This window comes from Nelumbo nucifera, chromosome 5, assembly GCF_055504915.1.
Source record: "Nelumbo nucifera cultivar China Antique chromosome 5, China Antique-T2T, whole genome shotgun sequence".
Classification (NCBI taxonomy): Eukaryota; Viridiplantae; Streptophyta; class Magnoliopsida; order Proteales; family Nelumbonaceae; genus Nelumbo; species Nelumbo nucifera.
In genome coordinates, this window is record NC_142653.1 from 76277661 (window position 1) to 76399556 (window position 121896).

The 121896-nt window shown below is 38.9% G+C and overlaps 2 protein-coding genes across 2 annotated transcripts; one reads left to right on the plus strand and one right to left on the minus strand.

Annotated features, from left to right (window-relative positions):
* Positions 1 to 64313: 64313 nt before the first annotated feature.
* LOC104593935 (uncharacterized) lies at positions 64314 to 73360 on the minus strand. The gene is made up of 8 exons (XM_010254037.2): positions 73151 to 73360; positions 67995 to 68139; positions 67750 to 67918; positions 67343 to 67613; positions 65917 to 66182; positions 65615 to 65830; positions 65395 to 65503; positions 64314 to 64697 (listed from the first exon to the last, which is right to left on the minus strand). The coding sequence occupies exons 1-8, from the start codon at positions 73299 to 73301 to the stop codon at positions 64636 to 64638; spliced, it is 1389 nt and encodes a 462-aa protein (XP_010252339.1). The 5' UTR covers positions 73302 to 73360; the 3' UTR covers positions 64314 to 64635.
* An 8132-nt stretch (positions 73361 to 81492) lies between these two features.
* MSI1 (Transducin/WD40 repeat-like superfamily protein) lies at positions 81493 to 100173 on the plus strand. The gene is made up of 6 exons (XM_010254036.3): positions 81493 to 81984; positions 86256 to 86582; positions 87529 to 87681; positions 88638 to 88762; positions 88933 to 89028; positions 99735 to 100173. The coding sequence occupies exons 1-6, from the start codon at positions 81640 to 81642 to the stop codon at positions 99961 to 99963; spliced, it is 1275 nt and encodes a 424-aa protein (XP_010252338.1). The 5' UTR covers positions 81493 to 81639; the 3' UTR covers positions 99964 to 100173.
* Positions 100174 to 121896: the final 21723 nt, after the last annotated feature.

Below are 121896 nucleotides of genomic sequence, written 5' to 3' on the forward strand. Positions count from 1 at the left end.
CCCTTTTTTGTGCACTGACTTATTTCCTTAATGTTCAGGTTATTGCATCAAGCTGTTGTCATTGCCAGATACAAAATGGTTATATTTCCTGAAGAGTGTATGCGTAACTGGATCTTTTTTTTCTAATCATGCATTATAACTTGAAATGCTATAAATGTATTAGGAAAAGAGGTACAACAAACGTTTATGCCTGGTCGGTTTGCAGGTCTGATTTGAGTGCAAAGTATGAGAGTGCAAATTCTGTTTTGTTTTTGTTTGAGCTTTCAATCTTTTGCCATGTTTTATTTGTTTGCAGTACAGATGAAGTAAAATCTGAAGCAAAAGTGAACCAGAATTTATTCGTAAAAAAAAGGGTGAACCAGAATTTGCATTTTTCTCATTTGCACTCTCATGTATTTATGTTGGTGAAAATGAAACTGCACTACAAACAAACCGATAGAAGTGACAACTCCTTGCACTATCTATTTCATCAATTTCCCTGGGTGGCTGGGTCAAAAGGCATGCCCACTTTTTAACGTTATCCTCTCTTTACAGACTATCTTTATCTCATACACATGGTAGGGATCATGTCATCAGTTTGCTTGGGGTAATCTTGTGGAAATGTGGAGTGAGGATTGATCTCTCATTATAACGTGATTCACACTTTTGATGCACTAACGTGATTCACACTTTTAATGCACAAGACCTTTGGGTATTGTCTAATTTTCTTTATAACTAGTTCTAATACACCAAAGATGATGCTGGAAAAGAAAATATTGCTGAAAAATTGTCCCAAGAATGCCATACTCATTTTGTTTTTCTCACCGGTGAGACCAAGTATTGCAGTAGCATACACAGTACAGTAACATACCGACTCCCCAGCATCTCACTATCTCACAGTCTCTCTCTCAGAAATACAAAACCCCTCGCCTCCTCGGATCCCTACTCCCACTCCCACTCCCACTCCCCTTGTTCCCCCTCTCTGTTTCCGTTCCATTCTGCTCTATAACCAATCAGATCTGCTTCCTTTCTTTCACTCTACAGTCTTCATTCCCCCCCACCCCACTCGTGCTGAGCAAGGGTAGAGCCAGGGGAGCCATGGCCCCCCTATGGTCCAGAAATCCCCTACTAGTAGTACGGTTTGTCATGTAAATTTCTCTCCTCTCCGCTCCCTCCCCAATGGTTGTTCCCCCTACGGGTTCATTTATATTCCCCCTCTTTAATCCATTTAGGTTTTGGCCCCCTCACGAAAATTTCCTAACTCCACCCTTGCTTGATTATCTCCGATCAAGCATTGACATGTATTAGTGACAATGTTGTAGCTGGGAACAATATCAACACAGACTGAGGTACCATTGGCCAGCTTCAATGAGAGCTGCCGTTTAGAGGCTGATATCTGATACCAGTTCGAACTGGGGCCACCGCAATCGTTTCCGAGCATAACTCCATTGCCCACCCCATCAGCTTGTAGGCAGTATCGCTTTCCATTATTCAACATCAAAGTCTTCTGTGGTGTGTAGATCTAAGCTTTGGCCGCAGTGCAGGAACCTAACTTCATTGGTTCCATCGGTGAAACTTTTTGCACGCAAAGGCCCGTCAATGGATGGTACAGTATGGCTCAGTTTGGAAGGAGTACAGATGCAAATATGTAAAGTGCAAAACCTTATGTTTTGTACTATTTTCTTTGTATTTGCATCGTAGTATTTGTACTTTTTCTATACTGAGCTATGTTTTACGGCCTAACATCAGAAAAACCAGGCCCTCGGAAAGGAGACTAGATACTGATGGAGGGTGATTTGGCCCGACCTCGTAGCATGGGGACACGTGGGTACAACCTGGCACAAGTGACAGGTCAGCATGGCAGCCTGGCCATAACTTGGTGTACTGAACTCGCCAGATCCCAGCAATGCAGCTCAGCGGATGTAGCAGTTCTCCAAGAAGAAAGATCTAGCATACTCAGAATTCTCCCTAAGGGAGGAGGACTTCCGAGCTCCTCCCGAGACCCAAACTCCCCCCGGTGGGCCCCGAACTCTTCCTTCCTGAAAAGGGAACACCCCAGTCTACGGGAAGTACCCTGAAGTGGGGACACTTCGGGATAGCCCCATTAACGCTCCTGCCCATATTTGCTTAAGGCTTGACTCGAGCACTCGCACCTTAGCTACCCCGGCACCCCGGTGTAGGGTAGCTCGGACCAAGGCAGCTCGGTGCAAAGTAGCTCGACAACCTACATAAAAGATTTTCCTGACAATAGTACTTGCCAAATCCGGAGGCTGTGCCCACGTTTCTTGTCAGGCAGCGTCGTGCCTGCCACTTCTGCCAGATGTGGCACGCCTGACAAGTCCGTACCCTGCAACGGCTGCCCACATCCGCCACCTCGGCTCTGGCAGTAATGGCTGTGGCAGAGTCGATTACACCTGATTTGAGAGATCTCCAATATAAAAGACCCCGGACCCTCGAGGAGAAAGGTATTGAAGCTAGCGCAATCAACACTCTTAGTTTTCTCTCTGCATTTCCTCAAGTTTTCTCAGAATTTTAACTTAAGCATCGGAGTGTTCCCGCAGAGAGAGCTACCCGGGAATTCTTCGCGTTCGTCTTCGTCTCAAGTGCCGTCAATCACAGCTAGAATCCAGGTTCCAGCCAGCTAGGAGTGCCCGGATCGCACAACATCATTTGGCGCTGTTTGTGGGAAGCACTTCAAAAGGCCTTCCTCTAACTTCTGTGTAACTTTCTCCAAAGAACTCATCAACACCATCAGCACTCATGGCTTCCTCCAGCAACGCCGGACGCCGAAACGCCTCTGAGGAACAACCCCAGCTTCCCACTGTTTGCATCAGACAGTTCACCGTCCCCCTCTATGCGGACAGAGTTCCCAGTCTGAATGTGCCTCAGATAGTGGCACCCGTGACTGTTCCACTTCCCCCTACGGTCGGAACAACCTTCGCTGAACCCACCATCCCCCCTCCAGTGGCCAGCCAAGGTCAGCTTGAGGATCTGATGCAGTGCATGCGAGCCATGTAGGCTCAGAGGCAACAGTTCCAGCAACTTCATCTTTATCAGCAGCAAGTGCTGCACCAAGTTTCCCAATACCAGTATCAGCAACAATTTCCTTCACTCCCCCCTCGGCATCCAGCCACACAGCAAACTAGGCCCCGCCGCCGGAACGAACTTCCTTCCCGCCGGAGAGATACCTCGATATCGTCTCACGGGAGAAAGGAGTGACCACCTACCCCCGCCTCACAACCTGCAATCAGGTCGGGGGCTTCCCAGCCAGTTAGGCCCGCGTCGCCTCAACGTTTGCAGTTCGAGCTCCCACTTGTCGAAAACTGGTTCGAGGTGCTGGCCGTCGACCTTGGACAAGGTCCCTTAGTTCGCAGCTACCAACAGTAGTCCAAGCCTTTCCCTGGGCCCATCAAGCTCGGTAATACCGAAGCCAGCAGCACCAACGCTGAGCTGGCTAAGAGGCAGCGGAGACATCGTCGAGCTCGCCGAGCTACCACCCACGATCTGCCCGAACTCAAAGGCAAGGAAGAGGTAAGCTCGGGCGAGGCAAAAGCTACTCCGCTTCTTTCAGTTCCTTCCCCTCTGTCACCAGAACTCCTTGCTGTCCCCATGCCAAGGGACTTCAAGCTCCCCCCACTAGACAAGTATGATGGATCCTTCGATCCGAACGATCACATGGACGCCTTTCAGTCCCAGATGCACCTGGCAAGAGCCAGTGAATATTGCATGTGCGTGGCCTTCTCCATCACCTTCAAGGGGTAGCCCGCACCTGGTACCAAAACCTCGCGCCCGGTTCGATAAGAAGCTGGGCGCAGTTCGTTCAAGTCTTTACCTCCCACTTTGTCACCAGCAAGAGGTGGCCAAGAACTTAAGAGAGCCTCCTTAGCATAGTTCAGAAGGAAGGGGAGTCCATCCGAAGTTACATCAAGCGGTTCAATGACGCTTGCTTACAAATACCCGACTTGGACCCCGCAGTTCGGCTCACTGCGGCCAAGCGAGGCATCACCCACAAAGAGTTCAAGTGGCACGTGGTTGTCAATCAGCCGAAGACCGTGACCGAGTTCCTCAAGCTCGTAGATCAGTTCATAGGGACGGAAGAAGAGATCCACCAGAAGGGTGAGCAGGCCCTTGAGAAAAGAAAGAGGGAACCAGAGCCCCCAGCTTAGGGCGACAGCAAGAAGAAGAAGGACCAAGCTCGGGGGGGGCAAAACCAAATCAGCCTTTCCGAGCTCCAGCAGCAGAAAGGGACTACACACCCATCAACGCAAAGTGGGCCGAGATCCTCATGGCGATCAAGGACGCCCCGTATGTGAAGTGGCCACCTCGGTTGAAGGTCGACCCTAATGTTAGAAATAAAAATTTGTATTGCAGTTTTCATAAAGATTACGGTCACAGTACCGAGAATTGTAAAAACCTCCACGACGAGACAGAGGAACTCATCCATCGCGGATATTTGAGAAATTTTGTACAAAACAATAATAGTAATAAAGCAGGTCGGCAGGGGGAGCAAAATAGAGATGCTCCCGAGTCCAGCAGGCATGCAGAACAGCCGCAGAGGCAGCCCCTCGAAGATAGACCAGTTCGGGGGACCATCTATGTAATTGTCGAAGGATCAATTGTCACGGATTGCACTTCGGCTGTAGCTCGGTCTTCAGCTCACAAGGCCGCTGGGGAAGAACAAAATCCCCCGAAGCGGCCAAGGGTGGAGGAACCGATCTTCTTCACAGAAGACGACGTGTGAGGGGTCCACTATCCCCATGATGATGCGCTCGTCTTAAAGATAAAAATCAACGACTTTGAAGTCAGGCGTGTCCTCGTCGACTCGGGCAGCTCGACGGATATTCTCTTCAAAGTAGCCTTCGACCAACTTCAGCTCCAAGAAAGCGACCTGAAGCCCGCAAGCACTTCACTGGTGGGATTCAGCGGAGAGGAGGTCAGACCTTTGGGAAGAGTTATTGTACCTGTGGAGGTTGGCACCTTGCCTAGCGTGATGAGGCTCAACCATGATTTCCTGGTGGTCGCGACTCCCTCCCCGTACAATGCAATAGTAGGTCGGTCCATCACCCACGCCTTACGAGCAGTAGTCTCTACCTACTATATGGCAATGAAGTTCCCTACAGACTTCGGGGTCGGAGTGACGCGAGGCGATCGGCTTGAGTCCCGCGAGTGCTATGTAGCCGCCCTCGAAGGAAAAGCCAAGGTAGCAGACGACCTCGAGCTAGAGCGACCCACGGAGCAGTGCGCGGAGTGTGCCGCACCCACCGAAGAGACTGTCTCCATCCCGGCTTCGACAGAGGACCTAGCTCGGGCACTTCAGATCGGTGCTTCTATTGAAGAGCCTTTGCGATCCCAACTGGTAAGTTTCTTACTCGAGAATTTGGATATTTTTGCCTGGTCCGCGACAGAAATGCCCGGCATAGACCCTAGCATTATAACTCATAAGCTTAATACTGATCCTGTAGTTAGGCCCGTTAGACAGAAGAAATGCAACCTAGCCCCAGAGCGATGGAAGGCAGTCGACGAGGGGGTTGGGAAGCTCCTTGCAGCCGATTTTATCAAGGAAGTCCATTACCAAAGCTGGGTGGCCAACCCCGTTCTGGTGAAAAAGGCTAACAATAAATGGCGCATGTGCGTCGACTACACCGACCTGAACCGAGCTTGCCCAAAGGACTGCTGCCCGCTTCCCAGGATCGACCGTCTGGTGGATGCGACATCGGGGCATGAGTTGCTGAGCTGTCTGGACGCCTATTCGGGCTACAACCAGATCAGGATGGACCCAGCTGAGGAAGAGAAGATTGCCTTCATAACCGAGCTCGGCCTGTACTGTTACAAGGTCATGCCCTTTGGGTTGAAGAATGTTGGGGCAACTTTCCAAAGACTTGTAAATAAACTGTTTGAGCCATTAATTGGTAGGAAAATAGAGTGTTATGTAGACAACATGGTTGTCAAAACCCAATTTTCACATGATTTAATACAAGATTTGCATTCGGTTTTTGAAAATTTGCATAAGTTTAATATGAAATTGAACCGAATAAGTGTGTTTTTGGTGTCACCTCGGGTAAATTCCTAGGGTACATCGTCAACCGGCGCAGCACTAAGGCTAACCCAAACAAAATTAAGGCTATCCTAGAAATGAGACCGCCCTAGAAATTGAAAGAGGTTCAGAAGTTGAACGGCCATTTAGCCGCTCTGAGCCGTTTCATGTCCAAGTCGGCAGACTGTTGCCTGCCTTTCTTTAAGGCAATAAAAAGCAAAGGTTTCGAATGGACTGAAGAATGTCAGCTCGCGTTCGACGAGCTCAAAAAGTACCTCGCCACCGTTGCTGTCTTAACCCGACCCGAAGAGGGTGATGTTTTAGAGCTGTACCTCTCGGCAAGTGACGAGGTGGTCAGCTCAGTACTAATAAGAGAAGTAGATCGGGTCCAACGGCCCGTCTACTATGTTAGTAAAGTATTGCAGGGAGCAGAGACGAGGTACCCAAAGATAGAAAAGCTAGCCTATGCACTAGTCATTGTAGCTCGGAAGCTCCATCCGTACTTCCAAGCTCACACCATCGTCGTCCTTACCAACGAACCTCTAAGGCAAGTCCTGCTCATTCCCGAGGTCTCCGGAAGGTTAACAAAGTGGGCCATTGAGCTCAACGAGTATGAGCTTTAGTACAAACCGCGAACTACTATTAAGTCCCAAGCCTTGACAGATTTTGTCGCAGAATGCACCTTCAGCTCCGAAGTCCCTAGGTCGGTCGAACACGAGGCCCCTAGCTCGGGCGAGTCTGAGGTTCCCAGTTCGGTTGAGCTCGAGTACTGTGAAGTAGCAACCAACATGGCATCTCTCCTAGTCAGACCAAGTGCAAACTGGGATGAGGAGCCCTGGATCCTTCACGCAGATGGCTCGTCGAACTAGCAGGGCAGCGGAGCTGGGGTCGTTCTATACGGGCCGAGCGGTGTAAACTGGAGTACGCACTGTGCTTCGAGTTCGCGACATCCAACAATGAAGCAGAGTACGAGGCGTTACTAGCCTGGCTGAATCTAGAAAACGAGGTGAAAGCGAAGCACATCGTCGTCTGTAGTGACTCTAAGGTTGTGGTCAACCAGGTTACGGGTTGACATACTCAGACCATTCCCACCAGCAACAAGGCAAAGGAGGTTCCTAGTGGTGGCAGTTGACTATTTCACCAAGTGGGTCGAGGCTGAACTTCTCACAACAATCACAGCCCGGAATTTGCAAAACTTTTTTTGGAAGAGCATACTGTGTCGTTTCGGATTACCTCGGGTACTGATCTCCGACAACGGTAAGCAGTTCGAGGACATCAAATTCCAGAATTGGTGCCAAGACATGGGAATTCAGCAGAACTTCACCTCAGTGGCACACCTTCAAGCAAACAGACAGGCGGAAGTCACGAACAGAGCTATCCTCCGCGGGCTAAAGGCACGCCTGGACCGAGCTAAGAGACTATGGGCAGACGAGCTGCCCAGCGTATTATGGGCTTATCGTACCACGGTAAAGACCGCTATAGGAGATACCCCCTTCAACCTCACATACAGCACCGAAGCAGCCATTCCAGCCGAGATCGAAATTCCCTCGCTGAGACCAGAAGCATATGATGACAAGGCAAATGAAGACGAGCTACGTACCAACCTCGACTTACTTGACGAGGTACGGGACCTCGCATACATCAGGACCGCGACCTACCAGCAAAGAGTAGCTCGATACTATAACGCCAGGGTCAAGAAGCGGACTCTCCGCATCGGTAACCTGGTTCTCCGTAAGGTTATGGTGCCTGAGTCCGGTGTTGGTAAGCTCGGTTCGAATTGGGAAGGACCTTACCGAGTAAAGCGAGTGTTCGGGGAAGGGACATACGAGCTCGAAACCCTAGAAGGGAAACAAGTACCTCGGGCATGGAATATTGTCAACTTAAGGCAATATTACCTATAAACTACTGAGTGGACCATGAGTCACTCTTAGAGCCTAAGGGCCAAAATGCCGAGCTAACGTAGACCTTGGCGCGATAAGACCCAATCGCCTCTATGGCATGGGCGAACTACTGAGTAGACCACGAGTCACTCCCAGAGCCTAAGGGCCAAAACGCTGAGCTAACGACGACCTCGGCACTATAAGACCCAGTCGCCTCTTCGGCATGGGCGGACTCTAGAGGAGGTGTGACTAAGTCACTCCCCCAGCCAAAGGGATAAAACGCCGAGCTGACTAAGGGCCTCGACATACATATGACCTAACCGCCCCATCAGCTTAGGCTCATGCCAAGGATGCAAGCATCTCAGGTGTGGACCCTAAGGTACATAGCCCACCTTGGCATACAACAGGTTGGACCCGCTAGAGACAACCATCAATCCAAGTAACCTAGGAGTAGACAGGTCGGGCATATGTCTTACTATGTCGCTCACCTCGGTGTACGTTATAAAGACCACCCCTACAAAGTACTGGGAGATAGTTTGGGGTGGCGACGGATGAAAAATCCTATTTCGAACACTTAACAATTCGGATAAAGCAGTCATTGGCAAAAGTATGAAGTGTGGAATACTTGGCAAAAAAGCGAAATTCATTGATTGAGAGTTTCGTACAACGAGCTCGGTAAAAAGAAAAAAAAAAGAGAAGAAGAAAGGAATTGAGCTCGCAGGCTCAAGATACAAGGGCTACACTATTTGGGGGACTCATCTTTACTCGGGACCTCCTCAGGAGCTTCTGCCAGGTCGGTGGCATCTGCCTCTTTGTCGCCACTCTCCTCCTTAGAATCCGGGTCCTCTGTGGCCTGGCGGGCTATCTCGTTCGCGATCCGTGAGGTGGTGATGGTGCTCGTATCGAGATCGGGGTATGTGTGCCTTATCAACCACCTACTCAGTTTGAAGCCCTTACGATAGGCCTCCGTCAGCACGACATCAAACTTGTCCGATCTGACATAGTCTAGAACGGTCTTAACCTTGGTCTCCTCTATGGCCTGGTTGAAGATCTCGGTTTTCTCCTCGATATCGGCCTTGAAGAACTCCACCTCGTGCTTCAGGACCCCTTGATCCTCCTTAAGGCCTTTCACCTCGAGCTCTAGAGCCCCCTTGCCTGCCCAGAGGGCGTTCACATCGCTCTTCAGCTCATCCCTTTCGCGTGCTAGCTTCTCCTTCTCTGCCATCAGCGCCTCGATGACATTCTTCCGATCTGAAGCATCGCTCTCCAGCCGATAAATTTGGTCGCAAGCTACCCTCAGATTGGCGTGGGCTGCGCAAGCCGAGTCCTCGGCAGCTGGAGCCTGCTTCAGATACCTCTTGGACTGAAGAGACAAGGCGTGCACAGTGGAGTTCACCTGACCAGAGAGGATTGGTTAGCACCGAAGAGATGTACAAAAAGGGGGGATAAAAGAGAAGAGAGAAAAGGGTGTTTATAACTTACCACCATTGTGTGAGTGGCAGCCCGAGCTCCGAGCTGAGCAGGAGTGAGGTCGGCCCAAAGGGAGACCTCTTCGGTGTAGACAACCCCCTTGCTCTTTCGAAGGCTGCACTGAGGAATCAGGACGCTCCGGTCCCTCTCCTAACTCCCCAAGCTGAAAATGGCCGTCTCGGCTGTGCGGATGGGCTCGACGAAAGCTTCAGCCGCTGCATTAGCGGCCTCGGTGGCGACCTCAGGCTCCACAGCTACCTGTGGGGTAGGTTCTGCCGATGTCTCAGGCTCCCGAGGTGGTAGGATCTCCTCCAAGTCGATGATTGGAGGTACGTAAGGGAGCTCGGGCTCAGAGGTAGGAGCCTGCGGAAGCTCGGGTTCGGAAGTGGGGGCTTGCGGAGGCTCGATGCGAGCTCTCTTGGCAGCTCGCTTCTTCTTCCCTTTCATCTGGCGGAAAAGTCTCTCCCCCTTAAGCTTCTCTTCTTCCATGGGCCCTGCAACATAGCTCGGCATTAGTAAACTCGAAAGTACCTATCATTTAAACAAGGTACCAAGTAAGACAACCTACCCGGGCTCAAGCTGGCCTGTGTGAGCTTGCTCTCGACGATATAATCCTTGTAATTAAACCCGAGCTCAGCCCATGATTGGAGCGTCTCCCTTGTCTTCTTGTCTACGAAGTAGTCCTACTTCCAGGCCGGGACTTTGCTAGGAAGCTTGTGCAGCAACTTGAAACCCGGGTGAGGTTACAAGTAGTAAGCCCGCCTTTGCTCGGGGAGAACGCTTGAAGCGCTCTTCTTTATTGAGAGGATTGAGCAGAAAATATCAAGGTTCAAAGGAAGGACATATTCGAAGCACAGGGATATGGTCCCGACCATGTTACGAACGGAGTTCGGGTGAAGTTGGTCTATTGTGACGTTGAAGTGGTTCAGGACCTCTACGATAAGAGGGTGGAAAGGAGGACGGAGCCCGGCTATAAGCTACTCCCGGAAGATCACGATCTCGTCAGGACCGTGCTCCCATGGGAAGTTACCTGCAAGAAGACTGTAGGTATACTCACTAGGCAAATTGTATTGCCGGATGAGGTATCGGAGCCTCTCCAGGGTCATAATGGAGGGACCAAACCTATCCGGCATCCGATCTCGGTGAGAGGTGGGCGCCAGATTACCCGAGGCCTTCTGCGCCTTGTGAGACTGGACTTCGGTGGGGTCACCCTGAGCCGAGGTACCTACCTCGGGTTCATCCTGTTGTCTATCGAAAGTAGACATAATGAAGGAAAGAAATGAGCTGGAAGGAAAGGAAACTGAAAGAAAAGCAAAGGAGACTCACCAAGGAAAGCAACCGAACTAGAAATAATTGACCCAAGCTAAAGACCTTCGACGCGAGCTCAAGACAAGTGTTGAGGACTTATGGCGAGGGAAAATGACCAGGACCCCCGCTATTTATGACCACTGTACTCGGGCATCAACGGTCAAGATCAAGACGATCTGATGGCTCTCCAGAAAACTGGCTACGCGATCCTCGAGGTGAAATCGGTTTAATGCATTTTTTGATGTCCGCGGAGTTCATAGATCGCGTGACGTCTGTGCGTAGACTGTACGTGACTCGGATTGCCCTTGATCGAGCCAAGCAGTGAACTGGTTTGACCCATAAGCCGCCTGACCAGGAGGCTAGAGCTCCGAGCCAAATCCACCCGGCACACCGCGGACTCCCTGCACTGGGTCAGAACCCCCAGCACGGGGAGTGGGGGGCAATTGATGGAGGGTGATTTGGCCCGACCTCGTAGCATGGGGACATGTGGGTACAACCTGGCATAAGTGACAGGTCAGCATGGCAGCCTGGCCATAACTTGGTGTACTGAACTCGCCAGAGCCCAGAAATGCAGCTCGGCGGATGTAGCAGCTCGCCGAGAAGAAAGATCTAGCATACTCAGAAATCTCCCTAAGTGAGGAGGACTTCCAATCTCCTCCCGAGACCCAAATTCCCCCCGGTGGGCCCCAAACTCTTCCTTCCTGAAAAGGGAACACCCCAGTCTACGGGAAGTACCCCGAAGTGGGGACACTTCGGGATAGCCCCATTAATGCTCCTGCCCATATTTGCCTAAGGCACGACTCGAGCACTCGCACCTCGGCTACCCTGACACCCTGGTGTAGGGTAGCTCGGATCAAGGCAGCTCGGTGCAAAATAACTTGGAAACCTACAGAAAAGATCTGCCTGACAATAGTACCTGCTAAATCTGGAGGCTGTGCCCACGTCTCTTGTCAGGCAGCGTCGTGCCTGCCACTTCTTCCAGATGTGGCATGCCTGACAGGTCCGTACCCTGCAACGGCTGCCCACATCCGCCACCTCGGCTCTGGCAGTAACGGCTGCGGCAGAGTCTGTTACACCTGATTTGAGAGATCTTCAATATAAAAAGACCTCGGACCCTCGAGGAGAAAGGTATTGAAGCTAGCGCAATCAACACTCTTAGTTTTCTCTCTGCATTTCCTCAAGTTTTCTCAGAAGTCTAACTTAAGCATCGGAGTGTTCCCGCCGGGAGAGTTACTCGGGAATTATTCGCATTCGTCTTCGTCTCAGGTACCGTCAATCACAGCTAGGAGCCAGGTTCCAGCTAGCTAGGAGTGCCCGGATCACGCAGCATCAAATACCGACAAGCTTGTTTTATGTTTTATTTATTTATTTTTTAAAACCATTTCAGAGAGGTCGGTTTAAGTCCCGACTACCCTCTGAATTATGGTCTGACCCGATACAACCCCTGTAAGAGCATATCGGGAAGCTCCTGGCACAATATATATCGATCAATACGTTTTGTATCAATACTTTGAACCTTGGCCAAAAGTTTGGCTGGGTAGTTGAGAAATTCTGGCTTAAAATCCTACCTAATCCATTGATCCATCGGGTTGAACATGTCCAAGTGAGACTTACTAACTGCTCTTGGTAATGTGAGGGAACTCTCGTTCCTCAGTATGGCATAGGGTGATATGCAAGAGCCAACAAACATATTATCACTTGGACTTATACCAAGTTGGGTCATCTACGGTTCTATAGTCTTGCATTAGGATAGTCAATTGCCAAAAAAGCTTAAAGGTACTTTAAGTAATTTTTCAAAAAGGTAAATAGGTATAGTTTAAGTATTTTTGCCCTATAATGAATGAGGAGACGGGGCCGGCTCTTGCTGCAAACCTTACTAGGTAGGAATGATTCACTACAATCACCACTTTTAAGTATAGTAAAAATGGAAAAGTACACTGCACCATATTGCAGAATTCTAAATTCTATTGCAACCTTATACATGGCATCAATTCCGAGCTGGCACCTACCCTAACTATACTATACTATGGGGCTAAGAATTTTTAGAGTGTGCTGAAGAGTCATTCTCCCTAGAAAAAATGGGAATTGATACAAACATAATAACTAATATTAATAGTATAATCCAAATCATTAAAACCCATAGTCCCTAGAGTATTTTCCAAAAAGCATCACTCCATTTTATAAGCTTTAACCATGTCCACAGAAAACTCCCTATGACAACGTCCCTTCTTATAAAAGGATTACCTCTTGAGTCAATACCAATTATCATAAAAATGTTCTCCTGGCACAAAGGCTATTCGCCAAGGGGAGATAATTTTTTATATGTTTGGCATCAATGTTGCTTATATAGCACCGTTTTCTGAGAAAATGGTTTCTTTCTTTCTTTCTTTTTTTTTGAAAACATTGCTGGCAGGTAGGACATTTCCTGAGGTAACAACAACACCTTATGTTTGTTACTAGTGCCTCCATATCTGTTTTCAGTACTGGTACCCATTATAGGAAGTTCACGTCACTTCTATATCATGTTCGTTTTAGCAGCAACAAGCACCAAATTGAGAAAACGTCGAATTCGACGTTTCCCCAGACCATGCCTTTTCGATTTCCATTGGAACACCGCATTTTATTGAAAAATGGTTCTAAACATGTTACTGTTTTCTGGAGCACTGATTTTTCCAATGTAGTGCTGATATATCACCGTCTTCTGAAGCAACGACATCAATGCCAAACACTGCTTTTATGAAACAATGGCCACAATCTGTTACAAGTAGTTTGGAAAATATTTTGTAAACTACATAGAAAAGGTTGATGGGTCTAAAATGTGTCACAAATTGGGAGTGGGTCACCTTCGTACCATAAGAGAACCAGACCACCTGTTTGCATCTTATATCATGAAGCCACATGGGCTCAAACTTGAAGAAAGACTGACGTGCAAGTATATCTAACAAAATGAGACAAAATGGTCTGCCGATAGATGATGGACCACAGCTTGAAGAAACAATTCCCACCAACCTGCACTATCCTGGCGTTCACAAACATTTTCCCTTTCATCCACATTAGTCTTCAACTTCAGCTAGTAGGTAACAGATTGAACCAACCCCCTTTCTACCACGTAGGGGTGTCAATGGATCGGATTGGACCTGGTCCATCCATAATAAATTCATATTGGATGGGGTTGGATTGAGCCGATATCTGCTTCATTAATAGAAGATAGGAATATAGGTGTTAATGGACCAGGTTTAGATTAGAATTAATTTAAATTAAAACAATTTTGAACAGATTAATGGTCTAGACATTAAATTGGACCAATCCAAAATGAATTCACATTGGATTGGATTGGATTGGACCAAATCCAGTCCATGCACACAACCACACAACCAAGCACTCGATGCACTCGAGTAATGTTCTACCACCCCATCCAGCAGTTCTCAAAGTACTCCCAAAAGACTCTGTTTAGAATCATAATAGATGCATGTAAATTCTTTTTTCGCAGGAGAATTGTGAACCATCCCAGATTCCCAGTTATCATGTAGTAATCACAATATAGTGTTTCATTGTCAACATCTCCTCTTCAATCCAACCACAATTAGGAATGTTCATGGTTCAGTTTGATTCAGTTTAGAGAAAATCTCAGATCAAATCAATAAATTACGGTTTGAGAAATTCTCAGATTTTAGTATAGAAACCAAACCATACTATTACGATTTGGGCTCTATTGAGCTTAACTCAATTAGAAAGCCCAATAGCATGCATCTAACTCAATTAGATGCCCAAATTGCAATTGCAGAAAACATTTTTGTTGTTGTTGTTTTCATTATGTGCTATAGCATTGGTTGTCATATGGTGGAGTGTTATACGTAGACCTACTAAATGGGTTGCAAGTTGCAACTTGGACGGGTTTGTTTGGGTTGGACTTTTGTCAATTTGAATGGGCCTGGCCGGGCCCAAAGGCCGGAGCCTTAAGCACTATAAATTGTTAACTCAGTTTAGCCCAACTATGGGCCCATTGACATTCACTGAATGGAGAGCTTGTGCTCCCCCAAACTTTCTCTTAGCGAAAGGGTAGAATGACAAGAGCAATTAATTAAGGTGATGTTTGGCATTGATGATGATTTCTCCTTATTGATTTTGTAGAAACTGGCGATTTTTGGAAGCGGTGAATTTTGAAAAATTATGCTATGTAAACTGATTTTTGAGAAATTAAGTTTGAGTCTGTTTGGTACTGATTTTCAAGGTCTGATGTTTTTGTATTAGAGTTATTATTCAATGACATATTAGATACCATGTCATCCACAAAAAATCAGAATTAGCTAAAAATCAGGAAATCACCAAAAAAGGTGATCTTGAAAAGGGATGATTTTAATAATCGATTTTTGGCTGATTTCCCAGAAATCAGCATAATTGGCCAACCAAGCATAAAAAAAAAAAAAACTGATTCTTCAAATTCTGATGTAGATCCTATGTGGTGCCGATTTCTAGGAAATCATCATCAATGTCAAACATCACCTAAAGAACCTGACATCCGTGGTTGTCAAATAAACATTTTAAATTGATTTATTCATGGACTGGGCTCTACCTTAGTGGGTGTTTGACACCGTAACATTTTACAAGTGTTTCGTTTCACAAGTGTTCCCCGGTTTACAAGTGTTTCATTTCACTTGTTTTTTTTTTTTGAAAAAAAAAGATCGCATTTGGTAGAGAATCAAACTGATTGGACGTTTAATGACGCAGTGTGGAAGCAATGAGAACCGGAGCTGGCTATGCAAGCACCGGGCGTTCACTAGCACCTAGCGAATAACACCGATTTCTCTAGGAGAGAGAAAATGTGGCGAAAACTCAAAGAAAAGAACTCAAGAAAATCTGAAAATCTGAAGTATGAATTGATGATTAACTTTGGGAAAATAGCAGTATTTATAATACATTTGGAAATTGTAAAAGAACTAGGAAATAATAACTAGGATAGATCTAAACACCTAATTTGATAGGATCGAACTCTCCTTGGTTTGATCTCCTCCGTTCGATCTCCCTAGGTGCATGGATCTTGGATTATGTTGTTAATCTTGATGCTTTTTGGAGTCTTTCTTGATAATCTTGGAATAGTCTTGCTAATCCTGGATTCTTGTATCCCTTGCTTATCTTGAATTCTTGGATCTTAGTTAACTTATCTTTATCCTAGGAGCTGCCGCCCCTAGGGATGAGATGGGCCTTGTGATGGGCCTCCATCATTCTCCCCCACTTGGAGAGAACTCGACCCCGAGTCGTGACTAGGGTAGGCGAGTGTTATTTCCGGCAGGTACCGATGAAGGTCAGCAACGTTGAAGGTCCTGGACATACCCATATGATCTGGTAAATCTACTACATAGGCATTGTCATTAATCTTCTTCACGATCTTATATGGACCATACTTCCAAGGCTTCAACTTGTTGTAAGTACCTACGGGAATCCTTTCCTTTCTTAAGAAGACCATAACCTCATCACCTACATCAAACACTTGAGGTCGGCGGTGCTTGTCTGCGGCCATCTTGTACTTGGCGTTGGATTGCTCTGGCTTCTGCTTCACGGCTTCTTGGACGGACTGGATTTGTTCTGCCATCTGTTCTGCTGAGATAGTTGCGCTGAGTACTCTGGGTAGCTTTACTAAGTCCAGTGCATGGTTAGGGACCTTCATGTATACGATGGAGAATGGGGATCTGCCTGTAGAACTGTGCACTGCATTGTTATAGGCGAACTCAGCCTGGGCAATGGCGAAGTCCCACTATTTTGGCCTTTCCCGGCATATGCTGCAGATTAAATTCCCTAAGGTCCGGTTTACCACTTCTGTTTGTCCATCTATCTGCGGATGGTTTGTACTGCTGAAATTAAGTGATGAATCAAACATCCTCCACAGGGTCATCCAAAAGTGACTGAGGAACCGTGTGTCACGATCTAAAGTGATGGTCTTGGGTACCCCATGTAAGCGAACAATCTCCCTGAAAAATAATTTGGTTGTTGCGGATGCATCTGCTGTTTTACTTGTTCCTACTGGTTGGGCCTTGCGACCTGGCTGTTCTGAGCTGAGGTTCGGCGTGCTTTGCGATGCCTTCGCTGCTGTTTCTTCGTCAGCTCTGCATTGGTGCTGCTAACCTCTGTGTGGTATGGTACTATTCTACTGCGAGGTGGCTCTTGGTTCCCTGGATGTTGAGGCTGGCTTCCTTGGATGGAAGGGCCTTGCCTTGAGTTCACGGCCAGAACCCCGAACTGGTTACTTGCGAACGAACCTACTTGATGCGATCGCCGAGGAAGAATGGCCCTGGCGGGCTGAGTGTCTCCGGACCTGTTTCCGATGTTGCCCTGTGAAGCGGGCGGAGTGATCTGTCAGTCTCTCCTGCCGCGAGGTGAGACTTGGCTCCCAAGAGGAAGTGGGACCTGGGAAGTCTCCTCGCCTCGGTGGGGAGATCGAGTGTTCTACACACGAGGTCGGTTCTGCTGAATTGCTGGGTGCCGGGGTGGAGCCGACTGCTGGCTTTGCGGCAGTGGAGGGAACTGCTGCTAGTAGAACTAGTAGAATACTTGTTGCTGGAATTGCTGGAATTGTTGGACCTATTGCATTTGGACCTGAATGGCCCACACGCAGTGTACCAGGTCGTCGAACTAGGATTGCCCGACTCCAGGGGGAACCACAGATGGTTCAGTGAAGGTTGCGCCAACTAAAGGAGGGAGTGATGCGTTTACCTGTGCAGAAGCTTGCGGCATTGTCAGTGTTGGAACCCCAGCCGCAGTGTGTGGTACAGTGAACTAACCGATGCAGACTGATGGAAGTTGAGGTTGCACCCTAGAGATGTTCATTTCAGTGCTCTGTCCGGCGTGATGGAGGATGCCATTGATTTCAGATGAACTGTTGAGTGTGGAGAAGGCTTTTTGTAGTGTTTCCCACAGACAGTGCCAATTGATGTAGCGTGATTTGACTGCTCCCTACTGAAGGATGATCTGGCTTCCAGTCGGACGACGAGCTAGGTAAATCTGCAAAATGAGACGAGAACCTGGGGTGGCTAGCCCAGTGAGGCCGCTCCGATGCTTAAGTTAGTAAGTTGTTTGCGAGCTGAAATAGCTTTGAGAATGTAGAGAGCTAGAGAGTAGAGAAATCACACGTACCTTGTGCCCTCGGGGTTGGAGCCTTTATATAGTTGAGTCCTCACGGGTTTTGCGGATCGGTTCCGTGATCTTCGTCACGATGGGATCCATTTCTGCTTTAATTGGAGGATAATGATAAGGCTTATCAATTCCTCTCGAACTGGGCGGGGAGGAGATATGGCTTGCCATTACGCAGTGTGATCCCGTGAGGTTCGGAATCCGTTGGAGGGTTTTCCTGGATCATCACGTAGTGGTCTGAGTCGGTATCCCCGAACTGATGCTTTTTAGTTCCGAACTGGATTGAATGCCGAAGTGCCTTGGGGTCGAGGTGATCCTGTTGTGATCTCGTACCGAGGTGATCTCGTCCCGAGGTGGCCTTGTCCCGAGGTGACCTTGTCCGAGGTGACCTTGTCCCGGGGTGGTTGAATATCTGAACTCGACCTGTTGCGGAATAGGCATGTCAGGCTGAGTTGTCATCTTAGTGAGGTCATGTCCATGTGTCCCCTTTTTACTAGGTCGGGCCAAATCGTCCTTCATCAACATACTACATATTTGCATTTATACTCCTTCCAAACTAAGCCTAAGAGACAAAGTGAGATTAAACCCAAATTACAGAGTAATAATCTGCAATTTTCCCTTAAACTTATAAACCAAAATCGACCCAACCCATTCAAATTGTACCTTTTAATCACTCGAAACTGACTGATAGTCTGATAGTATTAGGATGCCGATCATATTGGGTGGAACCGGGGCCGTATATTCAACTGTTACAATTTACAAATTAACTTTATATATATACTCTATCGCTACAAATTGTTACAAAACTGAATTCAAATCAGCCTCCCACTACATCTCACACTACATTCCCGCCCAGGAGATGTTTCTAATACACGGCGGGAAACTTATCTTGTGAGGGGCTGATTTCAACTCTAATTATTACATACAGACGTGCAATTGATAGATGCAACGCCATTCTCAACCGTTTCTTTTGGAGTATTGGACTGAACATGACTTCAACGTGTCATGCATATTCCTTCCTCCTTGTTAACTCACTCATGGTACGTAGATTCCATTTTGGAGGTCTGAAATTATGTTTCTAATTAAGTGGCATGTGATGTGCAAGAGGAGAAATTAATTAGGAAGACAGATGAGTATGCAAAATAAATATTCAGAGAAGAAGAGATACGCAAAAACTTCTTTCTCTCTCTCTCTCTCCTATTTTCTCTCTTTCAAATTTCAATCCCTCACCCTCTTTCATGTATATTCCCCCTCCCTCCTTTCCTTGACTAATTTCCTCCCTATCCTCTTTAAAAACCTCTTAGTATCGATACGTATCGACCGATATATATTGTGTTGATGACTTTCCGATATGTTCTTTTAGTGGTTGTATCGGGTCAGACTATGATTTAGAGAATAATCGAGACTTAAACCGATTCCTCTGAACCAATTTTAAAAAATAAATAAATAAAACATAAAAAAAGCATTGATACAGACCCATACGCCCTACCGATGACTCACATCTGTGTTATTGGTCCTTGGTCATGATCCTTTGAATATGCATTATTGGTAAGTTATGTGAGTCACAAACTGCAATTACATGTGTTAAAGCCCCGGTGTAGGAGTAATAAAGAATCACATCTGTGTTAGAGTTTGTCACTGCTGGTGAGAAAGTAAGCTCAAATTTGACATTAATTTTCCTCATTTCTAAAGTTATAACTAGAGTTTTAGCTGATTGCCTTGTGTTTTGGATTAGTGTGGATTTAGATTTGATGGCAGAATTAGAATATTTCAATTTCACAAATATCCCGTATGCCATCCAATTCCAATTTTTGGCGTTGTTGAATTCAATGAAAATGCTGAATTTGAGATGATCCTAGGCATGCAAATAGTCATTTCATTTCTATAGAATGGATGCAGGAATGGAATTCGAATTCAGTTCTGCTCCCACAGTCTAAAGCTTTTTTCAATTAACCATGAGGCATGAACAGGGTCTGATCTGGAATGGCGATCTGGTTAGAATCAATTCCATATCCAAATATGAGCAGCCCTTGTTACTGGTATCGAGATGTGATTTTGATTCAGTAATTGTGAAAAAGATGAAACTCATATTGTGTTCTTTGATCCAACCATTTTCATTAATTTGTGCACAACATATGATATGATAAGATAAAAAGAAGTGAAAATTAAAAAACAAAAAAAAAAGAGAGAAATTCCGATCTGACTTTCATTTTCCTTACAAAGTGTAATTTATGAAAAAAAAAGAAAGAATTAATTTCCTAATTGTTTCCTTACAATAGATCATTGTTCCATGTATTCTACTGCTTAATTTACTGGAGTCTGGCTTAATTAATTTGTTGACTGTTTCCTTGTAAAGCAATACCCTAGACCATCGTCTCTTGATTCGGGTATTCCAGCGATCTCCAGTAATCTCATTGTGCCATGTAACCCACTGCTGTATTCAGACTGAAAATGTATCCTGCTGTATTCAGACAAAACATTTAATTTTGTTGTTTCTTGACTGAAAATGTATCAGATTTTGGTGTAGATTTATATTCTAATCAGTTGGATATGGATCCTGATGAGGGCGGATTTGGCCCTCTAATGATATTCTGACATATGGTACCTCGAAACAAATAGGTGACACCCGGAATCACTTTGGCAACAATTTGTCTTAGCCAAATTGATGGTGTCCCATTTGGCGGTCTGGTACAGGCGCGAACTGGTAGCCTGGTACAGGCGCGAACTGGTAGCTTGGCACAGGCGCGACCTGGCGGCCTGGCCCTGGCGCGAACTGGCAGCCTGGCCCTGGCGCGAACTGGCGGCCTAGCACCGGCATCGACCTTGCGCCCTGCAAGATGTGTTTGTCAACAAATTCAGCGTGCATATCCAAACACTCCCACGATCCTTAGAAGTTGGCCCACGTGCCGAACGATCCGGAGGGTGGTCAACATGCATGGCGGTTACCTCAGGGAATCTCGAACCACTTAGACGACTTCTCAGAAATCTCGGATATGGTGCGTGAATCCCACGCCAAACAATGCCTATATAAAGGCACCAATCCCAATGACATGGGGGGGCAAGTAAGCATATTCTAGCTCTCATACTTTGTGATTTTTAGCTCGTAGTCTACTATGAGAGTACTGACTTAAGCATCAGAGCGACCTCGTTGGGTTAGCCACCACGGGTCCTCTAACATTGATTCCTTGCAGGTCTCTAAAGAACTACGAATCTCAACAATCAATCCAGCTCACCACCAGGCAGCTCGGTTCTCTGATCAGCTCGACAACTGATAGGCAGCTAGGCCCTCTGGTTAGCTCGACAACTAATAGGCAGCTCGGCACTCTGGTTAGCTCGACAATTAATAGGCAGCTCGGCCCTCTGGTCAGCTTGTCACCTAATAGGTAGTTTGGCCCTCTGGTCAGCTTGTCACCTAATAGGCAACTCGACACTCTGGTCAATTCGGCACCTAACCTGCCTAGCTCGACATCCAGGTCCTCATCCAGCAGAAGTTCACTTCGGCCTTTGAGTCATCGGCCACTTGGAAGCAGACCAAATGACGAGGTACTTAGCACAAAAAATTGTTTCATCAGATTCCAAATGGAATATCCACCATAACCCAACCAAGTTAATTCCATTCCAAGATATTAGTCTAAATGAAAATGTAACTATCGTACATGAATTAAGAAAAGAAAAATATAGGAAAGAGTAAGGTTTAAAGTATTGGTACATATTGGCCCGTATCGGTTGATACGTATCATGTTGATGGCTTCTCGATATGCCCCTCTAGAAATTGTATTAGGTTAGACCATGGTTTAGAGGGTAACCAAGTCTTAAACCAATCCCTCTGAAACGGTTTTGAAAAAATAAATAAAACATAAAAAAAGTACCGATACACCCTATCGACGTATCAGCCTGTGTCGATACTTTAAATTTTGGGAAAGAGAGAGATTACCATGTTCCCATGACACTTTAAACCCCAAACAGGGGCATTCAAGAAATGCTATAAATAGTGACCATATTGATTTTGCCATCTGGAAACATTGGTAATGCTATAAAAGAGGGGAATTCTAAAGCAAAAAATAAGACAAAAGTAATACAAGAGAGAGTTGCTACATCATACTATTACCAACTCTTAGCTAATTAAATGGGTTGGACTAGTGTAGTTTATAGAGGCCATAAAAGGTTTATTACCTTTTAAGTCCACCTTTTCTTGTAAGGTAATATTATTAATTTCAGGTCATATTATCAATTTCTTGTAAGATAATGTTATTAATTTCAGGTCATCCAATTGGATACCATAATTTATTGTTAAATTAGTAAAATATTTTGAAATTTGGCTTACCATAAAATTGAATTGTCCCACCATGTGTTGTTTGGGGCCTTTGGGCAACGTCCCTATCTCATACTGAACTGTTAGGTATATATTTTTAGGCACCTGGCAAAAAGTTGATTCAACCCATGAACCTGACCCAACCCAATCCAAAAAACAGGGTTAGAGTCTCATATTTAGCAACTTGAATTTGAGAATGACCTGACCTGACCCAAACTGGAGAAAACTGGATTAGATTGAATTGGGTTACGGGTCAATCCGCTGACCTGATTGTTAGGTCTAATCGGGATTATTTAGGTATTGTTAGAAGTTTCCACTCTTTAGTTTTTACTATTTAGTCTTTACTCTTTGAATTGTTAAATGTTCAAGTTATTTTATTTTTGGAATTTTAAGATTAATTCCTTTAATTTTGGCATTTTCCTATATTTTTTCTTTATTTTTTAAAGTTTCAATTATTTTTTTTGGGATGACCCGAATTGATCCATGGGTCAACCCTAACCCAAACATTTAGGGTTAGGGTCTAGCATTTGACAACCCAACCCAAAGTTCAACCCAACTCGAAATGTTTAGACCTGGTAAAAAGATGACGCAATCCATGAACCCAACCCAACTAAAAAAAAACAGGGTTAGGGTCTCATATTTAGCTACCTGAATTTAAGAATGACCTGACCTGACCCAACCTGGAGAAAACTGGGTTGGGTTGAGTTGGATCACGAGTCAACCCGCTGACCCGATTGTTAGGTCTAATTGGGATTATTTATGCATTGTTAGAAGTTTCCACTCTTTAGTTTTTACTATTTAGTATTTAATCTTTATTATTTACTCTTTGAATTGTTAACTGTTCAAGTTATTTTATTTTATTTTTGAAATTTTAAGGCTATTTCCTTTAATTTTGGCATTTTCATGTATTTTTTCTTTATTTTTTAAAGTTTCAATTATTTTTTGGGATGACCCTGATTGACCCATGGGTCAACCCTAACCCGAACATTTAGGGTTAGAGTCTAGCATTTGACAACCCAACCCGAAATTCAACCCGACCCTAAACCAATCCAAAGTGTCTTGACCCAACCCAAACCCGGCCCACCCAACCCAATTGCCAAGTCTAGGTATGGATCATTGAAAGTTCATATAAAATAATAAATAACTTATACACAATTAAGGAAAATATGCTTCCTATCTATCTATCTATCTATCTATCTATCTATCTATCTATCTATCTATCTATCTATCTATATATATATATATATATATATACTAAAACAAAGCGGTCAAGAATTTTTCTCCTTTTTTTGAAATTTGTTTTTTATTCCATGTCATTTTTGAAACAACCAATGCGATGCACTTTCCCAATAACCTAAATAATCTCTTCTCCTAAAATTCTCCTAAACTATATCCCCCACTTTCTCCAAAATTATCTTTAATTCATATTTATCTCCAAAATTAATTATTTCTAATTTAGTAAAGAGTTTCTTTTCTAAATTATCTCTAATTCCTATTTTTCCTCTCCCCCACTTTTTACCTATTTCTTTCTAAAGAAAGTTGGGATTAAAAAATTTAAGAATTATTTAAATAATCTAACATTATATAAAGACTTTAACAAATTTATTAAAAATACAAAAATTAATTTTATATTTTTACAAAATACATCATGAAATTATGTACCTATAATTTAAATTCTGTTTTCTGGATTATCAATTTAAATTTTATTCAAATAATAAAAATTTAACATTAAAAATAAAATGTTATTTAAATATTTCAATAAATAAATATCTTAAATAACAAAATAATTTAAATATATAAATAATTATATAACAACAAATTTAGTAATATGTAATAGCTTTAAATAAATAAAATTCAAGTAACCAAAAGTTGTAAATATTTTACATATTATTTAAATATTTAAATAACTAAATTTTAAATAGTTAGAATAACGAAATTATGTAATAAATTTAAAAAAATTCTTAAAAGTAGAAAAATAATTATAACGTAATATTGAAATTAATAATCATTTAGTATCTTACAAAATTAAATATAAAATTATGTAAGAATAATATAAATTATAATTTTATGGATTATTAAATTCAACAAATAATTAATATTTTAAAATTTAAATATTTTACATCTTATTTAAGTATTTAAATAAATAAATATTTTAAAAACAAAATATTTGACATAACTATATTTTAAATTAGTTAAAATACAGAATTAATGTAATAAATTAAAAAATGAAAAGTAGAAAAATAATTATAACATAATATTGAAATTAATAATAATTTAATATTGTACAAAATTAGTAATGAAATAACTTTAATAATAATTTAATGTTTTTACATAATATTGTAAATAACTAATTTCACTTATATCAATTAATAATTTGAGAAAATAACTTCCATGAAATTTAATATTTCTTAATAATAATTTTAAACTCTTAATATATATTTATTATATAATTATGTATACCAATATTAATATTTATTGTATTTCTGTAATTATTTATTGTTTTTTGTGATAAATGCATTTTCAATAACTATGTATAAATTTATTTATTTTTTGTTATTTAACAGAAAACTTTCAATAATTATTGGGTTTAAACTACTATAATTGAAATTTTTAAATTTTGTTTGCTGTACTTATTGTATTTATTGTATTTTTGTTATAACTTATTGATTAATATTTATTAGAAATTAGACTATTATTTGAGAGTATACTATTTATTGATTAATTTAATATACTTTCAGTACTTATTGTATTTTTGTTATTATTGTATTTTTTTCATATCAATACATTTTCAATAATTGTGTATTTTTTCTATAAAAATTAATGTTTATTAATAATAATTTTAAACTCTTAACATATATTTATTATATAATTATATATACTAATATTAATATTTATTGCATTTCAGTAATTATTTATTGTTTTTTATAAATGTTTTTTCAATAATTATGTATAAATTTATTTTTGTTTTGTTATTTAACAGAAAACTTTCAATAATTATTGGGTTTAAACTACTATTATTGAAATTTTTAAAATTTTCTTATTGTATTTATTGTATTTTGGTTATAAATTATTGATTAATATTTATTAGAGATTAAACAATTATTTGAGAGTATAATACTTATTGATTAATTTAATATATTTTTAGTACTTATTTATTTTTGTAGTTATTGTTTTTTTTTTTCATTATCGATACATCTTCAACAATTGTGTATTTTTGCTATAAATTTTCAATAATTATTGACGATTAAACTATTGTTATTTATCAAAGATGAGACTATTAATTTAGTTGAAATTATGAGTGTTCATGAGTTGGTTCGGTATCAAAGATGAGACTATTAATTCATGAAAATAACTTTCAAAAAATAGTATTTATTTATAATAATTTTAAACTCTTAATCTGTTTTTATTATATAGTTATATATACTAAAATTAATATTATTGTATTTTAGTAATTATTTATTGTTTTTTGTGATAAATGTATTTTCAATGGTTATGTATAAGTTTATTTTGTTTTGCTATTTAACAGAAAACTTTTAATAATTATTGGAGATTAAACAACTATTATTGAAATTTTTAAATTTAATTTATTGTACTTATTGTATTTTTGTTATAACTTATTGATTAATTTTTATTAGAGATTAAACTATTATTTGAGATTATACTATTTATTGACTAAGTTAATATATTTTTAGTACTTATTGTATTTTTGTAATTACTGTAATTATTGTATTTTTTTCATTATCAATATATTTTCAATAATTGTGTATTTTTAGTATAAATTTTCAATAATTATTAGAGAATAAACTATTCTTATTTAACAAAGATGAGACTATTAATTTAGTTGAAATTATGAGTGTTTTTAAGTTGGTTCGGTTCGTTCATAGGTTATTTGGCCAACCAAATTGACTTGGTTTGGTTGGGGAGTTGGTCAGCTGAAACCGATTGATCTTTTGTGAAATCCAACCCACTCAAGTTGTATTTGTTTGGGTCGATTTTTTTGTTTGGTCAATTGGTTCAAAAGATTTAAACTTAAAAATTAAATTAAATTTTAAAAATTACAGTGCAATTATTAAAAAATAAATTTAAAAATTAGATTTATGAAATAAAACATTTTAGACTAAGAAATATGGGAAATTTCTCACTTTTCCATCTTAAATATATATATATATATATATATATATATATCCATGATTAGGTCGTTCGATTTTGGTCGGTTTACAAATGGCCAAAGTGAAAGTAATCCAACTTGGTCGAATTTGGAAAATTTTGAACCAAAGTTGACCTAAAATACTGGAAATTATTGAACCAACCATATATTTTATAACTTATTTACTTAATCAACCTTTCATTAAGGAGTGTTTGTTTTGCCATTAGGCCCATGATTTTTTTATTCCAAAAATACTTTTAACACTTTTTTTTTTGTAGAAAACAAAATTAACCAAATATAGCCAATAGAGTGGTTGTTTGTGTCTTATAAAGGGAAAAATGATATTTTTATTTTTATTTTCTTTTGATTAAATTTATTTAAATGAATATTAGGGTCAACACTTCATTTTCCATTGTCATCTAATGAAAGATTTATTAAATCCGTTGCAAATCATTAGTGGTGTTGTAGTAAAATTTTAACTATAGCATATATTTTAGTAAATCCATAAAACTACAAGGGGTATTTTAGTAAATGACCATTTCTATTATTTATCTTTCGCTTAATAAATCTCGTGCAACGCACGGGTCCCCGCTAGTTTAATGTTAATTGATATATACCCATTTGGATGCATAATGGTTTATCATGTCATATTCTGTGAGGAAGAAAATCAGGTTTTGTGACAATTTAACTTGCAACAATTTTGTCACCTACATCAAGTTATGCAATTCTGGAAAATCAAGAAGTGAATCCAAATTATTTCAGTACGTATAAATATTTGGTTTTAATTATATATTAAAAGGATATAATAAGGGAAAATGTATTGGTGGAAAATGAAATACATTTTATTTAACAACTACAACTTTCTTATTTGACTTTTTTTGGTAGTTCACAAAATCAATGTAATAATAATTGTTTAAGTGAATTTTGAAATAAGACATTAATTAGTTTTTCAGATGGAGATGTAAAAATTGATGTTATAAGGAGAAAACGTAATTAATGGTGTATATAAAGGAAAAACAAATGAAGTTTTGCATATCATAAAATTTGAGTTGAGTTTATGGAAAGAAATTTTTTTTGGTAAGATGGAAAGAATTTCCATTCATGCAAAGTTTTGGGCAATTTAAGCCAATAAGGTTTTTGAGCTTCCAAAATATGATAAAATTTTGGGAAATTGTCCAAAACCCACTATCACTTTTTATCAATTTCTTAAACTCACCACAACTTTTCAAAATGTCCGAAATTCACCATGTTACTAACTTGACGTTAAACAGACTAACGGGAGTTAACACATTATCATTTTACCCTTCATAGAAAAGTATAAATAATATATCTATATATTTTAATATTTTAACTACAAAAACATAAAAAAGGGAAAATGTTCAAAAAAAAATAAGAAATTGAAGAACACCTAAAATGTTCAAAAAAAATAATATTTTAACACGAAGTTACAAAAAATATAAAAAAACTATAGAAATTGAAAACAAAATCAGAAAATAAAAATTGTAGAAAAACACCTAAAATTATAGAAAAACACAGAAATTGCAAATAAATAACAAAAAATACAGAAAAATTTATAAATTGTAGAAAATAGAAAAATGTAAAAAACCATTGAAAATTATAATAAAACACTAAAATGCAAAAAAAGAAAAAAAAAACAAGAAAATTGAAAACTGAAAAAGACAAAAGAAACTCGTCAATACCAAATCGACGTCGTTTTCAAACCTTGCAAATCATGGCCCGGCTTAAGCTCTCTTCAATCCAACAGCGGAAGCCATTGATGCGTAAGCAGCACCAGCAAAGAGATTGACAACAACTGAGTTCACGCCAATCTGGAATGGGATTTGGCCTGCGTTCATGCCAATCTCAATAATTCACTCAAAATCCAACCGCCGAAGCCTGCTGACAGAAGAATGGAGGTCATCCATTCAGATCTGAGATGTGGAGGTCAACCAGGAATGGGACGATGAATAGTCCCCTTTCACCAGCTATGGGATTCAGAGAGGGCAAACTGAAAAGGGCTTGAGAGACAGCGGTGGTCGTCGTCATTGCTGCTGCCCGCGATTTTTTCAGCCTGCATGTCACCTCCTTGTATTCTTTCTGATCTGAACCAGATCTGAGATTGGTTCATTTTTCTTGTGCAATGAAGAATAAGGCATGCGGTCATTTCTTCATCAGCTGCTGCAAGTTCTCTCTTTCGGTCTCCTCTGTCACTGTCGAACCAGCAGTGACTTGAAATGCTCGGAAACCAACCAGCGGTGACCTGCGACAATTCTAGTAGTACGAGCAGAAGTCTCTGAGACGCCATTCATCTTAAGATGTCTCCTTCGTCTCTATTTTTTTCCCAGACATTCCTCAAAACTCCCCCACCAAAAGAGAACAAAACTTGGTTTTTATAAATTTCTCAGTTTTCAACGAGGTTGAAGCTCGAGAATGTTATAAAACAGAAAGAGAGAATTGACATAGAACTCTTTTAAGCAAAAATCATGAGATTCAAAGCAATCAGAAAAATCACGAGCATTAGTTGAATAGAAGATGAACTAACCAATTTTGAAGCCGCTTGAGACAAAAGGGAAAAACCTTATCAAATCTGGAAATTCAGACGAATATTTAAAGATTTTAAATAAAAAGGAATAAAAGAACCTTTTTGACCTAATTTCGTCAGACAACAAATGTAAACCCTTTCAAGTTCAAGAGAAATTTACATGAAGAAAACAATTCGATTGGAGAGAGAAGGTGGTGCGACGGCTAGATCTGAGCGAGAGAGGCAGAGCAGAGATAGAGAGAGAAAATTTCGGTCTAACCCTAACTGACGTTCAAAATATCGATACGTCGATAGGGACGTATCGGGCGAACCGATGCCCCCTAAACTGGTTAGACCTCCGATACACCCATTGTATAGGCATATCGGAGGGGTCCCGGAACGATACGTATTGGCTAATACAAACCAATACGTGTCGATACTTTGAACTTTGACCTAACCTAAATGACCCTTTTCCCCTAATTCGCCATTCAAGGGTAATTTGGTCATGAAAAGTTTTATTTATGTTGACATGGCCATTTATGTTAAGAAACATTAACAATGCATTAACGGAAAGTGAGTTTTGGAAAATAAAACTCATCTGATATCGGGTTCCCTGTACATTTTGAAAACATGGGGTTTCCTATACATTTTAAAAAGTTGTGGTAAATTTAAGAGAATTCATAAAAAGTGATGATGGGTTTTGGACCTAAAAATTTTATGTTTTTTGCCTTAATGACACCAACTATACTAATGATTTCATTTGTGTCTGTTTTGTTAATTCATAATTTTCTCCGCCTACAAGGTGGATCCAAATGATTTCAGTTGTATCTATTTTGTCATTCATGCAGACTTTTGGGAAATTTAAACCAGTAAGATTTTGAGTTCTAAAACATAGGATAAATGATTTTATGTTTTTGTCTTAATGACACAAACTATACTAATGATTTCAGTTGTGCATGTTTTGTTATTCATAATTTTCTCTACTATTTTGTCGTTCATGCAAAAGTTTTGGGAAATTTAAGCCAATAAGATTTTGAGTTATCAAATATAGGATAAAAGATTCTATGTTTTTTTGTCTTAATGACACCATCTATAATAATGATTTCAGTTCTGCTTGTTTTGTTATTCACAATTTTCTCTGTCGATAAAGAGGGTGTTTTGTAGTGTGATTGAGAAATTGGGTAATCTGTTAGTGTAGTTTAGAACACACCACGCCATAGCAGAATAAACATTCTATACTATGGTAAAAAATTGATATTCTGAACCACACCATACCCACATAGGCCTTCTACAAGGTGTGGTGTCGTTCCGGCCACATCCTGTATTACACAATGTGAGGTGACCTACACCATCGGTCAAGAGTGCATTTTTTTGGCATTTTTTAGCAAAATGCAAATTAATAATATGAATTAATTTAACATGTGATCAATTATTAACTATGACTAATATGAATTAATAAAATTGAAAAAATAATATTGATCAAAAAATTAAAAATAATATAAGAATATAAAATAATAAAATAAAAATAATTAACTACGATTTAAAATATTAAAAATAATTACATTCAAATAAAATTAATTAATAATAAAATAAAATTAATGAACTCTGATTTACAGTGGTAAAGAGTCGGTTTGCACCAGAATTTTTCTAGAATAGTTGAGCATGCGAAGCACCATATCGCATGTTGGGACTATAGTATCCCGTGGCATGGTGAAGACCGCACCATGTTATTGGTGGGTTTTGGTACATGCTAAACCACAACCAAATAGCTGATTGGAGTGTGGTATGGTTTGAAACCCACTATAACCACATAATCGAATGCTAACAAAGTGGATCCAAAAGATTTCGGTTTTGTCTGTTTTGTGCTTACAAATGATTAGATACAAAGAGTTCATTTTGATTTGAGAAAAGTTGATTTTAATCTAAATGCGTTAAAGGGCGTTCTTTTTTTGGATTTTGAGAGAGGGAAAAGTTGGTTACTAAGATTTTGGTTCCCATTGATCAAAAAAACTATGTTCTTTTTTCGGGGGGGGGGGGGATTTGCCACCTAGGGCAGGGGGGGAGGATTTGTCAACACTTGAATGGGACAAAAATGCCCCTTTTAATAATAGATTTTTTATGACTAAAATGGTCATTGCCTTAATTAAGTGGGAAATAAATGAACATGGATAAATGCATTTACCCATAAAAACACTTACCTGGGTAACTAACTTACCAAAAAGCAAACGGGCCTAAATACAAGTTTTAGGTTTAACTTGCAATAAGATCATGTCAGTAACATTTTCTTTAACATTAATTTAAAAGCATACATCCTTCAGTGAACATATATTTATTACATGCATATTAACAAAGTTATATAGTAAGCATCTATGATTTTAAGAGTGAAGTTATTTTTGTTCCTTTTGACTTTAAGAATTGGATCTATATTAGGTAATAAAATTTTGCATATTAAATGCTCATTTGGGACAACATTAAAGCGATTTCATTGTACCTGAGTTCCAGGTGGACATTTTATTATTTAGTAAGTGAACATATAGAAGGAAAGACAATGGAACTTTAAGGTTATGTTTGGTTTGAAGGAAAAAGTAGGGAAAGGAAGGAAAAGCTAGGAAAACCTATACAAACCTTGTATTGGTTTACCTACTTTTTCCTTCAAACCAAATACCACCTAAATTTCTCCAAGTAGAATCTTGCTTTTCAAGGTACTATAAATATGCACCTTAATCATCAACTATAACACAAATCAAATATTCTATTTTAGTTTTTGTGCAAAGTACATCCTATAAGTTTGAAAATAAAGATAATGTTCATTAATTAAGTCCCCTAATTGAATCAAATTTCTGTGAAGAGGATCCTTAGTCATTGATGATGCACAATCCGGCCGATCTTAGCTGTCAACGATTTTGCCTCTGAACTGAGTGGCAGGGACCTGAAACGGAAGGAGAAGAGAAGCTCCGGGGAGAACCCGGCGTAAGGGCTTCGAAGCTCAAGTTAGAGTCTTTCAAAGGCAAGATAGACCAGATAGCACAAAAGTTAGCATACCTCGTTCCCGGGGGGTAGGAGCCTTTTATAACCACCTCGCGCACTCACTTCCAGGCTTCCATTAGATCGGGCATGATTACTTCTGAACCCCTGCCAGTTTGGATGTCATTTCCTCTGGCCGGACAGAACCGCCACTGCTCCTTTTGTCGGAGCCGTCTCTACGGCTAGTGACGACGGTTGCAGGTGGCGGTAGCAGGAAGCCGTTTGAAGTGCGGCTGTCAGGCGTCAGATCCCAAATCAGTCAGGTGCGTCGCCCTTGGATACGGACGTCCTTGGTGTCGGGTACGTTTGGTCAGCCTAGTGTTTCGGAAGCGAAGTGTTGGAGTGGCGAGCGAGGTGTCTTGAGTTCGGTTTGGAGTGTTCCGAGCTGCCATGGGCCAGCTCGGGTCAGCTTTGTGAGGCTTGGGGCCCAGTATAGTTCGTGCTCCTTGCAGGGAGCTCGGGTTCTCAGTAGGGAGCTCGCTCTTAATAGGGAGCTCGGACTCCTAGTAGGGAGCTTGATCTTAACAGGGAGCTCGGGCTCCTAGTAGGGAGCTCGGACTCTTGGTAGGGAGCTCGGACTCAGTAGAGCGGTCTGGAGTTCGGGCTCGGTAGTGAGCTTGGACTTGCTCCCGATGTTCGCTTCGGGCGCTCTATTGTCTCGAGTTGCTTGCCTTTGCCATGTGTCGGGCGATTGCGAGGTTGGGCCAAATTTCCCTTCATCAATTGCCCCCCACTCCCTACGACAAGGGTCCTGTCTTGGCGCGGGGAGTTCGTAAGGTAGCAGGAGGGTTTTGGTCCGTGCTGAGGGCGCTCGATTTATTTTGACTTTCAAAAAAGGGCGCGCATTTGGGAGACGTGACGACAGTCGTTCGAGAGTTGGGCTGCAGACGCTTTTATTGCGAGGAGACGTGCGCCGACACCCCGTCAGTTTCGAGAAGGTGCGTGCTGACACCCGTCCTCTGACAGGACGTGCGCGACGCTCCATCAATTTCGGAAAGACGTGCACTGATTGGTCTCGGAAGACGTGCGGTTTAGCGCGGCTGTGGGCCGTTGGATTGGCTTCGATCTAGGCCGTCGCTTTCCGGCCGCTGTGGATATAAATAGCGCGCGGGGGGGGGGGGGGGGGGGGGGCGTCCTTGCTACTGTTGTACATCTTGAGCTCGCGCCTAAGTTTCAGTTCGCGTCCAGGCTTTTCAGCTCGCGTCCCAGGTTCCTTGCTTGTTCGAGCTTTCGTGGTCTGCTTCAGTCTTCTTCCCGGGTGAGTGCTTTTGGAATCCCGTTCCGTTTCCCGATGTCTAGTTCAGAGGGTTCAGACTGTTCAAGCGGGTCTGATATAGGTTCTACGAACCAGTTTGCGTCCCCCGGTAGTTCAAGTGAGCCCGATGTAGGTCCTGAAGAAGGGGTTGGGCCTATAGCCCGAGGTGCTTCGGGTAGGTCGGCGTCCACCTCCCGTCGTGGCCGGGTTGTAGATCAGTTCGGCCCTTCGACTATGACGCCTGAGGGACTTCAATCCCTCATAGACTACTACGACTTGCCCGGGGAGCACGGTTACTTCATCCCTACGGGCAGCTTCCCTTGGGAACACGGTCCTAATGAGATCGTGATTTTCCGGGAACAGCTTGCTGCGGGGCTGCGGCTGCCCTTTCATCCTCTTCTCGTCGAGGTTCTAAACCACTTCGGTGTGACGGTCGGCCAACTTCACCCGAACTCTATTAGAAATTTAGTGGGGATGATCTCCTTATTTTGTGACAAGAACTTTCCTTTGGATCTGGAGATTTTCTCCTCTATTTTAATGCTGAAAAAACAAGCGGGTCCCCTTCCTGGGCGTAGGCGGGCATACTACCTGTCTCCTCGCCCGGGCTTCAAGCTCTTACACGGACTCCCTAATAAGGTCCCGGCGTGGAAGCGGGACTATTTCGGGGTGCAAAGTGCGCTGGGGTGGCCGTTTCAGACCGGCTGGGGGATGGCCGCTCCCGATTCTGGCGTCACACTTGATAAGGAGACGGCGAAGGGCCTCCGGAAATGGGCGTGGCTTGGGCTGGATTGTCAACGGTATCTGACGGAGGCCAAGCTTATTGCTACGGGCCTGAGTTCGGGTAGGTTCTTTCCCTACTGATCCTGTCTTGCTCTTCTTTTACGTCTTACTGATGCTGAACTCCTTTTCGCAGGTACGATGGACTCTCGAGGGACCCGAGGTGGGCACTTGTTCCAGGGCATGAAGAGGAGAAAACGGGTGGCTAAGTGAGCTCGCGCCGAGCCATCCCAGGGTGCGGAGCCCGAGGTGCCGGATTATCCGGCAGAGGAGCCCGAGATGGTTCCTCCTATGCAGGAGCCGGCGGGGGCTCCTTATGCCGAAACCACACACACGGGGGCTCCCGCTTACTCCGAGTCTGCCCATACGCGAGCTGGGCCGTCGGGCTCGGAGGCCCCGGGGGACTTCAGGAGCGTGCTGTCGCCTGTTCATGCTCTTCAACGGAGTAAGGAGGCGATGTTTCCCGAGGAAGTTGCGGTGTGGACCGAGCTCCCTCTGCACCAAGTGGCCTGTCGTGCTGTTACTCATGCCATGGTGGTAAGTGCTCCCTTCTTTAGAGTTCAGCTTTTATTCTTCTATTCGTTCCTTTGATCCCGTTTTCCTTTGATAGGTGAACTCTTCCATTCACGCCTTGGCGAACCAGGTGGAGAGATGCTCGAGGCAAGCGCGAGCTGCCGAGGAGGCTGCTCGAACTGCCGAGGAGAATGCTCGTGCTGCTGAGGCTGCTGCTCGCCTCGCGCAGTCTAGGCAGGTGAGGTCTCAGAGAGATGCCGAGGCCATGGGAGTGGTGGTGAAGCATATGGCGGAATTAAAGCTGGACCTGGAGCACCAGGTCGAGTATCTTCAGGAGTATATCAGGGAGAGGACTCAGATCTTCTCTCAAGGCATCGAAGACGCAAAGAAGAAAGCTGTCAGTGATTATATTGCTTCGCCGGATTTCGATGATCTGATGGTGGACTCCTACAGGAGGGGTTTCAAGCTAAGCCGGTGGATGATCCGGAATACGTACCCTGACCTCGATACCAGCGCCATATCCACTTCGTGCATTACTCAAGAAATGGCTAATGCTGTGGATGCCGAACCGGACTCCGAGGGGGAGGCAGGTCCTTTGGGTGTTGTCGAAGTGGCTTCTGATAATGATGAAGTAGCCCCTGGCTTGTAATGGTTTTTTTTTTTTTTGAATGTACACATCTGAAATGAAATGGCTTTTTGTTCAAGTGCTGGTTATGTCTTCGAGCTGCGTTTTATGCCGAACTGACCATTTCGGTCCTTCAGTTCATTTTCTGACACCTTTATCTAAAATGAAATGGTTGTTTTTCTGGTCGTCTTCGAGCTGCGTTTTTTGCCGAACTGACCATTTCGGTCCTTCATTTCGTTTTCTACCTAGGCTTCGGGGTGCTTGCCTTGGTGGTTTATAGGTAGTATCTTCTTAAGTTGACGACGTTCCATGCTCGGGGTACTTGTTTTCCTTCTAGGGTTCTGAGCTCGTATGCTCCCCCACCGAGTGCTTTCATTACTCTATAGGGTCCTTCCCAGTTTGGTCCAAGTTTCCCTACGCCGGGTTCGGGCACCATGACCTTACGGAGAACCAGGTCGCCGACGCGGAAGTTCCTCTTCTTTACTCGCGCATTGTAATACCGAGCTACCTTTTGTTGGTAGGCTGCAGTTCGGATGTGCGCGAGGTCTCTCACTTCGTCCAGTAGGTCGAGGTTGGTGCGTAACTCGCCCTCGTTTGTCTGTTCGTCGTACGCTTCTAGTCGCAACGTAGGCACTTCGATTTCCGCCGGGATCACCGCCTCGGTGCCGTAGGTGAGGTTAAAGGGGGTCTCTCCTGTGGCGGTTTTTTCCGTGGTTCAGTAAGCCCATAGAACACTTGGTAGTTCGTCTGCCCACAAACCTTTGGCTCGGTCTAATCGTGCTTTCAGTCCGCGGAGGATGGCTCTGTTCATTACTTCTGTTTGGCCATTTGCTTGCGGGTGTGCGACCGACGTGAAGTTCTGACTAATTCCCATACTTTGGCACCATTCTTGGAACTTGATATCTTCGAACTGTTTGCCGTTGTCAGAGATCAGTACCCGAGGTAGCCCGAAGCGACATACAATGTTCTTCCAAAAGAAGTTCTGTATGTTTCGGGCTGTAACTATTGCCAGGGGTTCAGCTTCTATCCACTTTGTGAAGTAATCTACTGCCACCACTAGGAATTTTCTCCCGCCTGTCGCTGGTGGGAATCACCCCAGGAGGTCGATGCCCCCATTGGGCGAAGGGCCATGGGCTGGTGAGGTATTTGAGGTCGGTAGCGGGCTGATGGTGGATGCTGGCATGCTTCTGACACTTGTCGCATTTTCTGACGAGCTCGATTGCCTCTGTCTTCATTGTCGGCCAGTAGTACCCTTGTCGAAGTGCCTTTTGGGCGAGGGCTCTGCCCCCCAGGTGTCCGCCACACAAGCCTTCATGGATATCGCGGAGTACCAGCTCGGCTTCGGCTGGGCGCAAGCATTGCAGATAGGGGAGTGTGTAGGATCGTCGGTACAATCGTTCGTCTATCATGACATATTTGGCTGCCTGGCGCTGCACCCTCTTGACTGCATTGCGGTCCGCGGGGAGGGTTCCATCTAACAGGAAGCTCGCGAGTGGGTCGATCCAGCTCGGCTCTGCTTCGGTGACGGGAGCAACCTCTTCTGCCCCACCGAGAATGCTGGGCCGAGGTAAGTCCTCTACGTACACGGCTCTCCTGGCGTTGTGGCTCGTGCTAGCCAGTCGGGACAGGGCGTCGGCCTCAGCGTTCAGAGGGAGCTCCTGAATTTTCTACGTACACGGCTCTACGTACACGGCTCTCCTGAATTTTCTAATACAGATGCAAGTAAATCTTCTGTGTTAGAATCCTTTGACAAGAGGCATGAAAAATGTCTAAAATACCCATGTAGTTACTATTGAGGTTGGTTTTTATAGAAAAAACAATACAAACTTTATGAACAACAACAAAAAAAACAGTTTAAGGTTGTAACTTTAACTTTGAGTGATCGATACAAAGGAAAATTTTGGAAAAGAGAATGGATGGTTTGAGGTAGCTAATTGACATGAAGAGAAAAACTGGAAAATAAATATGTTGGTCAAAAGTAAGTAATTGCATGGGTATTTTGGTCATTTTATGACTCTTGTTGGAGGATTCTAACTTCTAAGAGGGGGTTATTTACTTGCAACTAGGGGTGGATTCGAGCTGAGCTATTCGAGCTCGACTTGAGCTTGAGCTCGAACTCAGTTTGAGTCAAAAGCTTGTATGTTTGAACTCGGCTCGGCTCAAGCTCAACTTGAGAAAAATGTTTTGTAAAAATAAATAAATATTTGATATTTAAAAAATTAAGAATTATAATAATTAGTTATTATTATATATAAAAATAAAATATTATATATATAATATTTTTATTATATATATTATTTTCTATAATTTTATTATTATCATTACTATTACTATTATATGTATATAGCAATTCAAGCTTGACTAAAACCGAGCTGAGCCGAGCTCGAATAGCTCGACTCGTGGCTACTCCTACTTGCAACTATGTCAGAAGGTTCAGGAAAGGTGATTGTAATTAACAAACTTTAGAGGATGATGTCATTCCCACTTTATACAGAGAACTGACATAAAAGGAAGGTATTCAAGGTAATGCAAATTTTGCATTAATTAATTTTTGCCTTCCAACAAATATAAATGAGACAAAAAAATGCAAATTTTATATAAGGTAAGAGCGTAAATCATAATTACAAACAAAACAAACGGTTGCAAAAATTAAACCGGATGCAAAATTTATCATTGTTCTTGCTATTCATAATTGAGTAATTAAGCCCATACCTACATTAACTGGAACCCAATTATGTTTGGTCGGTCCAGTAGTTACTCATCACAAGTTTCATGCTATTTTAATTGTTTGGTGTCCAGAAAAGGACATATTACATTTTGGACGATTCATTTCATTAAAAGTTTGTTATAGATTTCTTGGAGGGCTAGTTTGTCACAAAACCAAGGTTTTTAAAATTGAATTAGACAACAATTGGTCAGGGGTTCAGTTTCCAGGTTGAATAAGTCAACTGTTTAAACTGAATGAATGATTCATTCCGACAAAAAAATAAAAAAACGGTCAAACTGTTAGATGGTTTGAATGGTTCGAATGATTCAACCACCCAGATCAATAGTTTACTGACCAAATCAATATTTTTTAGTAAAATAACAGTTCTGAGATAAAACGGAATCAATCACCCAGTTTTTCCGGTCCAACTGTTCGGTCTGATCCGGTTTTGAAAACCATGCACAAAACAGTCATTACTGGTGAACAACGCCCGGTGCAACTCTTGGTAGTTCGTACGCATTATTCGCGTTACAGACAATTATCTTTTAAGCATACAAACAAATTTTTATGGACCCATGAATAAATATGAGTAGAAAAGCAAAAATGTGCGTTTGGTTACCTTAATTATATAACTGATCTGACAAGCTGCTTTTGGATTAATAATTTTTCAGAAATCTACGCATGTCTTCAAGCCCTAGTTTAGGGGAGTAATAAAGAATCACATTTGTCATAGAGTTTTTTCACTGTATAAGAGATAAAAAATAGGGAAATTACCAAAAATCTAGCACAAACCCTAGTTTGTATCACCTTAATGTTTTGTGTTATTATAAATAAAAAAAAAAGTTCATCTTTTTTGTAGCCTCTCTTTATTGTTATGAATCCCACTTAGCCTTTTCTAAGCTCAAATTTTGGCTAGGATATTCAAGCAAAACTGTATTTGGACTACTGTAGATTTGGATTTGGATTTGGATTTGGTGGCAGATTCTTAAATTGGTGATATGCATGCTCATATACAACTTGGATTGTTGAGTCAGCACTTTGGGTTACGTATAGAAATGATGCAAATAAGTGTGAATGCAAATATGTAGAGTGTAAAACGGTTCATATAAATTACAAAATTGGGTTAGTTTTGCACTGACAAATTTACCTTCTTACCAGACTTTTAGTTGTAATGGATTCAAACATGAATTTCAATAAAGCATATGCTTTTTTTTTATCAAAAAACCACTTGAATGCAAATTTACTTCTTTTTTATTGATGTGCTTTTACATCTGATTATCAATGTAAATATGCATTAGTCTATCATTTATCAATACATAAATGTAATGTTACCAAACACGGGCAAAAGTGAACCAGAGTGCAAATTTACCCCAAACCGGAATTTACACTCTATTTGCATAATTTCCAAACGCAACCTTGAGAAAAAAAGAGTCAAGGGGAAAGTTATTAATCGAATACCAAAACATAAGAAAAAGAAAATACTTAATTTGAGATGATGCTAGGTATACCCTTTACCTTCAAACCAAACACAGCATAAGATTATTAAATATTTGTGAGAAAGATGAAACCCACTCCATACTGTGTTGTTAGATCCAACCATCTTTATTTTTTTTACTTTTGAAGCCACCATTGGCATTCAAATTCCACACCCATAATGCAAACATGATAAATTAAATCCACTCATTCAGTTTAATAAGAAGGGATAGTAGACAACATTTGAAAACATATAAAATCCCTTAAGAGAAACCAAACAACTACAAGTGATAAACAAGAAAAGAAAATTAAAGAAAATAGAATAGAATAGATAATGCATGGTCATGTCATGGAATCCAACTGCTGAATCCGAATTCACTGGAGTTCTGGGTTTGTTGACTGCTGGCTTGTAAAGGAATACCCACCCGGCCCATTGTCTCTTGATTCGGGTATTCCACTGTCATCTCCAGTTTGTGCCCTGGACACCGGCAGCCTGTCGTCTCTTGATTCGGGTATTCCAGTAATACCCAGTAGTTCCCTTGGAGACTGGCAGCCCGTCGTCTCTTGATTCGGGTATTCCAGTAAATACCCAGTGATTGCAACCTGGAGACCTCAGCAGTTGCAATAGGGGAATATCCCCTGAGCCATGTGAACAGCATTCCAGTTGCCTTCTCCATTTTTTCTGAGATCATCAAATATTGTTTCAGTGAAAGAAAATTAAAAAAAAATAAAAAACTTATTTAGGCCTCGTTTGGTTCATAGGAATAGGGGTCTGGAATCGGAATTAGAATGGGCTATTCTGATTCCATCTGTTTGGTTGGATGGAATTAGAATCCCATTTTCATTCCTGCTAAAATAGTAATCTCTCATTTAAGGGAAAGGCCATTCCTTGTCCCTCCCTTTGGAATGAAATTCTATTTCTGTTGATTTTAATTCCCATTCCCATTCCTATCTGAACCAAACAGACAATGAAAGTGAGCGAAAATGGACCATTCCGATTCACTGTGAACCAAATACATCCTTAATTTGTTAGCAAGGATATATTGATCAATATCAAATCTTAAAAATAAAACAGAAAAAAAAAATCAGATCTTGATCTACTACAATCACATTCCAACTGAGTTAATATTCTTTCCAAGAACCATCACTCCAAAAAGCAAACACAAAGAAGAGAGAGAGAGATTTACCATGTTCACATGGCTATTAATGCCCAAATAGGGGCATTCAAGAAATGCTATAAACAGTGACCATATGAACTTTGCCATTTTCTATTTCATCAACTTCCATTTGGACATGTACATCCAACAAGTCTTGAAACAACAGACAAGTAGAAGAGGAGAAAAGCAGATCAAAAAGGGCAAATAAAAGAGGAGAATAATATCAACATAAGAAGCTAAAACGAGGCAAAGCTACTACAACTACAACAGAAACGCTGTATTGTTATTACATCAAATACTATTACCAACATACTCTATATATGCTAAAATGGGTTGGACGAGTGTGGTTTATATAGGCCCTAAAAGGTGCATTAGCTTTTAAATCCACCTTTTCTTGTCAAGTAACATTATTAATTTCAGGATCATCCAATTGGCCATTATACTTTATTTGTTTAAATTAGCCAAACATTTTGAAATTTGACATGCCATATATAAAAAGTGAGCTGCCCAAGCCCTACCAACCAGTTGTCGTTTAGAAAACTGGTATGGATCATGGCAAATTCATGGGTTAATCCGACCCGATTGTCAAGTTTAATTGGGACTATTTATACATTGTTAGAAGTTTTTACTCTTTAATTTTTTTCTATTTAGTCTTTAGTCTTTATTATTTACTCTTTAAATTATTAAATGTTCAATTTTTTTATATTTCGAATTTTAAGGTTAATTCCTTTAATTTTGGCATTTTCATGTAGTTTTTCTTTATTTTTTTAAATTTCAGTTATTTTTTGGGATGTCCCGAATTGACCCATGGGTCAACCCTAACCCGAACATTTAGGGTCAGGGTCTAGCATTTGATAACCCAAGCCGAAATCCAAACCGACCCAAAATAAACTCAAGTGCCTTGACCCAACCCGAACCCAGCCCACCCAACCCAATTGCCAGGTCTATACTCATATAATCTGAGATAGAAAATCTAGTTTGTGGCAATTAAACTTACAATTTGGCTACACTACACCTTATTAGATTACAATTTAATGGAAGGAACTTTAACAAGTTGCGTTAAGGGTCTGTTTGGTTTGCAGTCGGAATCAGAATCGAAATCTTCTAGAATCGGGAATGGTCAATTATATTCCCATAGTATTTTGATTCAGACAGGAATGAAAATGGAAATTAGAATCAACAAGAATAGGATTTCATTTCCAAAGGAGGGGCAGAGAATGGCCATTCTCTCAAATGGGCGGAAATGTCACCAGCAAGAATGAGAATGGGATTCCGGTTCCACCCAATTAAACAGTTGGAATCGAAATTGCCCATTCCAATTCCAATTCCAATTCCAGACCCCTATTTCCACAAATCAAATGGGGCCTAAGATCGTGGACATGATTAGAAGTTAGACTACAAAAATTTATAAAAAACAACCAAAACTATTGAATGGATCGACAGATTAACCAATTTAACAGTTTTTTTTTTCAGAGACTAGATTAAGATAAAATAGAACCAATTGCCTAGACGATTCCCAAACCGGCCGAATAATAGAACCATCCGAATCAACGGCAGTTCGAAAACCATGATTTTGTGATTTATAATTTTTTGTACCGACAAAATGGATCGAAATGATTCACTTTTTTGTGCTTCATAGATTATTCTGCTGACAAAGTGCGTCAAAATGATTTCAGTTATATATGCCTATTTTATGCTACATAAATTTTTCTGGCGACGACAAAGTGGATCCAAATTCCAAATAATTTCAGACTTGTGCATGCTACATAAATTTCTCTACCGACAAAGTGGATCCAAAATATCATTGTTTTTATCTGAGAAAAAGGTAATATAAGTTTTTTATTCAGTTTGAAATAAGTTCACGTTAATTACGCTTTCCTTAACATTCAAAAGCATGCATTCATCAGCCAACAAATATTTATTTCTAGGGTATTAATTAATAAAATCAAATAATAATCATCTAGGATTTTAAAGGAGTGAAGTTATTTTTGTGTGAATGTGCCAATTTCAAATAATAATAATAGTAATAATAATAATAACAATAATAATAATAATAATAATAGTAATAATAATAATAATAATAATAATTATTATTATTATTATTACTATTATTATTATTGTTATTATTATGAAAACCCATATAATAAAGATAAATTATCAATGCATGGTTTAAAAGTGGATTTATTGCTTTTCAACCAGAAGACCAATCTTTCAATCTTACTATTTGTGGTTTCAATTTGGGTAATTGAATTGGACAATTAAATTAACTGGCCTATCAACAGAGAAAATTCTGAGCATGTTTCAACTCAAACCACTTGTTGCAAATAGGAAATGGGTAAGACTTTTTTTTTTTTTGTATTTTAGACATTTCCATCATCGATAACAATAATTCTCATTTTACATATATTTTGACTTGTTTTATTAGGAGGTAAATGTGGTTACAATCTATTTTTAGAACATTGGTTTAAATTTTTGGTGTTTTTTATCTTATGGTCAAATCAATTAGTCAAAGTGGTTGACCTATCACCCTACCAAATTTTTGGGTCCATTTATAATTAGAAAGAATAACTGGGTTGACAATATGGTGACACAACTAATTGAACTATTGAATCATTTGAACTGGTTAGTGGGGACATTATCTCTCTATTTTAATTTTTGTATTCTATTTTCGTCATTAATAAAAATATTTTTTTATATTTATTTTTTAATAAGTTAAATATATAATATTATAGATGTGACCACATTTTCTTTATATATATTTTTACATTATTGTATTTCTATCTATTTTTTTTTTCAACTTTTACTATGTAATTATGAATTTATGACATCATGGTGATCCATTTGACCTAAACAATTGGACCGTTGACCCACCACTTGGATGGAAAAACAACTTTATATTTGAGCACGATTTTATATTCTGTATTCCACTTCTATCATAGGTAAAAATAGATCTTATTTTTCACAATTATTTTAGGTTTTGTTTAATATGATTAAAACTGGAGATATTCTCAAATGTTTTCTACAAAGTTTATTTACTTTTTTGTATTTTTTATATTTCTATCTTCTCTTTAAATTTTTACCATTTGATTATGACATCCTAGGTTAACCCATTTGATTCTAGAAATTACATTGGACCACTAACCCATCACTCAAATAGGAAAATTGTTTTGTTTTCAAATGGGTTTTAAATTTTGTATTTCATTTATTTTATTAATAAAAAAATATTTATTACACTTATTTTTGTTCAGTTCAATATGGCTAATATATAATATTAATTTTTCAATTTTGTAATTCTTTGTATTTTTTATTTTAAAAATATTATTACATTTTTGTTATGGCATCATGGATTGGCCCATTTAGCCCAAAGGGTTGAACCATTGACTCACCACTCGTACAAGAAAATGGCTTGTTTCAATGTTAGTTTTAGATTTTGTTATTAATAAAAATACTTATTATTTACCATGCTTAACACTTTTTTATGCGTCCAAAATCCTCTTTATTATTTTTTTTCTATTTTTATCTGTTTTAAAATTTTAATATGTAATTATGGCATCCTAGGTTGCCTATTTAACTCATATAGTTCGACTACTTGCCTACCACCTAAAAATTTGGTTTAATTTTCAAGTCAATTTTAAATATATAGTTTTTATATTATTAAAACTACTATTCATAGATTAGTTAGCCAAATTTAATGATGTTAAACAAAGATACCTTAATTATGGGATTCAATGAGAGAGAATGCGAGATTATAATATATACCTTACTTAAATGTGGAGCTTAATGAGTGGGAATACAATCAACTAAATAGTCATATTCAAATTACAAGTTTGCCCTCACAAAAGAGATGGACAAAATTCAAAAAGAAGGTATTTTAGTCATAGGGAGCAATTCCCGCTTTTTCTAGTAGTATAGGTGTTAACAATTGAATTTATATTAGGTGACAAAATTGCATATTTAATGTTAATTTGGGGTAACATTAAAGTGATTTCATTTTACATGAATTCTAGGTGGACATTTCATTATATGATGAATAGAGAGTAAAGAAAGACAACTAACCTTTCAAATTTCTCCATAACTTACTGTGTTTCGTTGCAATGTAAATTCATTTGTACTGATGCAAAGTCATGGTAGTGCAAATGATTTTAATGCAAATTATGATTTATTTTTATTTCAAAATTTACCTTATTTTGTTTGATTATAGTACAATTGAAGTAAAATAAGACCTCAAACAGAATAAAATAAAACCCAAAACAAAACTAAACTAGAATTTGCATTATTTTCATTTGCACTCCCAAAAATTTGTACTAATACGAATAAATTGCACTGCAACCAAACTCATCAAGCACCAATGACCTTATAAACTCAGGAACAGAATGGCAAACTGGGCTAGCCTGTGGGCTAAACCATTACAAGAACAAAATGTGTAAAGAAACTCAACAACTGTAAATCGAGTGAGGAGCTGCTTACAATCTTGGATAAATATGCAAATTAATGTTCCAAGGTGGTTCCAGATCTGAAATTAGGAGGCCAATAACCTTCTTAGCATCACTTTCAATTTAATAAAAATTAAATTTTGGCAAGGGTAATATTGGATTTTAATAAAAATTTAAATGTCACTTGGTGTCAGATGTTACAAATTTTGGCAGACTATTAACGGACACTAACGACAAGGGTAGAGCTAGTCAATTATCAAAAATAGTAGGGATGGTTTAAGACAATAGTTAAATAGTAAGGGTACAATTTGTCAATTAGCTAAATAGTAAGGGTGGTTTAAGAAATTTGCCCTGTATAATATTATAGATGTTCTACCTGTCTAGATTTTTTTGTATTTTTATTTTTTAAAAGAATTTATTAGTTAACTATAACATCATTATTTAACCCATTTCACCTAAGTGGTTGGACCACTTTCTTTTACTCATATAGGAAAATGGTTTCATTTCTAGATCAATTTTAAATTTGAATTTCATTTCCATCATCTATATATGAGAGAAGCTATTTATCTATTTTCTCCATTTTTGCATTTTTCTTAATTATATATATATATATATATATATATATATATATATATATATATATATATGAGACAAGCTATTTATCTATTTTCTCCATTTTTGCATTTTTTCTTTTTTTTGTTTTAAAAATATAAAAGTAATCATTGTCTATTTTGATTAGATCAATAAAGCTATACACTATTATAGAGAGAGAGAGAGAGCCTTTGGGTTTTCCAAGAACTCTTATTTTAATACATGTTATTATTACATTTAAGTGAGAGAGAGGGGTATAATAATACAACATAATAAAGTAAAACGTTAATAAGTCAAATAATATAAATGAGTTGAGGTTAAACAATCAAACATAAAGCAACAAAAATAAAAATATTATTTTAAAATTATTAATTTAAAAATCCACTTAAACTAATAAATATTAACAAAACTGTAAAAATTAAAAGCATTTTAGTTCCACTTAAAAGTCAAACTTAATAAACACTAATAAAAATAAGAAATTTAAATACAAAAAATATTAATTGATAGTTTTAATAATATTATAGTTTAAACATGGTTTTGATATGTTGTAAATAGAACCCATGTTCTAATGTTGTATTTTGTTTTGTTTGTTCTTTTTATTTTATTAGATAACTGTATTAATGAAAATTTAATTAATTAATTAAGAATATTGTTAAAACTAATCATTTTTATGAGTTGAGACCTTTATTGTGCATAGTGCCCACACTACAAAAAAAATACTTATATAAAGTAGAGGACCCATTAAAAATGATATAAAAATAAAAAATTAATTAAAATTTAAAATGAGAACCCATTTTATCACTTAAACGAAGAAGACAAGATAAACAGGTCTATGTTGACCCATTCTCAAAAATGGATCTAGTTTGTCTAAAAACCCGTAGTGTGCCATACACGACATACAACAACAACAACAACAACAACAATAATAATAATAATAATAATAATAATCTATATATAATTTGAAACCTAAGAACTATAATTAATAAAAATTATTAAAGTTTTTATCTCACAACAATTAAAATTTAAGAAATTAATAAAACTTAGTAATTCATAAATTAAAAAATAAAATAAAATTTAATTCTACTTAAATATAATTAATATTTAATAGGACAATTAAAATTATGAAAAATAATAAAATAAACCTTTTATGTTCCATATAAAATTAATTAAAATAATGTCATAAGACTCCTACTTATGGATGACCATTTGTAACTTAGCCCAACCTTAGGCTCAAGCAAATATTTTCTTCTTAAATGTCTATTTGATTTCACTTCAAACAAGTATTTTTTATACAAGTACTTAATAAAAGTGTTGGGACCACACATTAAGTGGAAAATAAGTACTTGTGAGTGTTTGGTAAAAAAGTATCGAAAAAGTACTTATTTGATAAAGAAGTACTTATTAAAAAAGTTACTTGAGAGTTTCTTTTTTTAAGTATTTGTTAATAAGTGGATCTACAAAAATTTTGGGGCTAATAAGTCCCTGTTTATTTTTTTAAATACCCATGTTTCTCCTTAAACCCCTTCTTCTTCACTAGAATAGGATCGAGCATACCAACGGCGACACCTTCCTTGGGAGTGACCGGTACCTTCCTTTGGACTTGTATATATGTATGAGTGAAGTGAGGGGTAAATTTGTCATTTGTGTCAATATAAGCACTTATGGGAAAAGTAGCTTACCAAACATCCCCACCCCAATAAGTGCTTAAAAACATTATAAGTGATTTGGCAAGTGAGTCACCAAACAGGCTTAAGTGGTTGTTAAAATAAGTACTTCTAAAAAGTACTTGTGCAACAAGTACTTCTTTTAACAACCACTTAATCATTAAACAAACCGTAAGATAGGTCTAGCTCAGATTTACACCAAGCCCACACATAGTGCGGGCAGTAGGACTGTAAACTTCATAAAATTTTAGTTTTTATAGGATAATTATTAAATTTTAGTTTTTATAGGATAATTAAAATTAATAATAAAAAGTAACAAATCATTTATAATTTAGCCTAATCCGATTAGAGTTTGGTCTAGCTCAAATATGCACCAAACCCACACATAATGTGGGTAGCAGGACTCTAAACATATCAGATTCAAATCAACTTCAACTACATCCACATCAATATCTGATTATTATTATGTTGGATTTTGAATTTTAAAGTATAAATGCATATATGTATAATTACACATAATATTTATTTGTATACAATAATTATACTACATATACAAATAATAATTTTTTATTAGATGTGAATTTTAATTAAATTGGATGGGGTTAAATTCACATCCAATTGAATTATTAACCAAATGCAAGTTTTAACATCCAAATCTGAGATAATTAGATTTGAAGTCTAATTGGGTATCAAACTTTCGAAGTTCAATGACGGCCCTAACGGATAGGGCCCAAGCTAAGCAATCCCTAATAAGTTCAACTTAGAAGTTATATGCATGTATGGTAAATATTATTATAAGATAACAAATTTTATATTAATATATATAGAAATGTTATATATGTTTTATACTAGACTAGAATTAAATAAAATTTTAATTTGTAAAAAATCATAGTTTTATAATTATCATGTGCAAGCTCATAACCCCAAACAAATATTATTACACTTAAGGTGGGAGCTCGGGTAGGCAAGGAAACCTTAAAAACTACAAATGCACTATCAAAATTTTCACTGGGCTACACAATGAGGGTAGTCCATCCTTCATAGCTACTTTGGCTTCAATATTTTTTAAAAATAGTTAAAAAAAAACAGAAATAATGCATGCATGGGTTGCACTTGGTTTTGTTCAGTCCAATTATGAATGTTAAGATGTGTGCAACTTGGGTGGGTTGGGTGAGGAGGATGATCAATCCAAGCCTAATCCAAAGTCTTAAACCATAAGATTGGGCTTAGATTAATTTAATTATGACTAAAAAAAGTTAACTATAGATGAATTTAATTATGAGTCTATGACTATAGCCTAATTTTATATATTTACTAATCTTTAAGTATTTTAAATATTTAAGTTATATTTACAAAAAAAATGAAACATTTAATCATTAAAAAAGTAAAACAAATAAAATAGAACATTAACAAATAATATGAAGAAAATAATTATTTTATTAAGTAATTAGCAATAATTTATTATTTTTGTTAAAAATATTAATATAATTAATCCAAATTACTAAATTAGCAAAACATTTTTGTAACAAATTATTAAAATAAAGATTTAATTATTTAAAACAATATTGCATTCTTTCCTTAGTTATAAGTTTTGGTTATTTCAATTTCCTTGATAAATCACATGCATCACACGGGTGCCCGCTAGTTAATAAAAATATTTCTGATTTATCATACTTGTTTTCATTTAATATGATGAAATATTAGAACTAGAAATGTGGGTTTCTCACATTATGTGGGATAATCTAGTTTTACAAGACCAAAGGTCTTCTAGTTTGGACCAGCTTCTAACAACATAAACTTCTTCTAATTGCTAAGAATCACAACACGTTCAATTATTTGTTTAAGTTGGTTAATTTAGCTAACCATCATAGGAACCACTATACTACTAAGCTTATTAATCTCTTTCTATTTGTTTATTTAATTCCTTTGTAAATTGAAATAAATATAGATATAGAGAGAGTTAATGAGAGGAGAGAGAGAATTAGTGGAATGATTTATTGAAGGAGAGATACTTAATAGCATGATTTATGATAAAATATAATCGGAGTTAATGAAAGAGGAGACATAAGTTAATAATGAGTAAATGAGGAGAGATAGTGGGAAAAAAAGTTTCTCTCTCAGTATAAAAGCCTTAGGTTGTTTCAAAAATGACGTGAATTTAAAAAATAAAAAAAAAATGATAAAAAAGCAGACACACCCTAGTTTATATGATACTGAAAGGAATGATATATCTAAAATACTTATAACCAATCAAGAGGTATAAGAGTTATAACTGCTCAGTTGGTATTCATCAAAATTGACAAGTGGGTTTTGATTGATCAAAATTCTTTCTAGTGTCATAACTTTTCAGCAACATATATTTACCCTATTTATATAATCATTTGACACTTAGATTTAATCTTCTTAGGCCCCGTTTGATTCATGGGAATAGGGGTCTGGAATTGGAATTGAAATAGGAATGGGTTATTTCGATTCTAACTGTTTGATTGGATGGAATCGGAATTCCATTCCCATTCTTATTGGAATAGCATTCCGCCATTTGAAGGAATGGCCATTCCCTGCCCCTCTTTAGAGAATTAAATCTCATTTCTGTTGATTTCAATTCCCATTCCCATTCTTGTCAATCAAACAGATTATGGGAATGGGCCATTCCGATTCCGATTCCGATTTCGATGAATTTCGATTCCAATTCCAATTCCGATTCCGACTATAAACCAAACGGACCCTTAATGTTTTTTTTGGAATTTATTTGAGGTCCCTACTGTATTTATGTGTTTTATTTTTCTGCCATATTTGAATGTCTCTTAATGTCTTATTGCCTTTTGAATACTTTTTACATTTTCAATACTTTAAAATACTCAATCTCATAACACTCTTCCTCCCATGCCCATGTGTATCACATGAATTATGTATGCATACATAAGTATGTTTTAGTTCATATCAATTCATACAGACCATTTTGTTTGAAATTCAAATTTTGAAATTTGAATTTTAGGTATTCTACCAAAAAACACATTTTTTTAAGAAGCACCATAAAACCCATTAAACCCCACTAGCCTCTCATTAATTGTGCTTTTACAACTCATTAATTATGGCCTTTTTTAAATTTCATATTAAGCCCATTGATTACCGCCCATTAATTTCCATTACTACCTCACTAGTCACCATCCTCTAATGCTAGGCAAATACTTAAGATAAAATAGGCTTTATTTAATTTGGGGACTACATGTAATTCAAACAAATAGCGTCATATTTATAATGTTGATATTTCGTAAATATTAATGAATTGGATTATCTATCACATCCATTAATCCATATTTATGTCAAAAAATAATTTTATCTTATGGTAATCTATAAAAAATAAAATAAAATTAATTTAATAATTAAATTTTATGAATTTGCATATGATATATATCTTAAAAATTCTAGTGGGTCGAATAATACTTTTAAATTAACATTGTATTTCTACTATTATTAATTAGTATTTTAGTTTAAGTATATTTATTATTTATAGAAACAAATATTATTTATACAATGGGCCATGCATTGAGACACCCCACCCCATATAATTTGCAATTATTTTACTTAATTAGCCTTCTTTGTATATTTTCATTTGGGAATAGTCACTTCACCTCCTTGAATGAGTAGAAAATGTTAAAGGCCATAGGTTCAGTTTTCTTTTTTTTTGGTTAAATTGCTGAAACCTCCCTAAAGTTTCTTACTATTGTTGAAACTTCTCTTGAAGTTTGATAATTGCAATCACCTCCCTTGAATTTTCTAAAACAGTTGTAAGTAGACCCTCTCTATTAGAATCTTCTAACAAGAGGCATAAAAATATCCAAAAATAGACATATAGTTAAATTTGACTAAAATGTTTATTTTCCAAATTTGCCCTTTATATCAATAACTCAAAGGTAAAACTGCAACTTTAAAATCTCTTTTTTGTTATTCATAAAGTTTGTATTGCTTTTTTTTTCTATAGAAACGAGCCTCAATAGTAATTACATGGATATTTTGGACATTTTTGTGCTTCTTATTGTCAGAGGATTCTCACAAAGGAGGTCTACTTGAAATTTTATTGGAAAGTTCAGAGGAGGTATTTGCAATTACCAAATTTCAAGAAAGGTTTCAGCAAAGGTCAAAAACTTCAAGGGAGATTTCAACAATTTGCCTTTTTTTTTCGAAAATATCCCTAACAGCTCTCATGTCAACCTTTTATCAACAAAATTTGGCCAAAATCAACATTTTTTTTTTATTTGGGAAATTGCCAAAAACTCACCATGAGCTTTCAACATTTCTCTTAAACTCACCACAACTTTTCAAAATGTCTAAAACTCACCATGTCAATAAGTTTTTATTTTCCAAAACTCACATTCCTTTAGTGCATCGTTAATGCTTCTTAACAGAGTTGTCTATGTCAGCATAAATAACAATTTTCATGACCAAATTACCCTTGAATGGTGAGTTAGAGGAAAAATGGTCTTTTTTCAGTTTTCAACTTTCTTGTTTTTTTTTTTTTACATTTTTAATGTTTTGTTATAATTTCCAGTGTTTTTAATAATTTCTGTTTTTTTTTACATTTTTCTATTTTCTACAATCTATAAAATTTCCTATAATTTTGTTATTTATTTACAATTTCTGTGTTTTTCTATAACTTTTGGTGTTTTTCTACAATTTTTATTTTCTGATTTTGTTTTTCAATTTCTATAGTTTCTATAATTTGCAAATAATTTTTTATTTTATCTGCAATTTCTATAATTTTTTATATTTTTTGTAATTTCTATATTTTTATGTATTTTATATTTGAAAATATTTTTTTGAACTCTTTTCCTTTTTTTCATGTCTAAATATTAAAATGGTAATCCCTTTTTATTTTCTTTCGATTAACTTGGTAGAATAGATATTAGAATCAAAAGCACCATTTCCTATTTGCATGCCAGAAATGATGGTGTAGGTTTTAATAAACACGCTCAACTATAGGGTGTGTCACAAGACTCACAACATATCGGTGCATAAGGCTTCTCATTGGTTGATTCATTCCCCTTCTAAATCTCCTCATAGTTGGGCCAATCAGATCCTAACGGTCAATCTAGAACACCAAAAAACAATGGAGAAGTATGAATAGGTCCAATGCTCGTAGATTTTTGATTTCCATTGTAGAACTATAAACATTCAAAAGGTCAAAAACCTACATTCTATGCATCAATACCCACCCGTGAATTGACATCAATTCCAAGCTGACACCTACCCTAAATGTACTTTGAACCTACAAATTCTAACCCTAGGCTGAACCGTCATTCTCCCAAAAACAATACCCTGTTAATTTGTATCCAAAAATACCTTTATTTTCCCCTCCCTCAAATAAAAAAATAAAACCTTCACACATCTCCCTAAAAATCGTGCCCCTTGAAATCTCAGTTTAACCACCATTAACCCCAAAATGACCCCTAAAATTCCAAAAACTACCAAATTGCCACCCATAACTTTTCCCATTCAAGTTAATCAAACAGAAATCATTGTCCATCTTCTTCGGCACAACTACGAAAGATAGAACACCTTGTCATCCTTTCTTCCTTTTTTTCTCCCTTCTCTCTTTCCTTATGTCATTTTTCTTAATTTATTTTTTCTTATCGTCTTCTTCCACCATCCTCTTCCTTGAATTTTAACTATCAACACCGAGCTCACCCTCTCTTCCTTCCTATCTCTCTTTTTTTTCTTTCTATTTCTTATCATTCTTCTCTTCTCGTCTACCCCTCTGTGCTTTCTCTTCTCTATCATCGCCACTACAACTCCAACAATGGCAGCTCTCTCTCTCTCTCTCTATCTATATATATCATTTTTTACTGTTTTCTTTCTTTCTTTTCCTTATTTTCTTTGCACCACCCTCCCTTATTTTTTCCTTCTCTACCATTATTACGGCAACTCCAAACAACGGTAGCGCTTCTCTCTCTCTTTCTTCCTTTCTCTCTGCTCTTTCTTTCTTCTTGGTCGTCCAACCCATATCTCTACTCTCCCCTATTTTTCCTTCACCATGTAATGACACTAAATTCGCTGTTGATACACTTCAAGGGATAAAACCTAGTCGATACTTCGATCTATTGTAAATGGTCCCTCGTTAATATTTGATTCCGATCACAATAATGGATTGCTATTTGATTTACAAAATAAGCAACCAATCACCAAAAATATAAACCAAGCCGAGCCTAACAAGCCGCATCCAGCTCTAGTGGTTCGTTCACCTCCACATTAGCAACCAACTTCACCACTCTCATCGAACAACAATGCCTTTGTCTTCTCCCATTCAATACAATTATATTACAACACTCTCATTCCAGCCTCTAGACTGCAGCTTCAAATTGAACCTAATGGCAACACACTAAGGATGCGTTACCACCTTCCACAGTTTCTTTACAACGCCTCATTAATTTTCTCACCCAAGGTAATAGGTCGGCCTGTTAGCGTATTCTCTATATCTCCTTACTTCTAGGAGATAATTAGTTGTACATATCCTACCTTCTTATCTCTTTTTCTTTCCTTCTTGTATTCTCTTTAGGTCACCGACCTTGTCTCCCTATTGTATCCCAATTATAATTAGCTCTACTATAAATAGAGCTGTAGCCTGTTGAATTTGGATATAAAAGAGAATTTATTATCTTCTCCATCCATCGTTCTTATTCTTGTATCATGGTATCAGAGCCCATCGTTCTTGTTGCACCACCTCGGGTTGAAGGCTAACACGAGCCCTATCAGTAGAATCTCGTAGCACCTCGGTTATCGTCATCCTGTACATGACTTCCGGTTTAAGGCGAAGCTCTCGGCAACGAAGTGGTGGCTTTGAATCTCCCCACGACTTTCTCCGTTACAGTCTGCAACCGAGTACGAATACAGAAGAGCAAAGAAATCATCAGTATTGATGTCGGTATCGAAAAGAATCCATCTTGGCAGAACAATCCCGGATACACTTTCGATATCTTAACATAATCGACTGAAGCTCTCGGCCACGAAACAGGAAACGAACGAGAGATTCCGAACGACATTTTGAATGAGATCTTACCGGAAGCAGGGTCGCTGAGGTAGATACCCGAGAGGGTGACTCAACCCGAATCGCCGAGTGGATCCCCGGAGTATAGCGACACTCCATTGAAGACTCTCCCATCGCCAAGCACAACATCCACTAGAAATTCCCTATCGATGGTTGACGCTCCAACGGTGATAATCCATGGCGCAATATTGACGGTGCCAAATGCCCCGATGGCGATATAATCATGATAGTATGAAGGTGCGTAGCCGGTTGCGCCAACGGAAAGAGAGATTATATGTACGCCATTGACGATGACCTGATCCATTGCGGCTAAAATATCGGAATCAAAACAACCGAGTTTCCAGTAGACCTTGTAAGCAGCGATTCTTGCCCTGGTAACCATGCCTCTAGCTTCTCCCACCGCGAACTTATAAAACCCAGCTTCTCTAACGGCTGCTCCGGCAACTGTGGATGCCGTGTGAGTCCCGTGCCTGGAAAGGTGGAAACGTCTAAAGATTCGACTCTACGAATTTGACGATCACATGAGCAGGATCTGAAGCCGTAGGTACTGATCCAAAAAATTTCTCGTTGTCCTTGTCGAGACTGGTATAGCCACCGGACATCATCTTTTCCCTCCTACAACAAGTTGCGGGAAATAAAATCCCTCTTAAGCCAAACGAACCCGGCTTCCCGATTGTAGCCCGCCTCCTCTGTGCCGTCCCGGTTGCTGCTACCTAAGCTGGTCGCGAGCTTGAGCCCCGGGTCTGCCTTGGTTCTTAAAGTCAGTATTAAGATCTTCCCGTGATTTGTGTTGTTCCAAAATTTTGTGTTTCTCCTCATGGATTCATCTGAAGCCGCTCAACATATCTCTCATCCCATCACTGTTACCTTCGATGGCTCGAATTATGATGTATGGTCCCAGGAGATGTGCAATTTTCTCAAGGGACGTCTTCTATGGCGATATGTGACAGGTGAGATTCCCAAACCTACTAAAACTACTGATGAAGCAGAAGATAGATTTGCTGAACGAGTAGAAAAATGGGACAGGAAAAATCATCAAATAGTGATTGGGTTTCGCAATACCTGTATCGCAAGCATCAAGTTGGAATTCTACAGATATGACTCTCCTAAAGAGGTATGGGATTTATTACAAGTTCGTTATTCTATTTTTGATGATGTGCATCAGTTTCAGCTCTATAGGCTTCTTCACCGTATGAAGCAGCAACCTGAATAGACCCATTCACAGTTATGTCTCTGAATTACAAGTTCTTTGGGATCAGTTAGCACAGTGTGAACCAGAATGGGATAGTACCTCTGCAGCTACTACTTATTCCAAGCTTCACGATCGCCAACGTGTTTGGCATCTTCTGATGACTCTCAGGGATGAGTATGAACCTATTAGTGGTACTCTACTTTATCGTAGCCCATTTCCTTCTCTTGAAGTTGTGATCAAAGATTTGCTTTCTAAAGAAACTCGTCTAAGAACACTTCAAGATGAGCGATCCTTATTATCTACTGATGTTGTTCTTGCTACTCCGGGTACATCTACTACTTCTTCAACTAAATCTTCAAAACGGACTTTCTGCAATTACTGCAATAAGGCTGGTCATACTATTTCTGAGTGTCGTCGCCTGCAAGCCAAAAAGGCGTCTGGACAGAAGTCCTCATCCATGGGTTCTCAGGCTTCGAGTTCTACTGCAGCTGCTGCCATACAGAATTCTTCTAATAACACCTCTCTAAGATTTTCTCTTAGAGAACTCCAAGCTCTTCTTCACCAGCTCCAACCTGATTCTGGTATGCCTTCTAATCCAGCCTTGTTCGTCACTCCAAGTACTACCTCATCATGGTATTTTGATTCTGCCTGTTGCAATCATATGACATCTAATACATCACTATTTACTTCCAAGTCACATCCTTCTATTGCACCAATTGTTCATACTACCGACAGTTCCACCTTAACTGTCAAAAGTGTAGGCATTGTTTCAACATCTCGTTTGTCACTTTCTAACACTTTTTTGGTACTTCAATTATCTCTAAATCTTATATCTGTTGGACAATTATGTGAACTTGGTTTTGAAATGCATTTCTCAAGTCGTGGTTATATTGTGCAGGATCCACGGACAGGGAAGATCATTGGGACAGGCCATAAGGTTGGGAGACTGTTTGAGCTATCATCCCTTCAACTACCATCTCTTGCTCTTGATATCACCGCTAATGTCTGGCATTCTCGCCTTGATCACATTTCTACCGGATCTTTAATTTCTAATGGATGTTTGGGTCCTGTTAAAACAACACACTTTGATTGTGTTTCATGTCCTCTTTCAAAACATCATGCTTTGCCTTTTAATATAAGTGATTCTGTTTCTTCCACACCTTTTAATCTTATTCATTCTGATATTTGGGGCCCTTCCATAATACCATGGGTGGTTCGCGTTATTTTGTGATCTTCGTTGATGATTTCTCTCGATATACATGGATTTATCTCATGCATAATAAATCTGAGTTATCTGCAATTTATATTCAATTTGCCACCATGATCAAAACTCGGTTTTCCTCTATCATTAAAGTTTTTCGCACTGATAATGCCATGGAATATAGAGATTCTACCCTTACCCAATTTCTTTCACAAAACGGAACTATCATTCATAGATCTTGTTCCGGTACCTCTCAACAAAATGGGCGTGCATAATGGAAACATGGGCATATTCTTGATACTGTTCGAGCCCTTTTAATCTCTTCCTCTTGTCCTGAACGTTTTTTGGGGGAAGCAACCCTCACTGCTGTGTATACTATCAATCACATTCCTTCTCCTGTTATTGGTAACATTTCTCCTTATGAACGATTGTATGGCCATTGCCCTGATTATCAGTCTCTTTGTGTATTTGGTTGTGCTTGTTTTGTTCTATTACAACCTCATGAACATACCAAATTGAAACCAAAAGCACGCCTATGTTGTTTTCTCGGGTATGGTATTGAACATAAATGATATCGGTGTTGGGATCCTCTTTCCCAACGACTTCGCATATCTCGTCATGTTACCTTTTGAGAACACAAAAATGTTCTCCAGTCTCTCCCCATTTCGAGTTACCATGACATCTTCACATTTTTTTACTGATCCTACTATCTCGCTTTTTTCGGATGATTTACCTACAGGTCCGACTACCTTTTCATCTGATAGCTCTGACAGTACTGCACAACCTGCAACCTCTTCTGATGCATCTATCTTGGCTATGGATCCTCCAACTCTGCCTTCTTCTGAGCCCTTGATTCCTCCTGATGAATTAGACCCTGCTTATTCTGATGCTCCACTCCGTCACTCCGGTAGGGTCACTAAACCTTTCATTCTTCTTCGAGATTTTCATTGTTATTCTACCATTGTATCTTTATATGAGCCTTGTACCTATCGCGAGTCTAGTACTGACTCTCTATGGCAGAAAGCAATGACATAAGAAATTCACGCTCTTACAAGCACTCATACTTGGGATTTAGTTGACCTGCCTCCAGATAAATCCGTGATTGATTGCAAATGGGTCTACAAAATCAAGACTCAGGCAGATGGTTCAATTGAAAGGTATAAAGCTAGATTGGTAACTAAAGGATTCACACAAGAGTATGGCATTGATTAAGAGGAGACTTTTGCCCCAGTAGCCCATCTCACTTATGTTCGTAGTCTTATTGCGATTGCTGCAGCTAAGCATTGGCAGCTATTTTAGATAGATGTTAAGAATGCTTTTCTCAATGGTGATCTTTCTGAAGAGATTTGTATGCAGCCCCCTCCTGGTTATGACCATCTCCCTAATCAGGTTTGTCATCTCCGTAAGGCTCTATGTGGACTTAAGCAGGCGCCTTGAGCATGGTTCTCCAAATTCAACTCTACTATTTGTTAGTTTGGTTTTCAATCTAGCACTTATGATCATGCCTTGTTCATCCGAAAGACCTCTCAGGGTTGTGTACTTCTTCTCCTTTATGTGGATGACATGATCATTACTAGCGATGATTTGCAGGGCATTTTCGCTCTCAAGACCTTTCTTAGCAAACAGTTTGAAATGAAAGATCTTGGTCGACTGAATTATTTTCTAGGCATTGAGGTCTCCTCCGACCATTCGGGATATTATCTCTCTCAGGCCAAGTATGCCACTGATCTTGTTTCTCGTGCGGGACTCACTGATACTAAAACTGTTAACACTCCGATTGAACCTAATGCCCATTTTTCAGCCACTGATGGTACTCCTCTTAGTGACTACACCTTATATCGGCAACTAGTTGGCAGTCTTGTATATCTTACTGTTACTCGTCTTGATATTGCGTAAGTTGTCCATATTGCAAGTCAGTTCATGTCTGCCCCTCGCACTACTCATTATGTTGTTGTGCTTCGAATCATCCGTTATGTTAAGGGCACTATGTTTCATGGACTTCACTACTCCAATTCTTCCCCTCTTCATTTGATCGCATATTCTGATGTTGATTGGGCTAATGATCCTACTGATAGATGCTCCACTACTGGTTATTGCTTCTTTCTTGGAGATTCTCTTATCTCTTGGCGTAGTAAGAAGCAAATGGTTGTCTCTCGTTCCAGTACTGAAGCTGAATATCGAGCTCTTGCTGACACTACCTCCGAGCTGTTATGGTTACGATGGTTACTCAATGACATGGGAATTACTCATTCATCTGCAACCCCTCTTCACTGTGACAATCGTAGCGCCATACAGATTGCCCACAATGATGTCTTTCATGAGCGCACTAAGCTTATTGAGACTGATTGTCACTTTATTCGTCATCATGTGCTCGAGGATACTGTTCGCTTTATTTCTGTCCTTTCCCAGGATCAGTCTGCAGATATATTTACCAAAGCTTATTCTCCTCTTCGCTTTCGTGCTCTCGTTGGCAAACTCCAGATGACTGATACATTACCCTCTTGAGTTTGAGGGGGAATGTTAGCGTATTCTCTATATCTCCTTACTTCTAGGAGATAATTAGTTGTACATATCCTACCTTCTTATCTCTTTTTCTTTCCTTCTTGTATTCTCTTTAGGTCACCGACCTTGTCTCCCTATTGTATCCCAATTATAATTAGCTCTACTATAAATAGAGTTGTAACCTGTTGAATTTGGATATAAAAGAGAATTTATTATCTTCTCCATCCATCGTTCTTGTTCTTGTATCACGGCCAATGATAGATATGGAGGCAACAACCATTTTCTTCTCTAGCTTTTTCTAAATTTTTTTTTCTATTGTCCCACTGTTTACTATTCACATACTCTATCATCTGTTTTGCTTTAATTTCGTGTTCTATTCTGATTTTATTTCACTTCATTTTATGGTGTGATCTTTTCTAAGGATAAATATATTATTGTATGGCTCCCTTTTGATCCATCTAAGCACTTGTTGAATTAATCTAGTTTGCTTGAATATATAAACCCAAAATGAAGATGGCCCTATTGCTTGTTTTAAGTTCCCATGTAGGTCCCACCATAGTTCATTAGGATCCCCTTTCTTCTTTTCCTTCTTTTTCTCTTAAAAATAAAAGTAATAAAGTAATCACAATGCACAAATAAATTAAAATAATAAAATAACAAAGAAAAGAGCCTCTCTTAAAAGAATAATTATATATCTTCTATCTTTTGTTTAGGACTTTTAATTTTCTTGCTTCACACTAGTTTGAGTTTATTTAGATGGTGTTTGGAAGCGTGGGTGTTTTTTGGGATTGATTTTCAAGAAAAAACGCCCATGCTTCCAAGACCCATTTTTCACAAAAAAACGCTTTAATTTTATTTGGGAGTGTTTCTGCCATGTAGGCAGTGAGCAACACTATGCTGTTTGGTAAGGTGATTTTCATCACCGTTTTTCATGTATGTGTTGACAGGTAAGTACCACATAGGATACATGTAATCGCCAATCAGTCAACCGTTGGCGACAACGGTTCATCGATGCATGAAACACCAAATTTGACGTTTCATGCATCGGTGGGGGTTCCGATTTATGAGGCATACCCATGGTTCAAGCGTTTTTTCAAAAAACGTGTGAACCAAACAATCATATATATGGGTGTTTATTGAAACGCCTATGTGGATCCAACATGGCACTGTTTTTCAGAAAAACGGCCACAGTTCCAAACATCCCCTTGGATAGTTATTGTTCATGCTTTGATGCTTATATGTATTTTGGGCTTCCCATATAGTCCCCACTAAGGGATGCCTAGCCCCTCTTCTCTCAAACAGTTCAATTAGAGCCTTAGGTTTGAAGTTGTTGTTGAATTAAAATAATTTCAAACTTAATTCCCAAGAGGCCCATCACTCTCAATTTAATAACATGATTGGGTGGTGACTCTAAATCAGCCCATGTGAGTTATTTCATGATGCTCACAATGGCCAAAGTAATGAGGTTTCTATAGAACCAATGGTGGATAATAGGTTGACAAAAGAAAACCCCTAACATGATCGTCATAATAAATTATCTAAATTTGCATGATTGAGCAGTCAATTAGATAGGTTGTGTAATATTGTAGAGTCTAGTCAAAGTTAGGGGTGGATTTAAGCCGAGCCAAGTCAAATATCTAGTTATTTGAGCTTACTTAGCTTGTGTAAAAAGCATGAGACCCAAGCTCAATTCAAAAGCTCATATGTTTGACTCAAATAAATTAAAAAAAAAATAAACAATAAAGAAAAGAGACTCTCATGAAAGAATAATTATCTTTTATCTTTTGTTTAGAACTTTTAATTCTCTTGCTTCACACTAGTTGGGGTTTATTTAGATAGTTATTGTTCATGCTTTGATGCTTATATTTATTTAGGTTCCCCATGTAGGCCCCACCTATTGGAAATGGAAGAGGGGTGACTAACCCCTTCCCTTTCCCATCTGGATCTTACCTAATTGGTTCAATCAATGCCTTAGGTTTAGAGTCACTACTAGATTAAAATAATTTCAAGTTTAATTCCTAGGAGGCCCATCACTCTTAATTTAGTCAAATGATGGGCGGTGACTCCAAATCAGCTCAAGTGAGTTGGGCCTTAATGGGCTAGGGTTTCCACGGGGTTCCTCTTTGGAGAAGAAGCAAGAGAAAGGTCTATTAGAAAGAAGATCATACAATGATCAATGGGTATTATGGCAATGATGTGCATTCAACAATGATGATCGTAGAAAGACGCATAAGTAAATTCATGGGCCAAGCACTTATGCCCCATGAGCAAATCACATTTACATAGCAAATCATATACGTAATTAATCCAAATCAATATAAAACTTGTAAAACTCAGATCCATATGAGCCCAACTATAAAAGGCAATTCGGCCGATATAATTGTCCAAGCTGAAATGGGCTATTCTTGTTGTCATCTAACTCAAAATGAGGTTCCTATAGAACCAATGGTGGGTAATAGGTTATTGGAAGAAAGTTCCCAACATAATCATTGTAATAGATTATCTAATTATGTCATATGTACGATTAAGTAGCCAATTGGATAGGTTATATTGTAGAGTCTGGTCGAAGGTAGGGTGGATTTGAGCCGAGTCGAGCCAAATATCTCATTAGTTGAGCTTAGATTGCTTAAAAAGCATGAGCTCAATCTCGCTTTGAGAGAGAGGCTTAAGCTCAAATATGGCTCAACTAAAAAGCTCATATATTCAAGCTCGCTTGTGAACCAATCTTCATACAAAAAAGAAAAAAATACATATAAAAAATAAAATTTATACATACAAGAAACTATTTCTTATTTTACATAAAAAAATTAAGATTTATATTATACATATAAAAAGTAAAAATTTTATATGTAATATAAGTTTGATTAGGCTCATGAGTCTCACGAGTCAAGCTCGAATCACTCATGAAAAGCTCAATTCATGTCCACCTGTAATCGAAGGGAACGTCCTCATCTCTTAGATATTCATTCCCTATTTCTAAATCCATGGATATATTGGATAGTATGCCATTGTTGAAGCCTAAATGTGGGTTATATGTTTGTCATTGATCGACTCATAGCATGTGATAAAGCACAAGAGGCATTTTTCCTTGAAAACTTCAAGAATGTGTATGATTTAGCTAGAATACTAACAAACTTTGGCACATAAAGCCTGGTGACATTTTTGAGCATAAAAGGTTATATTCGTTTGAGTTTAGTAAGAATTGTTATATAATATAATAACCTATGATGAATTTATGCTAGAAATAGTATATTAATATGATCTTTGTATATGATAATTCATTATACATTGATCCAAAGCAAGAGGAAGAAATGCTTCCTATTGCAAGTTTGATTGATCATTATCATGATATGTATATAAACAAAGAACCATGTCACATTCTAAAGTTTACAGGGCATCGATATGTTATGACTGTAATAGAAGGCCATGACAACAGAAGCTATTCTGTACTATGTGTGCATAAACTTTATTTCATTCATCTATGTAAAACAATAAAGGAGCATCAGTTATTAAAACCCACTAAATGTATGACTGTAGAAGAATATATAAGTGGCAATGATTTTAATGACTACTGGGCACAAACCAAATAAGATGATTCAAGACCGGTTTCAATATTTTGGAAAGACAATAAGTAGACACTTTGGTAATGCATTGTTAACTTTTACTACATTGCCAATGAGAAATATAAGACCCATTTCATCCCAATGCCATCCCTTCACACATTTTACATAATCAGAGATATTGTCCCCACTTTAAGGTACCTCTTGATAATTTTATATGATAAAATTACTCATTAGTTAAGTGTATGATGATATATTTTATAATCTTATGCTATGTAGAATTTTCTTGGGTATTATTAGAAGGAAGGCAAATGCTAAATCATAATGAAATAAAAATGGAGTGTAATCAAAATGTGATGTTTGCATGTAATTTTAATATGTGGTTCATTGGCAGCCAGGTAGGAAGGGGCTATGAATAGGGTGAGCAAAAAATCGAAAACTGAATCGATCAAAAAAACCAACCAAAACTGAACTGAAAATTCGGTTAATTAAATCGGTCGGTTCGGTTTCAGTTCAATATTAAAAAAATGAAGGTGCTAATTCGTTTTTGGTTAACCAAAATAGAAAGTCGGTGGTTAATCGAACTGACCGGTATACATATATTTATATATATTTTATGTATATTTATATTATATATATATATATTATTTTCTATACATTATAAATTAATAAATATGTACTATATATATTTATAATATATAATATATTATTTATTATTTAAAATATAGAATTATATATATTTCTAATATTTTATTATATATTTATATATTTTTCTATAATAAATATTGTAAATAATAAAAAACTGAAAAGGTGATGAACCAAACCAACAATTAACCAAAATGGTCAAATGGTTAACAGATCGGTTTCAGTTCGGTTTCGGTTATTGGTTTTCCAAAAATCGGTAACCCCGGTTCGGTTTCAAAAATTAGCCCACGATTCGGTTAACCGTGAGCACCCCTAGCTATGAACGATTCACATGTTTTTGTGGAAACAACCCTTAATCTAAATATGGACTTTTTGAAATCTCTAGAAGGTAAGTAAATATCATTTAAAAAAAAAAATTCTTAATATGTCTATCATATTAAGTTTGTGGTATTTATAGGGAAATATTATGTTGTTCATATAAGGTATCAAAATTTGCAAAGATACTACTCCATATTGATTCACTGTTCATTCTTAAGATGGCTGATCCACTGCTTATTGGATTACTACCAACCACTGTTTTATGCTTGGTAACACAAAAAATGAAATTTAAGTTCATGGATAGATAGTAAGGATGTGATTAATGAAATTCAGAATCTGTCTTACTAAATAGAAAATTCAAAGTAAAATCAAAAGATGGACTGAATGAGTATTAACACAACTTTCCCCTCTTTAATCAATTGATAATTAGTTTCAACCTTTAATAATAACTAAATGAGCATGTTCTTCATGCTTTAAATCAAAAGTTGGTTTGCCTTAAATTGACAAGAAGGGAGTAAATTTTGATTTATTTTGTAAATATAATAGAAAGAGAACTTTCATTGAGAAAAATGAGTGAATCTAATAATGGGCTACTGCCAATTTTGGTCTTTTTTTATTCCTTTTAAGCATATACTTAGGGTAAGGCTCTTAGTTTCCATGTAAAGAAGATGCCAACCCAAAAGGTCTCATCCACAAACATCAAGCCCTTTAAGATCAGTTTAAGCAAATAAACAAATTAGTATTCTCTATGTGAAGTCACTTAATACAATTGCAAATTGGGGGATTATCAAAAATGGATGTAAAGTGGTTAAGGGATCAATTAATTACATATTTGAAAATTGAACTCTCCAAGAATTAAAACCAACATATACCTGATATTTTCAGGGCGCTAGGATATTGTAACAACATCCTAAACAGCTAAAATAGTCCTAGCTCCCACTCTTCACTACATATATTGCTATTTGTTTGGAATCTAGCCTTTGCCAACTGGTTATCCTTTAGAGATGCATCCCCTCTTCAAACAAATCAAGAAATTTCCTCTATATTCTCCTTATTTAGACTTTTGCTGCAACAACAAGTGACAATAGAACCGGTGTTTTCCATTAACCAAAAAAGGATTTTCTTGTTTCTCTAACCTTTTTCCAAATTTCTATGTGGGTTCTATTTATCTTGATACCAATCATATGTTTAACGGCTCTGTCTCTGTATCCCTCTCTTTCATTGACGTCCAATCCTGTTGCTCTGCAACAAATTCAGAAGCAAGAGGTTAAACTTTTCAGCAATTTTAGGTTTATCAATGTTTCAAAACCATCCTAGACTTCAATTTTCAATTTTCATTCTCTGGTTACTAGTTTAGCAGGCCAATCAAGCACTTCAATTTTCAATAATCCATCTGGTTAAACCGTCAAATAATGGACACATCTGTTAAACAACAGTTTTAAAATGTTGGGTTCATAGGATACTAGTCGTCAGTCTATAATAATAGACAATCTCCCCCCCCAACTCTCAATATACACACAAAAGTAAAAAACCAATGATAGGGAGAAAGTCAAAAGTAAATTGTAAGAAATAACCTTAGTTATTGACCAAGCCTTACCACCAACCAATTGAGACTTAACTTATTAATAAATTCATGAATACTCTGACACTTAACTCCTCAATAATAGTATAGAACCAAGGTTCAAAGTATCGATACGATACGCATATCGGTCGTATCGTATCGGTACTTAGAAACGGTTGAAACACTTTTTTTAGTTTTTTTTTTCAAATTTTGGTTTTTTGAGAATATTAAAACATGTTTTTTATTATTAAAAAAATTGGGGGTCCGAAATACCTGAAAACAGGCATTTCGGATCATATCTTTTCCAAAAGATACGATACGATACGCCCGATACAGGGCGCATCGTATCGATAGTTTAAACCATGTGTAGAACTTAACTTGATTTGTAGCTCTCTGCAAGCACCATGAGCCGCCTCTGCAAGACTGCTGCCATAAAGAGGAAGATAGAACACATGCCAAACATAACAGTGATGGGGAATGCATTAACCTTCACAACAAGAAGAAAACAAACCGTTATCCAAAGTAGGGATAGCAGAAGCAGTGATTGATAAAGAAAACCTTGTTGCCTTTCTTCTCATATAGATGATAACCTACTTACATTATACAACACAACACAGACAAAAATGTTGAGAGGAATACGAAAGAAATTCATAATGGTACTTCGAGCCTCCTCAGGAATGTACTGGGACCTCATTTTCATGATTGCTGGCCAGAATATACCTACACAGCCCTCAAATGTACAGAAACCAATGAGCTGGATACACCCTGAAAAAGAGATGCTTCCACCTTTCACACTAGAGGGTGGCACCAAGAACTGTCCAGGTTAACACTTAGGTTAGACAGAGATCACTTTTGAGTTTTGTCTGAAAGAAAATAGTAAAATTGGAGAAAACCACGTACAGTAGTGACAACGGGAAGCAGCAAAGAGCAGGATGAAAGAATGAAAACAATCTGCATGAAGCCCTCAACTTTGAGGGACGGACGTGCCATGACACGAGAAGCAATGGAGCTACCCAACATTGACGTCAACATGAATGTTGCAAATATGAAACCATGGGGTATGTCCTCACCGTTTGGGCTCAAAGCAGGAGTCCACAGGAACACAAAGGTATACATTGAACCTTCAAACAGTGACTGTATTGCACCAAGCAATGCAATCTTCTCATCTGTCCCACATGACTCACAATGTTATAGTTTTCCCACAAAAAGGAAAACCAAAACAATACTAAAGAATCTTTTGTCATAAGGTAATATGGAGCAAAATATAGGCTAAGGCTGCAACTTGGGCCGGGTTGGCCCGAATCCAACCCGAAAAAATTGGGTTGGGTCGGGTTGACGTTCGGGTTAGGGTTAGGGTTAAAATTCATGAACCCGACTTTGCTTCGGATTGGGTTAGGGTTGACCCCTTAACCAACCCAAACCCGACTCTATAGTACATGTCTTATATAAATATACATTATATGTAATATATAAAATACATTGATTTGTTTAGATGCATGATATTTGTATAGCCCCCACTACATAGTATCATATATTTTTTTTAAGATAATCACTTCACTTAATCCTAATCAGAAAGACTAAAACCTTAATAATAATATTATTATTATTTTATTTTTTAAATTTTATTCTTCATCTCCTCTATGTTGTTTTCCGTCCAAGAAAGATCTATCGTAAGCCATAACTCTATGTTGTTTGAATTGTGTACCAAAAAAATAAAAAAAAAAAACGTCAACAAACATATACTAATGAAACATAGGATTAATATATGTAGTGAAAATTGAGTTAAGATCTAAATTTGAGAAATTTATGAGGTTTTAAGGGTTGGGAAGAAGGTTGGGTTGGGTCCAACCCAACCTGAAATTGACTTCGGGTTGGGTTGGGTTAGGGTTGAAGGAATTTAGTTAGGGTTAGGGTTAGGGTTGGGGTTTAGAACTTAGGATTGGACTAGGGTTGGCCTCAACCCGACCTAACCCGGCCTGACTTGCAGCCCTAAGAGAGCCTAAACAACACAATTTATCCACCATTTGATAAATTCCACTTGAAAGATCAGATAAGGGAAATCATTAGGCTCGGTTTGGAAACGAGTACAAATACAAATATGTGCTGTGCAAATTCATACAAAATACAAGATTTTGCACTCTACACATTTGTATACTCCTTTCCAAACTGAGCCTAAATGGAATTCTATCCCCTTGTGCCATGCATATAAAAAGATAGTGAATAGGCATTCTTTCAGTTTATCCAATTGTGAATGTTTAGGTTTGAATTTCACCAAATAACAGTAATGCTCTAAGAAATAAAGGTTAAAATTGTATAAGAGGTTCACCAGAGGCAATAATTGTAGCAGCACCCTTAAACTGGGTAAGCAGGTCCTTATTGTCTGAAGGATCTCCATAATTTTCACTCCATGATGATAGGATAATGGCCATCCCAATTGCAAGTAAGCATGCAGCAGCATCAAAGGGGGCAACCGGACCAAAACCCAGTGTGTCAGTTAAGACATTTCCTAACAACCCAGAAACAATGGCAATTAGGCCATTGCCTAGTAAGATAGCCTTGGAGAATGTCAAGGATAACCATTGCTGATCAAAGCCCCTCTGTACAGTACAAGGATACCACAATGAGGAAGACAATTCTCAGTAAACATTGTACACATGAGGTAGACAATAAAGAGGATTTTTGAACAAGAAATTTTGAGCTACAAATGTTGGGATATCTGCTGAACACCCTTACCTTATTATGTTCTGCAACAAGCCATGACTCAAAAGCTGAAAACAAGAGAGAAGTGGCAATTCCTCCCAATACACGTCCCAACATTAGGACCTTGTATTGAGGAGAATGCTTGGTGATGCAGCTAAGGATGTAAGTTATACAGTAAGTTACACAAGCCCTCTTCCGACCCCTGAATTTGGTGTATAAAAGCATTAAGAACGAGAAACACACAAGAAGAGGAAGGGAAAGGGAGGGAGAGAGATTACTGTTTATCTGCCAAAGATCCTACAATTGTCCCAAATAACATTGAGGATCCAAAACCAGCGATAAAGAGCCTTCCGATATCCCCTTTGTCAAAGCCATATTGGCTATAGAGGTAATATACATAAGGACCCTGCAGCCAATCTCCAGCTATTGCCGGATGAACGATATTTAGTTAGAAGTAGCTACTGATGAAAAAACAAATAACAATTATGGTTAGTTAGGAGTAAAGCCCCGTTCGCTTTTCGGTAAGTTATTTACCCAGGTAAATGCAGTTATCTGGGAAGGTTTTTCTTGGGAAATACTTACCCCCAGGTGAGTGCATTTATTCATGTTCTTTTATTTTATTATATAAATAAGGTAATGACCATTTTAGCCATAAAAATTCATTATTAAAAGGGATATTTTTGTCCCATTCAAGTACAACTTTCCCCCTAGGTGGGAAAATTATTTACCCACCTAGGAGATGGATATCACTTACCCAGGTAAGTGGTACCTAAGAAAATAATCTTTCCATGATCCCCACATAAATCTGAAAAAAGAATATGGGATTCTTGGTCAATGAAAACCAAAATCCCATTGACCAACTTTCCCCCCTCTCAAAATCCAAAAAAAGAAGGCTCCCTAAAAAAAACAACCCACCCCATATATGGTTCACTGTGATGCATTCTTCAAGAATGCTCCATTTCCAATGTTTTAGCAACTAGATCTCTACCATTCTTTTGAGAAAACATCACAATGCGGTTTATGGGGCAATTCATCAAAAAAACAGAAGTACATTAGTATAAGATAAAGCAATAAAGACCCATTAAAGCAAGATTAAGCCTAGGTTATGAACCACACAATTATTAGATCAGAAAAGAGATTAAAAACACGCATAAGAGTAATGGCATGAAAACCACAATAGAAGACTACATAAATAGGAATTTTCGCACCCGAAATAAGGAACAATAATGGCATCGACATCCCACATCTTAATCACTTGAAAAGCAGATCCTAAAATCCCTAAGCTTAAAAAACCCAACATGCTCACGAAAGACAATTCCCAAACAATAACATCAATAGAAATTCAAAAAACAGATCAAATAGACATCAGGAATTAATTAAAACAACCAATTACTAGAAAAGTAGAGACACCTGGATCAAAATCATATTAGGAAACATTACAAAAATATGAAGCTTTCTAATTTTACAAGAAAAATTCGATATCCCAAATAGAATTCTGGAACGTTAAGAGAAGATATAGTTTACCCATCATGAGAGAATATACAACAAGGTAGTTTCTCTTGAAAGAATTCAAAGTAGTAGATAGTAGTGTGTTTGGTTCATTTTATGTTTATTGAATAAACGTTTGTACTTTATTTGTTGGTAAAACTGAGAAATGTAATAATTGCAAGCGTTTATGACAATTAGGCGCCATTATGCGCCACTAGGCTCCACATCAGCATAATAGTGAATAAACGTCTGGATATTTGTGAAAATTTTAAAAAATAACTTCCACAAATGACTGGCATGCACAAAAACCAAAATTCACTTTTTTCATTTTCGAACGCATACAGAAGAACAAGAGAGAGAAAATGATGGCACCATCAATAAATGTAAATGAAACCAAACACCCTCGAGTTGAACTCGAGGGCCACCGCCACTAAGGCGAGACCCCAAACAAAAAGGTAGTAGAACATCTCCATTTCTGCTGATAGAACTGCTTGTCCTACATAAACGAGGGAGAGTGACGAAGACGTGTAAAGTGGCCTATTGACAGCAAGAAAGTCCTTATGTACACAAGTCATGTCATCAATTATTTTGAATCACACGTGGCAAGGTCTCAATTGTCAAATTTCCCATAGGCCGGGTCACTAGGAGTAAATAATTAGAAGAGTAACTAATTCATTCTAATGTGGATCAAACAAGATTAGCTGAGTTAGCCATCCTCCACATGAAAAAGTTAACATTTTTCCATTAGATCAATTCTTGGAGAACGGATAGATTCAATTGAAAACCCCATTCTCAATGGATACATTTAGTTATTAAAACCCACTAAGGTGGTGTTTGATAAATCTGAAAATTCAGATCTGAAAAGTTAAAAAGATATTAAAAGTGTTTGAAATCTGAAAAGAGGCATAGTTGCTTTTCTATTTTTTAGAGAATCTGAATCCATGAGTTTGTTTGTATTGGATCAACCCTTTACCATCTGAAATTTATTGATTTTACTATTTTACTCCTAGAATATATTATTTGAAAATGTTGAGTTCAATTTGCATTATCTCATAAAAAATAATTTTCAACCTCAAAATAATATTGAAACAATACAAATAATAAATTATTAATTATTAATTAATAAATGAAACGATTAAAATTAAAAAATAATTAATGACTATAAAAAGATCAAAATAATTAATAATTAATAATTTACACAAATAAAATTAAAATAATTTTTTAAAAATTAAAGAAATAATTAAGAATTACTAATTAATAAAAATAATTAATAATTAATAAATAACACAAGTAAATTTAATAAAAAATAATTAACGTATTAAAATAATTAATAAAAATATTATTATTATTCGTCAAACCACCGTTGTTGCATGTTGCAGCGATAGTGGCAGTGGTGAGAAGATAGGGGAGGGAGGGAGAGAGAGAGAGTTGCCGTTGCAACTTGCAACGGCGATAGCTAGACCTGTTCATGGGCCGGGTGGCTCGACGGGCCAGACCGACCCCCGGACGGGCTTGAACATGCTTATAGGCCCGCGGGCTTAAATTCGGGCCAAAAAGCCCGACCTGCAATAAATTCGAGCCGGGCTCGGGTTTTGTCAAAATAGCCCGGCCTGGCCCGACCTAATATTAAACTTAAAATTAATTATGTGATTATATCCATTTAAATAATTTTTTTGATTTAAGAATGTAAAATTATGTTTTAAAATATAAAAGAAAGGAAAAAATACCATCTTGTAGACCCATTGTTCATTTAAATAGAAAAAAAATACTATCTAAATTTTTAATTCTAATTTGAATAGGGAAAATTGCTTTTTTTTTCAATTAGGTCAGGCTTTGGGCTCGGGCTCGGGTTTCGGGCTTTTTACCAGGGCCGGGCTCGGGCCCAAGTTATAGGCCCGTTGGTCGGGCCGGGCTCGAGCTCGGGCCTAGTACATTTTCATTAGTGACAAGTGAAAGCCCGGCCCGGCCCATGAACAGGTCTAGCGATGGCAATGGTGGGAACAAGAAGACAGGGGGAGAGAGAGAGAGAGAGAGAGAGAGCGAGAGCTGGAAGACAAGGGGAGAGAGAGAGAGTTGCCGCTGCAACTTGTTGCAGCGACGATGGTGGTGGTGGGAAGACGGGGGAGGGAGAGAGAGAGAGAGAGAGAGAGAGAGAGAGAGAGAGTGAGTGAGTGAGAGCGAAAGATGGAAGACAAGGGGAGAGAGAGAGAGAGCTGCCGCTGCAACTTGCTGTAGCGGCGGTGGCGGTGGTGGGAAGACAAGGGAGAGAGGGAGAGAGAGAGAGTGCAGTGGTGGAGCTTCATTAGGTCACAGGGATAGTTCGATTCGATTTACATGAAGGACAAAAATATGTAATATTAAAATTTCTTTGAGGGCATTTTATGTATTTTATACACCTCTGAATTAGGTCTGAGCGCATTAAGCAATCTCTCCACCTCTTAGAAATTAAGATCTGAAATCCAATTTCATATCTGTAATAAGAGGTCATACCAAACAAAGAAGATGCCTAAAAAGCAACATTTTCAGATTCAGACAGATGAAAAGTGCAATCAAACGCCACTTCCACTAAATGCATGGCTATAGAAGAATAAGTGGCAATATTTTTAATGACTACTGGGCACAAAAGAAATAAGATGATTCAAGACCAATTTCAATATTTTAGAAAGACAATAAGTAGACACTTTGATAATGCATTGTTGATGAGTAATATAAGACCCATTCATCCCAATGCCATCCCTTCACACATTTTACATAATAGGAGATATTGGCCCTACTTTAAGGTACCTCTTGGTAATTTTATATGATTAAAGTAACTCATCAATTAAGTGTATGATAATGTATTTGATTATCCATTGCTATGTAGAATTTCATTGAATCTATCAATGAGACACAAACATTTTCTTGGGTATTAGGATGAAGGCAAACACCAAATCATAATGAAATAAAAATGAAATGCACTCAAAATGTGGAAGTAGGGGTGGAGCTTAGTAGTCTTAGCAGTCTTACCACCAACAAAATTATGCACTTGAGTTGTCAAATATAAACTTCAATCCTAAGATCAATAACTTTCCACTTTAAGCTATTATTACTGATTGTTTGTCGAAGTAGGGATGGAGCTAGGGAACCCAAGGGAGCCATGTCCCCATCTTGGTTCAAAAATCCTCACTTATAATACATTTTTCTATGTAAATTTCCCTCCACCCCACTCCCCACCCTAATCGTTGGCCCCTCCATGGGCCCATCCATATCTATTCCCCCTCCCCCCATCTATTTTAGGTTTTGGCCCCTCATAAAAAATTCCTAACTCCACCCCTAGCCTACAACGAACCCAACATGTTCATGAAAGACAATTCCCAAACGATAACATCAAGAGAAATTCAGGAGATGTTTGGAACCGTGGCTGTTTTTCAAAAAAAAACGGTGTCACGTCGGATCCTCATAGGCGTTTCAACAAATGCTCATGTATCTCATTGTTTGATTCAGCCGATTATTAAAAAATTGGGCATGTCTCAAAAATCGGGACCCCACCGACGGTGAACTGTTTTCCCCAACGGTTAACTGATGTGTATCCTATGTGGTGTTTACCTATCAGCACATACATGAAAAACGGTGATGAAAATCACCTTACCAAACAGCATAGTTTTGCTCACTGCCTACGTGGCAGAAGCGTTTTTTTTTTAAAACGAGTTTTGAAAGTATGAGCGTTTTTTCTTAAAAATTGGTCTGGAAAATCCGAAAAAGTACCCACGCTTCTAAACACCATGTCATAAAACATATCAAGTAGACATCAGGAATTAATTAGAATAACCAATTACTAGAAAAGTAGAGACACTCGAATCAAAATCATATTAGGAAACATTACAAAAATATGAAGCTTTCTAATTTTACAAGAAAAATTCGATATCCCAAATAGAATTCTGGAACGTTAAGAGAAGATCTAGCTTACCCATCATGAGAGAATATACGACAAGGTAGTTGTTCTTGAAAGAATGAAAAGCAGCAGATGCATTAATACGATCCTTGGTGGTCTTGCTGAACTCGAGGATTGCTACCACTAAGGCAAGACCCCCAAACAAAAGGTAGTAGAACATCTCCATTTCTGTAGATGGAACTGCTTGTCCAAACTATGCAAACGAGGAGAGTGACGAAGATGTGCAAAATGGCCTATTGGCAGCAAGAAAGTCCTTATGTACACACGTCCTGTCATCAATTATTTTGAAATTTGAATCACACGTGGCAAGATCCCAATTATCGAATTTCCCATAGACTGGGTCACTGGGAGTAAATAAATAGAAAAGTAACTAATTCGTTCTAATGTGGTTCAAACAAGATTAGTTGAGTTAGCCATCTTCTACGTGGCAAAATTAGCATTTTGCTATTAGATCAACTCTTGGAGAAAGGATAGATTCAATTGAAAGCCCCATTCTCAATGGATACATTTAGGGAATGTTTGAAACCGTGGCCGTTTTCCAAAAAAACGGTATCACATCAGATCTATATAGGCGTTTCAACAAATACCCATGTATCTCATTGTTTGGTTCAGCCGATTATTAAAAAATGAGACATGTCTTTAAAATTGGGATCCCACTTTCCCCAACGTTGACTGATGTATATCCTATGTGGTGCTTACCTGTCATCACATACATGAAAAATGGTGATGAAAATCACCTTACCAAATAGCATAGTGTTGCTCACTGCCTACGTGGCAGAAGCATTTTTTTTTTGTGAAAAATGGGTCTTAAAAGCATGGACATTTTTTTATTAAAAATCAGTCCTAAAAAGTGCCCACGCTTCCAAACACCATATTAAGAATAAGTAACGATGTTTTTAATGACAATTGGGCACAAAAAATAAAATGACTCAAGACCGATTTCATTATTTTAGAAAGATAATAAGCAAACACTTTGATAATGCATTGTTGGCATTTACTGCATTAGTGATGAGTAATATAAGACCCATTCATCCAAATGCCATCCCTTCACACATTTTAAGGTACATCTTGGTAATTTTATATGATTAAAGTAACTCATTAGTTTAGTGTATGATAATGTATTTGATTATATTATGCTATGTAGAATTTCACTGAATCTATCAATGAGGCACAAACATTTCCTTGGGTATTAGAATTAGAATGAAGGCAAACACTAAATCATAATGGTTATAAATGTAATTTTAATGTGGTTCACTAGTATGAATGATTCACATGTTTTTGTGGAAATAATCCTTAACCTAAATATGGACCTTTTCAAATCTTTAGAAGGTGAGCAAATATCATTTAAAAACTTTTTATTTTAATATGTTTATCATATTAAGTTTGTGATATTTATAGGGAAAATTTTATGTTGTTGATATAAGGTATCAAAATTTTCCAGGACACTACTCCATATTGATAATTTTGATACCATCTCCTTGATTTTCCACGTGGTAAACAACCAAGAACAAAAGAACATTTTAATTATTTTTTTTCTCAATGTAATTAAGTAATGCTTTAGAGTTATTGAGAAACATTTTCCAATTTTCAAATACATGTCATCATACCCAATGAAGTCGCAAATTATAATAGTATATGCTGCAATGGCTATTTATAACTTCATTAGGGATTGTCAAACGGCTGATATGTAATTTAATCATGCTTTTCAAAATCGGACTGGATCAGACGGTTGGATCGGAAGAAACGGGAATCGATTAGGTGATCGGTTTTATTTTTTCTCCAAAACCGTTAGTTTTGATCAACAAACCGTTGAACCGACCAGTTAACCGTTGGTTTTGATCATCAAATGTCCTTATAAGACACCAATAGAAGGACATGTGTTTCACATGTGTAAATGAATACATAAATATAAATTTACATATTTGCATATTAGTATAAAGGTTTTCATCATCATGTCCTTACATGAATTTTTTTATAGAGAGAGAAATAATTGTCCACTATAATAACAATAATTTAGGAAGATGAAATAATTTTACGTAAACAAAATAAGTGGCTTATAGCATAGTTATGTTAGGTGGTTTTCAAAATCTAGATCAATGGCTTACCACTATAAGCCATGGTTTTCAAAACCAAACTGGACCGAAAAATCGGGAACCAATCAGGTGATCAGTTCCGTTTTTCCTAAAAATTGGATTTTTCTTTAAAACCTTTGATTTTGGTTAATGAACCGTTGAACCGGGCAATTAATCATTTGAACCATCAAACCGCTCAAACAGTTTTGATCATTTTTATTTTTGAAAAATTTTTAATTTCTCTGTCAGAACGGGCTAAGCATTCAGTTTGAATGGTCAGACCGTTCGACCTGATAATCGGACCCCTAACCGGTTCAATCACCGGGTCAGTTTTAAAAACCATGCTATAAGCTATTATTATGTATTACTTCTGGAAGTAGGGGTGGAGCTAGAGGACCTAAGGGAACCATGTTGCCCCCATGGTCTGGAAATACCCATTTACAATACATTTTTCCATGTAAATTTTCCGCTCCCCCACTCTCCACCTTAATGGTTGGTTCCTCTATGTACCCATCCATATCTATTCCCCCCTCCCCCCTATCTACTTTATGTTTTGGCTCCTTATAAAAAATTCCTAGCTCCACCCCTATCTAGGAGTACACATCTTATTCATTATTATGCACATGCATTTGAAAATCAATGATTGATTGAAGTTTAGCTTTAATTGATCCACCCCCTAAAATGTTGCCAAAAAATATGAAAATTATCTCATTAATTTGGTTTTCCTTCTTCAATTAATTATCATAAAGAAACTTGGCAACAATAACCTAAGGGAAAAAGTTAAAAACTTGCAAGAAGAAGAAACTTATTTGGAGATGAGAAAAGACTTGATATAAAGAAGAAAGTATTAAGGTCATTAATTAACATAAATTTAGAAAACAAACAAAACTAATTAATTACGCCTATAAACAAACAAATGGAAGGAATCATACAACAATTCAAAAAGAAGGAAACTAAATGGTGAATTTGAAATCCCTACCATTCATTAAAAATATCATTTCCTTTCTTGTAAGTTATAGATTTATTGTTTATATCTTAAAAAGAAAATTGATCAATTTGGAAAAACACATAGAACAATTTTTCAAATTAGAATCAATAATGTCTATAAGCTTATAGAAGGAAATCCTATAATACTTCGAGAATGTGGAAACTAAATGATTAATTTACAAAACTTTCTTGAGTACAATAAAGCGTTTCATAACAATGGGACAATTGAACCAAAATAATTACTTACAAGCTAAGATTAACTAACCCCTACAAATTATTTAAAAGCTTTCTCTATATATCATGTCAAGGCACACATGTTCATTCTTAAGATTGTTGAACCACTGCTTATTGGATTACTATCAACCATTGTTTTATGCTTGGTAACATAAAAAATGAAATTTAATTTCCTGGATAGTAAGGATGTGATTAATGAAATTCAGAATCTGTCTTACTAAATAGAAAATTCAATGTAAAATCAAGAGATGGACTGAATGAGCATTAACACAACTTCCCCCTCTTTAATCAATTGATAATTAGTTTCAACCTTTAATAATAACTAAATGAGCATGTTCTTCATGCTTTAAATCAAAAGTTGTTTTGCCTTAAATTGACAAGAAGGGAGTAAATTTTGATTTATTTTGTAAATATAATAAAAAGAGAACTTTCATTGAGAAAAATAAGTGATTCTAATAATGGGCTACTGCCATTTTAGTCTTTTTTTTATGGGAAATTGTCTAAAACTCACCATGAGTTTTCAGCATTTCTCTTAAACTCACCACAACTTTTCAAAACGTCACCATGTCAATAAGTTTTTATTTTTCAAAACTCACCTTCCGTTAATACACCATTAATGTTTCTTAACAGAGGTGTCCATGTCAGCACAAATAACAATTTTTATGACCAAATCACCCTTGAATGATGAGTTAGAGGAAAAGGGTCTTTTTCATTTTTTTTTACATTTTAGAGTTTAGTTATAATTTCTATTGTTTTTTATAATTTCTGTTTTTTTTTACATTTTTCTATTTTCTACAATCTATAAATTTTTCTGTATTTTTTTATTTATTTGCAATTTCTGTGCTTTTGTATAATTTTTGGTGTTTTTTCTACAATTTTTTATTTTCTAATTTGTTTTTCAATTTCTATAGTTTCTACAATTTGAAAATAATTTTTTATTTTGTGTGCAATTTCTATAATTTTTATATTTTTTCCAATTTCTGTTTTTTTATGTATTTTATATTTGAAAATATTTTTTGAACCTTTTCCTTTTTTCATATATAAATATTAAAATATATGTATATATTTTATATTTTTCTATGAAGGTTAAAATTGTAATATATTAACAACTGTTAGTCTCTTTAATGTCAAGTTAGTGACATGGTGAGTTTTAAACATTTTGAAAAGTTGTGGTGAGTTTAAGAGAAATGCTAAAAACTCATGGTGAATTTTTGACAATGTCCCTTTTCTTATTCTTTTTAAGCATATACTTAGGGTAAGGCTTTTAGTTTCCATGTAAAGAAGATGCCAACCCAAAAGGTTTTATCCACCAACATCAAGCCCTTTAATATTAGTTCTAGCAAATAAACAAATTAGTATACTCTATGTGAAGTCACTTAATACAATTGCAAATTGGGGGATTATCAAAAAATGGATGTGAAATGGTTATTTCAAGCAAAATCCAAAAGTCACAAATTAACATGAGGCAGACATGGTTTAAAGTATTCATACAATACGATCGTATCTTTTGAAAAATATATGGTCCGAAATGCCTATTTCCAGGTGTTTTGGATCCCCAACTTTTTTAAAAATAAAAAACGCGTTTTAAGCTTCCCAAAAAATCAAAATTTGAAAAAAAAACTAAAAAAAAGGTGTTTCAGACATTTCTAAGTACTGATACGATATGGCCAATATGTGTATTGTATCGATATACTGATACGATATGGCCAATATGCGTATTGTATCAATACTTTGAACCTTGGAGGCAAATGATAGATTTTCATTTTTTTTTTAATGCATATGGAACAAAAATCTTGAAATCGTCTCTTGACAAGCTGAAATGTGTGCCCTCAACCATGTATTCATCTGAACGAAGCAAGGTATATAGAGTACAAAAAAGTTTTCTATAAAAATAAAAATGAAACAGGTACCAAAATCGGTGTGAGACAAAAATCTTGATGATGAAATTAGACATGAATGAGCTACAAGCTTTCTATTTTCAGCATAGAATGCCCAAAAGTATCAACTTAGAGAACCCTAATAATAATTTTGGTAAAATTAAAATGAACAAAGCAACAAATGAAGTATACCCATTAAATTCTTAACCCATTCTTTAACGGTTGTGTGAGCATAACTATAGATGATGAAAACAAATTAAAGCTCCAACGCAATAACACACACACATATTTTTGTTCTCCATGATTGATGAATCTCCACTTGTTGACAGACTATATAGGCTTGTGGATGTTGATAATCCATGTGTAACACAACACATAGAGAAGTTGAACCCATGATACAACTTAAAAATTGAGGCAGAGAAAAAGAAGACTAGGGACATAAGAAGAGAATGTTGATACATAAAGAATCAAACAAAGAAAGTAAAGAGTATTATTCTTGTAAATAAATATACGATAATTAATGGTTGCCACACTGCCGTAGATGCGAGCTCTCAAATAGCTAAGAGTGGAGAGCATGAAACTCTCCTTTTATAAGGCATGGGTCATTGGGGTATATGCTTAAGGAAAATAAATAGAAAATTATAAGGGTAAATTTTGAAAGAAAGATTCGACTATTGACAAAACACAAAAAATGTGAAAATATCTCTTTTATTATAGATATCAAGGTTCAAAATATCGATACAGGCCAATATGCCGGTAGGGGTGTATTAGCTTATATATTGTGGCTCGCTTCCCTTTTTTTAGCTTTTTTTTTTTTTTTTAATCTGGTTTAGAGGGATCAGTTTAAGGCTCCTCTAGCCCCTGAACTAGGGTTTGACTCGAAAGTTTCCCTGTAGGGGCATGTTCGGAAGTCTTTGATACGATATGTAGCGGCCAATAAATTACCTTGATTGTCAAACTTTAGCCTAACCCTCTTCTAATTAGTTAGTTTCTATCTTTTATCTAGGTTAAGCTTCTTCATCGAAGATCAATAGGAAGAACAAACATTGAGGTTCCTATTCTCATTAAGGTTTGTAGTTCTCTCCATCGTTCCTCTTCTTTTCTTCTACCATACCATTGGATATACATTATACTTGATTTTAACCAAGGTCAAAATAGATTTTTTGCTTGAAGGTAAATAAACATAAGGACAAAAAGTCATTTTTCAATTTTGTAGGTATGAACAAGTAGAAAACAAAGTGCAAATTAACTAAGGTTGTAAGCCAAATAGGTTGGGCTGAGTTTAAGCTCAACCCATGTCCAACCTTAAGAATTAAGCTTCTTGAGCTTGAGGTCAAGCCTGATTTATTCAACTTGAGCCCAACTTGCACTAAAAATTAAAGCAATTGGGTTGGGTTTAGGCCTAGTTCAAGCTTGGTTTAGTCAATTACACTATACTAAAACTTAATACACATATATGCATGTATGTCTGTAAATAATGAATCTATATATGCATGTCTATGTATATAGTGTGCCAAGGTAGGGTTGGGATACAGTTTGACTGGGCTCTAGTTGGGCCCACTCAAGTGGCACACCTATTGCAAACAATGTGGGGCTTTCCAGGAATTGAGATCTTCTATGAACAAAACACGTTCCAACCCTTTACCAATTTGGGCCATGTTTCGGGGTGCTTGAGTTAAAAATAAGTGCTTATTTTAATAAGCACTTATTTTCATTTGGCACCCAACTTTTTCAAGTGCTTATTTAAAATAAGCACTTAAATAAGAATTTGTGATTATTTTGCCCTTCATTTTCTTTCAAATTTTCAAAATATACCCTTATGAAAGTACTTTTATTAAATTACTTTTATAAAAACACTTTTATGAAAGTATTTTTATAAAAGTACTTTTATGAAAGTACTATAAAAGTACTTTTATGCAAGCACTTTTACGAAAATACTTTTACAAAAATACTTTTATGAAAGCACATTAACAAAAGTACTTTTATGAAAGCAATTCTTCGAAAGTGCTTTCATAAAGGTACTTTTATAAAAGCACTTATATGAAAGTACTTTTATGTAAGTACTTTTATGAAAGCACTTCAATGAAAGTACTTTTATGAAAACACTTTTATAAAATTCTAGGGATAATTTTGTAAGTGGTATTTTAAATTTTAACTAGGGATAATTTTTTAAGTGGTATTCTAAAATTTAACTAGAGATAATTTTGGAAGAAAAAAATTGAATAAGTGCTTATTGTATAAGCACTTAAAAAAGTTGGAAATTTTTTTAAGCCCTTATTTTGAAAATAACACTTATTTCGGGCTTATTTTCCAAATACCAACAAGTGCTTAATGGCCCAAATAAACACTTATTTTTAAGCACTCCCAAACATGATCTTGATCTAACACAGCACACCTCACTATGAAAATGCGACCAACCATGTATGGGATTTGCGGTGTGAGATTATGTTGGTAGAGGGTTGGGACGTATTTTGTTGACAGGTGGTGATCAGGACTTGCTTCATAGTTATATGCACTTAGGGGGTGTCTGGCAAGAGTCCAAATCACTTGCTAAAAAATACGTTTCTAAGAGGGTGTTTGGTTTCCTTTACATTTATTTAGTAAACGTTTTGTACTTGTGTGATTACAAAACTGAGAAAAACAATTAATGAAGACGTTTATAACACAGCACCACATTAGCAAAATGCCAATAAATGCCTACCCATTTCAGGAAACTCCAAAATGAAGTTTCCTAAGACGGAGAGACAATAAAAACTGAAGTTTGCTTTTGCAAATTTCAATACGGGCATCGTCAATAAACGCTTCCTCACTAAAAGTAAACAAAACCAAACACATACTACGGGATCTATTCCTCACAAATGGGCGCCTCACAGGCACATCCACCATCCATTGGGATCATCTCCCATGAATACATGAATAATAAGCATGAGAGATGTTCCCAATGCATGATAAGATGTGCGTATGAGGAATCCAGTCTCAGTTTCAACACGACAACACCCTTCCAATATGATCTCACACCATAAATCTTATAAATCTTATAGGTGGTGGGTTCCAGTTTTATGATGGGTCTCATTATCATGGTGAGATATGCGGTGTGAGATGATGTTGGAAGGGTATTGAAACATGTTTTTTTGAGAGGACATCCCAACATCAAAATCCTCCTCAAAACCCTTTTCGGTCCCTCTATCACCACTCCTCCCTTTCCCGCTCGCACTATTTCCCTCCCATTCCTCTCCGTCATACTCCAGCGTTTCTTTTTTTCTCTCTTGCTAATTTTCAAAAAAGAAAAATAGAGAGAGAAGGAAGGAGAGACTCTAGAGAAGAACAAAGAAGAATGGCCAAGGACGAGGAGGAATTCAGGGGAGAGATGGAGGAACGATTAATCAACGAGGAATACAAGATATGGAAGAAGAACACCCCATTTCTATACGATCTGGTCATAACACACGCTCTAGAATGGCCTTCTCTTACGGTACAATGGCTCCCTGATCGGGAGGAGCCGCCAGGGAAGGACTACTCGGTGCAAAAGATGATTTTGGGGACTCACACTTCGGAGAACGAGCCCAACTACTTGATGCTGGCTCAGGTCCAGCTTCCCTTGGAGGATGCCGAGAACGATGCCCGACAGTACGAAGACGAACGCGGGGAGATCGGGGGCTTTGGATGTGCTAATGGGAAGGTAATTGATTATCCTCTGATGTGGTTTATTGTTCTTGCATTCTAAGCCTGTCGGTTCCTTTCGGTGCTTGAAGAATTCAATAATGTTATGCCATCTCTTTTAGCTGTATCTTTGGTTTTTATAAACCAAAGCACCCTTTTTCAGGGGCCCTGGTTGTCCTTACTTTTCGTTTCCCTAAACCAAAACCAGTTAGGCTGGATCACCAGGAGGCCCTGGATATGACCATGTAGAATGGGGTTTGTATGGAGTTATTCCATTCGTCAAGAGGGTTAGGGGAAAGGGATCCGTTTCCCCCTTTATCATTTGCCTTAGTGGTAGATATACTAGTATTTTGCTAAAAAGGGTATTAGTGGCTTTCAAGCAGGTATCAATGGGCTAACTATTTCACATCTTCAATATGCAAACCGACACTCTTGTTTTTTCTAGATGCATCATTGCATTGGTTGAGAAAGTATTAAATCTAACGACCATTTTAAGGAGTTTGCTGCTGGGGTTGAAAGTCAACTTAGCTAAGATTGTAATGATTGGAGTTGGGGGCATAAGGGGTGAAATTCTGAAAGAGTGTGTTGTTGTCTTAGAATGCCTGATTAGAGAATTCCCTTTTATGTATTTTGGATTGCCTTTAGGAGCAGAAGCGTCAATGATATTGAGGCAACCTAATTTTGGAGAGATTTGTTAAAAAGGTTGGTGAGGTGGTAATGTAGATACGTGTCACTTGGGCTCAGTTTGGAAAGAGTACAAATGCAAATATGTACAGTGTAAATACGTACAAAGTAATACAAAATATAAGGTTTTGCACTCTACATATTTGCATTTGTACTCCTTCCAAACTCAGCCTTAGAGGAAAAACAACATTAATGAAGATTGTACTGGCAAACCTACTTACTTGTTTCCTTTCTTTATTAAAATTTCCAGCAGCCATTGCTGAAAAATTGAGAAAGTACAAAGGGATTTCTTCAGGCTGGATATGGGAATGGGGGGAAAATTGAATAAAGCTACATTCTCTATGGATAGGGCTAAATCACTAGGCTGGATTGCTCCCCTATGGGTTTCTTTGAGATTGTTTAGAGAATATTAAGAATAATCCATTAGAGGTGCTTAATGGGTTTTTTGATAGGAGGATCATCCATGTGAATGTAACTTCGATGGCCCTTGTCCTAAAAAATTGATGCCTATTACCCCAAAAATAATCTTTATAAAGTGGTCACTAATGTGCTTTTCCTATGACTAAAGGAGGTGCTTTCATCCATAACCTCATAATACCAAGGAGCTTCTATTCATCGGACACAGACAACAAATTAAATTCTATCACCAATGAGTGCCTCCAAGGTTGAGGAGATTAGGAGGAAATGGTTGTGCTTGTAAGTTGGACCTGGGAAAAACTGGAAAAGCTCATGATCCAGTGGACTAGTTGTTTTTGGAGGTTGTTTTGGAAAAGTATAGTGTTAGGGCGAAGTGGAAAAATGGATCAAGAGGTGCTTGCAGTTGTGCCACTATTCAATCCTTGTGAATGGGTCCAATTCAGGGGTGTCACCTCAGACAAGGTGACCCTTTATCCCCTTTCTTGTTCACCTTAATTGTTGATGTCCTTACTTCATCTCTAGAGCAGCGGATTGTGTGGTTTAATTAGGGGTGTCAAACTGGGAAGGGAAGAGGTTATAGTCAGTTACTTATTCAAGTATTCATCCATTGAAGACTCCCAACACTTATTCTTATATAGTGTGCTAGCTAAGAAAATTTGTTGGTTTTCTAGTTAATCTTTCAACATTATAGAGATCCCTAACAAATCAGTCTCCAAATGTTGAGAAGGTGGCAAGTAGCGGTTGAATTGAGACATTAGGATGTTACAATTCACTCCAGATCTCCTACGCACAAATTGTTCCCACATTCATACCCACAAGACACTACCACTGTATATTGGAACATCTCCCTATGAAATATGAATGACAAGCGAAATATTCCCAATGCGTGCCTGTAGTGTCCTGTTGGTATGGACGTGGGAAGAGTTTGTGGGTAGGAGATTTGAGCATGTTACAGTGGGTTGTCTCCTTTGTTCTATCATCTGGAAGATCTGGAGTCTGGAGGGGGAGAAATAGGAGATGGATGGAAGGTAAGTTTAGAAGCTCATTGGCCATTTTTCATGAAATGCTTTTCTGGATTAAATAGGTTGATTTCCCTATACTTTTTCTGGTGATGCTAATAAAATGGAAGGGAATCATTTGCTGGCGCTAGGTATCGAACCTAGGAGAAAAAAGCTGGAGAAAATGAAATTGGTTAGAAGGATTCCTCCTTTACGTGGCCAAGTTATGGTGAATGTTGATGGGGCTTCTAGAGGGAACCCCAGATTGAGTGGCAGTAGTGGTTGTATTTGAAATGGGAACAATGACTTTATGGGAATCCAAGTTGGTAATAGGTTGGCTGCAAATGAACAGTTTGGGAATCTGGACCCTTAGACAACCTGTAAGGGAAATTATGAATCTAGTATGGGAGACTGGAGTACATTCAAAGCTCTCGTGAGTGCACTTGTGCAGATGGTCTCCCTTTTCCATTTTCGAGAACCTGCTGATTTTCCTTTTTGAGGTCCTTCAGACTTTTATTTGTATATTTATGAACTGGAGCATCTCATTTATAGATTTTTTCTAGAGAGGTAAGGATTCTACGTCCCTCTCTCCGAGGTTGTTTTATTTCAATTTTGCTTGATTAATAGAATTCAACGGTGGCCACCCCTCTGCCGGGAGTAAATTTTAGGGTTAAAAAAGTTTATAAATAAGGTGTGCAGTGTAGTTCTGGAGTTTTTTTTTTTTTTTGGTTGTATTGGTTTTTTCCCATTATCTATGATCTATCATCTCCTTCCTTGAAAGCTGGTTTTTGAAAGGCTTGAGAAGGAGAGGTGAAATCCTATGGGGTCTGATTTCAATGGCTGTTTTTTGGTGTATTTTGAGGGAAAGGAATGTTCAGATCATCAAGAAGGTGAATTTGGATTAATAGACCATGCTATGCTAGATCAAAGGAACGCTTAGTTCTTGGGCGTTCACTGATAGGGATTTTAAAGGGCTGGGTTATCACAGAAATTTTAATAAGGATATTCTGTTTCTTTGTTAATATTTTGCTAACAATACTATAACTTGTAGCACCTTTTATGAGGTAAGAAAATGCCGAAGATAGAAAATGTAAGATATAACTTCTAAGTTAGGGATGATCATTTATGACCCTGCCCAGTTCAGCCTGGCTCGGAAGTTATGCATATATGGTATATATATGGCACGTATATATGTATTTATGACATAATATATTAATATATGGATAACAATTTTGTATACATTTTTTTTTCAGTAATGTTGGTTATAAAATTAAATTACACTTTTCATTTATAAAAACCATAATTTTTTTAATTAATGTGGGAAAGCCTAGTAGCCCAGCCTGGCCTGGGACTGGGCCTGGGAAGATTATATTATCAGGCCTGGGCAATCCTAAAGATTGTTAATGCAGTGTCAAAATCCAGCCCGGCCTGGCCCATGCTCATTTGTATCCTAGCTGCTCTTTAAAAAAATTAAAAGAAAAAAATGTAAAGAGTGTCAAATATGGCATTACTGACCAAGCCCTGTTATTTGTCACCAAGTTTTACACAAGTTGAACTGTTCTGGAAACTTTTATGCATTTATGAACCATATAGTTGGGCTTGGGACAAGGGTTCGAGTATGGGGGAGGCCACTTTGTGTGAAGAAATGCCAAAGGTTAGGACTGTACCCAGTCTACCCCTCCCAAGGCCCCAGATATCTGGCACCGACATTGGGAAATGACCTTTTCTATAGTTAGGGCAAGACTTAGTTGAGTTGTGAGAGAATGCAAGTTGATAAAAAAATATGTTCTTAAAATGTTTTTTTTTTTTTTTTCAAATACATTTGATGATTTGTTCAGCTTTTGAGGTGGGCCTTGGTGCAATGGTTGGGTTGCTCCATTGTGACCTTGGGTGACCAGGGTTCAAAGTATGTGTAGGAGTAAGGCTGTGTACATCTTTCCCTCTCCAGACTGTTAATGGCTGGAGTTTAGTTCACTGGGCTGCCCTTCTTTCTTATTTGATCACCTTTTAATCTACAAGGATTTGCTACCTATATGTTTAGTCTTGGAATGTTTCCTTCACTGTTCATATGCAGATGGGCTTGCTTTCAAATACATCTTGATTGTGGGGTTGAGTTCCATTAGGAAGGCTCATTGATGTTATGAATATGCAGTTGAGGGCCTTGGTCATTGTTTCAAATTGCGATTTGCAGGTACAAATAATCCAGCAAATAAATCATGATGGAGAGGTGAACCGTGCTCGTTATATGCCTCAAAACCCATTTATTATTGCAACAAAGACTGTTAGTGCAGAGGTCTATGTTTTTGATTATAGCAAACACCCATCTAAGCCCCCCTTAGATGGTGCATGCAATCCTGACTTGAGATTGAGGGGCCACAACACCGAAGGATATGGTTTGTCTTGGAGTCTGTTCAAGCAGGGCCATCTTTTGAGCGGCTCTGATGATGCTCAGATATGCTTGTGGGACATCAATGCAACTCCTAAGAACAAGGCTATTGAGGCTCAGCAAATTTTCAAGGTTGGAACTCTTTCTCTATGTCTGTTTATCTTCTACTTGTATGCATTTATGAATTTGTTATTGTCTGGTCTAAAGTTCCTGCACACCCATAAAGAAAAGTCTGGTATTCTGATGGCTCAAATTTGCTTAATGTGTTACTTCATAAGTTATTCAAGTAATTAATTAATAATGGAAGAAATGTTTGGAAGGTGTCATGGACTCCTACATCTCCTCGTTATATTACCTGTTCCATGGAATGATGCTGAAAATCCAAATGCAATTTATGTAGAAAAATCTTTTGATTAGATTGAGGACCCTATTAAGTGGTGATGTGCTCAATGTACCATGCAATGTGATATGTGCTTAACCAATACGCTAAAAGCCTTAAATACTGTTGAAATACGTCAAGCCAAGCCTTTTAACATTTAGGACTGTAACATACCACCACCACTCTTCTGCAGCTATCTTGACAGCTTCACTTTGGGCAGCTCTCACTCTAGTGGAAGGTAGCCCTTTCCATGAATGTTTTCACTATGCTCTAAATAGCCCTTCTACCAGGTAGCCCTCTTCATGATTTGAACTTGAGATGTGGTGTTAGGCTCTGATATCATTTGTTACATGCTTGACCAATATGACAGAAGCCTTAAGACTGTTGGAGTGTATCAGGCCAAGCCCTTTAACACTTAGGACCATAGCACAGTCTTAGTTGTTTGCTCCCCTCCCCTCCTCAACAAGAAAAGAAGAAAAAAGAAAACACTTTACTGTTTTCTATTGAGCAATCATTAAAATCTATTTACTGATTGCGATTCCAGATCTATTTAATATGAAAACAGCAGTAGTTTAGCAGATCAAGGAAAGAAATTTGATAAGTATCTTATTGATAAAAAAGAAATTGATTAGTATCTAATATTGCCAAGTTGTTTGAGTTGTAGCTAATGGGCTTACTCTGGAATTCTTGTCAAAATAGGTCCATGAAGGTGTTGTGGAAGATGTTGCATGGCATCTGAGGCATGAATATTTGTTTGGTTCAGTTGGAGATGATCACTATCTTCTTATTTGGGATTTACGTTCACCATCAAGCAACAAACCAATCCAGTCTGTTGTTGCTCATCAAGGTGAGGTAAGTTCTCATGATCCACAGATTCCTCCTATAAACACTACATTTAATGTAAATTTTTTATTTAATTTTTATGCTTTGCTACTGAATTTATTGGTATTTAATTTTTTGCATTGCTATTGAATTTACTGTTTATTGGATTACCAAACATATTCCAGCTTTTTATTACAACTCAAAGTTGGTAAATTCTGCATGATCATAGCTTATTGCTTTTACATTTTCAATTGTATTTTGTCAGGAAACATTCTAGCTCATTGCAGTGGAGTCTATGTGTTTAGGACATGTTGTGGTGCTCATTCACCAATTCTCGCTTCTCTAGAAGATTGATGTTCTTACTTTTATATATTATCGAAAAACAGGAAGTTTATATGTTTATGTTGATAAATTCGGAAGCCAACCACTAAAAAAATCTATATATCCTTGTTCCTACATATATGAGTGGTGATACCATTGGATATACGTTCTTGTGTTGAATAGCTTTGTTTTACCTGATATTTTACTAACTTAACAGTGAGGCTGTGATATGGTATCCTTTGTGAAATACCTCATGGTTTGCTAAAACCAGTTTTGATTCTTCACTGTATGGGCTATTTCATAACCCAAGATTTTCTCCTGGAATCAGTGGCCTTTCTTTGTGAAGGTTATTTGCATTCTTTATTTATCCAGATAGAGGCTTTGGACTATGATTTGGTTATTTCATTCAATATTTTCTACTGTTTGTACTCATGATTCAGTCCAATTTTCAGAACAGAAGCTGGATGCTGAATGTGCTTGGTTATCCATCTTCCCATTGCATGTCTTTCTTTGTTATATTCATCTCTATTAGGATTGACAACTTAATTCCTTTTATATGATTTTACATGTTCTCTAAGCTTCATTTTCAGAATTTGAGTTATGAATTGTATATGCAAGCATGCTCCTTGTTGATGTATTCTCCATGTTGTGTATTTATGTAATAGGTTAATTGCTTAGCATTCAATCCTTTTAATGAGTGGGTTGTTGCAACGGGTTCGACTGATAAAACTGTTAAGCTATTTGACCTCCGCAAGATCAATACAGCACTGCACACATTTGATTGTCACAAGTAAGCATCCTCTTGACATGTGATGCTTCTTTCTTTTATTTGTTTGACATTGTTTCTGTTTTCTTGTGGATCTCTGCAATTTTTACTTCAGTTTTTGACTTCTGAAAAGTGGAAGTAGCAAAGCTTTAACTGAACATGTCATGGTATTACTTTGTTATTATGAAAAACAGGGAGGAGGTTTTCCAAGTTGGATGGAATCCAAAGAATGAGACTATATTGGCTTCATGCTGTCTTGGCAGAAGGCTTATGGTGTGGGATCTGAGCAGGTACTTCCTTGAGCTAATACCAATACTATTGTTATCTGGAGACCTGTACTACTTTATGTTTTTATTTTTGATGGTAAGCTAACTTTTCTCAAAAAAAAAAAAAAAGAGAATAACCTCATCACTATCCATGCAGCCAAAATTATACAACACCCTAATAAACCAAGAGCAAATCAATGAATCTAAAGAATATGCACAAGCAGTCTCAATGAAGGAAAGAACAAATGGGCTGAAAACAACGCCCAGGCTTGGTATTAGGCCTTTATGCCCATTATTGTAGGTCCACATCCATGATACCCGTAATTGAAGTTAAAGCCCATGAACTTGGGCCTATTCCAAGGTTCAAAATATCGATACGCCGGTAGGGCCGTATTGGCCTGTATCGAAGCTCATTTCTCTTATATATTTTTGTAGTTTTTTTAAACCTGGTTCAGAGGGGTCGGTTTAAGGCCTTTTTTTTTTGAGAAAAGGTGAAGTATGATTGTATTAAAGTAAAAGGTCCTTTGTACAACCCCGAATGGTTTAAGGCCTGTCTACCCCCTGAACTGGGTTAAGCCCTGAAACATCCCCTGTAGGGGCGTATCGTGAAGCCCCTGATACGAACAGAAGAAAAATGAGGGATATATTTTACTGGAGTCAGCTCTAGCAGTTTCTTTTGGCCTCATGTCCAAAACATTCAGGCATCAGCATCCCAGTTGTTAGAATCACTCTGACAGTAAGTAGCAGAACACAATACTTCATTAACTTCTCTAAAGAAATGAAGGCCTTCATAAGTTTATATGCAGCGAGTGGAGGGTATTCTAGTCTTCTTTTGTTTTACTGCTTGAAGTTCAAATAAGAAACAACCTAAGGCTAAAGGCAGATGGTTGGTTTCTGGGAGATGAGGTGTTCACCTTGAGGCATAAGATAAATCAAGGTTATAGGCCACCTTTTTCATTGTATTCTTTCTTTTTCTTTATGAATTTAATTATTACTTTTCAAAAAAAGGATAAATCAAGGTTATAGGCCAAAAGGCCATTCCCCAATGTTGGTCCTAGCTATCTGGGGTCTTGGGAGGTGTAGACTGGATACAATCCTGACCTTTGACATAAGTTTGCTAAAGTTATAGGTAATAATCCATACAAAATATGGGTAACTAATTTAATGTGTGATTTCTGTACAGCTCTTAGTGGGCTATTGGTCACAGATCCAATGGCCAGTGGTTATGAACTTATGGGTTGGAATCCCATTACTTACTTTTTTTGATAAATAACAAAATGCATTTCAGTAAGTGAAGAAAACACCATACTTATCACAAGCATGAACAGTCAACAGCATGGACCAGGTTAGCCCGAACCCAATGTCCCAACCTGAACCCAGCCTGAAAAAGTGGGGTTGGGTTGGGTTGGATTCTGGGTTGGGGTTAGGGTTGAAAAGTATGAACCCATGTACCCAACTTCACTTTGGGTTGGGTTAGGGTTGAGGCCTTGACCAACCTGAACCTGGCTTAACTTCATATTTACATCTATAAATATTCTTCTTCAGCCAAACAAAGTGGGAGCAAAGAAGCTCTCCAAGTCAACAGGAGAATCCACCTGCAATCAAATAATGCAAGGAACCAATCCCAATTGCTTTGCAAAGAAAACAGCAATATGGAGATATGCAGTAATGGGGTCTCCTTTTCTGTAGCAAGTCACAAGTATTAATCTCGATTTCACACCCTAGCATAGCCACAGACTCCAATCTTTGCCATTTGGTTTTCCACCAAGCTACATTTGGCTAGGTTAACTTTCAACTCCCGAAACTTTCTCCACTCTCCAAAATCCTTCTTAGAGTTCACATCTTATGCTCCCTTAAAATCTAGTTCTCCCAAAATCAGAGTCCCAAAAAGATTATCAAAGCATATAAAAACAACACTATGCCTACAGTCAAAATGAATAGAAATAGGGATGATAAGAAAGGGATGACCATGGGTGGGGCCAGGTATTTATAGGGTATTAAAAGCATTTTGAGTTGCCTTGCCCAGCCTGGGCCAGGCTGGATTGGCATCTGGGCCAGCCTGGGCCAGGCTGTATGCCTGCATAAGATAATAGAACTATTTTTTTCTAAAAAACTAGAAATTTAAATTTAATTTGCATTCAAAATTAATGAAAATTACATACAAACTTTTATTATGCATATTATTAATTTATTAATATGCATATATATGTGGATATACTATAAAATATTATATATATTATATATTAAATTCCTAGGATTGGTTGGGTTTCCAGTCCTAACATTTTAGGTACCAGATCTGGCCTGTATTATGCATATGGTTGGCTTTCTGATGGCTAAGTTTGATCTGTTGGAGCATCTGGTTGGTGGCTTGGTTTTTTGTTTTAGTGATTTATTAGAATATATTTTTTGGTGCTTCATTTGGTTATTTGTTTGTGTATCTGGTTGGTGCTTCAGGTGTTTTTTTTTTTGTAATAAATAAAAAAGACAATTCCATTAAATAAAATTAAGAAGATTACAATCAGGTAAGGTGATGAGTAATCAACCACCCATGAAAGGAAAAAGAACATAAACTGAAACAACAAAAAAATTACTTCTAGGGAGGGCTAAGGGATTTTACCCCTCCTTCCTCTTGTATCTTATTTACTTATTATTATTTAAAGTTTCTGTTAATTATCAAAACAAAACTGAAAAAATTACAAATATTTTAACTACCATCCCCAATATTTTCAAACTCTAAAATAGGCCAAAACCCTGCCCCAAATAACTCTTTGGTCACTTAAATTATGGTAATGTCAAGTAGTGATTTAAAATGTGTGCTTGAGGTGCACCTAGGCGCACAGGCAAGGTGCATTTTAGGGTATGCACCACACCTAGGTCCTAGGCGCAACACTTTCAAAAGGCGCATGCCTGGTGCACCTATGCGTGTGCCTGATGCGCCTTGCGCCTCATCTAAGGCATGTGCCTTTTTAAATTTTTACGCCTTTTTGATTTTTAAATTTTTGTGCTTTTTTTGCTTGCATCGTTCGCTCACTGAAGCTCTAAGAAGGCAAGAACCCCCTATTTACTAATGTTGTTCATTCATTCATCCTAATAAAATATCTTCTTAAAAGACAATTAAAATTATAAAATCATTAATTTTTTTTGTGTGAGAATTAAGAATTTAAGACCTTAACATGGACTTGTTTGGGCTTGCCTCGAGGGGCTTGGTACAAAGGTGGCTCGTAGAATCAGGAACACAATACTGTTTTACATCACATTAGTTACTTGAAGTAATGCAATCAAGGAAAAAAGGTTTTACATGCTTGAAAATGTTTATGTTTAAATTTTCATTTGAATATGCTTTACATATTATGTTTGTGTATTTTAATTTTAGATAATAGGTTTTAAAACGTTTATTTTAAAATTTAAGTTTATATTTTTTATTGATATTATGTTTAATATTTATTTATTTTTTATTTTTTTTTGCATTTTTAAAATTTCTCACTTTATTTTGATTTTTTTGGCGTTTTTTTTTTGTATTCTTGTGCCTTGCCTTGGACCTTGCGCCTTGGGCACAAATTGCCCCTTGCGCTTTTAAAACACTGATGTCGAAGTCCATTCCATAAGCTTGAAACATATCCTCAAACAAATCTTCACCTTGCTTCTTGCCTTTCCTTTGAAGATCCTGTTATTTCTTTCTCAAGACAACTCCCAACAGACTGCCAAAGGTATACATCTCTAAAAGATTGTTGCTTTTTTTCCTCCTATGGAGAACAGGCTAGCTAGCAAAGATGTCACCAGGGGACCTTGGTTCCCCATCAAGTCAAAGAGCTGGAAGGAGAATCACCAAACAAGTTTCGTAAAACAGCCCCAAAGAATATGGTTTAGAGTTTTGTATGAGATCAGCTTCTATCCGGTTAATATTGGTTATTGTTGACTTTCTGATGACCAACTCCAGTTTCATGTCTTCTTCTAGTGGGCAAAGTACAAAACAACCTACATAAAGACCATGAGGCCCATCATAGATTATAATTTCTCATCTCTCTACCAAAAAAATATTATAATTCTTATCTGAAAGCTCTAACTTTTTCATGGAAAACTCAAACTGTGACAAAACATATAGTTAAAGCTGATGGCACATTGAGTAACTTCAAACATGAGAACATGAGTATTGTAGATAAACTGATGTGCTGTGGGGCCACTCTGTCCGTAGGGTAGAATGTACCTAGTCTATTTGTTATGTTTTTCTGTTATTCTAGTTCTGTTATTCTAGTTGTTACTTACTTTTCAGTTTTATATTGTTAAGTGTTATGATGTAAACACCAAGGGCAGATGTGTCCTTTCATGTAACTAGCATAACATATAAATATTAAGTTGAAGTGGCGGCGGCAGATGATTCAAAATCTGTCCTTCTTTTCAAACCTGTGTTCTATTGCGCTCTCACTAATCTTTCTCCTCTTTCTTCTTCACTTTCTCTTCTGTTCGAACCTGAAATTCCAAGACTGATAGTGGTCTTGATCATCTTCATGGTATCAGAGCTAAGTTAGGGTTTCTTATGTGAGTCTAATACCAGCCGACCACATGAGAATCTCCTAGGACTAGAAGCTGAAAAGGTGGAGTTCGCAGACTGATTCTTGGAGATCGCCAGAAGTGCTAGCAGCTGTTGGAAGTTTTGTTATAGTTGCAGAGTATTGGTGGTCAGGAAGGATCAGAGAAGACTAGGGTTCGGGTAACCCTAGAAGGCAGCGGACAATTCTTTTCTTGTAAGTCATTTACTTTTCTAAGAAAAGATAGGTTGGACCTATCTGGAGAGGAAGGCTGAACCATTCTAGGTTTTCATCTCTTCGGTTCACTAGGGTTTTACAGCAAACCCTACTGTTCTGCTGTGATTAAAACCCTACTGTTTTACACCGAACTGTCTCAACCTTGTTTCTTTCTGCACTAGAGTTTGAAAGTGATCTTGCAGCAAGCCCTAGTGCTGGACGGAACCTTGTGATCTACCTAGAGCTGTCCTCAAGTTTATTGTTGGCATTGATCAGATTCTAGGGTTTCATATTAACCCTACTGCAAGTCTATCTATACAGTACCGATTAGATTGTGCAACTGAATTGATCACTTTAAGGACTGATTAAAACCCTAATTCTACAAAAGCAAATCAGACCTCCTTCTAAGTTGTTTTTCAGAGTATTTTGGGGTTTTCGAACTCTCTTAAAGGGGTTAGTGCTCTACGGACAGCCACTGTTGTGTTTGTTAGTTGATTTCAGATCAGAGTTATCCCAGTTTTGTGCACATACACTGTGAATACAGATCAGGCTTATATTGTTTTTGATTGTGATTGGTAGTCCAAGTGTTGTTTTAAGACTTGACCGAGATGGAGTTTAAAAATCAGGCAGAAGGCAGCTTTGGGAGCATCAGTTATGGCAGTGTTTCTGAGATGGGTGGTTAGATTACAACCATAAATTCAGGTACTCTAGCTTCAGCCTACCATGCCTCAGCTCCAGGTACTACTGAACCTTGTTGGGTAATAGATTCAGGTGCATCCGACCACATGACTAGCTTGCCTTCACTGTTTACCTCTTACCATTTGTCATCTGGTAGGGATAAAGTATCTATTGTTGATGGCTCCCTGGTTCCTATTTCTGGGAAGGGGGACATTAAGTTATCAGATACGATCTCCTTGTCTTCTGTCTTACATGTTTCTAAGCTTGATACTAACCTCCTTTCAGTCAGTAGTATTACCAAACACATGAACTGCTCAATAACTTTCTTCCCTGATCAGTGTGTTTTTTAGGACCTGGAGACGAAGAAGGTGATTGGGACTGGCCGTGAGACGAATGAGATTTATCTGCTCGGGGAGAGTTCTCGTCGGGAAGAGTCAGTGGGTAAGAGGTCACTTGTTTCCCAGAGTGTGAGTTCGGTTATGCTTTGGCATAACCGATTGGGTCATTTATCTTTTCGGTCCTTAAGGAGTCTGTTTCCTACTTTGTTTGAGTTTATTGAGTTGTCCCAATTGCAATGTGAAAGCTGTGAGTTTGCTAAACATTGTAGAAACTCTTATTCATTGAATAATAAAAGGAGTAATCGTCCTTTTGATCTTGTGCATACGGATGTTTGGGGGCCATATCACATTCCTTCTATGGGTGGGTACAGATATTTTTTGTTATTTGTTGATGACCATACCCGGTTTTCTTGGGTTTATCTTATGCGTTCACAAGATGAGGTTCCCGCCCTGACCCAAAACTTTCACCAAATGATCCTAACCCAGTTTGATGCCAAAATTAAAGTTCTTAGATCTGATAATGCAAAGGAGTACTTTGCTAAGTCATTGGCATCTTACCTTCTTACTCATGGGGTTCTCCATCAGAGCTCTTGCCCTCATACACCTTAGTAGAATGGGGTTGCAGAACGGAAGAATAGGCACATCTTGGAGGTGGCTAGAAGTCTTATGTTTACCTCCAATGTCCCTATTCGCTTCTGGGGTGATGCTATCCTCACGGCGGTATATCTTATTAATCGGATTCCTTTTCGGGTTCTTGATTTGCGATCTCCTTTTTCCCTTCTATACCCACATGAGGAGTTGTTTTCTATTCCCCTTAAGACATTCGGTTGTACCTGCTTTGTTCAGCTTCTCGAACCCCATCACTCCAAGTTTGAACCCAAGGCCTCCAAATGCATTTTCCTTGGTTATGCACAAACTCAAAAGGGGTATTGCTGCTATGATCATGTCTCAGGGAGGAAGTTCGTCTCCATGGATGTCACTTTCTTTGAGGAGACACCCTATTATCCTCGGGTTTCTCCTCAGGGGGAGAGCAGTGAGAGTAGGGGTTTAAGTCCTTGTCTTCAGGGGGAGAGTAGTGAGAGTAGGGGTTTAAGTCCATGTCTTTAGGGGGAGAGCAGTGAGAGTGGGGTAGTTCCTTTACCTATTCCATTGGGTGATGGGAGCTGCAATGGTGAGGGTGGCCAGAGGGATCAGGAGTTGAGGGGGAGCTGCAATGGTGAGGGTGGCCAGAGGGATCAGGAGTTGAGGGTCTATCACAGGCGGTGCAGGCAGGTTGATCCCGATCATCAGCAGTCCAGGCCAGCTCCAATCTCATTTGCGGCTCCAGGTCCATGCATTACAGTCCTAGGACCCATAGAGACTTCTTCTATTGTTGCCATTTCACCTCCTACAGATGACCTTGATCTTCCGATTGCAATCCGTAAAGGGAAACAACATTGTACCACATCTACAACCCACTGTATTTCCCATTTTTTATCCTATGATCGCCTATCTCCTACCTACAGGTCCTACCTTAGTTCCATTTCCAATGTCCCTATTCCAAAGAACAGTGCAAGAGGCCCTATCAGTCCCAGAGTGGAGAGGTGCAATGCAAGTTGAAATGGATGCCCTGTTGAAAAATAATACCTGGGAGCTAGTTGACTTGCCCAAAGGAAAGAAACCAATTGGATGCAGATGGGTATTTACTGTGAAGCACAATGCAGATGGTTCCATTGAGAGGTACAAAGCTCGGCTAGTTGCAAAAGGGTTTACTCAGACTTATGGCATAGATTACTTGGGGACGTTTGCCTCGGTAGCCAAAATGACCACCATTCGGGTTCTATTATCTCTTGTAGCAAGCCACACTTGGCCTTTGTACCAAATGGATGTTAAAAATGCCTTCCTGAATGGGGACTTGCAGGAAGAGGTTTACATGCAGTTGCCTCCTAGATGCTATGATACAGAGACAGGTAAGAAGGTTTGCCGGCTCAATAAGGCATTGTATGGTTTGAAGCAGTCACCTAGAGCTTGGTTTGATAGATTCAGACTAGCTCTTGGGAAGTTCGGTTATGTACAGGCCCAGTCAGATCATACACTATTCATCAAGAGGGTGGAGTCTTCACTGACACTACTTGCAGTATATGTTGATGATATTGTGGTGACAGGAAATGACAACCATGAGATTGAGTCCCTCAAACAGCTCCTTCATCAAGAGTTTGAGGTGAAAGATCTGGGTCCACTACGGTATTTTTTGGGTATTGAGGTTGCTAGATCTAAGCAGGGGATCTTTGTCTCACAGAGGAAATATGTTTTAGATCTGTTGGCTGAAACTGGAAAGCTGGGTGTCAAACCTGCAGATACACCCATTGAACAGAACCACAGGATTAGTGTAGAGAGTGGGGAGTTGCTTGAAGACAAAATTATGTTCCAGCAGTTAGTGGGAAAGCTCCTATATCTGTGCCTCACTCGGCCAGATATCAATTATGCAGTTAGTGTTGTCAGTCAGTACATGCATTCTCTTAAACCACGCACCTTCTAGCAGTAGAAAGAATACTAGCATACTTGAAGAGATGCCCGGGTAGAGGTATACTGTTCAAGAACAATAACCACATGAAGGTGGAGGTCTATACGGATGCCGATTGGGCTGGGAGTGTTGATGACAGACGGTCTACCTCAGGATATTGTGCCCTTGTGGGAGGAAACCTTGTCTCCTGGAGAAGTAAGAAACAAAGTGTTGTCTCCCAGTCTAGTGCTGAAGCAGAATACAGGTCCATGGCCAATGGAGTGGCTGAAATCCTATGGCTAAGATCTCTACTTGAGGAGTTGGGTATTGAGTATGAGAAGCCTCTGATGCTGTATTGTGATAATCAAGCAGCCATTAATATAGCACATAATCCAGTGCAGCATGACAGAACCAAACACATTGAAGTTGACCGGCATTTTGTACGAGAGAGGGTCTCATCTCAAGAAGTATGCTTCCCTTACATCACTTCCAGTATGCAACTAGCAGATATCCTCACTAAAGCCGTATCAAGAAAGAAGCTAGAAGCAGATCTATCCAAGTTGGGAATGATAAACATTTACTCCCAACTTAAGAGGGAGTGTAGAGAAACTGATGTGCTGTGGGGCCACTCTGTCCGTAGGGTAGAATGTACCTAGTCTATTTGTTATGTTTTTCTGTTATTCTAGTTCTGTTATTCTAGTTGTTACTTACTTTTCGGTTTTATATTGTTAAGTGTTATGATGTAAACACCAAGGGCAGATGTGTCCTTTCATGTAACTAGCATAACATATAAATATTAAGTTGAAGTGGCGGTGGCAGATGATTCAGAATCTGTCCTTTTCAAACCTGTGTTCTATTGCTCTCTCACTAATCTTTCTCCTCTTTCTTCACTTTCTTTTCTGTTCGAACCTGAAATTCCAAGACTGATAGCAGTCTTGATCATCTTCAAGTATTAAGCCTGTTCCACCATTTTCTTACCATTAGAATATCATCATCATCTGAACCATCTCCCTATGCGATTGGCTACATGAATCATGTTTGTCTTTCCATTCTGTTTAGTGCCATATCCATTGTTATATTTTGAGTGCTTAAATAATTTCTTACTACTTCAACCTGTGTCCTTTCGATCTGCCCCTAGCCAATCTATTCCCTTCAACTTGTAAGAGATTACTTCTTACAAGTGTTGTAGGTGGTCTTCCATGCACGTGAAGGTGGCATTCAGTTGGGCTTTCGGAAATAAGTCTTTCAAAGCATAAAAGTTCAAAAGATCATTTGGTAACATTTTCTCCAAATACATACTTTTCACCTTACAACAACGGTAAATGACCAGAAAGTGTTCTGGTTGCCAAAAAATAACATGTTTGATCAATGTTGTCAGACGTGGACCAGACCAGATGGCCAAATCATAAAAAATGGAATCAGTAACCAAAATGATTTTAGGTTGTTTGGTTCTTAAAAATGTTGACTTGATAAAACCTACCTTAGCTACATGTGTAAATCTATGTTGTAATCTATAGTATTTATTGTTTTACGATTATTTTGATACAGAAGAAAAAACTTCAAAAGATAATTGAAAGTTTTTTTTTTGTATCTCTTTTCTGAATTTTTAATTCATTAACCCAATGACAAAAATTGTCTGACGTTGAATTAAAAATTGAAACATTTATTTTTGTATTTTTTATATCCAGATAAAACCTAACATTTTTGTGTGAGTTGTGACTAATTCAAAGAAGTACAAAAGATTCATGAGTTCTAGCAATGTTTTCAAGATGCGGTTGAACCACTGAACCATTTGACCCAGCCTGTGGGACACTGGTTAGACATTGATTCTCATTTTCAATTTTATTTTGTATGTTTCTAGTTATTTACACCAATAATAACAGTAAATCTCATTCATCACACTTTTTTTTGTTTAATACAATGAGTCTTCTTATTAGTTTTTGTATTTTCATGCAATTTTATCTATTTTTTTTATTATTTAATTTAGTATGTTGCAGGTTGACCCATTTAACAATTGACAGTTGAACCACTGATCCACCACCCAATGGAAAAAGTGTTTTCATTTTTGGGTTTCTCTAAAACAATGATTATAGGATGGATCATGGAAGCTTAGAGCTAAAGATCGGAAGAAAGTTTAAAGTTTCGCTTGAAGCTTCCTGTTTTGGGCTCTTTTGAGCTCTGGCTTTCAAAGAACATCTTATCAAACCATAAAAGATCTTTTCAAGGTTTATGGCTTTCAAAATCCCTGCCATAGCTAGTGATTTAAAAGCCGTCCCTAGGCGTACAGGCAAGACACATTCTAGGGTATGTGCCTTGCCTCGGTCCCAGACAATATTTTCGAAAGGCACTCGCCTGGTGTGCCTTGTGAAAAATAAATATTAGATAGCTTGTACATGCTGTCCCAGTTTGCTGACAAAAAATAAATAGATATTTTTTGTTGAAAAATTAAATGAAATAATGATTAACATATGTGACTGATATGTTTCACAGGATTGATGAAGAGCAGACCCCAGAGGATGCAGAAGATGGTCCCCCGGAGCTACTCTTCATTCATGGAGGGCACACAAGCAAAATATCAGATTTCTCGTGGAATCCCTGTGAAGATTGGGTTATTGCAAGCGTTGCCGAAGATAACATTCTTCAAATCTGGCAGATGGCAGAGAACATCTATCATGATGAAGATGATCTACCAGGTGAGGAATCTGCCAAGGCTTCCTAGTCTTTCATCTCCCAGTTCCTTGGGGCCTGCCAACAAAGAAATAGAGTTGACAGTGAAGATGTAAAACTCTAATTGTTCTGTTTTAGATATTGTGACTAGAGAATTCATCTGTAGTATGGTATACCTACTTCAGCATATGCTGCCTTCTCTGCAGAATTTAGTTTCTTATTTATGTATTTGTTTCCAATGTAGTTTTAGAGTTGATACTAAGCCTCCTTTGTAGCCTTGCACCACTCACATTATAGTAGTTGGAGAGATTGAGCTTGAACCCCCGAAAAGAATCTGATTTCCCTTGGCTTTTCCTTTAGGAGAAAGTGATTGTGATCTCATCAGTGGGGTGGCTACACCTCCATACCGTACGAGTACATTACTGCATTGTCGGTACTTTTTTTTGAAGTTCCATTTACTTTCTTTTTCAAAACCGGTTCAGAGGGGTCGGTTTAAGGCCCGGCTACCCTCTGAACCATGGTTTGACCTATAACCCCTAGAGGAGTGTATCGGGAAGTCATCGGCATGATACGTATCATCTGATATGGGCCGATACATGTGGATACTTTGAACCTTGTGTTCACATCTGCACCCCACAATGGGGTGCCCCACAACATCCCACAGCACATTCTTGTCATGTATTGGGAACATCTCCTGATAATGATATCATTAATTTTGGTCTATCATCGAGAGATGTTTGAAATACACGGTTGTGGGGCGCAAATCTAAACTCTTGTAGAAGTTCATCTTAATTAATAATTCCAGGGATGCTTTTTCACGTAGTAATGAAATCGACCATATAAACCCTAGTTTTCCTGCGCTAAAACCCAAAGAATTAGAACAAAATTGTGCACGTCAGCAAATGGCATTTTGATTGATTGGGGGAAATGTGCTTGGTTGTCTATTAAGGTTCAAGATATTCACACGATACGTCTGATGGTATGGGCCATACCATTTCTCCTCGTCCCATGTCCATGTGTTGTTTATATCGATCGGTATGAACCAAAACCATATATTGTAAAATTCAAATTTTGTCATTTAGATGTTTGTTAATCGAACCATTCAATCCATTAAGTTGCACTTTGATAATTTATGCCTTTATTCACTTTTTTGTCATTAATTTGGTTCATTTAGATTTCAAATCAAACCCATTTCTTGTCATCATTAATGCCTTAAATTGTGCCAAAAAAAATTAGTGTCATTAATTGTGGATTTTCAAATGTTGTCATTTATTCTCTAATTATTAAATACCAATTAACAAATTTCAACTTACAAGCAATTAGTAAAGCATACAAGTACAGAGATATTCTCAATGCAAGGCAGTAAAAGCTGTCAGAATAGGCTTTACCCTGATTGAAGCCGAACTTTTTTTTTTTTTTATGATACACATATACACCACTAATAACCCCCTCCCCAAAGTCGGTGGTTGCGATTAGAGCGAACCAGCTATGAACTAACATACCAACTGAGCCACCCCTCGGTTAGTTCGAATATCCCTTTTACAGCTTATTGAATTGAGTCGAATCAACAAATGTGATTTGTTAAGCTATCGGCTTGAATTTGAATGTTATACGATTCATCCCTATACACCAAGGAGTTTTCTCTTTTATGTTATCTCCTTTGTCTCCCTGCCCATAGTAAACCCTTACCCTAAAGTGAAAGAAGTTTTGATTGTAGATTGGTTGATGGCGCTGGTCCATTTATTTAGGTCTTACTTGTCATGGGCAATAAAATCTCTTTTACTCCTTGGGTTGGTCTTTCGTCTGAGATCTTTGCCAACCCACAAATCTCACGGACCTAAGACATTTTGCAGGATGTTCAGTATTCACTTCAAACCTGAGGGAATAATCCTAATCTGAATCTCGGGTTGATTTTATATGTGCTTTTCCTGCGAAAGGATGACAAGGATTTCTTCTCTCTTCAGACTCTATCGGAATGAATAGGAAGACTTGGAAGTTAGAAGATATTGGAGATCAACTTCTCTTAGTCTTAGCAGAATATTGATAAATTATTCATGCACGCCCATGGTTCGAATATCAACACAATGCAAGGTTTAAAGTATCGTTGCGTATCGTGCCAATGGCTTCTCAATACATCACTCAGGAGTTGTATTGGGTCAGCCACTGGTTCAGAGGGTAGCCGAGCCTTAAACTGACCCCTCTGAATCAGTTTCGAAAAAAAATAAGTAAAACATAAAAAAAAACTACCGATATGCCTCTACCAGTGTATCAGGCTTCCACCACCCAACTAGAGAACACTGCTGACAGAATCTCTTAGAACAACCCCATGCCCAACTTTCCCTTGACTTTGGATGAATGCGACATTAGAATTCAGCTTCACCCATGAAGCTCAAGAGCCTACCACCTCCTGAGACTACCACCTTCCCCATCGAACACCCTAAACTCTGAAAGAGTAGATCCAACTCAAAACCTCCAATCAGCGTTAGTTCTTCTCAGTGGAGCTTCAAGATGGCGAGTTTAACCTTGGAAAATGGCTTTGTTCCAAGAAGTCCAAAGGTGCTACTAAACAATAGCTATATAAGCCACATCCTCTTTTGGCTCTTCGACTATCCTCCATGTTAACTGTTAAGCCACAACAATAACCAACCTTGAAAGGTCAAGGACTCTTGAGGATGCATAGACAACTTTGAACCGAACCAAATTACTTGGCTAAAATGGTAACGATGGGAAAAAATGGTCCATACACTAGTGTTTCCAACCTGTTATTGACCCCGTCGATTGAGTCATTCGAACCATCATTCAATCTTGCTTCTAGGTCAGTTTTTGCATAAAACCTGTCGGTTGGTCAAAACTATTTTTTTTTATCAATAACTCTCAGATTTTATTAAAAATAGAGATAAAAACACAGGTAGAAGAATAGGGAAATAAACACTCTTACTTCACCTAACAGAACAACAAATCCATAAAACAGTTATAAGATAGCCCAAAACAAAGAATTCCCATATACCCCTTATTTAGCTAACCCATCAACAAAAGAGTTAGCACTTCTCTTAACCCAATTCAACTTCACCTTAATATTATTTATTAACCAGTTGAATTTCCTCTTCTCATTGTTGTAGTTCCAAAAGTTAGCAGAATCATTTCTCAACCAGTCCACTACCAGTTTAGAATCGCCTTTTATGACTAAATTAGTGATATTCAGATCAATTTCCCTTTGAGTTCCTTCAATAACAGCTGAAATCTCAGCTTTCAAAGAATCACCCAATCCGATTGGCCCCGAAAAAAGAGAAATTATCACTCACGCCTCATTTCTTAAAACACCCCCAATACTTGATGGACCCGGATTACCCATACTACTTCCATCAAAATTAAGTTTAACAAAACCACTAGGAGGAGGAGTCCAAGAACGCAAGGATGTATCTTTGTTCAGAGCTAAACTTGCAATTTCCTTCCAATTACTGAGCAAATCATCCACTGAAAAGTCTTTAAAGAGAACCAAAGATTTCAGCCAATGAATTGCTCTGATCTGAATCAGCTCCAGAATTTCTAGCAATGTTGGTCAAAACTATTGACTTGGTGAAAAAACATCTTATCTGGGCAACCAGTGACTAGGTCACAGGTTGTACACTAAACATGTATGCAAACTTCTGGAGGTCATAACTTTCCCTTGTGATGTCTAATTGGGGTGATTTTTTTTTTATTTTTTATTTTGGGTAAATTTTTGAGATCTATGCATCCCAAGGTGACGGAGGTGCCTTGCCTTGCTAATTTCATGAAAAAGCCCTTTTTTTACCTCAAATTGCAATTACTATTATTTTTATAAATAAAAAAATTAATATCTTAGTTAAAAACATAAATTAAATATAAAATAATGCATATATTACCAATAGAACATAATTATACATTATTTATTGAAAACTTTTATACATACCTTTACACACACATGTATACACTAGTAAATGTGTATGTGCATTTGCACATGGCAATATTTCTTAAGACAAAACTATTTATAATTCATGGGTAGTTTTTGAATGGTTATAAGTGGACAGTTTCTGAACAGTTATATGTGGATAGTTTCTGAAGAAAGAGCAAAGGACATATATGCCCTCTTTTATACCCACTATATGCTTAGACAAGGGGGTAGAAAATGTCCAATGAAAATTCCAGAAAAATGGGTATTCGCTCTTTTATAGGTAGTATAGATATTGCTGACATGGCACAACCTAACACATTCGATCCAGACAGTCAAACCAGTAACCCACAACATGGAGTTAAAAATGTTTCAGCCTCCAGGTCGGTTTTCAAAACATTGCTACAAGCACCTTTGCATTACACCTAGGACAATCAACATTCACATGCATTGTGACAACTTCCACATAAAAGATTTCGATGTTTGGGGGGAGATTTAATCTTCAATTCCAAAGCCCATTCCTTAACCTTTGTTGGCCATGACTTGTCCACTTTGGGCAAGAATTCCTGCCCATAATGCATGGCGTATTGCCACATCAACATGTTAATCACAGCCTAGTCCTAACACCGTTAAATTATTTTATTCATTTTATTTATTTTTTGAATAAAGCTAAAATTTTTTAGGGAAAACCAAGAACTAGGGCTGACTATCTTGACCCCAACCTATTTGACCCATACAACCCACCCACCTTGGAACCCACCCATACCCACCCAATTTATTGGTGGGTCAATATGGGTCGAGGGTACTCATTAGGGTCAGGATGGGTTGGGTCGCGCCGGTCAAGATGGGTTGGGTCAAACTCAACTCTATTTATACTTGCCAAATCTCAAAAAATATAAGTTGTAGTGACTTGAACTCAAGCCTCCTAGCGTGCCCACATCTTATTATGCTTCTAAACCACCATACAACATTTAATTTTGAGATTAAAAGTGAAATAAAATAGATTTTAACTTTTGTGTTCACATGCAATTTTATACAAAAACACTTTTACAAAAGTAATTTTATAAAGTAATTTTATGAAAATGACTTTTACGAAAGCACTTTTACAAAAGTATTTTTACACAAAAGCACTTTTATAAAAGTACATTTATGAAAGTACTTTTACAAAAGCACTTTATGAAAGTACTTTTACGAAAACACTTTTATGAAAGTGATGAAGGGTAATTTGGCCCGACCTCGTAATAGGGAGACACGTGGACATGACTCGACATAAGTGACAACTCAACATGATCAGTTCGCTACAAAGCAACCTCGGGTACCCTGTTACCCCGAACCAGTTACTTCGAGCTAAGATCATCCCGAACTAAGATCACCTCGGTACCAAATCGCAACCAGGATAGCGATACCAAGTCCGTTGCACATCGAGCCCGGACAGATGAACCACCTCGGAAAGAGTCCACCTCGAGACAAGCCTACCTCGGTGCAAGATCACCTCGGTACTAAGGCACTTCGGCATTCAGAGCAGGTCAGGTCTGAAGAACACGAGCTCAAGCAACTCGCCACTAGGCAGCTCACCACCAAGCAGCCCGACACTTCACAGGCAGCTCGCTACCTAGTCAAGTCAACCTCCGCATGACAACCCAGAGGTCCTCACCACCGTACCCCGCATCTTACGGGATCGTACCTTGTAACGACTATATTAGCTCACCCACTCCCCGATTCAGGCGGAGATGGGCAACCTTACCGGTTGGTGACATTATCCCCAACTTAACACGGAAACGGATCCCATCACAGTGAGGATCCAGGAACTACTCCACCAAACCCGAGAGGACTCCAGTATATAAAGACCTCACCCCCCAGGGGCGAAGGTATGCGTAATCTTCACTCTCTAGCTCTATCACAATCTATTATCATCTTCAAGCTCTCTACTTAGTGCTAACTTAGCCATCGGAGTGACCCCGCCAGGTAAACACCCCCGGGTTCTCTGATTCATCTCTTGTAGGTTCCTCAATCCCCGTCATTGTTGGTAGCCAGATCATCTCCAACAGGGAGCAGCCGGATTGCGCTACATCATTTAGCGCCGTTTGTAGGAAACCGCTACTAAAAGCCCTTGTTTCCGTTCGAAAATCTCAAGCTCAGAATCAAATCCATGGCTTCCTCCAACAACGCTGGACAAAACAACAAAGTGAACGTCTCTGGGGGGCAACCTCAGTTCCCGTCTGTCTGCATAGGTCAGTCCACCATACCGCTCTCCATGGGCGGGATCCTAGCACTGACTGCACCTCAACTGACTGTGCCCATGAACGCCCCACTTCCCCCTGTAGTGGGCGCAACTTCCGTTGAACCCTCTGTGGTTCCCCTCGGAGTCGGGCAGAACCAACTAAATAACCTGGTACACTGTGTGCGGGCTATTCAAGCCCAAATGTAGCAGGTCCAACAGTTTCAACATTACCAACAACAGGTCTTGCACCACATCTACCAGTAGCAGTTCCCACTGCTGCAGCAAAATCAGCAGCCAGCCCCGCCTTAGTGTCCGGTCACACCAAGCAAGCCTCGCCGCCAAAACAGGCATCCTCCTCGCCGGGGAGAGACTTCCCAGGTCTCGTCCCACAGCGGGAGGGAAAGGCAAGTTGCTCCTCCCGCCTCACAACAAGTAAACAGGTCGAGAGATACTCGATCCACTAGAGCCAGTCCACCCTGGCCCTCGCAACTTGAAGGTTCACTTGCAAGGAATCAGTTCGAGGTCCTGGTTGCGGACTCCAAACAAGGCCTTTCTGTCCGCAATAGCCAGTGTCAGCAGTCTGAGTCACTTCAAGCCAGGACACTACCTGACGGCACGGAGGTCAGCAGCACCGTTGTGGAACCAGTCATGCAACAGCGAAGGAAACGTGCTAAGGCACCTCGAGCAGTAGACCCAAGCCAACTCACAGGACCTAGCCGACCTAGGCAGCCTAAGGGTAAGGTGGAAGTAAGCTCGGAAGTCACAAAAACCACTCCCCTCCTCTCTGTACCATCTCCTTTGTCCTTCGAGCTCCTAGCCACTCCGATGCCAAAGGACTTCAGGGTGCCCCCCCTGGATAAGTATGACGGGTCTTTCGACCCAAATGACCATGTAGACTCTTTCCAGTCCCAGATGCACCTCACTGGGGCTGACGAAGCTTGCATGTGCATTGCCTTCTCCACGACCTTCAAAGGGGTAGCTCGCACGTGGTACAGAAACCTCACGCTCGGGACAATTAAAAGTTAGGCGCAGCTTGTGCAGTTGTTCACCTTGCACTTCATCACCAACAAGAAGTGCTCGAGGTCACAAGAAAGCCTCCTCAGCATAGTCCAGAGGGAAGAAGAGTTGATTCGAAGCTACATCAAACGCTTCAACGACACCTGTTTGTTGATCCCGGACTTAGATCCTGCTGTAAGACTCGCAGCAACAAAGAAGGGTATCACCCACAGGGAATTCAAGTGGCATGTGGTGGCAAACAAGCCTAAAGACATCACCGAATTCCTCAAGCTCGTCAATCAGTTCATCGGGACCGAAGAGGAGATGAACCAAAAGACTAAAGCCCCAACGGAGAAAAGAAAGAGAGAAGATAACAGCTCGAACAATGGTGGCAGCAAAAGGAGAAAAAGCAAGTCCCCAACCAAGGGAGGGAACAGGTCAGATCTACGCTCCCGAACTCCCCTAGTTGAAAGAACTAACTTCACACCCCTCAACGCGAAGCGGGGAGAAATCCTCATGGCAATTAAGGACGCCTCTTACATGAAGTGGCCACCCCGGTTGAGGGGAGATCCCGCCACTAGAAACAAAATGTATACTGTCACTTCCATAGAGATCATGGTCATAGTACTGAAATTTGTAAAAACCTCCATGATGAGATTGAAGAACTCATCCGTCGCAGATACTTGAAAATTTTTGTACAAAAAAAGTAATAAAAACTAGACAGATCGGCAGAGGAGAAGAGGAGAGATGCTCCCGAGTCCAGCAGCAGACAAGATGAACAGAGATAGTCGCCCGAAGAAAGACCAGTCCGTGGAGTAATCAACACGTTTACTGGCGGGTCCATTGTCGCAGGCTGCACCTCGGTAGCGGGAAAGACCTCGGTCTACGAACTGGAACGAGAAGAACAGAACCCTCCGAAGCGACCAAGGCCCGAAGATCCTATATTCTTCATAGAAGATGACGCGCGCGGGATTCAATACCCTCATGATGACGCACTGTCATAAAGATGAGGATCAATGATTTCGAAGTTAAGCGCGTCCTAGTGGATTCGGGGAGCTCGGCTGACATCATATTCAAGGATGCCTTCGACAAGCTTCAGCTCCAGGAAAGTGACATCAAGCCCACACGTACCCCTCTAGTAGGCTTCAGCAGAGAAGAAGTCAGGCCCATAGGGCGGATTTCAGTACCTATGGAGGTCAGCACGTGGCCCAACATCGTGAGGTTTAAGCACACCTTCTTGGTGGTCGTGACTCCCTCCCCGTACAATGCCATTATAGGTCGGCCCATCACCTACGCGCTTCGCGCAATAGTGTCCACCTACTACTTGGCTATGAAGTTCCCCACGGACTTCGGAGTTGGGGTAGTGCAAGGAGACCAGCTCGAGTCCCGCAAGTGCTATGTCGCCGCCCTCAAAGGGAAAGCCAAGCTGGCAGATGACGTCGAGCTAGAGCTACTCGTGGAGTATTTCGAGGAGCGAGCTACGCCAATCGAAGAGACAGTCCACATCCCGACCTCAAAAGATCCAGCCAGGACCCTCCAGATCGGGGCAGCGATCGAGGAACCTCTCCGCTCTCAGCTGGTAAGCTTTTTATTTAAAAGTTTAGATACATTCGCATGGTCCGCGACAGAAATGCCCGGTATAGATGCAAAAATAATCTCATAAGCTAAATACTGATCCTGTAGTCAGGCCAGTTAGACAGAAGAAATGCAACCTCGCCCCGGGCGCTGAAGGATAGTCGATGAGGAGGTCGAGAAACTCCTCGCAGCCGATTTCATCAGGGAGGTCCATTACCCGAGCTGGTGGCTAACCCCGTTTTGGTAAAAAAGGCCAACGGTAAATGGTGCATGTGCGTCAATTATACCGACCTGGATCGAGCTTGCCCGAAAGATTGTTTCCCACTCCCTAAGATTGACCGTCTACTGGACGCAACCTTAGGGCACGAGTTGCTGAGTTTTCTGGATGCATACTCGAGTTATAATCAGATCAAGATGGACCCCGCTGACGAGGAAAAAACAACATTCATAACCGAACTAGGATTGTATTGTTACAAGGTCATGCCCTTCGGGCTAAAAAATGCCGAGGCAACCTTCCAAAGACTTGTCAACAAACTGTTTGAGCCGTTGATCGGCAATAAGGTTGAATGCTATGTAGAAGACATGGTCGTCAAAACCCAATTTTTGAACTATCTAATAAATGACTTGCAATGTGTTTTTGAAATTCTACGCAAGTATAATATGAAATTGAACCCTAACAAGTGTGTCTTTGGTGTCACCTCGGGTAAATTCCTGGGTTACATAGTTAACCAACGTGGCATCGAAGCGAACCCCAAAAAGATAAAGGCTATCTTGGATATGAAGCCACCTCACAAGTTGAAAGAGGTTCAGAGGCTGAATGGCCGTACGGCTGCTCTAAGCCGCTTCATGTCCAAGTCAGCAGATCGTTACCTGCCTTTTTTCAAGGCAAATAAGAAAAGTAAGGACTTTGAGTGGACTGAAGAATGCCAGCTCGCCTTTGACAAGCTAAAGAAATACCTAGTTAGTATCCCGGTTTTGACCCGACCCGAGGAGGGTGATGTTTTAAAGTTGTACCTCTCTGCGAGCGATGAGGTGGTCAGCTCGGTACTAATAAAGGAAGTAGATCGGGTCCAATGACCTATCTACTATGTGAGTAAAGTTTTGTAGGACGTCGAAACCAGGTACCCAAAGATCGAGAAGTTGACGTACGCGCTGATCACAGCAGCTCGGAAGCTTCGGCCGTACTTTCAAGCCCACACAGTCGTCGTTCTCACCAACAAACCTCTGAGGCAAGTCTTACTCAAGCCCGAGGTATCTGGAAGATTGACAAAGTGGGCCATCGAACTCAGCGAGTACGACATCCGGTACGAGCCTCGAACGATGATTAAGGCCCAAGTCTTGGCTAATTTTGTTGCAGAATGCATCTTCAGCACCACAGTCCCTGAACTGATTGAGCTCGAACACAAAAAGGAGACTTCGACCAGTACAGCACCAGCCCCGGTTAGAGCAAGGCCAACCTGGGACGAGGAGCCCTGGATCCTCCATGTAGACGGTTCATCCAATTAACAAGGAAGTGGAGCCGGCGTTATTCTGCACGGGCCAAGCGGGGTGAAACTACGCACTTCGGTTGGAGTTCGCGGCATCTAATAACGAAGCGGAGTACGAAGCACTGCTAGCCGGGCTTACACTAGCAAACGAGGTACAAGTGAAACACGTTGTGCTCATGGTCAACCAAGTCATCGGCGATTACGAAGCTCGCGACCCCGCCATGGCCGCTTATTTAGCCAAAGCCAGAGAAGTTCTACGCAGCTTCCAATCATACTTCATCAGGCAGATTCCAAGGTCTGAGAACACTGAGGCCGATGCCCTATCCTGGTTAGCAATGCCATGAGGACCGCGTACATGGAGAACCTACCTCGACCCAGCATTCTCGGGGGGGGGGGGGGGGGGCAGAAGAGGTCGCTCCTGTTGCCCAAGCAGAGTCGAGCTGGATTGACCCACTCGCGAGCTACCTGCTTAACGGGGCCCTCCCTGTAGATCGCAATGCGGTTAGAAGGGTAGAGTGACAAGCGGCCAAGTACGTCGTGATAGACGAACGACTGTACCGAAAATCCTACACGCTCCCCTACTTGCGCTGCTTGTGACCCTTAGAGGCCGAGCTCGTTCTCTGCGACACTCGTGAAGGCTTGTGTGGTGGACACTTGGGGGTAGGGCTCTCGCCTAGAAAGCGCTACGACAAGGATATTACTGACCCACAATGAAGGAAGACGCACTCGAGCTTGCCAAGAAATGCGATACATGCCATAGGCACGCCAACATCCATCACCAACCTGCTGCCAACCTGAAGTACCTCACTATCCCATGGCCCTTCGCATAGTGGGGAATCGACATTCTTGGACCATTCCTTCCAACGATAGGACAGAGGAAATTCTTGGTAGTAGCAGTGGATTACTTCACAAAGTGGGTAGAGGCGGAACCCCTAGAAACAATCACAGCTTGAAGTGTACAAAACTTCTTTTGGAAGAGTATAGTATGCCGATTCAGGCTGCCTCAAGTGCTCATATCTAACAATGGTAAGCAGTTCAAAGATATCATGTTTCAGAACCGGTGTGCTGAGATGGGGATACAACAGAACTTCACTTCGGTAGCACACCCCCAGGCAAATGGCAGGCGGAAGTCATGAACAGAGCTATACTCCGTTGACTAAAAGCTCGCTTAGCCCGAGCTAAGAGACTATGGGTAGACGAGCTGCCCAGCGTACTATGGGCTTACCGAACCATTGTCAAGACCACCATGGGTGAAACCCCCTTCAACCTCACCTATGGCACGGAAGCGGCAATCCCAGCCGAGATCGAGGTACCTACATTACGCCTGGAGGCATACAATGAAGCAGCAAACGATGACGAGCTTCGTACCAACCTCGACCTGGTGGAAGAAGTACGGGACCTTGCATATATCCGGACCGCAGCCTACTAGCAAAGAGTGACTCGGTACTATAACGCCCGGGTCAGGAAGCGGCACTTCCGTGTTGGGGACCTGGTCCTTCGGAAAGTTATGGTACCTGAGCCCGATGTAGGTAAGCTCGGACCAAACTAGGAAGGTCACTACCGAGTAAAGCTGGTACTTGGGGAAGGTACGCATGAGCTCGAAACCTCAGAAGGAAAGCAAGTACCTCGGGCGTGGAACATCATCAAATTAAGGCGATACTACCTATGATTGCCAAACTGGCGAGCGGATTGCGAGCTAACAAATGATCTCGGCACCACCTAAGTCCCAGTCGCCTCTTCAACATGGGCGAACTAAGTCCCAGTCGCCTCTTCGGCATGGGCGAACTAAGTCTCAGTCGCCTCTTCGGCATGGGCGAACTAAGACCCAGTCGCTTCTTTGGCATGGGCAAACTAAGTCCCAGTCGCCTCTTCGGCATGGGCGAACTAAGACCTAGTCGCCTCTTTGGCATAGGCAAGTTACTTCTAATGCCTAAGGCATAGACAACTCGGGTATAAGCCCTACGATGTCTAATCCACCTCGGCATATAACAACAGGTCGGGCCCGTCAGGGAACCGACATTTAAAAGAGTAGCCCATGCGTGAACAAATCGAGTACATACCCTACGATGTCGTTCACCGGGGTCGCCCCTACTAATAGCCCTAGCAGATGGCTCGGGGCGACAAATACTTGGAAAAAATTCCGCTTCGGTTACCCTTACTTGTTACCAAGCTCGGTAGCTCGACAGTTCGGGGTAACCCATACAGTTCGGGGTAACAAACACTTAGAAAAATTTGAACTTTGGTTACCCTTACTTGTTGTCCAGCTTGGTAGCTCGACAATTCAGGTAACCTATACACCAGTTGCCCAGATCGGGAGTTATCTATACTTAAAATAATTATGCACAAGGATTGCTCAAAAAGTTAGCATTTCATTTATAAAAAGAGCGCAAGTACAAAGGTCTCGTTTTAACTTGAGCTTAGTGGCCTCGGGGCATACATCCAAAAAACATAAAAGGAAGAGAAAAATCGAATTGTGCTCAAGGACTACCAATCGAGTTGGTTTCCGTATGATCTCCCGCGTCCTCCTGACTCGAGGGCTCGCCTCTTGGACCTCGTCGTCACTTTCTTCCTTTGACGAGCCGGGCTTTGCGTTTGCTGCCTCTGCCACATCAAGAGTAAGGCCCGACATGGAAACAATTTTGAGATCGAGGTCGGGGAACTTCTGCCGCATCAGATATTTGCATAGCTTGAAGCCGGAGCGGTAGGAGCTCGAATCGTATTCGACCTGGACATCGTGGAACTCCGAGGATTCCTTGAAGCGTTTGATGGCACGGTCTCTTTCTTCAGCCCGCGCCTCCTGGATGGCGGTCTCAAAGACCTTAGCCCGCTCTTGGACCACCGCTTCAAGATTTTCGACTTCTCGTTGAAGCCTCACTTTCTCCTCGACCATTTTTGAGATAAGCTCTTGCTGCCTCAACTTCTCCTCGGTCATCACAGAGATTAGATCCTGCTACTTCGCCTTCTCCTTGGTCATGGTGGCGATTAGTTCCTGCTGTTTGGCCTTCTCCTCAATCATGGCCAGGATCAGCTCCTTTTGGCTTTCAGCTCCCTTCTTGGCCCGAAGTACTTCGCCCTGAGCTCGATCCAGGTCGCGATGAAGCCGTTGTACTTTTTCCTGGGCATCCCGAGCCTACTTTAAGCAAAGCTCGGATTGGCACACCAATGAATGAATGGCGGAGTTCACCTGGCAAAGAAAACCGAGGTAAGTACATTTGAAAAAAAAATTACAAGGAAATAAAATGTAGAAACAGTTACCACCATGCAGTAACTAGCAGCTCGGCCCCCGAGTCGGGCCGTAGGCATATCAGCCCACTCCGCAACCTCGTCGGGAAAGACGACATCCCTACTCTTGCGCATCGCGAGTTGATGAAACATTACTTAGGGGACTTGACCCCAGATGCAAAAGCAACCTCCGGCTCGTGAGGCGGGACCCCTCCCTGCTCGGGTTCCGAAGTATCCTCTGGCTCACGAGGCTGGACATCTTCCTCGGGTACAGAGGCATCCCTCGGCTCCTGAGACTGAGCTCCTTCCTCCTGGTCTTTGTTCAGGACCACTACGGGGGGTTGAGGATGGACCTCCCCCTCGGGGGGCTCGACAGAGGTTGGTTCCGCTACAAGGACCTCGGACGAGGCAGGGGCTGAAGGACCGACCTCCCGGCGAGGCTTCTTCGAAGCCCTCCTCTTCTTTCCTTTTTGGAAGCTCTGGAGAAGGTTTCTGGCATCGACCTCCGGCATGGTGGCTGCAAAAGGTAGAAGGTTAGCCATGAACTAATCAGAACCTTAAAAGTAAAAAACCAAGACGACCTACCAGGACTCAAGCCGGCCTGCACGAGCTTATCTTCGACAAGGTAGTCCGCGAAGTTGAAGTCGAGCTCTGCCCAAGACCGGAGCGTCTCCCTTGTCTTTAGGTCCAGTCTAACATCGGAACCCTGAATGGCCGCCCTCCAATGGGTTGGAAAAGGCCATCCCACGGGATTGTGGACCACGAAGTAACTCCGCTTCCAAGCCAGGATCCTATTGGGTAGTTAGTGTAAAATCTTGTAGCCCGGACGAGGAGACAGATAGTAGGTCTGCCTATGCTCAGGAAGAACACAAGAAGCGTTCTTCTTGATGGGCAGGATTGAAGAAAAAATATTGAGGTCGAGGGGCAGACAGTACCCGTAGAAAAGCGAGATGGTCCCTACTACATTGCGGATGAAGTTCGGGTGTAACTGGTCTATGGTGATGTTAAAAAACTCAGGACCTCTATTATCAAGGGATGCAAAGGTAAACGAAGACCAGCCGTGAGCTGCTCTTCAAAAATCACGATCTCATTGTGATCGTGTTCCCAAGGAAAGTTACCTACGGGGAGACTATAGGAAAGCTCGCTCGGAAGGTTATACTGGTGTACTAAGGCCCGGAGCCTGTCCAAGGTCATTACTGAAGGGCCAAAGTTGTCTGGCACCCGACCTTGATGATAAGTGGATGCCAGGTTACCCGAGGCCTCTCGCGCCTCCCGAGGTGACTGCACCACGGGAGGGCCACGGATTGCCTTTGGGCCCAAAGTAGCCTCATCTCGGCTATCGACCTGGGCCGAGGCATCCTCCTCAGCCTCATCTAAAAGGCTATCAAAACTAAAGGAAGACAAAGGAAGTGGCGAATTGGAAAACCCGAGCTAAAGAAGCTAAGCGCGACCTCAGATCGAAGGCTAGAAAGCTTATGGCGAAGAAAATGAGTCTCAGGTCCCCCCTATTTATAACCACTGTACCGAAGAAGCAACGATCAAGATCAAAGCAATCTAACGACTCCTAAGAAAACCGGTTGCACGACCCTTGAGGTCAAAATCAGTTTAGCGCGCTTTTTGGCATCCGCGGAATTTATAGATCGTGTGGCATCCGCACGAAAACTGCATACAACCTGGGTTATCCTTGGTTGAGCCGAGCAATCGAGCTAGTCTGATCGGTGACCTATCTGACTGAGCGGCCTGGACTTCGAGCCAAATCCACTTGTCACATCGTGAACTCCCCGCACCAGGTCAAGACCCCTAGCTCAAGGAGTGGGGGGCAATTGATGAAGGGGTAATTTGGCCCGACCTCGTAATAAGGAGACACGTGGACATGACTCAACATAAGTGACAACTCAACATGATCAGTTCTCTACAAAGCAACCTCAGGTACCCTGTTACCCCAAACCAGTTACTTCGAGCTAAGATCATCCCAAACTATGATCACCTCGGTACCAGATCGCGACCAGGATAGCGATACCAAGTCCGTTGCACATCGAGCCCAGATAGATGAACCACCTTCGAAAGAGTTCACCTCGAGACAAGCCTACCTTGGTGCAAGATCACCTCGGTACTAAGGCACTTCGGCATTCAGAGTAGGTCGGGTTTGAAGAACACGAGCTCAGGCAGCTCGCCACCAAGCAGCCCAACACTTCACAGGCAGCTCGCTACCTAGTCAGGTCGACCTCCGCATGACAACCCCGAGGACCTCACCACCGTAATCTTACGGGATCGTACCTTGTAACGGCTATATTAGCTCACCCACTCCCCGATTCAGGCGGAGATGGGCAACCTTACTGGTTGGTGACATTATCCCCAACTTAACACGAAAATGGATCCCATCACAGCGAGGATCCAGGAACTACTCCACCAAACCCGAGAGGACTCTAGTATATAAAGACCTCACCCCCAGGGGCGAAGGTATGCATAATCTTCGCTCTCTAGCTCTCTAACAATCTATTATCATCTTCAAGCTCTCTACTTAGTGCTAACTTAGCCATCGGAGTGACCCCGACGGGTAAACACCACCGGGTTCTCTGATTCATCTCTTGCAAGTTCCTCAGTCCCCATCGTTGCTGGTAGCCAGATCATCTCCTGCAAGGAGCAGCCAGATTGCACTACATCCAAAAGCATAAAAGCACTTTTATAAAAGTACTTTTACAAAATAACTTTTATAAAAGCACTTTTACAAAAGAACTTTTATAAAAGCACTTTTACAGAAGTACTTTTACACAAAATCACTTTTATAAAAGTGCTTTTACACAAAATCACTTTTATAAAAGTGCTTTTATGAAAGCATAAAAGCTATGAAAGTACTTTTTCTAGTTTTTCTAAATTTTTTTCTGTTTTTTTTTTTTGCATTTTCTACAACTTTTTTGGTGCTTTTCTGCATAATTTCTGCATTTTTGGGTGTTTTTCATGCATTTCCTACAATTCTCTAGTATATTTTGCATATTTTCTATTTTTTTCTACAAAAGTTCTGAATTTTCTGTATTTTTTATAATTTCTAGTATTTTTTTTTTGCATTTTCTGCATTTATCTACATTTTTATCATTTTTGGGTATATGGGTTAACCTGACTCATTTTTGTCACATGGCAATCTTGAGAGAAATTATTCTCTCAAAATTTATTATTTTGGGTATACAAGTTATCCCGACCCATTTTTGTATTTATAAGTGATGGTAGGTGGGTTAGTATGGGTGAGGATGGTTAAGGGTCAATACGGATGGGTTAGGGTGGGTTATGAGTTATGACCCCTTTAACAAGTAATGATGATGGGTCATGGTTAGTTAGTGGATCAATATGGGTGGGTTGATATTCAACCCTTACCCAACCCAACCCACCCATTTGCCACCCCTACCAAGAACACTCTTCCCACCTCCATCTCCCTTTCCTTCGTACGGCCCTAGTGCTCTTCCCACCCTCAGATGCTTCAAGCAATGTTTCAGTCTACCCCGATGTCTATTTAGAGAGTAAAATGGTGTAAAAACCAGTGTAGAGAAGGAGGTGGTAAATGTCATTGGGCAATTACCCTAAGGTTAAGCGGAACCAACCTTTTCTGTTAGATATATTGATACTCCCATGACTGTTGTTTTGAAGAATTCATTTCTTAAGCCACTTTTGAAAAGAAAGGTTGCTCTTTGTATTTCATATTCCTTTGTTATGTTCTTTGAACAATAAGGGTTGATTCGTTGAATTATTTTAATGACATTAATGAATCACTGTGTTAGGACAAGGATTACAAACCGTGATTTGGCTCTTAATTCCCAACCAAGACTTTGCAAAAATGCACTAGAAGAACGTGAATATATGAGGTAGATGAATTCATAGTTTGCATCATGTGACACATGCATGGGTCATCAATGTCTCAACTGTAAACTCCATTAGAATGGTATGAAATACAGGCATATGAAAGGAACTAATAGTCACTTCATTCTAGGATGCCTAGGTGAGCCCTTCTTGTGTGGTGTGTTTTTCATCGATCCCATCTTCACCTATGTTGATAGTAGGACTTTTTTCTAATGCAGACGAAGGGAATATCCATTTTGATGGTGAATTGAGAGAGAGAGAGAACTTGGGTTGGGATGGGGGGAAGAACAGGAGAGGGAGATGTTGAGGTGGGGAAGATTGCACAACCATTCTGGCTTTCTCCAAAAAAATGTTTCACCAATGGTTGTTGGGATAGGGCCACGATTAGTAGGTTGATATGGCAATACACTATACATTCTGGGCAATAATATATACCCTCGCTTCTATAGTCAAACTCAATTGCCACATTGTAATCAACATCTGCAATGTCACTTACAAAATAATAGCAAAAGTAATAGTGAATCGTATTCGTACTATTCTAGACAAATGTATCTCACCCAATCAAACGGCTTTTGTCCTGGGAAGGCAAATGACTTCATTTTTTGAGGCACAAAAAGAAAGGGACTTCTGTCAACTAATTAAGGAAAGCATTTCTACTGTCTCCTTTTCTATCCTAATCAATGGTACCTTTGAGGGTCACTTCTACCCCTCTAAAGGTCTAAAACAGGGTGATTCTATCCCCTTTCCTCTTCATCTTAGTTATGGAAGACCTATCGAGACTTCTCTATAAAGCTGAAGCAGAAAGAAAAATTCAAAGCATTTCCATTTCCTCTTCCTCCCCCAAGATCTCCCACTTACAAATGATTAATATGGATAAGTCAGGGATTTATTGTAGTAGAAATATTCATCCAAGGGTTCAAAGGTTAATAAGAAGACAAGTTAAAATGAAGTCCTTGCCAGAAAATACTAAACACTTAGGTCTTCCCCTTTCTTGGTCTAGGAGTAAACATGCTCAACTTTCTTTTATCCTAGACAACATCAAGGCCAAATTAAACAGATGGAGAGCAACAACCATCAGCCAAGCAGGAAAACAAGTGTTAATCCAATCTGTGCTCCAAACTACCCCCATTCATGCCATGTCTCTTACTAAGTTTCCAAAGAAAACAATTGACCAAATAGAAATAGCACTTAAAAATTTTTGGTGGGGCGTTTCTAAAGAAAAAACTCATCCCTATCATTGGTGTGCCTGGAATAATTTGACCCTTCCAAAGGCTTTAAGTGGCTTAGGATTCAAAAACCTCACACTGCTTAACCGAAGCCTTTTGAAGAAAGTAGCCTGGAACTTTCTTAATAAATAATACAAACTTTGGGCTCAAATCTGGAGTTTCAAGTATCTCATAAACAAAGATCTTTTTCCTTCTTCCATTCTCTCAAAGTCAATTTATTGGAAATCCATAAGTCCAGAACTTATTGACTTAGCTTCTGAAAGTGGTGGTTTAGTTAGTGAAAATTCTTGCTTTCGAATTTCTCAGCGGCCCTAGATCCAAAAAAAAAAGTCAGCTATTTTCATGGATTCCTTTACCCTTGGCACCAAATCTCAGACAGGTAAATCTATCTCAGTTACTCCATAATGGCTAATGAAATGTTGAACTCATAAATTCTTTATTTTCTCCGACTGAGGCTAGGCTCAGCACATTTTGGAGACACCCATCTTTCCGAGTTCCAACTCAATTACGTGGATCTGGCTATCTCATATTTCTGGTGATTTCATAACGAAAAGAGAATACAAAAGTAAAATCACTGCCCTTTCCTCTCAACTTTCTCCAAACCTCAAATTCTGTATCAGTAAAATTTGGAAATTGAATACTATTCCCAGATTTAAACTCTTTCTTTGGAGGGTTCTAAATGAGTTTGTGCCTGTAAAAGAGAAGCTCTGTTTGGAAGATAATCAAAAAATCTGTGTTCTCTGTGAAACTGAAACTACAGCTTACTTATTCCCAAATTACCCATATGCCCAAGCTATTTTGTTTGGCAATCCGTGGAATATTAATTTTCAAAACTTGTGGACTACTAATATTCATATTAGTCCTTATATACTGAATTGATTTGCTATTGCTCTTTACTACATTTGGTTTGTTAGGAATGAGAAATGCTTTAAAGACAGAGTGATTCAACCTACTAATCTCCTGTATCAAATAAATCACTCAAACATTTCTTCTACTTCCTCTCAAGATACTACCCACTCTTCTTTACCAAGAAGTAGTATGGATAAATGTCATCTTACAATGCAAGAAAGATCACTAATAATATATATATATATATATATATATATATACTTATGGGTTTATAATTCTTTCTAGGAATTTAACATTGCTGGCGGTAGAACTGACAAAGTATCCTCTGTTGTACAAGTTGAACTGTATGCTATAAAGCAGGTACTATTAGAACTATCCAGCTGGTCATGTCAAGAAGTCTATATATTTTCTGATGCGAAACAGGTGGTTTGAAACTTTGATGTTCCCTTGTCCTGCCTCTGGCTTTTGCATAGCTATCTGTTAAATATTTATGTATAAACTTCTCTTTTGTATATCGGAACTTCAATATATCTACCCATAAGGTATCCCAATTAGCAAAAACTCACAGTTTATCCTCGTTTACTTATACTTCTTATCAAAATCGAATACCAATGCAAGTATTGTTTCTTAGTAATATATCTTTTGCACTTTTCAAAAAAAAAAAAAAATTGTCGCATTGCAAAGTGGGTGCTTTTGAAAATTTGATGTTAGATTTTCATCTCATTAGAGATTAAATCCAATGGTTGTTTTACTGATTAATTACATAATAAAGTACACACCTACACATGTACCTTGAAAATGGTTTTAAAATTTCACCAAATCTCCTTCATTTGACTTGTTTTCTCTTCTTTAAGACTTGTCCCACATTGAAAAAATACTGAACATGACTTCAGCTTTTAAGTAGGAGCTTGTTTACGATCCTTAGAAGTATAGAGGCTTGCTATTGTGCAACACGTTGCAAGTTATAAGGCAAATCGTAAGTTGTGACTTGTAATACGCAAATAGCCACTCGGTAAACCGCATTTGATTTGTAACCACATTTGGAGGCCAAACCATAACCATTGACATCTTATGTTAATTCAACAACCATGGCTTGGTTGGGTGCGATTGAAAGACATTATTCAAATGTTAACTGTTATTAACTATTAACGTTCTATGAATAGTCATAGAATTTGAATTGGTGACTGTACAAAGAGCCTCTTTAGATGAGCACATTCTTCTTCATGTTGACTCTCTAGAACTTATAAAAGGGTGTAAATCAAATCACTTTTACACACAAGTTTTCACTCCTCATTGCAAAACACTCCTATCTAGAGGTGAGCATTATTCGGTTAAAACCGAATATCAAACCGAAAATTTTGGTTTCAGTTTTTTCGATTTTTGTGTAATTTAGTTAGGTTAATTCGGTTTTTAAGAATTTCAGTTTTTGGTTTTAGTTTTCAGAATTAGAAATTTGGTTAACTGAAATTCATTCAAGATTCAAAGTGTCGACACGTATTGGCCCATATCGGCCAATATGTATCGTTCCGATACGCCTCTACAGTGGGTGTATCAGGCGTATGACCGGTTCAAGGGGTGGAAGAACCCTAAACCGCTCCCCTGAACCGATTGCGAAAAAAAAAAAAAGCAATAAAAAGCAGTATTGATTTGCCCGATATGCCGGTAGGGGCGTATCGGGCGTATCGACATTTTGAACCTTGAATTCATTATATAATATGTAATATATAATATACAATATATAACATTTAATATATAATATGCTATATTTTTATATATTAATATATTATATATAGTATTATAATGAAATTCAATTTCAAAATGTATATTATAGGTTATAATATATAATATTTTATATACATTAATTAAATTCAGTTTTTAACCGAAATAACCAAGAACTGAATCAAAAATTTCGGTTTCGGTTATTTTGGTTTTTTTGTAATTCGGTTTTGGTCGGCTTTCATTTTTTTATTTCAGTTTTTAAAATTTTGGCTTATTCGGTTCAGTTTTTAACCAAATAAACTGAACGCTCACCCCTACTCCTGTTTCTCTCAATCTAATGTGCTATTGTCTCAAAGAGTCTTCAGAGAATCTTCTATTTTTTTTGTTGTAGCTTTTCACCCAAGGTTCTATTGTATCTTAGGAACGAATTTGTCAATAACCCAATAGCAAACCCGATAAACTGAGCAAAGAAAAATAACGTTTTAAATACAAAGTCTTTATATATGGGTTAGAGCTTCTCCAAAATTTCTGTAACTAATTCCCAAAAATTAAAGACATGAACCGAAGGCTGAACCTCAGAGAGATCCTTGGGAGTTGGGACCGCTGCAACTTCCATTGGGGAGAGAAGAGATCTCAACAGGCCTAACTTCCGGTATCGCACATCTTGGAAAATCAAATCACCAACTTTGCCAATGATACAATTCTGAGGCAAGGATGGATGAAACCCATCTATCCTCCTAGATGTTAACTTGGTCTCCTAGTCCCACTCTCCACCTGCCTCCATGAAGCAATACTTGTCTGGCCCAAATGAAGCTCGACCGGGGGGCTTCCACTATCCTACATTGATGCAGCAAGCATAAGCATAGGAAGAATATGGCCACGATCATACATTTTCAGATTTTCTTAGCGATGGGCATCGTGTCATTGTCGT

Bases quoted from the DNA above. Each gene is read 5' to 3' on its own strand.
- LOC104593935 (XM_010254037.2), bottom strand. From the start codon at position 73,301: ATGGAGATGTTCTACTACCTTTTGTTTGGGGGTCTTGCCTTAGTGGTA. The intron at 67,919-67,994 runs GTAATCTCTCTC...CACCAAATTCAG, and splicing joins GGATCTTTGGCAGATAAACA to GGGTCGGAAGAGGGCTTGTG. The intron at 66,183-67,342 runs GTGAACCTCTTA...CATGTGGGACAG, and splicing joins TGCTACAATTATTGCCTCTG to ATGAGAAGATTGCATTGCTT.
- MSI1 (XM_010254036.3), top strand. From the start codon at position 81,640: ATGGCCAAGGACGAGGAGGAATTCAGGGGAGAGATGGAGGAACGATTA. The intron at 86,583-87,528 runs GTTGGAACTCTT...TTGTCAAAATAG, and splicing joins AGGCTCAGCAAATTTTCAAG to GTCCATGAAGGTGTTGTGGA. The intron at 87,682-88,637 runs GTAAGTTCTCAT...TTTATGTAATAG, and splicing joins TTGTTGCTCATCAAGGTGAG to GTTAATTGCTTAGCATTCAA.